Source organism: Archocentrus centrarchus, chromosome 9 (genome assembly GCF_007364275.1).
Source record: "Archocentrus centrarchus isolate MPI-CPG fArcCen1 chromosome 9, fArcCen1, whole genome shotgun sequence".
Taxonomy (NCBI): domain Eukaryota; kingdom Metazoa; phylum Chordata; class Actinopteri; order Cichliformes; family Cichlidae; genus Archocentrus; species Archocentrus centrarchus.
Genome location: NC_044354.1, coordinates 1,413,561 through 1,557,739, shown reverse-complemented (window position 1 = coordinate 1,557,739; position 144,179 = coordinate 1,413,561). Strand labels below are relative to the sequence as shown.

The window sequence follows — 144,179 nt, the reverse complement described above, 5'->3', positions numbered from 1 at the left end:
AGGTCAGAGGAGAATAACCAGCCTGTTTTGAGCTGAAAAAAAGGCAACAATATCTCAAATAACCACTTGTTACAACCTGAACTGTGTGTTCAGAGAAGAGCATCTCCAACACACAACATGTCAAACCTTAAAGCAGCAGCAGAGAACCACACTGGGTGCAGCTCCTGTCACTAAGAGCTGGAAATTAAGGCTACAGTTTGCACAGGTTCACCTGGAACACCTTTGCCTGGTCTGATGAATGCTGATTTCTACTGTGACATACAGATGGGGGGGGGGGGGGGGTCAAAATTTGGCATAAATAGCATGAAAGCATGGATGCATCTGGCCTTGTATCAACACCTCAGACTGGTGGTGGTGTAATGGTGTGGGGGATATTTTCTCGGCACACTTTGGGCACTTTAGTACCAACTGAGCATCATTTAAATGCCGCCGCCTGGTTTCACACTGGTTTCTTGAACATGAAAATGAGTTCATTGTCAAATGACAGTCACCAGATCTCAATCCAATAGAGCACCTTTGGGATGTGGTGGGATGCAGAGATGCATCATGGATGTGCAGCCAATATGTGGGTCAATATGGACCAAAATCTCTCCAGCACCTTCTTGAATTTATGCCACAAAAAATTAAGGCAGTTCTGAAGGCAAAAGAGAATAATAATACTAATACTATCAAAATCTAGGTAATAAAGTGGCTGGTGAGTGTACACTCAGTCACCTTGTATGCAGGTTTGAGTTTTCTTATCCTCATTTATATTCACACTCAATAAATAAACTTTGAAATTGGAAAGCTTGAGAGCGTACCTGCTCATAAATCTTAATTAAAATGCAGAATTATATATTGGGTTCCTGTATTTTAAATGCCACATGTGGGGGAAAACAACTCATTACTAATTTTATAATAGCAGCACGCTGTTCAAGATTTTGCTGACCTTGTATATCTCCACAGTGTCTGGATTCTCAAGCAGGAGGAGTCTGCTTTTAGCTCTGATCAGACTGGCAATGGAATGGATCATTTTAGCATCTCTAGGCTGAGCTGGGATCTGTTTAAAAAAAAAAAAGAAACACTGAGTAAAGTGGGCCATAATGTTCAGCACTGTCAGATATGGATCAGAAGCATGCTCACAGAGGCTCTTACAGGAGTGTCTCTGCCTCCACCATGAACTCCCCTGTAAAACAGACCCTGAAGGAGAGTCTCGCTGTTTCGTCTGATTCTTCTCATTGACTCCTTCTCATGTGACTCCATTCTTGGCTCTTCAGCACAAGCAGAAACAGCAATATATACAGTCAATAAAGGTTTTCTTCCACCCCTCATTTACACTTACTGAGTGGAAAATTGTGAATATCACAAATTATAGAAGATGCAAGGTGAAGTAATAAGTGAGCAGGTAATAACAAGGTGAAGGAAATGATAACCATTCTACAATTAGGCTATTTATAATGGTGCTTTTATATTTATAATCGCCAAGATGTTATCATTAGGACATAAATCAGACATGTAGGTACAGATTCAAAGATCTGTCATCATGCTAATATTTTCCTAGAACTGTGCTGTTAAGGCTCTCTAAAGATGACATTACAGAGGTTATTTGTGCAAGATAATTAAATGAAAACCTGGGTGGGAGCAATCGAATTGCTCTACTATTTTCCGAGAGAGTAGGATGTATATTATAATTAAGTCAGGAAAGGATGATATAAAATCCTCATGTGAGAGTCTGCAGATGAAAATGTATCAGGACCTTCTCTTTTCATTTGAGTTCTAAGGTCACTGTGATCCTGCAGGTCTGTGAACAAACTGATGCAGCCTTTCCTGGAAGTCTATTTCCTATTTTAGCATCTAATGTGTTTTCAAAAATTGAACGAAGGAAATATAAAGTTAAGATGACACATTTTAAGACTTCCTCCTATTCACCAACAAGCCTTCTTTGTTTCTCGTGCAGCCTGCCGATGAATTTCAGTATCTGTAATCTAATCTCCTCATCCACAGCCATGCCATCTACTGTGCTGAGTGCTTCTGGGAGACGAGGCAGCAGGCACAGAGTCATCCCTCCTGAGATTAGTAGCCTGCGTATGCATGGATGCTCCCCAGCCTCTAAGGCTAAAATATAGGTCTAAAGAAGTGTTTCTTTTGGGCAATCTGGCTTATTGTCTAAAGGGCCGTCCTTAATGTCCCATAAATTTCATTTTAAGCCTTTAATGTAGTTAGATTTGCAATCTTCAGTGGCTGGAAAAGGAGGGAAAGAAACAACACATATGCAAACAGGAAGCTGTAAATGGATAATTGACAGTGTGATGTAGCATCTGCAGATGGTTAAGTCACATGCTAAATCTAATCTGTAGTTCTGAGGCCATTCAATAATCCTAAAACTGTTAGAAGCAACTAAAAGAAGCAAAACCTTACTGAGAAATGCTCCACTACAAATAAAACTTCTACATTTAGGATTTTACTAGTTCAAAATGTAAGCAAAACTAACAATATATAAATTTATATGTAGCATTTTCACTTGGACATTGGGCAGCTACAATGCATTTATCAAACTGGAGTAAAATGTAAAGAATTGCAGTTTAAAATTTACAAAAAGCTTTGTATACATTTGTAATGTAAGTACATTTTCTTAGCTAACTCCTACATTTACTATTAATCATTCAACTACCTACATTAGTAAAAAATAATAATAAATTGATTAATAATACTAAATTAGCTAGGTATAATTAAAATAAAATAAAATAGACTTACAAAGTTCCTTCCTATTCTCCCTCATTGCTTATTTGAAACTATGATGACAGTAAGTTCTCTGGAGTTTTGTTATTTGAAGGCTACGTGTGTCCCACCCAAAGAGCATCTCTCGAACAAACCTGGTCTGGATCCAGGAAACACTTGTACTCAAATAAGTTTCCTTATTATGAGGAGTTTAAAGCTTTCTTCTTTCCTCACTCATCAATTTTCTATTAAACCCAGACAGGACTGATATCTTACCTGCTGTCTTGTCCAGGTATGGAGCAGAATGCGTCTGTACACCTGGTGATGTGATACGTCCACAGCTGCTGATCTCCTGCTCTCTGCTCTCTCTTCACAAAGCCAGCCGGTGACACCTGAGCAGCCGATGGCTTTGACACCGGGCCCCCGTCGGCTGACATTGGTTCTTCATACATCATTAATTGTCTCTGACCTTTGCTTTTTGTGTACTGTTGTTTATGTATTTTTTATTAACTCATGATAGAGCATCTTTTAAACACACTGCTGATTTTCAGTGACACTCCTAATCCAGCAGAGCCTCTTAAGCCTTGGGATTTTTTTTTTTTAATTACTAAAAGAGAAAATTGAAACATCTGCAACATTTTGTACAAACTGTAAAACTACAGTGAACTATTTTGGGCTCTGTGAATAAGTGACTGTACTTATCGCCAAAAAACAAACAAACAAAGACAAAACTGGAGATTGAACAAAGGGTTCTAACTATGAATCAGTGTAACCACTTTCATTAATCCTGTTCTGCAATTTTTAACAAATTTGATGCAACATAAATGAAGAGCAACAAATGGTCCATCAGTTTTAGTCAGAGTAAAACTCTCCTCATTACTGTCAGGGTTTACTGACTGAGTAGACCCTGTGGAGTGTGAGGCATGAGGAACCAGATTAAACAGAAGGTGAGCTGTTAATTAAGGCTGGTAAAATATCCATAAAGCAAAACACAAATCCAAAAGTGGGGGAACTAAGAACAAACAGGAAGTGAACTATTACCCGGCACATGGAACTGAAAAACACGAGGAACCGAAAACACCAGGGGAACAGGGAACGGAGAACCGACTAGGACCAGGATAACAGACGCACTGACAAAGATAAAGGGAAAGAGAGCAACTTTGAATACACAGAGCAGTGACAAGGAGGAAACACCGGGGAACACAACTGAGACTCATCGAGGAAACAAGACAAGGGAAGCAAAATTAAACACAGCGCTACAGTACCAAAATAAAACAGGAAGTAACTGACACAGAATCACTAACAGACGAAGACTTGACAAGAAGGCACGGGGGGCGAGCACAGTAAGTGAAACGAAGAAGCGAACCCGATAACTTAATCTAAGGAGGCCTGAAAATAAAAATACTAAAGACCAAAGGATTAAACACTATGATAAATATGATGAAAACCAAAAAGTGGAACCTCAGACTCAGAATAACAAATAGACAGGTACAAACAGGAATGCTGGTCAGCGACCCAGGATCGATTATGTGTTCTGCACCTTTGAAAAATGGTGGCAACTGTGTTTTTTTTGCCAGATACACTTTGGTACAGAGACCTCCAGGGTGGAAGGGGTAGAATGATTGTCACAGCGGCTGTGACTGAAATAGGATTCAATCACACTTCTCAGTAACTTTTTTAAAGACTGATGCCAGAATTTTCTGTACCTATAGCTACTTAAAAAAAAAAAAACAGCAAAGAAAGAGAAAGAAACACTAAAATGCATCCCTATCCCAGCCGTCATAGGGCGAGAGGCAGCATGCACCCTGTACAGGTCGCCAGCCTGTCGCAGGGCCAACACTGAGACAGACAACCATTCACACCTATGGGCAATTTAGAATCACCAATTAACCTAACCCCACTAACACCACGTCTTTGGACTGCGAAGTAAGCCGGAGTACCCGGAGAAACCCACGCAGACACGGGGAGAACATGCAAATTCCACAAAGAAAGGCCCGGGCTGAGGTGGATTCAAACTCAGGACCTTCTTGCAACAGTGCCAACCACCACGTCATCATGCTGCCCATTCATTACAGCTTCTTAAGCTTATATAAGGCTTTGTGCAACAGCCTGTTAATCAGTTAAAGTGATCTTTCAGACATCTTTGCAATAGGATGTCAGTTCTTTTTGTTTTTTGTTCTAAAGATAAGGTTTCTGCAACAACTTAAATTTAGGATATGGTGAAAAAAGGACAAACTTTGCAAGATGTTTACTTGATTATTTATTTTTAAACTCAGGCTGTATCAGCCTCAAATTACCTTCAGATCATTTTTTTATGTTATTCCACTAAACCGAGGTCTACAGGCTCTGTCCTCTAACCCTTACAATACATCAGACTCACAATGAAAGGGATCTTTAAGTGGTTGGTGTGGCCAAGAGGAATAATTACAGCACTTAAAAACTATTTCAATGTTCAGGTTCGAGTATTTGACACATGCTGGTCAATTAGTGCCATTTAAGTTATGAATGTGAGCAGCTGGTTGCCAAAAGTACAACTGAAATATGAATGAGGGTGCAAGCTGGTCGCACATGTGACCTCCATCTATCCATAAATAGACATAAAGCACAATAAAAAAATGTATTGAAATGTAAAGGTTTTGTCAGAGACCATCTACATGCATGTCTGCTTTCATCAGTTCACCAGAGACTGTAGGCATTCCCATCATACAGTGTTATTGTTATATAACAGTCATTTTCCTGCTGTTTGCCCATAAAGACCTGCTCATTCTCTCTTCATCTCTCCTCTGTGAGATGTCTGAATGGTTGCACTGTGTGCACGCCTCAGCTCTCTCAAAAAGCCTGATCTGCCAAGCGAACACCGGCTCCACATAGTTTCTTATGTGCCGTGGCACATTCAAAGGGCCCCTGGAGGCCAACAGGCTCAGTCTGCCTGCTGGATCCATTACATTCATAAACTGATAGGAGGTCTGAGCGTATTTGGCTTGGCAGTCCAGCATTTGCTTCCTGCCATGTTCACTGAAGCAATGTGTCAGTTTACTGTGGGTTCGCTGCACACCTCCGCCCTCCAGCATCCATGATGTGATGCATTATGTGAGCAGTGCTCTGCAGAGGGAGTACTTTGTCACTTTTTTTCTGCTCAGCATCTTTTGAAAGTCAAGATTTGTAAAAGTCATCAGTGGTCAGTGTGGAAATATAAGTTGCTGCGGCGAATACTTTGAAGTGGGGCCAAATTGATTGTTGATGTTGGCGTTCAAAGCTGTGTTAGAGCCATACATCACTGCGTTTTATAGACAGCTCATGTAATTTCCTGCTGTCAGGGGACAGGTTACATTACTTAATATTTATTCTGCTTCTCTATGTGAGAACCAAAGAAGCAGAATATATCTAATTTCCCCATATACTTCCTCCTGTATGTTTTGTGACTATATAAATCTGCAGAGTGGATACACTAGTGGATATTTTTTACCTCAACTGCCCCTTCATTCTGCACTTTGCATGCACAGGATGAGCCTTTAAACAAGTGAAATGTGAGGATATTGTCTTTTTTGCACAGTTGCAGATTAGTGGTTGTGACAATCAGTTTACCAAAGATCAGTTTCACACCAGTCATTTTTTGCTTATGCATATTCTTTGCCAAATAATAATTGCTACTTTTAGTAGTTAACTGGGCTTTCCCACAATATTTCCAGGTACACGTGGAAGTTACAGAAGTACCCCTGGTTGGAAATTACTTGCCTAAAGGCCTAAAGACTAGGAAAGTAAGACTGTGACCAGAAAGATGTGGTTCGTTCTCCAGAACAGCAGGACATGTTGGGTTAGTAAGTGAAGGAGCAGTGTTTCTCTGCCTCATTACCACCACTGAGGTGCCTTTCAGCTTTAGGTCCCAGCGGAGTGAGTGGGTCTGCTCAGTGGCCAGCAGTTTCACTAGACAGCTTCCAAGTATGAATTTGTGTATGTGTGTATGAACTGATCATTCCTGAAAAGGAAAGCACTGCAAACCGACCCAGAGGCCTCATAGATTAGTCTCTCAAATCAGAGGGGTGCGTGTATTAGCTGAAACGGAAAAATATTTCATCAGTCTCATCTAGAGTAGATTTACTGAACTTAGATAAAAACCTGCCCTCACCTTTGTTCTCTGCACTTTGTCTGCAATTTGAGTCTCTTTATTGAACATTCTTCTTTCCATTTACTAAAAATAAATAAATATAAACATAAAACAGACCAAAATACCAATACAAAAATAAATAACATCCATATCTAGTAAAAGCCAATAACACACCTCATCTGGCAGTGAAACATCTTAACGATGGTTCCCTCCTCAGGTCATTGAGGTTGCCAGATGGAAAGTTAGTCAGGAGGAAACAGATTTTGGGTCGAGAAGTGAAAGAGCAGCATTTGTGGTGGAGATTTTTTTTTATGCGTCTGTGTTTTTAAATTCAGAACTTGATCATATTTCCTTTTTTTTTTTTTTTTTTTTAACATATATCATTTTTAATTAACTTGATCAACAAAAACCTGAACTATTCTGGCGTGTAGCTGCAGGCTGCTTAATTTGGAAATGTTTACGTTTGACAGTTTAATCTCAAAAGCCTGGGGCATGTGGTGTTTATGCACAGAGTTTATTTTGTGATACTCATTAAAATGCATGCACAGCTCTTTAAATCAGACTTATATGAAGGCTGTGGTGTCTTCAGTCAGTGTTGGCTGGCTCAAATCTTATGCACAAAACAATAACTAACCTTCCTTTGTTCATTTGTCTTGATTTTCTATTGATATACATTCCTTTTTAATGAAGAACACATTGCAGCAGAAGACTTCCAACAGTCTTTGTTATTAATCATAATTAACAAGCTTCTCAATAATTGTTTATGGGGAAACTTTGGTTCATTCATCTTAATGTCTCATGTTTATGTTATGAGAGCGTATTTCCATGTGATTTTTAAATGTTGGAAAATGCATTGAGCCAAGCCACTGATTGCCATCAGAAGCAATGATGGCTATGCCGTAATGTCACGTCAGTGTTTCACCACTTGAGGGTGCAAGAAGACCACATCACTCCCACTGTGTCATTATTGCATATAGGAAAGAGTGGACCGGCAGCCCTGCCCGGGACGCTCTCCATGGTTCGTTGTTCCTCTGTGGCTAATTATCTCCTCCTTCTGAGCTGCTGCGTCATCTGTTCCTGCTGTCAGAAAAAAGTTAAGGGCGATTATTGTGTCCCCTTCTTCTTACACTTTCCACAAAACGCTTGAGTCCGCTGCTGTCGCCAGGCAGTCTGAGTTGAAACAGTTTGCTGTCTGGTTGTAATCCTGCATCAAATTTCATTTGATGGTTAAATGAATTTACTACCATTAAACAGCAGTGGTGTGCAGTACATCCCACAGAGGGATGAGAGGAAAGGAAATTGTCAGAGAGGAGAAGCAGCACTTATTGCACACTCACTGATTTCACGCAATAGGAATTAACTCTGGCATACAAGAGCACACACACATATACAAATATATTCACCACTTTTTCCAGTGCTCCTGGGATTGCCTGCTGATAGGTTACCTTTATGCTATTACCTATAGGCCTGGCATGAGTCTAATACACTGTTATTACACACATATGTCAATGTTTGTATTAAAAACTCAGCAAAGTGATGATTTCATAATGAATTTATTGTGCCGCAACTACACGTGACCCGAGAAGTGTTTTAAAGCCTGCGCTGGATTTAGCAGCATATCTATAACTATATTGAATTTTGGCACTTTTCGGTTTTAATTCATTTAAACAAACTGTAAATCAAACTGTAATGTCCCTTTTCTGAACTCTTCAGGTCTCAATAAGGATACAATAATTTCATATTGGGTTGTTTTTGTTTTTCATGGTTTGACTGCAGTGACAGTAATTTCCCAACTTTAGGCATAATTAAAGTTTTTCTTATCTTAGAATAACATGCATTTCCATTGGAGTAGTTCACAAATGTCAACTTTTCATATGAAACCTTTTATAAGATAATGAAACAGTTTTTATTTATGTCGCACATTTAATATCTCTGTTTAAACTGAGAAATCTGAAATGACAAATTAAAAAGAACACGTTTTTACTGTGAACTGTTTGGGGGCTTTATTGCACTCTAATATGAGTGAACTTAACACCCCTGGCTATATCACTGAAAGCAGGAAAACACAAATACTGCACACATACGGCTACGCATTACCATCACAGTCACCTTCACCTTTCACCTTCATTCTAGGAACCCATAGGATGAGTGACTCAGGAATTTCTGCCTACAACAATAATGTTCGAGCCTCTGTTATAAAGTTCCCAAATGGGACCTTATGTGATGCCACCCGTCTTAAGTCTTAACACAACATCCGTGCACCGTGTCAGTGAATGGCACGAGTGGCCGGTCCCATCTGTGCAGAGCAGCAGGGGTGCCGGAGCTGGTCCCTGCTGGAAACTAGCAGTGCCATGTGGCATGCTGGCATCTTCTTGACAGGGACATGGAGCAGACCACATGTAAGGGCCCTGCTAGAAAAAGGAAATTATGTAGCCTTAATATTGTCTAACAAAACAAATGTTATGCTCTATTATTCACTCATGAGGAACACCTTGTAACAAAGGTTGGTTTGATTATGTTTTAGAAACTAAACATTTTGAATTAAAATAGATTATTTGTATTTTGAAAAGTTACCTTCATCATGCTTACAATAAAAATACAGTCAGTGTCTAATATTGAAGTCCAAAGGTTTGTCAGCCCAGTGATCCACCCAACCTCCCTACAAACACTCTGTGTACAACAATGTTACTTCTCTTCTTCTGCTGTTACTTAATGTAAATATTCTGCATGCTGCAGCTGCCTCAAACAACCTCTAGGCTTCTCAGTAAAATGCAGACTATAGATTGTAATCAGCTGCTTGCACAAACAACCTTTGGGGACAATTTTTTTACAGACAGACAATCTTCCTTTAAAAGATGAGAACTCTGGGTGTGAACCTGAGTGCACTGATAGGAAGGAACTAGCATGCCGTGTGTTCTCCCTTTGCTGCGTTTATTCTGCTGTACTCGGATGCATGTGTGTGTGTCTTTCTCAGTGTGAAAGTGTTTGTGTCTGTCTGTATGTGTCAGGATTCAAACTGTGCCAGTCATTGGAAACTTTTCCAGGGCTTCATGCTCACGTTAATGCTGAGACAGAATCTTCCCAAACAATAATACTGTATGTGGATATGTAGAAAATGTTTTATATTAATATCCCTGTAATATTTATACAGTTGTATGTGTGGTGTCCTTATCTCTTCAGAAACTGTATCAGTGAGTTTTGCTATTTGTGCCATGATCAGCATCTTTACAGATCAATATCAACACTTGGATTTAAAGTTTTTTTGCTTCCTTACATCAGCAATGCATGCACTGGGTGTCTGGGACATATGCTGTAAATAAAACTGAATTCCCATATTAAAAATAATAACAGCAGCAAAAACTGCTTTCATGATAGTCTAGTCTACTCTACACTGCAGTGTACATTACGTTCGTCCAGTACGGAATGACTCAGTGATTATGTTACTACTGTGCATTTGACCTTAGTTTCCAAGATACCTGAGAAGTCACTCTGGTATACAGTAACTTGCTATCTGCTTGCACAAGAGTACATCAAGTACAAAGAGGTAGTACAAGTTCAACGATTATATCAGGTTAGTCGGGATCAGACAGCTGGTGCTTTGCTTTCAGTAAATGTCTGAAAGGACTACAAAGTGCAAAAGAAACATCCCCGGGGGAGAACTGTACATGCGGTTTTGTATCGCAACATAGTGTAGTCTTTATTCAGCTGTTCCTCTCTGTTGGGCATCACAACCACAATCTTCCCTTGTAATGTAGTATGAAAAAATCTTTTGAAGTATTTTATCCAGCCTCTGCAGACATCTGCCGAGATGTATTTTGTTTCCTTTTTTTCTGTGCAGTCATCTTTTCTTTTCCACATGCAACAACAAATTACTCAAACAGTAAAGGCATAAATGTGAATCCATTTGAATCCATTTGCAGTCATGCACATCCAGTAATGTGTAAACTTGTTATATTGAAAGTGTTGCCCTGCGTATTTTCAGCCATGGTCAACAAAAACTAAGCCACAGGTGGGTGATTGTGTGTTTGCCATCAGGGACCCCTCAGCTTTGAAAGGACCTGCCAGAGGACACAATGCTCTCAGAATCAATAACTTCCTTTAAATCAATTTTAAAACACATTTTTCGGTCTTGTTTTTTTATATGATTTCATTACATATCATTTTTTAATTGTTTGCTGTTTCAGTGTTCCTGTTTCTTATTTCTGGTCCTTTGCTTTTTACTTACTTGCATTGGTATTTGTAGTGGAGAGTAAACAGCATGGAGGAGTCCAGGCTGCTATTGCTATGCTAATGAGGTGCAGCATCTTTCTCATGCCTGATTGGCTTAGTCTGATCATCATATTATGCTGTGTTATTGGCTTTATCTACCTGACCATTATTCACTGGTTTTAAGATACATTGCTACAATGTTCTGGGATGCATCTTCAGTGATGTTCCTGGGTTCATCGGGGGTTCGGGTCTTTGAACATCATACCCCCTCTTCCAGGTGACCTACCTGATCATTATTGACTAAAATGGAAAAAGTGGGGATTCCATTTTTCTAGCAGCTACCTCGGTCACTGAACAGCTGGCAGTAGCTAGAGAGTGAGAAACTGGGGAATCCCAAATTTGCATTATGTAGTAATATTCCTGTACACACATGAGTATATTTTGATGTACTTTCTCTAATTTGTTGAACATGCAAAGGTGAAAAAATGAATGCTTTCTGAAATGAAATCGATGTTTTTGTAGTGATAAATTGTTGGAGAGGAAAGATATTACGAGATGGTTTGAAAATACAAAATGAGTGTTTGGTTACTAAATATGAGTCCTTTAGATGCAGAGCAGCAGATAAGTTTTGATAAAAGAGAAAACAAATTTTAATCAAATTCCAACTCTGAATTTTAATGGTCCTTATTAGTTATTTAAAGTGCCTAGGCACTTTAAATAACTAGTTTGTGAACAATAACATCGGGACTTCATTAACATAAAGATTTATTTTTAAGGGAAACTATAACTTTATAAATAGATTCCATAGTACTGACCCAAACACACCAAGGCAGCATTTTGGCTGTCACATGTTGAGTGCCTGCCTCTACAAACACTAAAATAATGTGCAGTGTTGTTAGAGTATATTAAAGGTCATTATTTGCTGTCTTTTTGGAAAGCAAAATAAATATTTGAAGGGGAATCTGTGTCGAGGGTGAAAGGGCAAATCAAAAACCATGCAGTGTAACAATCTGATGATACGCTTGGTAACAGCATAAATAAATCAACAAGATTATTTCCTTTATTATGTCTTTGTTCACTGTAACATCAGCTGGAAGACAGACTTGCTCAGACACTTGTGTAGTTTTATAGTGGTGTGTGGGCTGGATATCAGCCTCTTGTGAGACTTGTCTGAGAATTCAATAAAGATGAGAATCTGATTACTGAGCCCATGTTTCAGGAGTACCCAGTGAGCTCCTGCTTCTGGTTTGTCGCGCAGCGGTCGGTGTGCCCACACTCAGCTTGATAATTTCTCTGTGTTAATAACAGAATATTTACAGAAACTACACTGTAATAAGATGGTTATGATTTGGTCAGGAGGTTGAATGAGTGAAACCTGTCACAGGTGGTTTTATTATTACGCCATCTTTTCATTCACTCGGGTTTCACTGGATTGTGTTCTACATACTGTTAATGGCAGATGACACGTCATAGACCAGAAAGGCAATAAGCTAATAAACCAAGTTAAAAATATGTAGTTAAATATGTATGTAAAAAATGTGTTTTTCCTAAATAAAGAGATCTGGGGCAATGCAAGGTATTATTGTTATTAGCAGCAGTAGTAGAAGAGGTAGTAGTAGAAGTAGTAGTATTCTTAGACATAAGGCAATAAAGAACCAAGTGTAGTGCCAATTTATCACTGCAAGTTAACTGGACTATAGCCACTCATCTGCTGTCATTACTGACAAAGAGATTAAATATTTGATCTTTTTACCTGTAATAACAGTGCCTTTTAGATTAATACTAGACACAAAAGGATTCAGCTGCAGGAACATTTCAAGATTTTTACCAACATAACAGCTATGAGGTCACCGAGGTCAGGACCTCAGTGAAAAACTCTAGCTGCCTTTTACTTTGGAAGCATTCTAAAGGAATTCTACAAAGTTATGGGCTACAGTGCCTCTGACTGGTTTGTGTTTAAGGGGTTAGGTGGATGTATAACTCATGAGGAATAATAATTGGTTGGTTTAGGTACACAACACTCATCTGCCATGTTTATGTACACAGAGAATGTAGAGTCAGGATGTAAACAGGAAGTACAGCCTTAATGCTGAAAACAGAGCAGGAGTGGAACTAGGAATTCTGACTGGGAACAGGAACTCAGCACTGAGCATGTAACAAGGAACTGAGGGAAACTGAGGCTAAAATGCACACATGGGGTGATTAGGGAAAGTGGACACAGCTCGGGAGAACAGGTGAACTGAATCTGACTAACAAGACAAGGAGCAAAACTGGACATAATGCACAAGGGACTGACAAAATAAAACAGGAAGTAACACCAAACAGAGAGAGACGAGGCAAGACACAGGAAACATGGGAAGGAAGGGGAAACTAAAACTCAAGAACTAAAGCACAAGAAACTAGAAGCTCTAACATCACCCCCAAAGTATCATTGCAAGAACCTAGAAAATCACAATATGAGCTCTTCAACTAAGAACAGAACAAACTCAGTGGCTAAGTGGCCAGGACTAAGAACTAACTGAATGGAGAAAGGAACTAAACTACGAGCAAACTAAGAAACAAACTGAAGAAAGTCAACAATAACAGAACCTCAAAGACAGAAAAAACCATAAATATGATACATTCTGAAAAAGTTCTGGACCTCACTCATTTCTAAACCCTGTAGTTTTTACAGTATAAGTGTTCCCTTTGGTTTCACAGCTGGGAATCAGCACTCCCTGAAAAAGTTAGAAATTTGCAAGTTATAATCTCCATGCTAGAAATACTTATATTAACTACACATACAGCATAGTGGAAACACTGAAACAGAAAGAATAAAGGTAAAATGCGCAGTAGTGTTAATGAGTTGCAGGTTATACGGTGTTAGGTCCTCAACAATCAACACAATCAATCTTTTTTTCTACATGGTGTATCCAGCTGGAACATTCAGTGATATGAGCTCAGTTTTTGACTTGATGAACATCTCCTCAAGTCCTTTATTACAGATCCTCTGTTTAAAGTGACACCAAGTAAAGCTGGACAGCTGTTGGTGTCTTCTTACTGGGATCCGTTCCACGCCCTCTGTATCATTTTTCATGTCAGCTGCAGCACTTTTGACATCTCCACAACCTTTAAAGATCGTACCCGGGATCCTGATCATGTGCGTCCCACCTCTTGGTTCATGTGTCACTGATGTCTGTGAAGAACAGCACATTTGTTCTGCTTGTCAGGACTGGAAATGTTTTTCTCGTCTATGTTAACTACGCCATTTTCAGGAGTTTGTGTGGGATGATTATGCAATGACTCAGAGACTGCTCCCCCTTTCAGCTACAGTAATATTAATCTTACCTGTCTAGACAACTGAAAAAGACTTTCCATTCTCTCTCTCTCTCTAACTCTCCCCCTATATATATATATTTTTTTTTCTATCTTTAAATCACCAAAACATTGCAAAAATGACTACCATCCAGCATTCACCCACTAACACCTGAGATTTGTTTCAGAGTATATAATCCCCTGCTGTTGTCATGTACCGCTGTGGCAGGCAGGATTGAGGACCCCGGTGCAGAACTTTAAACATCAGCTTTATTTAGCTGGGAAAACTCAGGGCAGAACTGGACGATCCAGCCGCACAAAGTACAAAACTGGCTTTAAACTTGAAGTACAGACTAACAGAACACACAGCAGGCAGGAAAACAACGACGGGGACGCAACACAGAACTAAAGGAAATACAGACAATAAATACACATCAGGGCAATCTGGGAAATAGGACACAGCAGGGAGCACAGCTGAACAGAATCTGGTTAACATGACAAAGGAAGCAAAACTGATCACAAACAGACACGATCACAAAGCTAACAAAGCACAACAGGTTAGCACAGAGACGTGAACGCAGACTTGACACAGGGCGCTACAATGGGGGAACACAATATAACTAAACCATACTCAAATAACTAAACTAAGCATAGAACTGAAACATACTCAAACATACTCGAATGGAAACAAGAAACCAAACCAAGGGATCACAGAAAATAAGGCAAAAACTCAAACACACTGGGTCCCACACCCAGGACCATGACAGCTGTGAAAGGGGATGATGTGTTAAGGCTGAGGTTCACTTATATTGGTTCTCTGCAGCATGCTTTATGGTTATTAAATGTGACAAGCAGGAAGTCTCCACAAACAGCTTTGGGAAGAGGTTTCATTTACTGGATTTTTAACACACAGACTTTCTTGCGTGTGAGAGGATAAATGACCACCAGTGCACTGAGAAATGCACGTCTGATTTAAACAAGTTTTAAACACCTTTTCTGAAGGCTTTTCCCTTTTTTGGTGCATTAATACCTGCTGTATATAAAGTTCTTAGGCTTATTAACTGAATGATTAATGGTAACATCTGAGACTGAAATAAAGAAACAGCTTATGTCCAAAACAGTCTGGGATGTGCTTGCTTAGCAAGTTCAACGTGAGCCAAGTCACATCACCAAGGCTTCCAAGGCGCTGACATCTTTTATCTTGTGTGCAGAAGTTATTTATCTTATGAGAACAAGATTAAAAAAAAAAAATTCACATCATGATTGATATGAGTACTGCAGTTTTAAAAGGCTAAATTCATTCATCAAACCCCCAAAATACTACAGATGAATAAACAATATCCATCTATTCATTTTTATAACCCTGAATTGGCGTAAACAACATAACAGCTTTGAAATAATTTAATAATATTTAATCTTCTTTGGACTCATTAATAACACAAGAAACATTTATTTTAATCGTCACTGGGTGACATTGTTTCCAGGTCTTATACTGAATGCAAAGAAATGAAATTGATATGGAAGTTCCCTTTAAAATATGGATAAGATTCCAAAAAAAAGTTAATTTTATGTATTCCAAAAAATGTTTTCCACTGTGACTAACAGTATACTTTTCCATACCACCTAAGCATAAAAAATAGAGTTTTAAAAAGTATCCAATTTTAGCTGCTTACCTAAGTCATCCATAGGTCATCATGATTTCTCTCTGACTGCCTGAGCAGGATTTAAAAAGATATTATTCATCCAAGTCAAAGAAGAAATGCCATAAACACAGAAACGTGTTTATGAGAAGAAAGCCTGTCAGTATTTCTTTCTTTCTCACAGACTTCAGTGAACCCGACCTCCTGAAAATGTTGGATTTTATTTTACAGCCGAATGGCTCACGAGGCCCCAGATACCAAGGTCACAACGTGGCCAAATGAAATCCGCCGGTGCAGCACGGGGGTCTCCCTGCTGAATCTGGAAGGAAACCACCGCAGCAGAACTGGACCATTAGAGGGATCTCGTCTGTCTTTACACCCTGAGACCTAAAACTCATTAACTCTGAAGGCCTCGCTGACAGGAGGACAGCTGCAATTTTTCTTGGTGTGTCTGTTTATTGATCTATCAGGGTAAAGGTTAACTGAGTTTATTGCCATACCAGATCTCACATAGCAAAGAATACTCTTTAAAGCCAATGTGTGTCAAATTATTCTAATTTTTATAACCCATTAATTAAAAGAATTCATATATAGGTAACTTCAGAAAAATTTAACATATACAACAACATTGATTTATTAAGAGAAGCAGCATTAGAGCTACAGAAACCCTGTAGCCTGTGAGACAGTGGAGTCCATCTAAACTTAAACTTGAGTGCACAGCAGTTTCCTGTTAAAAGAGGTGATTTGGGTTTCCAGCTGGTAGAATGAATCATTAGGGACGCTGCGTGGGGATTTGTGGTGCTACTAAGGGAAGGCAGTTTTAGCACTTGGAGCGATGAGCTAAAATGTCCTTCAGTGCAGAAAGCTGTTTACAGGAGACAGATTGGAGGGAACAGAAACGTGTGTGCAGATAAAGCGCAGGAGGCCGCAGACATGACTGGCAACAAAGTGCTGCTTTGAGGCAGATGCACAAGTTTGACTGTAGATACTGAGCAAAACACAGAGAAGATTTTCAAAAAGCAGTACAGTAATGAACAATGTTACAGCTCTGAATCCAGATTTTTGAGCCTTTCTGCTGGAAAGATTCTGTATATTAGCATACAGGTGTTGGTCATAAAATTAGAATATCATGAAAAACTTGATTTCTTTCAGTAATTCCATTCAAAAAGTGAAACTTGTATATTATATTCATTCATTACACACAGACTGATTATTTCAAGTGTTTATTCCTTTTAATTTTGATGATTATAACTGACAACTAATGAAAACCCCAAATTCAGTATCTCAGAAAATTAGAATATTACTTAAGAACAACACAAAAAAAGGATTTTTAGAAATGTTGGCCAACTGAAAAGTATGAACATAAAAGTATGAGCATGTACTGCACTCAGTACTTAGTTGGAGCTCCTTTTGCCTGGATTACTACAGTAATGCGGCGTGGCATGGAGTCCATCAGTCTGTGGCACTGCTCAGGTGTTATGAGAGCCCAGGTTGCTCTGATAGTGGCCTTCAGCTCTTCTGAATTGTTGGGTCTGGTGTATCACATCTTCCTCTTCACAACAGCCCATAGATATTCTATGGGGTTAAAGGTCAGGTGAGTTCGCTGGCCAATTAAGAACAGGGATACCATGGTCCTTAAAGCAGGTACTGGTAGCTTTGGCACTGTGTGCAGGTGCCAAGTCCTGTTGGAAAATGAAATCTGCATCTCCATAAAGTTGGTCAGCAGCAGGAAGCATGAAGTGCTCTAAAACTTCCTGGTAGATGGCCACGTTGACCTTGGACCTCAGAAAACACAGTGGACCAACAGCAGCAGATGACATGGCACCCCAAACCATCACTGACTGTGGAAACTTTACACTGGACCTCAGCCAGCATGGATTCTGTGCCTCTCCTCTCTTCCTCCAGACTCTGGGACCTTGATTTCCAAAGGAAATGCAACATTGACTTTGATCAGAGAACATAACTTTGGAGCACTCAGCAGCAGTCCAGTCCTTTCTGTCTTTAGTCCAGGCGAGACGCTTCTGACGCCGTCTCTGGTTCAAGAGTGGCTCGACACGAGGACTGCGACAGCTGAAACCCATGTCTGCATACGCCTGTGTGTGGTGGTTCTTGAAGCACTGACTCCAGCTGCAGTCCACTCTCTGTGAATCTCTCCACATTTTTGAATGGGTTTTGTTCCACAATCCTCTCCAGGGTGCAGTTATCTCTATTGTTGTACACTTTTTTTCTACCACATCATTTCCTTCCCTTCACCTCTCCATTAATGTGCTTGGACACAGAGCTCTGTGAACAGCCAGCCTCTTTAGCAATGACCTTTTGTGTCTCGCCCTCCTTGTTCAAGGTGTCAAAGGTCATCTTTTGGACAACTGTCAAGTCAGCAGTCTTCCCCATGATTGTGTAGCCTACAGAACTAGACTGAGAGACCATTTAAAGGCCTTTGCTGGTGTTTTGAGTTAATTAGCTGATCAGAGTGTGGCACAAGGTGTCTGCAATATTGAACCTTTTCACAATATTCTAATTTTCTGAGATACTGAATTTGGGGTTTTCATTAATCATCAAAATTAAAAGAAATAAACACATCAGTGAAATATATATGAAATATATCAGTCTATGTGTAACGAATGAACATAATGTACAAGTTTCACTTTTTGAATGGAATTACTGAAATAAATCAAGTTTTTCATGATATTCTAATTTTATGACCAGCACCTGTAGTTACTCTAAATCTGGATATCGTGTCTTAACATCACGTCTTGTTCAATCAAACTCAACAGAAGTTATTATGAGATTGTGTTATGGGAAGTATACCTGTAGGCTCATGCATGTATATTTTTTTTATGCTTACAGTCTGGATATTTTAGTCTCTGCTGTCCTCAATATATCATCTCAGGCACACAGCTCTGGTTGTGAGCACAGCAGTCCCACTCACCAGTTGTTCAAACTTCCTGTTTGCAGGGACCCGCCAATTAAAAGAAATTTAGCTTAAAAGAAGTGTGGCCGTACTGGGAGAGGAGCTAAAACATCTTGTTTCAGACCACGGATGGCCCAGTATAAGAAAAATAACTGTTTTAAATTGTGCTTTATTCAAAGCAAATAATGTCATTCTTCCAGAGCTGCTTCCTCTGGTGTTTTGATAATGGTTTGGGGGAGCACTGTCTAACTCTCATAGGTGTTAGGTCCAAGAAGAAAAACATGGAAATGGTTGTAGCAGGTCCACTTTAAGTAAACAGCTTTGGAAGAAGTCTGCAGTGCTCATTAAATGAATGCATCTGTTCACTCTCTCACAAGACCAATTAATGGTGGATACTGCAGCCTCGGTGCCATGCTGAGAGACTGCTGTGGTCACTTTATTGTAATTGCTATAGTCTGTCCAGGCTGGGATCTTCTCTTAATAATTCATGTATTCCTGGTTAAATAGTAAACGAATACAGTATTTTCTAGTACTTTTGCACTCTAACTAACTGAGCACTCAAAGTGTTTTTTGTTACAGCCATCCACACATGCACCTATTCACACAGGCACTTATCACACAGCTCAAATCTCCTCTTCCACCACATCCTGAAGGTGCTCTATTGGACGGAGATCTGGAGACTGTGGAGGCCATTTGAGTGCAGTGAACTCTGGAAGCAGCCATCAGATGCACACACTGACAGGGATGGACATGAGGCAGGCTGTGGTGTTTAAACAGTGCTCAGTTGGTACTAAGGGGACCAAAGTGTGCCAAAAACATAATATCCAGGGAGTGGACCCTGGACGACCCATCCTGTTCAGTAGAGCAGTTCTGTCTTGAGTATAATCAGTGGAGCTCAGCTGCACATACGGTCAGCATTCGGGCTAATGTAGCTGTTTCCCCATCCCACACAAACTCCTGAAAATGGTCCACACTGTGGGTGGGGATGATCACCTGCAATGATACAGCAGTGTGGAGAGGTGAGATACAGTTTTCAAATGTCTTATTTATGCATAGTGGTCTTAATTTGGCAACTATTTTATTTAAAAATGCCACACTATGAAATAACTTCAAATTTTCTCCCATGGTATTAACACTTTAAGCTCTTTAAGGCGAAGGATTTGTCACTGCAAACGTTTCACATCATCCGTTGAGCAGATTGTGTTTGCTGCTTTGTGAATTTCATATTCCATTTAAATGCAAACGGCTGACTTCTGAGAGGGTTTAACTGAAATAGTTTATTTTCATTTGTGCTAATTTTGTGGAACAAGATGATTCAACCTGACATTTCATTTCCTCGCACAAGCAATCACAGCAAGAAAAGGTGAAAGCAAGCATGCTGGAGCTGGCAGTGACACGCTGAAATACATCTCTTAATAAGAGCTCCCCGGCTCCAACTGAGGATTCCTCCCAGGTTGATCTGTGAAGAATGGCGTCATGTAATGTAATGTAGGTGTCATGTAGAGACATCTACTGTAAGTCAGTGACTCGCGGACTTGGTGAAAAATGCCAGCACTGATCCTTGGGGTAAACTGAGTATCAGTGTGTAATTTGATATAGAATAAAAAGCGAATGCTAACTGCAAAACTGTGTACGCTGTGTCCTGGAACTGATGGGAGAATGAATTGTATTTATTTGTTGTTATTGTTGTTGTTGTTGAGATTACTGAACAGAAGAGGTCAGCATTAAGGCAGAAATTAGATGCAGATTATTATAAAATTGTAATTATTATAAGCCATCTTATTAGTAAGCAGTGGACAGCCCCCAAATCCTTACTTTATAGGATTTTCCCCATTTCCTAATGATGCCAGGATATTTTATTCCTCATGGGCAGAAAAAGTCCAAAATAAACTATTTCACACACACACACACACACACACACACACACACACACACACACACACACACACACACACACACACACACACACACACACACACACACACACACACACACACACACAAGTGTGTTTTGCTATCTTTGTGGGGAATTTCCATTGACTTCCATTCATTTCTACAGCCTAAACCTTACCTTTACCCTTTTCCTAACCCTAACCATCACATACCTAACCCTAACCCTAACCTAAACTCAATTCATACCTTAGCCCTAACTCTGACCCCTGACCCAAAAACAGGGTTTCCCCTTGTGGGGACAAGGTTCCAGTCCCCACAAGGAGCAATTGGTCCCCACAACGTAGTATATGTCAGGAAAATTGTCCCCACAAGGTATTATAAACATACGCACACACACACACACACACACACACACACACACACACACACACACACACACACACACACACACACACTCTGCACTAGTTTATAACTTTCTCCCACTTCCTTCCTCGGCTCCTTCAAATGTCTTGAAGGACCTGGCCATCTTCCCAGTTCCCACAGTCAGCCATTTCTTAAATGAATGCCAGCCAGCTGACCCAGTAATGATCATCCCCTGCAGGCTGCCGACCCCAGTGTGGGGAAGACCTGTTTCAGAATGATCCACTGTTTTGCCCGTTAGCCGACTACATCTAATCTCTGAAGGTTGTTGGTTATGTTGTTGTGCTGACATTTCAGGGGGGATATCAAACATCCCACTCAAGCTAAATTTTGCCAGTTAGGAGAAAGTGTTGTTCTGTGGGGTGTGGGTTTCCAACTTAGAGCCTTGAATACAGAGAAAATGATTTTAATAACCTTCCCATGGAGAAGAAACACTCTGACAGATGTTTGCACAGATGCCCACACAACTAAAACATTTTCTCTCAGTGTGAACGTGTGTGTGTGAGCGTGTGAGCGTGTGAGCGTGTGTGTGTGTGTGTGTGTGTGCGCGCGTGCAACTTAAAAGCTAATGTTGGAGAGCAGTGTACTGCTGTCGTTAAAATAACACTTTATTTTCATTTCTGAAACATCTTGCTGGTAGTCTAACAACACTCATATTTGCATGTAATTCAAATACTTTCCATTTTTATGGTCTTCACTACAAAGAAAAAATATTTGGCTGCAGTGGGAAGTGTATTTAATTGGATATGTTGTGTGTTCCTTTAGAAGTTATCTGGCAAGTTTAGTAATTCTGCTAGGTGTAATACTCTCACTTGGACTTCATGTAATTTCCGATGAATAGAAATTAACCAACGGTGACATTCCCGTACTGTCCCATGGATTATGGAGTATTTTATTCTATTTTAATTTGTATGTCTTGTAAACAATGTGAGTACAATCTGCAATAAAATCAATTTAGTGGCATTTTTTCTGGAGTGTGACTTTTTAGATTGTACATTGTTGGAAAGTCATATCACACGTGCATCGAGAACCTTTTTCACAAATTATGAAGTTTAATCTTTTTCTTAAGTAGCACAAATACACAAAAGACTTTAAAAAGATCTGAATTTCTATGAAAGCATCTGTCTGTGTCTATTCTAATTGTTATTACCCACAGCTGAAATTACCTTCCACCAACACTTTGATGTCCCCGCTCTCTGATCTCCATCCTGGTAAGTACAACCCGACACAGACAGCTGGAGTACAGGTGTAGCACCCTTGAGCGGCCCCCGCTCTGGAGTGTGTCTAGTGGCAATGGGCAGCTACCTGTATGCCAGTGGAGGACATGATGGCATTACTGCCATAAGTACTGTAAATAGGTAATTTAGCATAAGTCTGAACTAAATGTCAGTGTCTTCCAAACTGAACTCTCATTCCACAAAATGTAAACTGTAAACAGATGAGATTTTAGGAGATCTCAAAAAATAACCAAACATGCATTTTTGATTCCTAACACAGTCTCCCTCTGAGCTTATCTTAGTGTCCAATGATGAAACTTTCTAGTTTGTGCTTTTTAAAAAATAATCCTTCTATAAATGAAGCTTTGGAACAGACAACTAATGCAATAATGTTCTCAGTCACCTGAAATTTCACATTGATTTTGATGGCCAGCTGAAGAGGCTGACTCAGAGAAAGGAACAAAGAATTCAAGCTGCACAAAAATATCAGTGACTGACGGATCGTTTGCTAAGAGGCTAACCTTTGTTTCGTTGGGTACGATCCAGCAGTGAATGAATGGACCAAGCAGCCACCAGTGCTGAAGAAGAACCAGACTGGCTGCAGTGCTGGAGGGTCACGTGCGTGTGATGGGAGGGAGTGATGGTCAAACAGGTCTGAGCTCAAGTGTGAGATGTTATTGCATGTGAAAGAGCATCTTTGGCCTGAACCACAGGGACACTGATTATATCAGAAGGATAAAAGGCTGGAACTAAAGATGATTTACTATCAATTAATGACAATTTTTGATGTTTAAATAATACATTTTTTAAAAAGTTGAAACTGAACACTGGTTTCTATAAGAAAGCTAAACTTACAAATAATATTTTGTGCACAGTTTGTGACCTTATTCTTAAAACTGAAGAGTTTTCAGTTTTCTTTGGCTGCTTTTGAACATACAGAAGGATTTAAGCCATCTTGACCCATGTTTGACCTTTAATTCCATGTATCCCACAATAGCACAAGACACACACGCACACACGTACACAGACAAACCACCTCGACCTTGCCAAAGATAAACGTGGGTCAGTTGTTCCGTACTATTTTAGTCTGTGAGAAGTGCACGTCGGTAAAATTCCCACAACCATTTTGCTGGTTCCCATCAACTTCCATTCTTGGACACAATCTTGGTTTGGATTATCCAAGATTTTCATTATAAAAATAAAAATATACTTATATGACAGGAAACGTACATTTTTAGATTATTGTGTACAACTAAAATTATAACCTGGACGTTTTTGTGTATAAACACTGCCTGCCTGTAAAGTTTCTCACACATCATATGCAGTTGTGCATTAAATAGTATACATGGCCTCCTCTGACTTGTGCTATCCTCTAAATGTTCCCCAGTGGATCGGTACAACCCTGCAGACGGTGCCTGGTCGATATGCGCCCACATGCTGAGTCCCAGAGAGAACGCCGGCTGCACTGCGTACCTGGGGCGCATCTACATGGCCGGGGGCAAAGATGAGCTCAGCCTGGAGCTCTGTACTGCTGAGAGCTTCATCCCTGACACCATGAGGTGGATTCCTGTGAAACACATGAGGAGGAAGAGGAACAATGTGGGTAACCGATCATTACGACAGATATAAATTGTCCTCTCTAATAAAAAGGAGCGTGATAAAAACAGAAAATATGGAGCGAAGAAACACAAGCGAGAGAGGACCTCATCATTTCTCTTTTATTTTGTTTTATTGTTTAAGAATCGACACTAAAATATTATTGAAAACGTTTTCTGGCGTGCTTTCACTGGATCGTGGTGATGCTGAAAATTAAAATGAGTTCATTAGAAAGTTAGAGGACCCAAATGCAGGATGACTAAGGATGAGAGGGAAGAATTAAACGGAGCAGAACACGAGTTAAACTAATCAGGGCAGGGAAAGCAATCATAAAAACTGAAACAAGCCAAAGCCGGGAGGTAACAAAAATCGCACAAGGAAAAGCAATTATCAAAATAAAAAAAATGAAGTGACTATAAGTGAGAGAGAAGAAACAAAAACAGACAAACTGAAGGAGAGACAGAGAAGGAGGTGCAGGAGACAATGGCAGAAAGGGGAAAACTAAGCAACACAGGTGCCGGGTTAGCTCACAGCATGAGCAGGCAGTGGTCCGGGTTTGAGCCCGACCCGTGGCCCTTTGCTGCATGTTTTCTCCTGCTCTGTCTCCCTACTTTCATGTCTACTCTGTACTATCCAAAAAAATTTTAAAACATAGGTGAAAGATGATTTAAGTGATTGTGGTTCTTGAGACAACACAGGCCGGTCTGAGTACATTACACCGACACCAGGGGTGTCACTGGGATTTTACCACATAACCATCTCTAGGGTTTACAGTGAAGGGTCTGAAAAAGAGAAAATATCTAGTGAGTGGCAGCTCTCTGAGTGAAAGGCAACTCAAGTAAGCACTCATTACATGCAGAAGAGAAGGTATGCAGAAGATCATCTCTGAATGCACGACACATCAAACCTTGAAGCAGATCGGCTGTGGCAGTAGAAGACCGCATCATGTTCCACTCCTACCAGCAGCTAAGTGAATGAAACAAAGGCTGTGATTTACACAGGCTCACCAAAATTCAAAAATAGAAGTTTGTCAGTTCAGAGCGTGGTGGTTAGCACTGTTGCCTCACATCTAGAAGGTCTGGGTTCAAATCCACCTTGGTTCGGGCCTTTCTGTGTGGAGTTTGCATGTTCGCCCCATGTTTGAATGGTTTTCATCCCACAGTCCAAAGACATGCAGTTAGTGATAGCAGAGATAGGCTCCAGGTCCCCCCACAACTGTGAACAACTTAAGTGGAAGATGGATGGATGGGTCAGAGCGGTGTAAACAGCATGGATCCATCCTGCCTTTTATCAGTGGTTCAGGCTGCTGCTGGTGGTGTAACGGTGTGGGGGATATTTTCTCAGCACACTATGGGGCCCTCAGTACCAGCTGAGCACTGTGTAAAATGGTGACCAAACAACAATGATATCCATCGCACCACACTGGGACCAAAGCTTTTTTTTTAAAGCATACTACTACTACTGTGGTAGCTACTGTGTATGGTATCAGTGAGAGCAGTCTCACCACTCTGACTGTGACCCTAGCAGCCCTACCCACGTATTGTTCCAAAGTTCTGTTTGCAATGGGCAGCCAGTCTGGAGAAAGCTGCCTAAAAGGGTTGCAACCTTAAATGGAGAGAAGCTAAAATATCTCATTTCAGATAGTGAACAAACTGAGAACTGCATCCAGACACAATCCTTATTTATATAAGATAAATAAGGATTATATGGATGTAACAGGTACACTTAAAAAAAAAAAAACCTCATACTAATTTTCAACATTGAAAAAATAGACAAAAAAAACTCAGTTATTTTGTAAAATAACCTCAAATTTCCTGTTACTTCAATCATGCCTCAAATGTCCCTTGTAGACTTCAATGGTGCACTGCTTACTGTGGGAGGATCTGATGGTTTTACCCATCTGAAAACAAGAGAAGTTTACAGCCATGAAAACACTTGTAGGTAAGAGGAGAACCAATTTTGTGACAAAACTAATGTAAAATTATTGCTACAAAAATCAAATAATGCCATGAGCGCTGACATAATTTTGTTTTGATTTCCTGTAAATTAAGTTTGCAGGAAATATGCTATAAAGCCATAATGTAAACAAGCTATGAAATGAATCACTAATCAATTATATCAATTAGTAGTAGAGAGCCATAGAGAGGAAATGTATTTACACTAAAACATCAACAGGCCACAAATCCATTAGTACAAAATAGGATATTTTCATCTGCTTATCTATTTAGGGTTATGCAGCTGGAGCCTATCCCAGCTGCCATAGGAGACAAGGCAGGGTACACCCAGACAGAGACACAGCATTCACACCTACAAGCAACTTAGAAGCACTGATTAAGCCCTTGCATGTCTTAAGGCTGTGGGAGGAAGCCAGAACCACACAGACATGCAAACTCCACAAAGAAAGGCCCCAGCCAAATAAGGGATTTGAACTCAGGACCTTCTTGCTGTGAGGCAACAGTGCTAACCACTGCTCCACTGTGCTGCCTGAAATACAGTACTACTCAAAGGTTTGGACGCACTCACCCATTCATGTGCATGGGCAAGTGTGCCCAAACGTTTGACTGGTACTGTATATTGTATAAGATACACTAATACAATATAGTATATGATTCCCCAAAGGGTTGTGGTTTACACTGTGCTGGTAATAAGAGTATACCTGGATTTACATTCAGTATGCAGTTAGACAGGATGTAGCAGGTTCAGATAAGGGTACTGAAGGGAGAAATGTTGACTCCTACTTTGGTAAAAATCAAGATACAAAAAGAGAAGAGACGTCTCTTCCAAATGAGTTAAAATGTAAATGTCACATCACATCAATTAACGCTAAATAATAGTGTATGCAGGACAAAAATACACTTTAAATCAAGGCAGGATGTTGCTTATAGCCAGACAAATACATAGTCTCTTTATGATTCATGCACCATGCTCATGTACGGCTCCTATATATTATATATGCCTTCAGGCTGCTCGCTGAATCTGAGTGCTTCACTGTCTGAGCATGTTTCCCTTTCCATCTGTTTTTAGACACTTTGGAAGCATGAAGAGTAAGCATCCAGGTGGGAGAGTGGCTGTGCTGTGCTGAGACTCAACAATGCTCGTATTATATGAGCAGGACAGAAGTGTTAGAGAGAAATGCTCTAATGGATGTCGGCTCAGGGACACACTGTAATACAGTTCAAGTAAAGGCAGCAGAATAACTGTTTATTGGAAGAGTTCACCACAAAATGAGACGCAGCTGCATTAGTAGATGGTGACAGCTAACTAAAATCAAAGCACATTACATGCTGCACACTTTTGATAATAATTATGGTGTTTTTTTAAGCCTAAAGATTATACACAGATGAATCTGTGGAAAGTAGATTTCAAGAACAGGTCACATTTTGGATTGATAGAATTAAAATGCAGATCTTATATAGTTCTGAAAAAGAAAAAAACAATCAGACAAAGATGAGACTCACAAAAATGAATCAGCATTTAAAGAGACAGCAGCATATTTAGATGAGTTTTTGTTAATTCATGAGTGTGCTCATTAAATATTGTGGAGTAACAGGTATTAGTCATGTCTAAGTCATGTATTTGGATGCATAAATGAGGCGTTGAGGGGGAGAAACTCTAGTTTCCTGTTTTATCATCAATCATAGCTTCTTTCTAAATTGTTTCAATCAACTGGAGACGTCTTTAAAATGTACACAGGTGTCAGTCACATCATTTTGTGAGTTTATCGGACTATGCAAACATTTGTGACGTGGTAAATGATGGTAAATGACCCACAGCAATGACTGCAAAACAAAGTGCTTCACCATATTTCGTCAGTGAGCATGCTGAGTCTGCTGTGCGGCAAAGTAAGGAAACCAGACGGCTTAAGTGGAAAAGAAATCTGTGGGAATCAAGATCTTTAGTGAGATGAGTGAGTGAGTGAGATCTGACTGCTGGCATGGGAAAGCATAAGAGGCTGCGTGGGCTTTAAAACGATGACGCTCAGAGCTCTTTCCCCCGGAGAATAATGGGCTGAAATGTGGAGAGGCTGAGCACAAGAAACGCACACAGAGCATCGCGGCTTTTCCACAGACGCATACGAACCAGCAGTGGCTCCCTAGTCGTGCCGCTGCGCACACAGAATGAATATTTTTTTCAATGTGAGGGGGACAGTTGTGAGGCAGATAGCAGAGGACAGAGCTGTTGCAGGTATGTTTTAACTGGAAAAAAAAATACATGTATGCAGTTTTTCTGTGTGTTGTAGGAAGATACTGCAAGTGTAAGTTGCCAAGACTTTGCATGTACTGTGTATGCTCCATAAATGTTGCTGGATATTGATAAGAAGAAGAAGAAAATTCAATAAATAACTTATAATTTGGGGACTGTTGTGATGTTTTGGTCTTTTCCTGACCAATAAGTAGCTAAGTGTAAAGCTCCCCTCATGCATTTTATCATGTGCTGCTGGGAATATAGTTGCACTTTAATGCACTTTTTTGCCACCACATGACTCTGACTGATCAGGATATATCCACTGGACACTACCCATTAAATACCACCTCTTATAAAACATAAAAAGCTGTAATTTGTCTTGACATAACTTAATAAAATAAATAATTCTGCACTGTCATCGTTTTGGCAGAGACAGCGCAGAAGTGCAGTATCTATTGATCTATTGTTAGATTTTTCATTCCACTAAAAGCCTTTTTAAATGAGAACTTTCCTGTCTGCATCAAACGCTTCAGTTTCCTCAGCAGACACCGAATTATTCCAGGGTCGTCCGGCAGATGGCGCCGCACCTGGTGGGGGCTTCAGGTTAGGAAATCGGTGCCCCTCGCCTGCCATGTCCAGGTGAGGAAGGAGGATGACGATGCTGTTAGGACACCGTGGAAACCGGATGGACAGCGCGTTTACTTGATGTTTATATTTCACGTGCGTTAGCAGACGTCACGTGGCAGAAGACAACAATCAAGAGAAGCGGTGCTCACAGTGATTTTCAGAGCAAGGGTTGTTATATAACAGCAGCTGGAAACGGTGACAGGGGACTGCGAGGTAATTAAAAAGAAGACAACGTGGGACTGACAGTAACAGAGGTCCTCCTTCCGCCAAGAAATGTAGTCCGGCAACACTAGCAAACAAAGTTGTTGCTAAGCGACAAGAAAGTCAGTGGGCTTTTTTTTGGGGGGGGGGGGGGGGGGGGGCGCATTCATATTTGCATTTACTGTCAGGTGTGTCATAAACTGCGTCCGTGATTAAGTTGGAGAGGGAGGAATGGGAGGAAGTTAGCCGGTCGGGGACCATACTTGCTTTGCCATCAGGAGATTACAGTAGTGGGTTGATGGAGTTAATTGAACCCCCAATAATGCTGCTGGACCCTTCTTCCTCCCACCTCTGATCGTCGGACCTGACTCCGCCCCCAGCTTTTTTAATTGTCGGTTTCCAGCGATGACCGAGCTTTCGCGGATGCTCGTTGATGCGGAGCGTCCTGTGTCACACGTGCAGGGCAGCATGGCGCGTTCATGGAGGTATCTAAACCAAACCTGAGTTTACGATGCTGGGACCTCGGCCAGAAACGGGAACGCAGCCAGGTAAACACAGTTAGCCGAAAATAACGGGGAAGATGCACGCGAGTTTCTTTTGACGCGTGGAAGTTCAGTGAATATCACCAAGCTTATAATAAAGCTTTGCTGTAGATACTCACACAGTGTGCAGACGCTGTAGCATCAAGTAAGTTTTTTTTTTTTTTTTTCTGTTTTAATTTCCTATTTGTCTTGTGGTGAGCCTAAATACAGATGTTTTGTCATGACTGCTTTCCTGCTCTATTGGTGAGTGTAATAATTAAATACAGCCTGGTGGCAAATTAAATGAAGACCCTGAGCCCTTGGTGCTTGCAGTGAGGGTAGTCTGGTGGCTCTGATGGGCTGTGAGGAGGATTTTTCTGCCATGGTTTGTGTCCTCTTAGAGGGAAGCATGACTGAAAGTCAATACAGTGAACCAGCTTTATATTGATCCCCAGTGGTCTCTTCCCGGATGACACTGGCCTTTTTCATAGGGGCCACTGAATGGCTTGATGAGTATGAAAATAATGTGAGATAGCTTTAGAACATCATTTAATTACCATGCTTATGTACAGCCTAGTTTTCAAAGTTTTGTTGATAACTAACAAACTTTTTTAAAAATGTGTGGCAGTTTGATGACTGCGTTTCAAACAAACCACACCGATCCTTGTTTTAATCACAGATTTCTTTTCTGCTTGCAGACAAAACTGAACATCATGTTCAGAACAGTTAGTTTGGTCTGACCTTTTGAAATGCACAATTCTGAAGAAGATGACTGCAGATTTTTACAGCCGTCGTAAGTCGGCTTTTCTTCTTCTCACCCTGGTTCCTGTTGTTTATTTAGAGACAAGTTTCGTGCCTTCTCTGCACATGCTTTTCCTCGCTCCATCTGCTCTATTTGGTCTGAATCCACGGCATTCGCTCCATTTAGAGGAGACAGTGTCTGACCACAAGAAGCTTTTCTTTCCCTTTTATTGTGGTCACTTTGGGAGCCCCCTTAATGGACGAACCAAAGGTTGCAGGTTCTGTATTTTGTTATGCTGGATAAGGGACAAGCTAATTTTACTTGCATGGTGAATGTACAGTTATCTCTCTTTTATCTTTTCATCCAGTTCTTCTTTACTTCTAGAGTAAAGGACACATTGAGTGCACTGTGTTCTTTATTCTTCTGCATTTGCCACCTTTGTTTCCTGTTTCCTTTCTTTCCTCTCCACTGTACTCACTGTCACAACCTCACTCACTTTAATCTTTCTGCCCTTCTGAGGGTCTGTGCTTTCACTATTAATCAGGGAGATCATGTCTCTGGTTGCTATTAGCCCACACAAGGCTGCCCACACTGTACAATGAAAGCCTGTATGTATGAAAAACTCTATTACCCACTTGTTGTTCCCTCTGTAGACAGTTTAGTGAGAAATCAAAACCATATCAGCAGGAAATGCAGATTAATCTTGCAGCTGGAAATGTGAAGAATTTGCTTGAACTACACACGTGAATGGAGCCCATCTTGTTCAGCCACACAAAGCATACTTTTGTACTGCATACACTGTACATATACGTGCTGGTATTGCAGACATGTCTGTAATAATGACCTTTTCCTTGTTTTGTTTCTCGGGCAGAAAAATGTGCTAACAGCACAGCTCTTGGTGAGGGGATCCCTCCTCACTGTGTTTGCACAGATTAAAATGTACACAAGGGTGCCTTCAGTAAACACCTGCAGATAGCAGCTGAGTGATCTGCCCGACTTGCTGCTTCACACTTTATGGTGCGCCATAAAAAGTTAAGCACCATCACCTGGAGATGTTTGAGATGGTGAACGCAGTAATATCAGACTATACTGTTGCATAATTGTGTCGGTGTAATCCTGCTCTGTTTAAAGAGCAGAAGGTTGCTGATCTCTGAGTAGAGCTTAAGCTGTGAAACAGGCAGTGAATGTGATCCTGTTACATCCTTCAAAAGGTCTAAGAGGTGAATTTTTATAACTGTGTTTAATCTCATGCTGTCTTTTTCTCTCTCTCTCTCCCATTCGTCACTGACATCCCCCATAAGAGCCAGTGATGAGCCCTCCACGCCGATCATCGAGTTCCCATGGTGACAGGTAATTTCCTGAAAAATTTCCCTACATGTGTTGTTATGTGACAGGATGGGAACACGTACACTAATCAGCCATAATCTAAAAACCAGCTGCCCAATGTTGTGTAAATGCACCTCGTGCCACCAAAATAGCTTTTATTAGTTGTGCCCCTTACTTGGGAGCTGTGGGGGCTTCCTGTGGTGTATGGTACAGGTGCATTGGCTGATAGTCCTTTGGGATGTGGCCTCTATGGATTGCCTTATCAAACTGGGATTTAAGGATGCATTGTCCTCCTCAGAGAAGCATGTCCATGTTGAGTTTTTGGAGCTTGAAGTGGAAGTGTTTGGAGGATGGAGTGAAAGTGATATCAGCTCATGGAGGGTAGCTTAATTTGCAAGACTAGCTTGATTTCCATAGACTGCTAATTGGTGCTAAGGAACATCAAATAAAATGGTAGAATTTCACTCGTCAAAACTGGAGAACCCACATCTTTGATGGCAGGAAGCTGTACAATTTATCACGAGGCACCACCACCACAATAACACTGAGATCCAGTCCGTGACCCCTTGCAGAAAGGTGCCGACTATAGCTTCTGACACATTAAATGTTTGAAGGAAGAGAGAGCTGATGTGAAATAATGTTAATCGAGTTGATGGCGTCATGTTATGTTACTCTAAGTGTAATATAAGCTTCCCAGCAAGTGTTGCACCAAACCAGCATCCTTCCAGCTTCTGTCATTAGTAATCTCTGAGATTTTGACTGTTTGACATTCTGACAGTGAGAGCAGTCTCGCTGGCTGCAGCAGTTTTTAATTTGTCCATGATTTTATTCTTTGGGGATGTGGCTGCTTGCTCTTCTGTTGTGTAGCAAATGCAGACACATACTCAGACACTGTCATGTATGATATATAATGTAAATAGGTTGCATTTTTGTATGTGTATTTCCCTGACTCCTTTGATGGGGCATTTTTTTCCTTTTTGAATAATGCATGCAGTTGTATTTTTCTTTTATTTCAGCTGTTTCAGCTGTGACACAAGAGCTTCATTATCTGAACATTATCAGCTGTGCTCACTGTGTCATCCTCATAAATGGATTTCATGTTTACTTGAAGTTTCATAGACCCGATAATGGGCCCTCTCTGTGGTTTTCCTTTTGTCCCATATGAATAAATTGCCATGTGAGCATTACAGTAAAATGGATGATCATTGTGATTGCAAACAAATGCATAATACAACTGTAACTATGCCTACATTTGTTTTGAATCCTTTGACAGACTTTTCAATCAGTAAATCAGCATCCTTCTATCTTCTATCATTTGTAATGAAGCACACTCTGAGGCATTGCCTGCATTTTAATTTCAGTAGTTGTATATAACTATGTTGTTTGCTAAATTTGTACATAAGGTTTTGAAAAGTGCAGGGTCTCCCATTAGAAATTGGATTCTTCTGATATTGGTACAAAGAGGGCCAAGAACTAGTGTCAAACTGAATGCCATCTGGATCTGATTCAGGTTCTGGTCTTGAAGGCTGCCTGAATTTTAGATCCATTTAACACATATTTTTGGCCACATCTCAGCTGAAAAAAAAAAATCATTCTCATTGGTTGCAGTAAGAAGCATTTTACTATTGTCCGTGGACATGTAACATTTGATCAGGATATGCAAATATCTGACATAACTTTTGACTCTCTATCAACCCCATCACTCAGTTCCCCTGTAACCGCCCACCTGACAAATCCGGTATTTTCTCATTATAAGAGATAAAGCTTTTACAAACAATGAAAATGATCATAAAATGAAAGTTATTTTACGTGAACTTTTTAAACCTCGGAAGCAGACAGGTTGCTGAGCATATTCTGCTGTCTTTCTCGTCATACAGGCCATCCACTGAGACGGTGCAGAAAAACAACAGCAGCAGCAGCTCAGGTGTTATTCTGGACATCTCAGCTCTCAAGATGGCCGATGTGGATTCAGGAGTGCCTCCTCTCCCACCTCGTTACCGATTCAGGGACTTGCTGCTGGGGGACCAGACATTTCAGAATGATGACAGGTAGCATGAAAAATACACTTTATTTTTGTGTCTGCCATGTGAGAGGCTGCCTATGGATATTGTGTGCAGTGGGGAATTTTTTTGTACAGCAACAACAGAGAAACTGGTGTCTTGCACCCCTAAATTATGAACTTGACTTTGTTCATCACATTTCTACAGAAAAAAGTCTTTCATAAGCAAATGCTAATATATTGAACAAATTTGATATTGTACTGGCCAGATTACCACTAAAATAAGAAAACCAATTTAAACTGGCTTGGTTGCTTAACAGTTGTGATGAGGTTTGTTTTTCACGGTATAGCTAGTTAAAGAATATATATTCATCTGAGTGTAAAATATCCCATTTCTTTACTCTTGACTGGTGCTACAGTCACTAGAGTGCTGGAGTGTTTGGGAGTACAATTATTGCTGTGGTTGGAGAGGCAGACCAACAGATGCTGTTTGCTACCCAAGAGGGGAAGAATTAGCCTCAGCCATGGCTGAGTGCTGTGGAGCTCTCCGTGGTGCTGAAACAAAGGCCTCTCACTAAAGGATCAGCAGTCACTTGTACAAAGAAGAAACTGACAGGCAGTGCTTTATATAGTAGTCTTACTGTTGATTGGTCAGCAAATTTATTTTAAGGGGGGGGGGGGCACACGGCACTGCTGTTAGTTGTAATTTCTAGTTGAAAGGAAGTCAAGGGAAGTGACATTAGTTTTCAGTTTTCCTGGAATGATGACAGCTTCCACAAGATGTGTGGCTGTGTTCTCAGTACTTTTGTCCTGATGCATTTGATCCAGTTAGTCCACTAAAAGACTTACGAATGCTGCTGGTTATAAGCAAATAATAAAATAAAATGATTTGCCTACAATTTTATCTCACAAGGAGTCCAAACAGCCTCTGAAAACACACTAATCAATGTCAAAAGTTTGGACACACCTTTTCATTCAGTGGTTTTTCATTATTTAAAAATTGTCTGCATTGTAGAATAAAACTAAAGTCATCCAAACTATGACAAAATACATATGGAATTATTTAGTAAACAAAAAAGTGTTAAACAAACCAGAATATGGTTTATATTTTAGATTCTTCAAAGTAGACACCTCCTGCTTAGATGACAGATTTGCACATCTTGGCATTTTCTCAGTCAGCTTTATGAGATAGTCACCTGGAATGGCTTTCAGGTAACAGCTGCGCCTCGTCAAGAGTTCATTTCTTGAATTCCTTGCCCTCTTAAAGTGTTGTGAAGAGGTAGAGTTGGTAATACAGTGAATAGCCCTATTTGAGTAATGTTTTAATCCATATTATGGCAAGAACTTCTCAACAAAGTAAAGAAAAACGACAGTCCATCATTACTTTAAGAAATGAAGATCAGTCAATCTGAAACATTTCCAGAACTTTGAAAGTCTCCTCAAGTGCAGTCGGAAAGACCGTCAAACATCTAAATCATATTTTGGTTTAACATTTTTAAGTTTACTACATGATTCCTTATGTGTTCCTTCATAGTCTGGATGACTTCAGTATTAATTTACAATTTAGGAAAAAAAATAAAAACATTGAATGAAAAGGTGTCCAAACCTTTGACTGGTGCTGTATCTGACATTCTTGTGCAAATAAGATGCAACTGAAGGTGGTCATCACATCCTGGCCGGAAATTAGGGACAATAATATTTATGTGGGTGAACATGACCTCTAATGGTGCATTTACATAATACAAATTTGCATCCCCAACAGCCAACAGGAGGAGGAGACCACTGATAACTTAAATCAAGTTACAGTTAAAAACATTTTCAGAACTCATTTTTCTCTAAGCCCTCTCCTTTTTTTTTTTTTTTGCTCCTGTCTCTAGAAGTGAAGTTGAATCAGACGGCTCCAGCTGCCCTCAAACAGTGTGAATAAACTAGTTTTCCATTTCTCATTGTGGCATCAGGGTAATCCCAGCTAAATTGTTTTAAGCAATGCAATGAGGTGTAAATTTTTTGCAGTTGAAATGTTGTAACTCCTGCAAAACAGTGATTTCCCCTTTATTTAGGTCTGTGATGCCAAATGTGCATCAAGTTGCCTCACTGGATAAACTGCATAATCGCTCCACACAGAAACTTTGCTTTCTGTTATGGTGTGTATTCAGTTCAATTCAATTAAAAAACAAGGAGGTTTTATCTCACAAGGAGTCCAAACACCCTCAGATAGCGAGTGAAAGTAGCTTAAAGCAACAGGTAAGATGGGGAATTTTAGACTATCTTTCTGCTAGGCTACTGCAGTCGCTGCTTCTCCAAGCATATGCATGACTTATATCTGAAATTCTGTGAGATAAAATTATAGGCAAATCAAATGCTAATATATTGAACAAATTCGATTTTGTACTGGCCAGATTACCACTAAAATAAGAAAACCAAGTTAAACTGGCTTGGTTGCTTAACAGTTGTGATGAGGTTTGTTTTTTCACGGTATAGCTAGTTAAAGAATATATATTCAGCTGAGTGTAAAATATCCCATTTCTTTACTCTTGACTGGTGCTACAGTAATTAGAGTGCTGGAGTGTTTGGGAGTACAATTATTGCTGTGGTTGGAGAGGCAGACCAACAGATGCTGTTTGCTACCCAAGAGGGGAAGAATTAGCCTCAGCCATGGCTGAGTGCTGTGGAACTCTCCATGGTGCTGAAACGAAGGCCTCTCACTAAAGGATCAGCAGTCACTTGTACAAAGAAGAAACTGACAGGCAGTGCTTTATATAGTAGTCTTACTGTTGATTGGTCAGCAAATTTATTTTAAGGGGGGGCACACAGCACTGCTATTGGTTGTGATTCCTAGTTGAAAGGAAATCAAGGGAAGTGGCATTAGTTTTCAGTTTTCCTGGAATGATGACAGCTTCCACAAGATGTGTGGCTGTGTTCTCAGTACTTTTGTCCTGATGCATTTGATCCAGTTAGTCCACTAAAAGACTTACGAATGCTGCTGGTTATAAGCAAATAATAAAATAAAATGATTTGCCTACAATTTTATCTCACAAGGAGTCCAAACAGCCTCATATAATGAGTGGAAATAGCTTAAAGAATCTGGTAAGATTCTTTTGCTTACTTTTAGAAGCTAGGCTACTAGGCTACTGCAGTCGCTGCTTCTCCAAGCATACGCATGACCTATATCTGAAATTCTGGGAGATAAAATTATAGGCAAATCATTTGGTTTTAGTCTTTGCTTATAACTAGTAACATTTGGAAGTCTTTTAGTTTAGCGCCTTGAGGCAGCTGTTTGTTGTGATTTGGCGCTATATAAATAAAATTGAATTGAAGAGTTCACTGACTGGGTCAAATCCATCAGCACAAAAGTGCTGAGAATGCCGCCTCACGTCTTGTGGAAGATTTTGAACACAGAAAATGACAGAAAACAGAACTCTCCCTGTGTAGAGGTGCTGTTGTTGCACAGATGCTGATTTTGCCCCACTCTCAGGATTATCTTCATTTTGTGTCAGAATCAGAATCAGAAGGTTTTTATTGCCATATGGGTGAACAGGTTCACAGCATTAGGAAATTGCTGCGGTACTTCGTGCTTACAGAAAAAAAAAAAAACAAATAAGTATAAAAATTATAAGACAATATACAAGTATACAAATTGCAAATATACAGAGATATTAGAGCTATAACTATAGCACAATATTACAAAATTACAAAATATACAGTGCAGAGACTAATTAAAAGATAAAAGAATGTAGACTATATTCCACTAATATGTACATCAGTGCAATCAGACAGGTGCATAGACATAGGGTCATCAGCGTTTGTGGAGGGTGGTGGTAACAGTCTTAGGGTAATTGTTCATGAGTCCAACAGCAGAGGGGAAGAAACTGTTCTTATGGCGGGAGGTTCTGGTCCATATGGACCGTAGCCTCCTGCCTGAGGGGAGAGGGTCAAAAAGTCTGTGCCCAGGGTGAGAGTGGTCGGCTGTGATCCGACCTGCACGCCTCAGTGTCCTGGAGGTGTACAGGTCCTGGAGAGATGGGAGGTTACAGCCAATCACCTTCTCAGCAGAGTGCACAACGCGCTGTAGTCTCTGTTTGTCCCTAGTGGTGGCTTCAGCGTACCACACAGTGATGGAGGAGGTGAAGATGGACTCAATGATGGCAGTATAGAACTGCACCATGGTCCTTGCTGGCAAGTTGAATTTCTTCAACTGCCGCAGGAAGTACATCCTCTGCTGGGCCTTTTTGACAACAGAGGTGATGGTGGGCTCCCACTTGAGGTCCTGGGTGATGGTAGTTCCCAGGAAGCGATTGTGTAATGTGTCTTGTGTAATGTGTAAGACACATTACACATTGTGTAATGTGTCTTGTGTTTTTCTCCTCACTTACGATATGATCAGGTTCAAATTGAAAAGGTTGAACAGAAAACATGTTTTTCTTGCTGTTAAGCTTAAAGATTGGGACCATTAGTTGTCACTACTCAGGCTGGATTGCTATGTAAAAGGTGGTGATGGCCTGCAGGCTAAAGGATTTTTTTCAGACTTTCTAAAGACACTACATTTACAGTTTAACATTTTTACACTTTTAAAAGGATCAGATTGAAACAGCTGATGTCAATGTTAATATGTGTCTGTCTTCATAGTTAAGGATTCTTTTTAAATGATCTTCTGAACACTGCTATAAACTGTTGCCTGAGGTTTTACAACCAAAACGAAAACACAGTGGTCACTTCAGCTGAAATGGTTTGTTTGTCAAAAAGTAATTTTTTTTTTTGTCCAGTTATTCAGTACTGTTTGATTTTCAGAGGTTTGTAAGATTTCAGTAGCTGATCCTTGCTCACAACGAGCCAGCCTGTAAGCCTTAATTCATGAACTGCAGTGGACTGCTGGCATATGCTTCAGTGCACCACCACTGTTCCTGTTATTTCTCTGTTTACTTGCTCAGAGTCTCTGGGGTTCCCTTCAGTTAAACGTCATCAGTAGGTTTTAGAGCAATGCAAGGTGTGTCTGCAGAAAACATTTAGAGCAACAGAACAGTACTCAATCCTCTCCTGCCCCCCCTATCCCACCCACACACACGTTTATTGGTCCTATGTACTTTCCCAAAGGATGCAGAGATTTCCCTTACTGCATGCCAGCCTTTTACTGTTGATAATGCAGAATATAGCTCATGCTGTGTTTAAATGATGTGGAACTAGGTAGCAAAAGGTTCATCTTTTTTCCCTTATGGGTACTGTTTCATGTATCTTAAGAATGTTCCCCTTCAAATGAATGTTTTGCTGAACATTATTGAATTGCAGAGGGCAATTAGAGCTTGTTGCTTAGCTACCAGCACATGTATGCCTTAGTCTGTGTGTGTACACATGTGTATGCACATTCTTGGTGTTGCCACAGAGCCATGTAATTCACAAATCCTACCATGAACAACAAATAACCAAATCTAAAAACAGCTGTAAATAAATAAAAAGGAAAAGCAGCAGAAAGTGCACTGCTGTTGAAACTGTCTTCTGCCAGTGCAGAGTAACGACTATTTTCTGAGCTCTGGAGTGGAAATTCAAACAGACGATGTCACTAGGCTTTGGGGACACACTTTTTCTAGCTTGATGATGTTCTGCTCATGGGTTTTGATGTTGACTATTTCCTGTGCTGAACCCTCATCAAGTGTGAAGCCTGAAAACAAATTCCCTCCCAGAGGGAGGAATCGGCACCTCCATGCCCCGATGACCTCCTGCATCTGCTTTTCTTTCGTTCGTCGTGATGTGCTTTCAGAGTTAACTCAGTAAACGTAGACATGAGGGGAGTAGCTACGTGTGGTCAATAAAGGAGTTCACCAAGGCACCCAGTTATCAAAACCATGTAAAGGGGGTGGGTGTGTGTGTGTGTGTGTTTTGTGGGGGGGGGGGGGAGATAACATATTTATCATCTGGCAACTTTCATAAAGTTATGTTGATGAGGTCATTCATTGCCCATGTAATACTTGTGAATCTGTTAGGTTTTCGTATTACGCTCTGCAGTGATTACCATCTTGTGAATCATTCGAAGTCTGACCGTGAAAGCCAAGAGATAAATCCACAAAATGGCTTTTTGGAAAAATCTTTCATGCATGTAGTGTTATTGCTACCCAGATTTTATTGACATAAGTTAGATGAAATTGCCCAGTTGGAGTTTTGTTTACAGCCTGTCTGAAAATTTGTACTTAAATCTGCGTTGTTGTAGTTGTAGTTGTGTCTAAGTGTCCTCAGCTCTGTAGAGAACTAGGGAAGGCAAAAGTCAGGTAATTAAACTGTACTTTTTTTTCTTTTGCCTGGATGTAAACACACTGAGTGTGGAGAAGTGCCTGACTGTCGGTGTGAATGTGTTCCTTGGTGTTTTTCTGTCTATACACAAATTCAAGTTGTTCAACGTGTGACAGTCCAACAGTATTAAGCCCTTCTGTGCTGTCTGTGTAAGTGTTTCCCTGTGTTTCCGCTCATCTCTTTGTGTCTGTAGTGTGGATGTGGGCGTGCAGTGTAGATGCCTGTGTTGGGAGGAGGGGGGGAATCTCCCTCCTGGACTGTCATTATCTCCAGGGTTGGATTTCAGAGGGCCATAATGATGACTTGGCTGTGTGGGCACTGAAGAGCAGCATTCAGACTGAAGTCAAGCTATTTTTGTGTGTGTGTGTGTGTGTGTGTTCTACACAGGTGTTCGTGTATGTGCCCTGAGTGTGGGCACACTAGTGTGTGTGTGTGTGTGTGTGTGTGTGTGTGTGTCAGTATCTGATTATACATCTGTGTGTATGTGGGTTTATTTCTCAGTCTTCCAACCAGCTAACCTCAATCAGAGTCAGAAATGGAAACAGCCCACCAAATAAGTGTATAGATGCCAGCAGAGTTGAAAACAGAGCAGCAAGAAGGAAAATTAGTTGAATCTATTTTATCTCTTTGTTCTCTTGTTTGGGTTTTTTTTTCTGTCCTCTAACCAAGGCAGGATCCTGATGGGTGTGAAGCTGCCCGGGTGAGCAGTGTTAATTGGTCACTTAATTGACTCAGCACCTCGTTGTGAGTCAAATAGTGCCACTTGGAATGGTGATCCAGTATTCCTGTCAGTGCTCCTGTCAAGGAGCAGCTGGCCTCAGATTTGGATCATTTATTCATATTGCTGTTAAAATAATTTATAATTATTTCATGAACCTAAATTTATTGTCTGATGCTGTATATTTCTGTTAAATCAAAAATGTAATGTTTTGAAAAGGGGGGTTGCATCACTTGGCTTCACCATGTTTTTGTCCTGACCATGTACTGCAGGGCCGAACTCCATGAAGAATTAAACATCCTGAGACAATATTTGTGCACTGATACTGGCAGCAGCTGTTTTTGCACTGATTCTGTGGCAGAAGTGGCTACTGGGATTTGATGCCTGGATGATTTCAATCCGACCGAATTCAGGAGGCTGATAAGATAGAGAACAAAGACAAAGGGGGATACGATGAGCAGAAGGAGCACAAAAACCCAGAGGACAGGCATGTTGGAATGAGATTTTTTTTTTTTTTTTTGTGTGGGGGGGGGCAAAGGACCAGAGGGAATGTGATGAGTAAAACTGTAAAGATAAGGATGGTTAGGTCCAGCTAGAGACTATCATGCAATCACATCACACCAGGTACTCTTCCTACTGCTGTTTCAGTGCATGCAGCAAGTTTCTTTGGTCACACAGAGGGGCAGCAGTGGAAACAGCTGTTAATTTTATGTCCTTATACCTTTCATCACTTGTCTTAAACTTTTACAGCTGTGTTGAGCATTTACATTTAATGCAAAGTTTCTGATCTATTTTGATTGGCTGTCCACAATTTTACTAGCTTCAGGAGCCGCTTCATTTGACTTTGCTTTCAAAGAAGACATTTGCAAGATGTTTATGGTTTGAAGTTACAAGCTATGCTCATCCATCAGACTGTTTGCAAATAGTAATGATATCATTTGTGGGTGAAGCCATACAAAAAGTGACAGCTCTGCAGTACATAGCTTTGTATGGAAAAACAACATGTATACAAAGGAAAAGAAAAAATACATTTTTGTACTTTGCATTCACCTCCAGGACATGGAATACCAAGATTTGTTGATTGATTTTTCTTTTTTGTTGTTGTTGTTTTTTGTATATGTAACAAACCAATGTACCACCTATAGTTAGAGGCAAGGACATAAAATGCAGCTGTACAATATGTGGGCGATGATAAACACTCAAACTATTTACTGCAAGTGCTTCCACTGGCTCAAGCTTGAGTAAGCGAACAATGAGAGGGCAAAGTCTGGGCTCTCTGGATCCATGGATGCCTCCTGTAATGCATCTTCTGTCATCATGTTGTAACCACAATGATTAAAAACGTGGTCCAAGTGCTTTAAGTTTATGTTCCTTCATAGTCTAATGTAGATGTAATATCACAGAATATCATAATGTGACCCACTCATTCACTAAATACTTGCATAATGTTCTGTTAACCAAGTCTACTGACAGTGTAACTTTGTTCAGTTGTAAATCTTAAATATTACGTCTATATTTCATTTAGTCCGGTTTGTTTATTGGCTTTCCATCATAAACCTCTGCATTTTGCTTTAAAGGGCATCTTCAATAACAGCGTTCTGTAAAAATAACTGTCGTGGTCTTTTTTTCTTTTTTGAACATTTCCAGTGGCACAATAAAGATTGCAGGGTTCTCATCAATGCAGGTCACTGCAGCTGTGAAGTTAAATACTCTGGTATTGATGTGACATTTATGGTATTGTTTCCCCCAATTTTTGTTGCTGGCATTAAATGGCGGCTGTTGCTTTATCTGCTCTGGCAGGCATTCTAATTAAGCTATTATCTGTTTGCACGCTGTCCAAATTATTAGAATGTTATGATAAAGGAGGAACAACAACTTGAACACCATGAGACATATAGCATCTCAAATTATAACCTGTTAGCATCCAGACGTCATCTCACCTAAAAGTCTGATGTGCTTCAGTGTGTGTGTGTGTGTGTGTGTGTGTGTGTGTGTTGTTACTGGTGACATGCACATTTCCGCTTAGCAAACAGAGCTTGAAATTGAGACCATAGGTGGCATTAGTCATCACCATCAGCACAGAGTGGGTGGGCGACACTTAAGGACCGCTAGACTTCTCATTAGCAGCAGTGTGGCCATGTTTTTCTTGACATGCTGTGAGTTTAAGGGTTGTTGTTGTTGTCTTCACAATGGAGTGGAGGCCCTAACCGCATCCAATTTCTCTTTATTTTGAGACAAGTTTCTGTGAGAATTTGTTCAGCCAGTGAGCGGAAATGGTGGAAATGAGCGTGTCAAAGCATTGTATCGCTAAAAAGCTCAATTTGTTGGGAGCTCTGTTTCAGGGATTTCTGCACAGATTTATTTCCCCTTAGCACAGTGGAGGTATTAGTGAAAGTGGCACAACCTGCTTAAGCAGAAAGGAATGAGTATGCAGCTCTCATAAAAGGTTTTATTAGTCTTTATATGAAATCATTTGGAACATCATAGTGGCTGAGTGTGTAGTCTCTGAGGGATAGCTCAAGTGGGTCTTGCAATTAGAGAAAGTCAGCAACGGGAGAATTTATTGAAGGCGGTGCTTGAGAAGAATTAAGATTTCAGTTACCCCCTCAGTATTAGTTTCTCTTCTGGGCCGTTGCATCTTTGAGCCTTGAAATCTCTGGTGCATTTGCCGTTTAGCTCTTGTGCTTTGTCTTGCCAACTTAATTAGCATCGGTGGACTTGGCCTGTCAGACTTTAATAAGCAGATGTGATGATGGAGGCATTTGGATGAGGTTGTAAACACAGAAGAGGGAGCTCCAGTGTCGAGGATGCATGTACAGCTCCACATAGTGGATTATTTAGCAATGGCCAACCACAGCTCCGTCCACTGGTTCTAAGGGTCTAGCAAAATGGCAAGACCAAAATACTAAAGCTACCTTTGAATTGGAAAACATGTTTTTGTTAAAGATTACAGTCAAGGCAAAAAGCTGCTTTTTGTAACCTTTAACACAAATTAATTATCACTTATTAAGTATCTTATTTTGCCTTTATGTGGTGTAGGGTGATTTTATCTGTGGTGCTGTGCTTATGTAGTTCTCCTGCCTAAGGCAATCAGGTAAATGTTTCATAATCAATATAGCTGTTGTGGTTCACTGATCATGAATGTGCAGCATTATTTTAGGAAAGAGCCCCGTGGCAGCCCTTTCAAGTAATTCACCTGCCTGCCAATCACCTGATGACTTTTTCATCTACTGTCTGCAGCACCTTACATCATAACAATCCATTTTAGCACAATCTGTGTTCCTTTATATGCAGTCGTCCCTGGTTTGTGTATTGTACCTGTTGTGGAATATTGATATAGCAGTGTTGCTGGCTCATGAGTAGACCGGGGCCTGTACAGTATTTAGCATAATTTGACATGTTATCAATTCTGTGGCATAAGCTTCTAAAATCTGTAATATATTAATGTATGACGGTCTTAAATGCTGCATGGCTTCAAGCGATGCACTTTATAGTTTCTCTTCCATTGTGTTGAATTTAAATGCACCACTGAATTTTTCTTTATGCCAGTTCCTTCAGGTCAGTGATGAGTTCTGAACAGCAGTTTGATTGATTGTTAGTGAAATGAAAATTACGGGTATTTTTACATTTCTCCATTTTATAGCTGTTTGATGTTTTCATGTAAGGCAAACGAGGACAACAGCGTCACAAATCTGTGGTACAGCGTCATGCTGGAAGCAGCTGTTTTATTCATGAAACTGTGACCGTTTTACCATTAATGTGGGTTAATGAAAGTGCCAGAAATATTTCAGAAAGGTTTCAAAGGGAAGTTATTTTGTAATTGTATCTGGGTGAGGGGGGGCGGGGGTACTGAAGAGTTTACTGAGACTGATGTGGTATCAATAAATGCTGCTCAGCTTGAAATAGTGTTTCTTAATACTTCAGCAAGTTTTCTCTGGTCATGATTGAAAGAAATTATTTAACAGTCCCATTGACATTTTGAAGATTGTGTGTTTCTTCTGATTATTATTATTTTTTGGTGGAAGCACATGCTCTGGCATACTCATTCTACCCCAGAGAGGTCTCCGTAGTCATTTTAATTTTTGGAAGAAAACATAAGGTTATGACCGATAAATCATTATTGAACCTTTTTGCATCAAACAGCCTGTGGCAAATTTACAGTCAGCAAGCCGTGGCGTCCCTGTTTGCAGTGCTCAAATGCATGTGTACACTCTTGTAGCTAAGCCTGCCAGTGGTACTGGCTAGACTTCTTCCTCCTCTTTGGCTACGCTGAGCACAGGGAGACAGCTCGCCCATAGCAGCGCTAGCTCACTGCCTTAATATGTTTTGACAGAGGAAGCATTATCACAGCTCTTGATGCCCATTTGCAGCACGAAGCTGAGGCGCGCCCAATGATTACAGAGACTTACTGTTAAAGGGAGGCCTGATTGCTCACCAAGACTTATTAAGTCCATCAGCAACTTTGTTTTGCTCTCATAAGGACAGTTTTTGCTTACCGCTTAAAATCAGAAAGAAAAGGAAGTCTGCCAGTTTTTTGTAGTGCTTCATATTTTGTAGTTAAGCTTTTGGTCACTTTGCTAAAGGTAAGTGTAACTGTTTCCTCTCTAGTGCTTTTTTTTTTTTTAATCCCACTATATGAGGGTATATTTCTGAACAAATACCTCGGCTGCATGTTTTGCTTCCAGCTCTGCAGTGTGATGGCAGTGGTGTCATGGCACAGCATGGTGCTGCATACATCAGCACTGCCCCCAAATCCACATTCCCTTTTTGTTTTGTCCTTTAATCGTAGCAGCTGGAAGTTATTCATCTTTCATCATTTTGTTTAGTTGTTCTGCCAAGCATCTCTAACTGGAATGCTATACCAGCTATACCCGACCGACAGGATTCACTCTCTCTTAGCCTGTTTGTTATAGCCCTGCATTTTGCTACGCTCTAATATAATTTATGCACATATCCAGTGTGAATGATGCTACTCGGTACTGGATCAACTTCTTAGATTACTATTGCATCTACTGTATATTAGATTTGCTTTTCTGGGCTCAGTTTGTGCTTTATTAAATCGTTTATACTTAATTTCACCCTGATTTTGGATTTAGGTTTTACGAGCTTCTCAAGTAATTGTAATGATATTAATTACTGCAGCCTCGCAGGACATGAAACCCAGGACTGTACTAGCATCTGTGTCATTGGATATACTGTAAAATACATTAAAGCAGGACTACCTGATTCCTGCTTTGTCTACAGTTTTTTCTTTCTTTTCCTCTCTCTGTCTCTGCTGCTGATGTGGGATCAGTCTGCAGTCCTCTACTTCACCACAAAGTGTCTCTCTGCTCAAATCTGTGCCTCTCTTCCTTCTACTGATGAACTCATTTACATCCCACTGTTTGGTATTATGCCACCCAGCATACCATGCCATTCACTATCTTCTGTTTTTTTTTTTGTTTTTTTTGTTTTGTTTTTTAAATGATTTGGCCTGTTTCCTTATGGTCAGCTAAGACCCCTCCAGCACTTGGAGCACAGGCAGTCTTGGCGAGAACACGTGGCCCTTTTTTTTTTTTTTTTTTATTTAACCTTTATTTATACAGGTAGTCCCATTGAGACTCAGTGTCTCATTTGCAAGAGAGACCTGATACAACATGATTCATTTATCAGCATATTTGCAGTTTGAATTGCTGCATTGTGCTGACTGACAAATATTTATACAGAGATAACTGACTTTAGAAGCATTGTCACCAATGTCTTTGAGTGTGCACTCATAAAGTGACCCTGTGATCCTGTTGAGAGGTACTGAGTAATATCAACGGGTGTTTCTCAGATTTTATCCACCCTGTTTCCCACTCTGTAAAATACAGTAAAACAGCACCATAAACTGCAGCTTCCAAAATACAATTGAATCAGCGTGTCTTTAGAGGAGTGCAATAAGGAAAAGAGAACATTAACCAATCCAGCAATGGATCCTACTTTCATAAAAGGACTGTTGTAACAGGCTGCTTTACTGCCTACTAAGTGTACTGAAATCCAAACTGAGTGTATACTATAGTTACAGACTGAACTCTTAAAGCTGTTCACACCTAAATCTCTCAGTACTTGTGACCACAAAGATTGAGGAAGTACAATTTTTTTTCATCCATAAGCCAGCCTCTCTAATTCCCAGGGTACTATTAACAGATAATGTGTTTCCTGAAGGCTGAACTCAGAACAGCATCTGCATCAGATGTGGACTGTGTAATGTGTTTTTTTTTTTTTTCTAAATGCATTACCAATGGGGATCCAACATGTATGACTGCTCTGGCTGAATTATTAGCACACCCTGTAAGCACATGACCACAAACAGGCCTGTTAGCTGGTAATCATGAACAGGAGATTAGAAATATCACTATCATTATACATTTATTATTTATGGCTGGAGAAATTTTCCAATGAGCAGGACCACGTACAAATCAGCCGTCCAAAACTGGTTATGAGCTCATCAACCTCATTATTATAGAGAGTTTAAATAAATCTGCAAGGCTACTGATCTGTCCTTACCTGTCCTTATTGATCTGCTGGCCGCTTTAAGATGACCGCCAGTGAAATTGAGGACTTTTTAATCATTCAGCAGATAGTGCACCTCCTGTGATTTATCAGGGTATCACAGGAGGCCTTCACAGCTATCTTCCCTGGTCCAGCATGTGTTAAGCAGTTTACATGCTCAATATCATTTACATCATTTACATCTCAATATCTAAACCACTCATGTGGATTGGAGAACAAAATGAGCCATGGCTGCAAAGTTGGTGTAACTTTTTACTGTTTGTGGTTCCTATACCTCTGTCTAACAGAGACTGGGACACTTGTCACTTGAATCACCTGCTTACAGTCACACTAATATTATATCAGCTCCAGGTGTCCCGTGTTTCAGTGCAAAGCAGCATGATCATGCCTGAAGGGTTTGCCTAGTCCACCTGCTCTGTGGTTTTTCAGTCTGCAGCTGCTGAAAAGCACTTGAAGAGCTTTTGAATGGAGTTGAGTTGAGGACAGCTTGACTTATTTTAAGCACTCTTTTTTTTTTTAAATAATTAAAAATGTTCAGTAACGCGTAGGCGCATCCAAATCTTCCCATCATTAAAGCTGACTGAACGGTTTACTGATGAAAGATGGAAAAGAATGACGGGCACGTTGGTCTGATCAAAAGTGATCGTGGATCATTGATTTTGACCGTCTTGATTATGTAACGTGATGGGAAGCCCGTTGAGTTGGTCGAGCTCCTGACGTTACACCGTGACAACGTGAGGATCTCACAGACACGCACGGGGACCTCTTATCTCCATCAGGGATGGAGGTAAATTCGATAACCAGGAGGACAAGTTGATGCTTTCCTCAGTGTGACTGAGGACCCCGTGATGCGGCAGGGAGGGAGACGCTCTTCCTCCGTCTTCGTGCACCACCAGTGACACCAGGATGCGGTTTTCCGGCGGTGTCGGTCGCTGACTGAGCCCGTTTTGACACCAGGGGGAGAAAACATATTGGCCGTTCTCTGCTGGAGGTAATACCCGGGAAGCATGGCAGGCGCAAAGCTGACGCCTTCTCCCTCGGAGATCGACCCAGACGTCAAGACCGAGGTGCAGAAAACCCCGGAGCCCACCTGGGTCAATCCCTCCAACCCTCTCCGGACCATGGGCTCTTTGGGGAGCGATGCCGACCAAAGGTAGCTGCCGCAGATCCGCACCAAAGGCGCATGTTTCAGCTCGCTTGCATCCACGCAGCATCCGCACGATAACGCGATGTTGCGAGCGAACGGTGCATCAAGTCTTCCTAATAACTTGGCTTGTAATTAACAGAAGTCGTGATCAATATTTTATTACATTAAAGCTGTGCACCAGTAAACTGATATTTCCCACGTAGATTTACAGCTTAGAGTGGTAACTATAGGAGTTACGCATCGGGTCAGGCTGTATCCCCCCCACCCCACTGGGATTAAACATTAAGGTAACCAGTGCGGCTCTTGAGTCGATTTCATGACAGATGGCTGAATTAAACATTTCTGTCGTGAGTCATTTTCCTTCAGGCATCAATAGGATTCGCTTAATGACTGCAGTGTATAGTGATTACATAATTCAGTGGATTGTGCTGCATTCCCATTACAGATTTATGAATCTCAGAGTTTACCTGGGGTAGAACATATTTTATCGCATGTGCTAAGTTTTTTTTTTTGTTTGTTTTTTTTTTGCATAGTAATCAGATTGATGGATGAAATAAAAATGCAAGCCACAGGAGATCATGCTGCCATATACCTCCTTATTTGAAAATGCTACATGTTATTGCATAATGTGCCTGCACAAGTCCATAAAATCTGCTTGCACTCTTACTCTCTAATTTGATAGACAAATTAGATGTGGTTCCTGTGGAATGGGCTGATCCTGTAACAACTGAGGGACACGTGATTATTTGTTCAGAGACAAAAGAACTTGAGAGCTGCAGAAATGCTGCTGTTCAAGCTCATGTTTGCAGTTTTATCTGCAGGTTATGAGGCTGGTTTGGCTGAAAACAGAGCGTGTTTATTTGGCTGTGTTTCAGAAACTGCTGCACAGCCAATATGCTGGTGGTGCAGTATGCTCTGGCTCAATATTTATAGCACATATTTTTCTTGTCACTGTTTATTTGAAATACTGATATTTAAAGGCATGTTTGATCAGATCTGCTGGGATTTCATCTGTTCTGAATCATGGAACATTTGCTGTATCGTTTGCTGTGCCTGAGATTTTCATTTCCATATTGACCTGCAAAAGCAACACTGGCATGGGAAAATATTTAAATAAATCAGGAAGAATGTCAGAAGTTTATGTTTACAAAGATGTAGAAAAATCATAATCCTTCTGTTGTTGTGTGAGGTCTCTTTTCCACCTCCTTCATTAGAAACTTTAATTTTGCCATTTTGGATGGCAATCTTGGAAGGATGTCAGAGTTGGTTACAGAGTTGGCAGAGATATCGAAATCCCTGAGAATTCAGGTGGATCAGGGGTTGAGGTTTGAGCTGACATAGTCCAAACAGGTTTCTCGGGGAACTTTATAAAGTAAAGTAGGCAATAAGGAGGAAGTCCACACAAGAAGCTTACTTAAATAAAAGTTAATTTATTAAACATAAATTAATCAAGACACAAAACCTCACAATTGGGCTGCTGCCAGGTGGAACTGAAGAGAGAGACTGAGCCGTTCACCTGGGCCATCTTTTATAGACTGGTGAGCTGCATGAGCTGACGGTCCTCAAGTCAGCCAGTTATGAATAATAACGGTCGTCACAGGTGTAACAGTCAGAGGGCTCCATGTCGTCTTCAAACGAACAATAAAAAAAGAAGAAAAATGATAGTCTGCTCTAATTTTTTAATCCAGCTGCCTAAAAATAAAAATTATGGCTACGGCACAAATGGTACAGAGCTGACTGTACTCATTTGCTGACTTTGAAGTATAGTTAAATGGCAAAAAGCATCGTTTCTGATGGGAGTGTGTAACGTATGAGTATGGTAAACATGATAGTAGAGCAGATAACAAAACATGTCTGGTGATACCTGCAATTACAGATGTGATCATGAGGAGGAAAACACAGGTTTAAGGTCTGACAGGTGAATGGGCGAGCTCAGTCATCGGTGCTTCCAAAAAACTAGGAAAAATGCACAGTAACTCTGAGAACGGGTCGGCTGCCAGTTCAGTCAGAGAAACTGAACAGTATTGACTGTAGCTTTATTGCAATCCAATACTCTTTGAAGGGTAGTCTAGTACACTATATCTGCAAACCACCTGGGCTCTAAGACCTGATGCATTAATTGGCCAGTTGTTCCAGGCAACCTGAGATACTGTAGAGCGCTGTTCACCTTCTTTGTTTACAAGGTTGCCAGCCTTGTTAACAAGGGCTTATATTTTAAATAAATAAATTTAAACAAGGGCTTATATCTCAAATTAATATTGGCCTTCATCATCATCCAACTGTTACATGACTGTATATTTGCAGAGATTAAAAAATGTGTTAAGTTATCCCTCTAGTCCACATGAAGTCCCAGTGTGTCCCCTGCAGGCTCATAGCTGGATGTCTGTAATCTGAAAGCTTTCTAGATTCTGAAATCTGATCACAACCTGAATTTCTGTCCAGCTGGCTCAAGAATGAGGGGATGTGGAGAAAGTAAAAGAATCAATAACCTGGCCCATCGTATAGCACAGTCTATAGAGAATTGATCTATTGTGGCATAATTTACAACACCTAGGAATTACCTCTGTGTTTGTATCGATTGTCTGGACAGTAGGGAGTGAGGCAGTGAGAGACTAATTGAGATTTGGAGGATCTTCAGTAACAGAGGGATGGACCATCTTTTAAATGCAGAATGTGGTCAGAACTGATAAACACATGCAGATTTATTTTGGCTTCATCCATCTTTGCTGCCACATTGTCCCCGTAATGAAAAATCTGCGTGTAAATCGAACATTTGGTTTGCCTTGCTGTAAAGAATCTGGAGGAACTGTTGCGTAGCGTATATTCTCATTAAGGCTGGACCGGTATGTTACAAAGGAGGATTTGAATTTTTCGCAGCAGGACCTGAAAAGATTTGAGAAGCTTCTTCAAAAGCCAGAGAACACGATTGCATGAATATTCAGATTTAAAGGCATTTCCTTTCAGAGCTAGTTACTTTTAAATGAAATTTAAGATTGTTTATGAACGTTAGTATTGACCTGCACTGTGTGAATGAGATTTAAATTCGAGGCATGGCCTGTGGAGGGTACAGAACCATTAAATGGATAATGAATAACAGAGAAAAAATGCAAAGAAATATTTGTGCACAAATGCAGGCACTAAGATATAAATAAACCCACAAAATAACCAGGCAGGGACCAAAACAATTAAATAACTGACCAATAAATGTGTAAATAAGAAGATTGTAGAAATTGAAGAGAAAGTCCAATACAGTCACAAAACCACTGGACCCAATAAATCCAAAAATATAAAAGGGGATAAATGCCACAGTTTATGTAATACATTTTGTGATTGTGATATTCATCACCAGAGACATTATAGGGAATAATAATATACTGTACCTGCACTAAATACTAACTTAAGTTAAATGATATTTGGCAATGTTGCAAAGCATATACTGTTTAAACACATTGGTAAATGTTCTGATCACCCTAAAATAATTGATGCTGTGATTTCTGCTAAGTTCATAATCTTTTTTCATTGTTATTATTTTTAAATATATACACAAAAATGTGGCAAAGGAGCAAGGGGATGACCTTAGGTAAAGGTCATGGTTTGGGGACTCTGCGGCATTTTGACCATTTACTGTAGTATGCACCCTCACTGTCTAACCATCAGCCTGGGGTTGCCGTATGAAGGGGGGAAGGGGATGCTGCAGTTGGATTCTCTAGAGCGACCTCTCATGGGGAACAGTGTGGAAACATATAGGCAAGTTTCTTGATAGCAGTAATGAGACTGAAAACTACAGTTCCCACGTGCCTTTATTGTTTCTGCAGTCATAAAGTGTATGTGTGTGAGTCCCTCCCACTTTTATCTCTTTAGCTCTCAGCGAACGTTACTGAAAACATACTTTGAAGGTGCTGGTCTTGCTGTGCACTTCTCAGTGGCTCAGCTCATACCAGATTCCAGATCTGCTGCAAGTACGTGAGAATTAAGTTGTTCTTTATTGTAATTATTTGATCTTAAATATAGGAAGGCATGAAGCGCAGCTTAATGTTAATTATGGATGGTAACAGCTTCTGAATGCTGAATTTATAATTTAAAACAAGACTGCTCAGAGTCTGCATCAATTGTATCTGTTGCAAGCTGGTGAAGCTAAGCCTTCGTTTATCTCAGCCTCTAAATTGCTTAAGCTCGTAGCATCTTTATGGACCAATAAAGTGCTGCCAAATAGCCACGAAATGAACGGTAGGATTACAGCAGAGGAGGTGATGGTCTTGTTTTTATATGCACTGTTTCTGATAACAGCCGGCTAATCGTTTCCTGATTGCCTTAGTTCTGAATTTACGTCTATAGGTCTGTTGACATGTAGTGAATAACAATGATGGTAAACCTTTAGAGTTACACCATTGAAACTGTTGGAAAATTAGTGAAGTGTTGCATTGCTGAACTTTCAGAAATAAAAAATGTGACCTTATTAATAATTTAAGGTTGCATAAATGTTTTTCATATCACCTGAGGTTACTTGGAGAAAGAATTCCTCCATTTCAGTGCATCGAGTCTTTTGAAGTCATTAGAAAAAAGTTACCACTGAGTGACTATGGTGGACATTATTCTTTGGAATTTCCAGTGAAAACCATTTCCCAAAAAAGGTACATCCACAAGGTACTTGATTAATTACCAAAATGGTACAGTCCTCTCTTGTGACGTCTCTATTTCCTGAGTTTAATGGACAGTCCATTAGTCCATTTAGAGAGATGATAGCTCCAACTCAGCTCAAACCTCCCAGTGCGACAGTCTTTATTTACAAAATAAATTCCTTCAACTTATTTTCTTCACAGTTTTGACTGACAGCATTTTAAAGTAAAGTAAAATTTTATTTATATAGCACCTCTCAAGACACAAATCACAAAATGCTTCACAACAGTAGACCAATAGAGGGGAAAAAAAGAGCAGGTTTCTAGGGACGATCAGCCTATTTTTATCCATCCACTTTTCCCAAAATTGATATTACATTTTTTTTTTTTTTGATGAACTTCAGATATTGAGACAGCTTACTTAACAGATTGGGAGTAAATTTACTTTTCTTTTTTGAGGTTTGGGGGCTTTTGATATTTGCTGTATCGCAGTGATTATTTGAAGATGGAGTCGGGACAGCTGAACATGAGTCTGGAAGGGCACGCGTGCTTTTACAACTGTAATGTTGCCTGACAGAAACTCTGTATACATAAGTTAAAGCAAAGGGCTGTGCTGTGGTTTCTTCTGTATTTACCTGTAAATCATTCACTCAAGATCACACATGAGAAGATGGAATTTCATATTTTTTGCCTCGCATAACCTCTGTCAGGGTAATTGACCACAAGACCACCCACTACACCTGTGTGAAAAGCTCTGTCATGGGTGCTGCTTTTCAGTGTTTGTCACTCACTGCAGGGCACGTGCAGAGGTTCGTTTGCCTGTGGTGGAAGTGCAAAACCTCAAGCTCATGTAAATTCTGGCAAGTGTTATAAAAATATATTTGACTTGCTAAAGTGGCAACAGTAAGATGAGCAATGCTGCAGATGTCACCAGTGTTACACTCACTGCATCTGTAAGCATGTGAGCGTCCACAGTAAGACGGACATAAATTTCCTCATCAGGTTTTACCCTCCAAGTTGTTGCAACTGCTCTTCTGTCTGTGTAGCCACCAAACTACAGGGGCACCAATTTGACTGATGCCCTCCAAGCTGAAATCAGAATTCCAAAATAATGATCTGAATTCCTACCAAATGAAAACATCGTGCACAAAAGAACCACCGTTGGTACAAAATCTGTTCTGTGATTCAGGCAGTAGATTAGGTGGTGTGTAATAGAAGTGTTGACTGAATGACTTTGCTTTGTGAACATGTGGCTCAGACAGGATCCTTCATTGTTCTGTTACTGTGTTCATGTCGTTACAGTGTTTAATATGAATATGTGTATTACGATATAAAAGAACAATCTCATTTAAAAGCTCAGAACTTTTGATTTGCTGTCAGACTAAAATGCACACTCGGTAATTAGTTTTTCAAAGAATATAATTCATATAATCAAATCAAATTGTGCATTTAAGCCCTCAGAAGTGTCCATTTGTTGGTGGGTGAAGTTATCTGGGTATGTCTCTGTTTGTCACTTCCCTCAGTGTTACATACTACATACAGTCATCTCAATCTGGCAACCTTTGAGACTGACCCTGATGATGTGTACACTGACCCTCTGTGGTTTGCATTAAGTGTTCCATCTGTTTTTATGACTAACTTAATGTTTCTTTATGTCCCATTAACCTCAGATATGTCCAGTATCCACTGTAAATATTTACATTTGCTTGCATTTAAGGGTGACTTAATGAAACCTGGTAGAAAAGCTTTGCAATAAGAAACAGCCACTCAAATACAGTATTCGGTTAACTAGTGTATTTTATATGCTGTATTGATATTCCAAAAGCAATCCTAACCACCTAACATATTATCAGTTTGGCCTTTCTTGCTGCACAGACTGTTTTAAGATTCTCTTTCAAGTTTACAAAATGGCTCCATTATGACTAAGATGCAAGTAATACCAACTATATTGCAGTGGCATCCTTTTCTTGTTATCCACCCTCTCCTTCCCTTTCCTGCTTTCTTGATCCCGCTCTCTCCTAACCTGTGCCTATCTGTGTCCGTGTGTGCTGCGTCCAGGTATCAGGAGGAGTACAGTATGGACTCAACCAATGCCCAGTAAGTCCCTGGCAGCATCATGCTTGCATGGCATGAATTGTGTCTGCAGTGGTAACTGGACTGCGAGCACCAAAGCACATAAAGCACTTTTACTTTACATATGTTGTATGCAAACTCCAAAGATAATGCCATTACTGTGTTTTGATAACTTGCAAAGTTGGTAGATGATGCAGAAAGTTCATTCTATAGCTACCTTTTCAACAGTTGTTGTGGAACAGGCGTTTGGTCCATTTATAGGTGAGTCACGTTTGATCATACCGCAGTAAATGTTGGAAAGGTAGCTTTCATTTGTTTTAAATAAATTTAATCCTCGTGTATTATCTGTCTTTCGATTGAATGTGCACGCCAGTATTCACCCCTTCATCGTTGTCAGTGTCCATTTGTGGGCTTGAAGCATCAGCTGCGCGTGCAGAGATTTCTTGGAAAACTAAGACCTAAATGTGTGTGAAACAGGTGCCGAAAACACCAACATGTAAACTGTTCATGCCTTACTCACCATATGCATGCCGATGAGTCAGTAATCATGAAAATGTTTAGATAACTATTCAGACTGAGAGATAATTGAGCTGTCTTTGAGCATATAGAGACCTCCTGCTTTGATTCATCTATGTACATAAATCAGCAACATCATCGATTCAATTAAATTTTATTTATGTAGCGCCAAATCACAACAAACAGTTGCCTCAAGGTGCTTTATATTCTAAGGTAACAGCCCTACAATAATTACAGAGAGAATCCAACAGTCAGAACAACCCCTATGAGAAAGCACTTGGTGACAGTGGGAAAGAAAAAACTCCCTTTTAATAGGAAAAAACCTCCGGCAGAGCTAGGCTCAGGGAGGGGGGGGGTCATCTGCTGTGACAGGTTGGGGCTAAAACTACATAAAACTACCTGCCTAATATTGTGTAAGTCTACTTGTACAGTCAACACCTGGGGGAAGGAAGGAAGTCCTGGCTTCTTTCTGTGTGGGGCTGTAGGTGTCAATGTGAGCATGAATGTTGGTCCATCTCTCTGTGTTAGCCCTACGATAGACAGGGGACCTGTGCAAGGTGTACCCCATCTCTTGCCTTACCTCACCTGGGATAGACTCCAGCCATCCCCAGTGACAATGAATAGGAAAATGGATGGATAGATGATAAAAATGCATCAAAAGAAGCTGAACTGTCAAGATCCTCCCTCCTTTATCCTTGTTTAACCATGTTTTGTTTTTCCTGGCTCAAAGTGGACCTGGTAATGACATCAATTATTACATCATTTGTTATTTCTGACCATCTGCGTAACAAATGTGTCTGTTTTGCTTAATTGAATGAAGCTCCATCTAACAGGAAAACTCTTTGATTACAGGTCATTTTCCTTCAGCTCTTATTAAAAACGTCTCTGTGCAGGTATTGCATGTCAGCAGCAGACCTGCCTCAGAGGTTTCACTGCTGCGCTGTGGTTGTTGATAGAACACTATGTTTGCTGGGGCTGTACAGTATTACAGTTGGAAATTGGCTTGATCCTCGCGGGTGTGTTGAGCTGTACGCGTGTGTTGACACAAAAGTGGTCTCTTCATCACTGTTTTTCTCTTCTGTAGTTATTCCCAAAGTAGATTCATGTTGACCGAGCTTACTGTGTTTTGCACAATGTCAAGAGTTCCCTTTTTTCCAGTCTTGTAATTCAGGGTAATGCATTTTAAACATGTCAAAGGTGAATGATCGTACGCCTTTTTAACTGAATTCAGCAGTTGGTGATTGACCTCGTTGTGCAGGTGCAGTGCTTGCTCTGAAAAACACAGCACCATCAAAGGCCCCATTCAGGAACCACAGATTCAGTTTTTCAGTTTGTTTCAGCTCAGAATGAAAACAGCATTTTTTTGCATGTTCAGAAAAAGCCGATTTATCGAGGCAGGCGAGGATGTCTGAAGTGCCTTCTCTGCAGTTCCTCATTCTTGTTCTCACAAAGTGGACGAGCTTGATACACGGGATTCGCTGGATAGCTGCAGTAGGTAGGTTTCATGCCAAGATAAATACTGGAATGCAAGGAAAATGGCATCTTTAAATATAATGCACAATAGCAAAAGTGTTCAGATTTTCAGTCAGATTTTTTTCCTGCAACACTGAAACTCGCTGTGCCCTTGAAGGCTTTGTGGGACTAATTCATATTTCACCTGAAATTTTATTAAATGACATATCAGTGACATTAAGTTATCTTTGCAATGTGTTCACTTATCATTTTTCTTGGTATTGTGCACAGCTTATAGAAAAATAAAGTGAACTGAGCAGTCGGAGAATATTTCACTGACAGAATTGATCACATGGATACATTTGCGATCTCTTTTTGTTTAACAAGCCAGTTTATTGCTTTTTTTAAACAAGTGTTTCCATTAATATTTTTGGACTGGAGTTTATTCCAAAACATTGAAATGACAAAACATTTCAGTGTTTGTTTGTTTTGCCTTTTCTTTCCCAAATCAATCCAATAATTGCTGCTGTGCTTTTACTGTTATTATACATTCTTAGCAGAGAACTTAACTAAAAGTTGATTCTGCATTAGTCAAAATATGCCTGATATTTGATGAATATAATGCATGCTTACATATCTTTTTCTTTCAATGGCTACATTTTAATTTAACTGTACTTCTGGTTGACTGTGAAACGAGTCAGTTAATTTTTCCTTTGCAAAAAAGGCGTATTAATTTTTTGGTTTTTCAGCAGGGAAAGTATTACAGCATCATTTCCTTTTTAAAAAAAATCCAACTCATTTCTTTGCATTTTATGAACAATGCAAAACCTCAACTTCACCCTGGCGCCATTATCCACTCTGACAACCGTGTGCTTTTAAGTCTCATCCAGGCACTGAGGTCTCTGCGCTTACAGAGTGAAGCCTTAAAGTCTTCAGTTCATGCATATTCTGATTCTTTCATAGAATAAGATTTTCAAAACTCACACATGTAGACAGGGCAGAAATAATTTGGATCCAAAGAGCACTTGAGAAGCATCCCCTCACCCTCCAATCGACGCTGCGCCACCTGGAACAACCTGAGACCTGTGTCAGACTGCTGTTCATAGACTTTAGTTCAGCCTTCAATACAATCATCCCGGACGTTCTCATTAAAAAAAAAACTGCTAGACCCACATCTCCCATCGTCCACCTGCGCATGGATAAAGAACTTCCTCATTCATAGACCACAGTCAGTGAGGCTGGGCTCTCACCTATCATCCACCCTCACCCTAAGCACCAGCTCTCCCCAAGGCTGTGTGCTGAGCCCCTTCCTGTACACCCTGTACACACATGACTGTACACCATCCCAAATTCCATCCTTAAGTTTGCAGATGACACCACCTTGGTTGGGCTCATTACATTAGGGGACGAGGATGCCTACAGAAATGAGGTGAAACATCTGTCCATGTGGTGTGCAGCCAACAATCTACTACTGAACACTTCAAAAGCCAAGGAGATCATTGTGGACTTCTGACGGGCCAGAGTGGACCACACCCCTCTCTACATCAACGGGGATGTGGTGGAGACAGTGACGTCCTTCAGATTCCTGGGAGTTCACATATCAGAGAAGCTGACCTGGTCTGTCAACACCAATGCAGTGATGGCGAAGGCCCAGCAGAGATTACACTTCCTGAGGGTCCTCAGGAATAACAAACTGATTCAGAGTCTGCTCGGGACCTTCTACCGATCCACCATCGAGAGTGTGATCACATACTGCATCTCTGCCTGGTACAGACATGTCCTCCAGCTTCAGATGCCTGAGAAGGTCCACGACCATTCTCAATGATCCCTCCCACCCGACATATCACCTGTTCAAACAGTTGCCTTCTGGCCAATGATTTAGGTCAGGGGTTTCAAACTCGCGGGCCGCATCCGGCCACACCCCCTACGTCCGGTCCACAATTTGATGTCAAAAATATGACAATATGACCCTTTAAGTTACTTTTTTGACATTTCGCTAACTCCTCTTAATTGGAGGGGATAGATTAGTTTTTACAAAAGCAGCATGCAGCTTTCGTAAAGCTGTAGATTTGCATCAGAACTCCTCGACAAACCTTGAAAGACACATGACAACTGCTTTGAATAAGCAGCTTTCAGATGCCTGCAGTATTTAAGGCTTCGGTGCGCTAATGCTTGCTCATACATTCACAAGTATTCAGAACAAAAGGATTCAGGGTAATGTAGCTCCTTCAGCAGTACACACCACCCACGCTTATGTGCAGCAGCTTGCACGCTGCACAGGTCCTGTAGACAATCAGAAATGAGCCATCCCTGCTCTGTCTCGTTGCCCTTGTGTAGCCACAGAACAACTAGGTCCCATTAATGTAAGGAAGGCCTCTCCTCCAGATGATTATGACACAAACACTTACACATCCTTCTTGAGGATCCTGGATTCAGTATCCATTTGACAAGCTGCCACATGCACCCTGTGCCTGACCTGAAGCCCATGCTCTAATTTTGCAGTTTAATGAGGCTTGGGACATGTACCTGCAACAATTAGGAAGTTTTGAATGCTTCAGAGGGAATAGAGGTAGTGAATAACAAAGAAACTGCTGCTTCTTAGTATTTGTGTCCTAGTGGAATATTTTTAGAAGCCTTGCAGCTTTTATATCAGGAACACTTTAGAGCGAGGTGAATAGGAAATTTTCTATTTTCAACTCTTTTCTTTGTCAGAGGTGCAGCAGAGCAAAGCTGCAATCAGAACACCTAAAACTAGATTAGTGCTGTGAATTTTTTCATGCAGAATGACTTTGACTTTTTTTTTTTTTTTTTTTTTTTTTTTTTTTTAACACAAGCAGAATGCAGAATTAGTGATTCTGTGCACTGAGACTTGGTTTTTATTGGAAATCCTGATATTGGTCACTTCACTCAAGCCACCTGATTGATCAGTGATAACCCAGCTGATGAGTTTCAGATTTGTTTCTGTTACTTAATTATGCTTTAGGTTGATTTCTCGGGCTGCCAGATATCACCCCATATGATATTTTTTTTCACAAGACTGAAAACTAAAACAAAACAAGGTTGCTGCGTGCACCAGCATCGGTGTCATCTCAGGACTGATATGTGTTTCAGCCTCCTCCTTGAGTGTGCATGATTATTAGGACCCCTGTTGTCTCGCTGTGCTGTTCCTCTGCTTTTGATCCTGCAAAACCCTGAAGCATATTCCATATGGCGCCGAGCATCTGGCTGCTATTTGACAGTTTTGTTTTTTGTTTTTTTGTTTGTTTTTGTTTTTTAAAACTAGAATGAACACGGGGCTGTGAAGAGCTCTGTTCTGCCCGTCTGATTATCCCGAGGTCAACAAGCTGTTTGATCTGTATTTACATGGTCTACAAAGCAGTTGCTCAATGTTTCACACAGAGTTCATCAAACTTTTATCCTGTCACTGGCGGTGGTCAGGGTAAACAGCATTTGTGTTTGTGTGCATGTGCATTGCCTCAGCACTATCATTGATCTCAGTTCCTGCCTGCCTGATTAAATCTTTCTCACACATCATTAACTTACGCTCCTCATCGGTGTCAGTTATTTTAAGCCTTGTTCTCTTATTCTAAATGTTTTATTTATATACATAAAGGTCTATACACTGCACAGACTTGTTGGGGACTCAAGGTCATATGGTGCATCTGTTCTATGTGCAAACCTCCTGCTTTACCAAGCAAAGGGAATGTTTCTTCTTAAAGTGTCTGTCGTGAATACTGTGCGGCTTCTTGGATGTGCAAACTACTGATCTTCATATCCTACAGTCATGCTGACGTTCATAGATTGGTGATGATTGTTTGCAGACTAATTAAAAGGTGTTGCTGTGGGTCCACAGCTGCCACGGCCTTATGTGGAAGAAGGGCCATTTGTAGCCTTAGTCAGAAGTGTTTTAGAAACACAATAAAAGGTATGGACAGCAGATGTTTATCCTCATGTATTAAGTGGTTATAAATATAAGTAATGAGTAGTGCTGTAGGGGCATAACTTTGACAGTGTGCCAAAAACCAGAGCACAGACTACTGGTGGAAAAATATCCAGCTATCGGTCATTTCTGTCATGGTGCTGTGTGGCGTGGAGCGGGTAGACCCCAAAATGCAGGACTCAGGAACCAAAACTGAACTGAAAGAGTGTTTATTGAATACTGACAAAATAAGAAAGCTACACTGGGGTGGACAGGTGCCAAACTAAATACAAAGGTATGGAGAAACACACAGCAAGGGAGCACTGAAGACAACGTGACAAAGGACAGATGAAAACTGAGGGCTTAAATACACAATAGGTGATCAGGGCAATAGGAAACAGCAGGTAACGCAAATGAGACTAACATAAGGGAAACAAAACTAAACACAAAGCACAGGGAACACAAGACTGGCAAAATAAAACAGGAAGTGACTAACCAAGGTACACGCAGACTACATACGGGAGACTGGCACACAGATATGGGACAGAGACGCAGACAGTCACAACACTAGGAATAAAACTCAATATGAAAACACAGGAGGTCAGGGTCAAGACAAAATGACAAAACAGACAAGACCATGGAAGCAGGGGAGACAGGGACAAAACTATCAAAACAAAAGGGGAAATAACAAAACTCAGGGAAAATAAAACGCTGGGCAGACGGCCCAGGACCATGACAATTTCAAATGGGATTCAGTTTGGGATGTCCAGCACTTGTTGCTGTGTGAAAGTGTTGGTCACCAAACTTCTGCAGAAATTCAGAAATAATATAAGCAGCTGTTTTAAGAAGAAGAAACAGCTTTTATTGTCCTGCAAAGGGTGTTGTGCTATGAGGATAGCTTGGAACTTTTCTGAATCTTAAATAAGGGCAGGATGACCTTTTACAGTCTTAAATGACTGAAATTATAGTAAAAATGTACAACTTTTGACCCTATTTGAAGACGTTAATATTCAAACTGGCTTCCCCATGCTGTGTCAAGTCTGCATTTGTAGAATGAACATGGGGCTGTGAAGAGCTCTTATATTTTGTATCTCGTGTTTTGGAACCTTGTAAAAAGGGCTTCAGCATTAAAGCTGCTGTTTCAGTTCAGTTTTGTCTCCTGCGTCCTGCACTTGGGTCCTACCCTCCTTACCACACAGCCAACATATGACAGCTACGGCCTAATGCAAGAAATTTTTGAATGATAAATTGCTTGTTCTAGCTGCTGAGATATTTCTTGCTGTATTTTACCAAGATGCACAGATTGTACTTTTCTTGGCTGGGTCCAGTTTTTTATTTTTATTTTTTTCTGATTGTGAACTGCCGGTACAGATCTTTGCTGATTTTAGATAACTGTATAAAAACAAAAAACTTCTCTTCAATGCAAATTATTAGTTTCATAATAAACTTCACAGTTTTCCTTAAACTGCAGCAATTTACAGGATCTTCTCTCACTTAACTGAAAATGAAGTGCTTTGCTACTGGATGGAGGTATAAATCCTGCACATGAACATATGACCCTGTACATCCACCTTTACCTGCCATGTTTTACCTTACCAAATGAAAGCAGGTGCAGCAGATACATAACAATGCAAATGACAGTTATATCATTTTCAAGTGTTTATAAATTCACCAGATAACAGGACATCAACCCTTTTTCTCTTTGCTGGTCATCTCCATAGGTTTTCTCATAATTGCTTCAATCCTTTCACTGCTCTTACTGGATAGCTGTAAGCTTTGCCTTTGTTAGCTTCAGCTGGATGATTTAAGAGCCTGGTTTGTTGTTCGGACGTTCTCACAGTGGTCTCCCTGCGGTTTATCCCGCACAGTGAGGAGTTTCCATGCTAACAACATGATAGTGTGTGACTGTGATTGTGCACACAATTATTTGCCTGTGCTGCTGTGCGTGCATGAAACAGAGCAGCTCGTAGTCTCGCATGTGGGAGTCAAACTTAAAACTTGAGTCAAATAGTTTATTATTAAAACATTCAGTAAAGCAAATTATTACTTTACTCAGATTGTGTCTTCTTGCAACTGTTCACAGGTTTTGCTGTGTTCATATTTCCTCTATAAAGTGTAATTACATGTCCCTGCAGACATCCTGGGTAAATTTGAAGCCTCTGTAACTTAATAAGGCTTTGATTGCTTCTTCTGTGATATCCAAACACACACCGTAATCTACAAACAATTTCGATGACATGCACCATTGGTTTTGGGTGATGGCATCCATGTGGATGGGCATTTGGGGACGGTGGTTCCTACAAACGTGTGCTAGTGTGTGTGTGTGTGTGTGTATGTATCTCTGACTAATTCCTCGTGCTCGGAAAACACGCCACACAGACACGTGAGTGAACATTTCCTGCTCTGGAAGCTGTCTCTATGGCAATACAGCTGGAAGGAGGAGAGGGGGGATTAACTGGAAGATGGCTCATATCATGTTCTTTCTCCCACCTGCACTCTTTATCTGCACGCATACACTCCCTTTGGAGTAGGCTGCTGTAATTGCCCTCTTGCTAGCTTCTCTCCTCCCTTGTCTTTTTGCACCCTGTGTTCATCGTGTCAGACAAGGTGGAAAGTTATAAGGGTCCCCGCTGTGCCGCCAAGACTGTTATTACTTCCTCTTCTTGCTCATTAATGGCAGCCAGCTCTGTATATTACAAAATGGGCCATAGGCCTGACTCATTACCTTCATTTGTCAAACCTAACCACAGTTCTGTAGCTACATCATCACTCGTGCTGAGTGATTGTTTGGTCAAGCCCTCTCAGCCTATTAAAAGTCCATTATATCTGCTGAAATCTTTAACAGCTTTGCATGTGCTGTAATAGGTGTGACCACTGCAGTTTTTAGTAGGGAGAAAATTATCAATTATTAATGGAAACCTTTGTGTTGGTGCTGAATCTAAAGCAAGCGTGCTTGTTCTCTCTTATTTATGTGAAGAAATAAGGCTAGACCCCAGAGGTACTGATTGTCTCCCAAATTGTAAACAACATTTCAGATCATGTGGCTGAGTGCTAAATGTGTTTATAAAATATTAAGCAATTAGAAATGATTCAGCCCTAATTTTTGCCCATTTTCAAGCACAAATTGGTTGCACTAGAGTCATTTAAAAAAAAAAACAAACAAACTTGAAAATAAAGTGTTTGTCCTGTTGTTCCAATATGGAGTTACATTATAAGAAGTCTCCCATTCACTGCTCTGGGATCTGTCACCTCGCTGCAGTGGGAAAGCTCTGCATGCTTTGACGCCCTGTGAGCTACGTCATTCAGGGATTCGGCTACCGAGAGGTCCTAACCATGCTGAACAGGCAGACCATGGCCCTTGTTTAGCCCCATTCCACAAAACAACAATAACCATACAGAGTACTAGGTGTCTTCAAGAAAACTTGACGATGATCTCTTCTGACCAGCACCCACTCTGGGATGCTGGAAGAAACCCAAACAGAAAATTCTTGTAGGAACGTGGAACATACAACATCTAAAATGGCTTCAACAGCAGTAAAACTTGATACTTATTATTATTATTATTATTATTATTATTATTATTGGCCACAGTTCACAGCACAATATTACAATGTAGTGGAAAATTACATGGAAATCAAAGCCTATAATGTTAAAAGCGTACATAGGATATTTGATCCCACCCAGCCTTCCATCATCCCTGCCACACCAACCAGTTTGGTTTTGGTTTTTAAAGAAAAAAATATTGAGAAGCTTGTTTTCATATTTTTGTTTTCTTATCTATTGATGGACCATTTTCAGGTCTGACTCAGAACCTTGGAGATTTTAGAATATGGACAAGAGAATATGGCCACTTCTGCCATATTCAGAATATAGATACATAACAAATTTATTAGACCACCTGTCATAAAAAACTGTAAATCTGTAAATTTGAAAATGAATGGATAATAATTATAATTTAGCATTAAAAATATTTCAGTTAAAGATGTTCTGCATACTGCTGGATTAACCATTACAGAAACATAAATAGAAAATATGTCTATTCCTAAAACTAAGATATTAATAAAATGAGTTTGGTCTCTGAAACTGGGGTGTTGTGTTGGCATGTTTATTGAATGCTAACATGAATATGACTGTGACTTGACTATAACATTGACTTCAATGAATCTTTATAAATGCAGCTGCAAATGCATTGTTTTGTCCCACTCCTGATTATATACTACTATTTTAATGTAATTCACTCTGTTGGCAGGGTGCTATGAATTTGTGCATACACAGTTATGTGCTCTTGGGGGGGGCTCTTTGTGTACATCACTCTCTATAAGCATGCTCACCTGCACATGCTGACGTTTTGCCGTTGTTCCCACAGGGTGCAGGTAGAGTTCTATGTGAATGAAAACACCTTTAAGGAGAGGCTGAAGCTTTTCTTCATCAAAAACCAAAGGTCAAGTAAGTACAGGAACCATAACACACTCTCCTCTCCTCTGAGTGAAACTGGCTGCTGCTGCTGGATTCATCCTGAGCCAAATGAACAATAAGTGCATAATAATGGAAATGGCATCTAGTGATGACATATTTCCACTTTGTGTCTCAGTTGGGGTTTTCATTATTACATTAGCTGCCTCATCATTGTGGTTTTAGGTGTTCATGCTGTGGCCCAGCATGGACTGGAGAGTGCAGCTCATTTGCTGAGAGACGAGGCAGAGCTGCAGTTCTTTTCTCATTAGGAGATGCCACATTGTCTCTAAAAGAGACGTGGTGTGGCTCAGCGGTTGGGTGCACTGTGTGTGGAAGCAGTTCATTTGCATGTAGTTGTAAAAAATGTACACTCTGGGAACTCTCCCATCTTCGGTCGGACATGTCGTTACCAGATCCTTGACACTGGCTCTGCTTTTCCTTCCCATAGTTTGACATCGTCACTAAGCCGGCGCAGGCTTGGACACAAAACAGCAGCTTTTAATGAAAATGTCACATCGTGCTGCAGGGGTCTTTTGCTCTGTTTGCTGTTTGTCTGTCCGTCCTGTTTCAAATCTTTTTAACGTTGACGCAGGGTTCATTGGAAGGGGCCGTGTCACTTGGGATTAGCTAGCTGACACTGCTGGATAAAAAGCTATCACAATCTTTTACCATGTTTCAGTTTTTACTTGTACTTATTGTTGTGTACTTATCAGTACACTTATGTCTACAAAAAGAAACTTGTGATTTCCATAAATAATATTATCCCCCTTGGCTATTTCTCCTGCGAGCTCACCAGTCATTTACATTGCTTTGTAGTGCTTCAGCACGTTGTAGGCGCACAAAAATGCTGCTGTTATTTTGATGTTATTCTTGAAGGATTTGAAAGATGCGTGCCGTGGGAAATCAGCTGTGTCAGGGTGCTGTAGAGGCGTGGAGATGCATTCGTTATGCTTCAGGGCTAAAGGCATTTTTATGTTGAAGCAGCAGCAGCAGTTTTGCTACAGTGAAGCGAATTTGCTGCATCAGACTCCGGAAGAGTGTAAAATAAAAAGTGAAGAAATGAACACAGAACTTTAAGAGTGAGCCTGTGAATAATGTGGAAAAGCTCTAAACAAACTCACCTTTAAGTCACTCAGTTTAAGCCGCAACAGTTTTTTAATCGAGATGGGTTTTTTTGTTGCTCCACAGGCCTGAGGATCCGCTTGTTCAACTTCTCACTGAAGATTCTCACCTGTGCCCTCTACATTTTAAGAGTCACCCTGGACGACCTCAAGGAGAAAAATGGGAGCCCGTTGTGAGAGTCACACACTGCCTCTCCCCATTCAGTCACAATCCCTGTTCTACTTTTCTATAATATCTATACGTTACATTGTTGCATGACCTATTGTGGTCTTTTTTTTGTTTGTTTTTTTTTTATAGAGGGGCAAAAATCATAATTTAAAAACTGCCTTTTGTATTTACTCAGGTTATCTTTGTCTAATATTAAAATTACTTTGATCTGAAACATTTAAGTTTAACAAATGTGCAAAAAGAAGCTACATATGTCCCAGTTTCCCAGCGGACATGTTTCCACTCATACACACATTTTCATGTTTTCCTGTCTGTCATACAGTGCACTGAATCGGACCTACAGCGGGAATGATACATCAGAGCCACCACCAATCAAATGGTATGTTTCTGTCAACGTGGAATTGTATAGTAAAATTATGTGTGCACTATTGTAATGTTCCCATTATATAAAGATTATATAATGAGAGTGAAGTGTGAGGAAACTCTCACATTTTCTTTGGCAGGGAACACATTTTCTGGGTGAACAGACGGGAGTCTGTGTGGGCAATACAGGTGAGAGCGATACCATTTCTGTGGAAGTGCGTATAATTTAAATTCCATTCCATGAAATCAATCTCAATGCATAATTCAGTCTCAAAACACCAAAAGCCATTTATTAAATAAAAGCATTGCAGAGTATGGAAGTTCGCCACTGAAGGCTGAGATGCTGGATGGGATGCTCTGTCTGCCATTGCAGGGTTCATTTATCGCTCTCTCTCCCCTTTGCTCCAGGTGACAGTGGCCTTAATCAGTTTTTTGGAGACTATGCTAATCACATATCTCAGCTACAAGGTAGGAGACTGCAAATGTTATCATTTTAACTCCAATCTCATTGTACATCCTGTATAATGACAATAAAGGCATTCTATTCTATTAACCCTCACTGGTCTCTTACAGCTTCTTGATCTGAGCCCAGCACTGTATGTTTTCTGTTGTGTAAGCCAGCAGCTTTCAGTCACCAGCTCTAGTGCCGTTCCCCAAACACAGATCAATGACAGGGCCAACAGCAAATTTTAACCTCAGACATCAAGCACACAGTCTCAAAACCAAGCTGAGAAAATGGGTCTACAGAGCTGGAAGTGCAGTTTGTGTTCTGTCTGCAAACACATGACAGATTAAAGGGGAAAAAAAACAACTGTATAAACCTGTCTGAGGCAACCTTGTAAAGCTTTAGTGTGCCTAACACTAAAGATTGGATATCTTTTTTCTTAAAGTGATTTGCTCATTTGGGGTTTTGATGATGGTGTAGGGTGCTGTCCAGCTCATCCACCCAAAACCTCCCACAGGTGCTCAGCTGGGTTCACACCTGGTGACTAAAAAGGCCATCATTTTCATACCGATCAAACCATTCAGTGAACCTTATTTGTGGTGATGATATGGTCATCTTGGAAGAGACCACTCCCATCAGACAATCATTTTTATCACAGGATAAAAAATGATCACTCAGAAAAGCAAATCAACTCCTCAAAGCAGCGAAATTCCACAGGATAGAATCAGATTGCTTCTCTGTGCCTGTCGAGTGTTCAGGTTTCCTGTCACCGGAGTCTACACTTCTGTGTGCATGCATTCATGTGCATGCAAATGGAGGATTGTCCACATTGCAAGTAAAATATCAACATTATGTATTACTGGAATGCACAGTATTTAGAAATGCACAATATTTAACGGCAGACAGAATATTTGAAACAGCTCTTGAATATTTGTTGAACTGAGCAGCATCACATGTCGTTTAAGGTTAGTCTGTTTATGTATTCAGACAATAAGGTTTTAGGAAGGAACTCAGTATTAGTTTGCTGTAGAGAAAAGAAAATGCTTCCCACAGCTTTCCCTTTCTCTGAGTCTGACTTGCACCGTTGCTTTCTGGTTGGAATTGGAGTTTATTACATGCAGTCATCTGCTGTGACCGGTTGGGGCATGTATGTTCTTTGGAAATGGCTGCACTTTCTCTCATTTTCACATTATATTGTTATATAATAGTAAATGTAATTATAGATACTGTATCATACAGTAGATTATGTAAACCCTTGTGAAGAAAGGTTTAAATGTTACATATATTAAAACCTTTGTATCATGCTTTAAGCTTATACATAGTAGCTAAGTATAAGTGGCATAAACTGCTAACAAGTACATTCTTTGAATGCTTTAAGCACAAAATCAGGTCTATTAAGTTATTTTCAGATATCGCCGCCAAAATATTTGATGTCAAAGAAAGAAGCATGTGGAGTTTTATATCCTGTCAACAGAAGATTCAAGACAGCTCAGAAAATTGTTGCTCCTTTTCTTGTGCAGTGTTGTTTTACAGTGATGGCCTCCATTGTTGAAAAGCACCTGCAGCTGGTTTATTGAATTACTGCCCATCAATTTCCTTTCTAGGGAAACATTTGGGAGCAGATCTTCCAGGTGTCCTTCATATTGGAAATGATCAATACAGTGCCATTTATAATCACAGTGAGTAACCAAGTCATCAGTTTGCCTTTGCCACAAAACAAAGTATCAGCTGGAGTAATTAATGTTAATGCTCCAGAAATCAATCAGACATACATTCTGTACATTTTCACCCTGTCTGTTTCCTTCCTTAAGATCTTCTGGCATCGATTAAGAGGCATATTTGTCCCTGTATTTCTTAACTGCTGGCTAGCCAAAGGTGCTCTGGAGAATATGATTGTGAGTATTTTCAAAGCTAAATAAAGCATGTGTTGCATCTTACACACTAAAGTTGTGCTAGAGAGAAAGAGAGTAAACAAAGCTGTATGCTTTCTTTATTACTGTGAGCTTTGTGGTTAAATTATCAGCCCTCTAGCAGTCGTATTACCGCTCATGAGTAACGACGTGTAAGGACTCAGTGAGTCGATAACATTTAACAGAATTTAATTGAGCGTGTTAATTCATTACTTTCTGGTTAGCGGACGCCGTCTTTTTGCGAACACATCTGATATGTGCACAAACCAGTGCATCTTTTTGAAGCTACTCTTACCAGCTGCATTTTTCTGTGTAACATTGATAGCAGTAACAACGGGTACTTTGATAAATTAGCCTGATGTCTAATTTGTTGGCTACAAATCTAACACCAAGTACTCTATTCATGTTCACTGAGCTGACATATTTAGGAGGAAAGAAAAGATTTACTCATACTTCAGCAGCTTTTTCAGACAGTGTTTCTTTACACACATACATGAAGAACAAGCAATCACTTTTTTTCCTTTTAGAACAAACTGCATGTGCTGGAGGCTGGTGTTTCAGCACACGTAAGATGTAAGATTATGTATACCTGTTCAACTGCTCATTTACACAAATGTCTAATCAGCCAATCACACGGCAGCAACTCAATGCATCTAGGCATGCAGACATGGCCGAGGTGACCTGCTGAAGTTCAGGCTGAGCATCAGAAAGGGCAAGAATGATGATATAAGTGATTTTGAATGTGGCGTGGTTGTTTGCATCAGAAGCTCAGAAACTGCTGATCTACTGTGGTTCCTGCACAGAGATCTGAAAAAAGAGAAAATATCCGGTGACCAGCAGTTCTCTGGGTGAAAATGCCTGGTTGTTGCAGGCGGTGAGCTGAGAGGAAGTCAACAGTATCTCAAATAACCACTCATTACAACCAAAGTATGCAGGAGAGCATCTCTGAGCACACAACACATCAAGCTTCGAAGCAGATGGGCTTCAGCAGCAGAAGACCACACTGGGTGCTAGTTTGTCAGCGAAGAACAAGAAACTGAAGCTACAATTCACACAGGCTACAACTGGACAATAGAAGACTGGAAAAACATTGCCTGGTCTGATGAGTCTCAATATCAGCGGTTCAGGCTGCCAGTAGCAGTGTAATGATGTAGGAAATATTTTCTCAGCACACTTTGGGGCCCTCAGTACCAACTGGGCATTGTTTAAAAACCACAGTCTACCTGTCCATCCCTTTATGACCACAGTGTACCCATCTTCTTGCTGCTGCAGGATAATTCAATTCAATTCAATTTTATTTATATAGCGCCAAATCACAACAAACTGTCGCCTCAAGGCGCTTTGTATTGTGGGTAAAGACCCTACAATAATACAGAGAAAACCCAACAGTCAAAACGACCCCCTATGAGCAGCACTTGGTGACAGTGGAAAGGAAAAACTCCCTTTTAACAGGAAGAAACCTCCAGCAGAACCAGGCTCAGGGAGGGGCAGTCATCTGCCGCGACCGGTTGGGCTGAGGGGAGAGAAAAGACATGCTGTGGAAGAGAGCCAGAGATTAATATCAATTAATGATTAAATGCAGAGTGGAGTATAAACAAAGTAAATAAGGTGAATGAGAAGAAACAGTGCATTATGTGAACCCCCCAGCAGCCTAGGCCTATAGCAGCATAACTAAGGGAGGGTTCAGGGTCACCTGATCCAGCCCTAACTATAAGCTTTATCATAAAGGAAAGTTTTAAGCCTAATCTTAAAAATAGAGAGGGTGTCTGTCTCCCGAATCCAAGCTGGGAGCTGGTTCCACAGAAGAGGCGCCTGAAAGCTGAAGGCTCTGCCTCCCATTCTACGCTTAAGTATCCTAGGAACCACAAGTAAGCCAGCAGTCTGAGAGCAAAGTGCTCTGTTGGGGTGATATGGTACTATGAGGTCTTTGAGATAAGATGGGGCCTGATTATTCAAGACCTTGTATGTGAGGAGAAGAATTTTAAATTCTATTCTAGATTTAACAGGGAGCCAATGAAGAGAAGCCAATATGGGAGAAATATGCTCTTTCTTTCTAGTCCCTGTCAGTACTCTAGCTGCAGCATTTTGGATCAGCTGAAGGCTTTTCATGGAGCTTTTAGGACAGCCTGATAATAATGAATTACAATAGTCCAGCCTAGAAGTAATAAATGCATGAATTAGCTTTTCAGCATCACTCTGAGAAAGGATGTTTCTAATTTTAGAAATATTGCGCAAATGCAAAAAAGCGGTCCTACATATTTGTTTAATATGTGCATTGAAGGACATATCCTGGTCAAAAATGACTCCAAGATTTCTCACAGTGTTACTGGAGGCCAAAGTAATGCCATCCAGAGTAAGTATCTGGTTAGACACCATGTTTCTAAGATTTGTGGGGCCAAGAACAAGAATTTCAGTTTTATCTGAATTTAGAAGCAGGAAATTAAAGGTCATCCAGGCCTTAATGTCTTTAAGACATTCCTGCAGTTTAACTAATTGATGTGTGTCATCTGGCTTCATTGATAGGTAAAGCTGAGTATCATCTGCATAACAATGAAAATTGATGCAGTGCTTTCTAATAATACTGCCTAAGGGAAGCATGTATAATGTAAATAGAATTGGTCCTAGCACAGAACCCTGTGGAACTCCATAATTAACCTTAGTAACACAGCATGTCACAAAGCTCAAATCATCTCAAACATCACAGTGAGCTCATTGTGCTCAGATGGCCTCCATAGTCCCATCCCATTGGGATGTGGGGGAACAGGAGATTTGCGTCATGTGCAGTCAACAAATCTGCAGCAGCTGTGTGATGCTATCATGTCAAAATGGGCAAAAATCTCTGAGTGATGTTTCCAGCAATTTGTTGAATCTATGTTGCAGAGAATTAAGGTCGTTCCAACCCTGCACTAGCAAGGTGTTCCTAATAAAGTGGCTAATGAGGGTATATTATTTAAAGTTAAGTTGTAAATGCCTTATATCAAGAGAAAGTAGAGTCAAAGCGAAAGGTTCAAGTGTGGGCAAGGTGATGCGGAATTAAAAAAACAGTCCGATAAAACAGAGTGCACAGGAATCTGGTGTTGTAGTATCAATATTGCTCAGGAGAGTTTAACAGGTACACGAAATTCAAAGCAATTCCATTGGATCCACCTGGTGCAGTGTGTGTGCTCTCGCTGTGATTCAGATGAGACAGAGTAAGAGTTACATGCCAAAACGGTGGGTGGCAGATGGTGGAATCTGTGGCCACGGGGATGGTTGGTGGCAGGCAGAACATGCTAACAAGGTGCGAATGAAAATGAGTCGTGAGCTGCCACGTTGGAAGATGGACAGCATGCTAATGTAGGAGTATAAAGAGGAGAGGGCATTGGATTTGACATAGTCTGTTTGATATAGTGTGTTAATAAGATGATAGACTCCACATTAAAGCAACAGAGCTTGGTTCTGATATTAATGGCCGTAATTATGGCCCTTTTAACACTTTGTTTTGCAAATATTTTTGTCCCAGTTGTTCTTGAGAAAATGTTTGATTTTGCTATCCAGAGTGGGAAATGTGTTGCGTTTCCCAATCAGTGGTGTGAATAACGCACTGAGCAGTTTGTGCACAGGAGAGCAGATATTTCAAAAACCTCTTTTCTTGTGTTCAGAATGATTTCCATCGTGCCATCCAAAGGACCCACTCTGCCATGTTTAACCAGGTGTTCATCCTCATCTGCACCTTACTGTGTCTGGTTTTCACCGGGTGAGTCAGCCTCTGCTCTCACTGTTAGTCTCTAACCGCTGACGCTCTCAGCCCCATTTAGTGACCCTTGGGGCAAAATCTGTTCCCTGAACCTTGTACCACATGACACCCCCCCAAAACAGCATCTCACAGTTGGTGGTTTGCATGGCTTATCATCTGATAGAAGCAGTGGATGCTTGTACCTATTCCAAAATCTTTTAAAGGCAGACATGATTATTGGCAGAGTGATGGGACCAAAGGTTTATAGTGTGTTTTTGAAAGGTAGTATTTGATTAAAAGAGACCGTGAAAAAAGCAAAATGATGTAAAGAAGTTGCTGAAGATCAGCAACAGGGAGACATGTTTATGTCAGAGAAAACAGTCATTTTATTAATAACCTGCCCTTCTTTGTCTTTATTCATCGGTGGTTATTTTAATCAAAGTTGTCGCTTCTTAGACCATAACTCTGTCAAGTTATACATTTACTTTCCTCCAGCCCGAGGCTTTCATTAAAGGAGCAGTGAGAGGAAACTGACAGAACAATCATGATTTTACTTTAAATGACATACTGAGCAGGAGCCCACGCTGGGTTGACCTTTGGGCCTTATTTCTTGGTCAAATTAAATTGGAATATCCAGACCAGACTGTAGTGAAGAAGATTGCCTCAGTAAAATATCTCCCCTTTCACGTTATATTTTAATCATCTTTACCCGAAGGACATGCGTCTGGTGCCACTGTATAATTCCTTGTTTTTACGCAGGACTTGTGGGATCCAGCATCTGGAGAGAGCGGGGAAGAACTTGACTTTGTTTGACTCCTTCTATTTCTGCATCGTTACCTTCTCCACTGTGGGCTACGGGGACGTCACGCCGCAGATCTGGCCCTCCAAGCTCCTGGTGGTCATTCTCATCTGCGTTGCCCTGGTGGTCCTGCCGCTTCAGGTATCGACTAAATTAAAGTGCACGCCTCGTGCTGGATCTGTTTAATCATAAGGAATTCTTTGGTGCTCTGCATCGAGCGATGACCTTTGTGTGGGTATCATCAGATATGAAATGACATTTTCATGCTGGCTCACAGCGAGTAAAAGTCTAATTTGGACGTTCGCGTCTGTGACATTTTTTTGGCTACAGAAGAAGTTTGCAAGTGTCAGTCAAAATTCGGGCCAAGTTATGCTGGCTCACACTTGCTGTATCATTAGTCTGCGTATACACTGTTATTTATATTTAAAGATCACAAACAGGTTCATCCCGTCAGATGTCCTGAAAAGTTTCTGTCCCTGTGAAGCAAACTGAGTGAGAAATAGAGATGAACTCCATCCGTGTCCAGGCAGCAAATCTTTCTCAATTTTCAGCATTTATTTCATTCTTGTTGCTTTTGACATCACTCCAGTTTTGTCGTCATTGTGTCAGTTTGAAGAACTAGCATACCTGTGGATGGAGAGCCAGAAGTTGGGGGGGAACTACAGCCGGCACCGGGCGCAGACGGAGAAGCATGTGGTGTTGTGTGTCAGCTCGCTGAAGATGGACCTGCTGATGGATTTCCTCAACGAGTTCTATGCTCATCCCAGATTACAGGTACAGCCGAAAGACCAAGTGAGAAAAGTCTGATTGTTGTACTGTACAACTCCGGCTTTGCAACAGTCCAGCAAAGGTGAACTTTAACCATGAGCCGAAAAATAAAGCAAATGTGAAAAAGTTTTAACCTGCCAACCAAAGAATCAGCTGATTTTTAGCTCATCCAATCAAAGGGCAGATAAGTTTGTGCTGTGGCGTTTTATCATAAGTCACAAGAATTGCTATTTCCATTTTTTGGTCCAGCCAACCAAAAAAAACAAACAAAAAGAAACACATCACTGCCTTTCTGTACTTCATACATTATAAAAACCTGTGAATTGTGATGAGTTACAATGAGTAACTTTCCTGTATTTAATGAAGGCATGAAAATTTTACCTTTGTACTGTGAAAATGTTACAAAATTTTATGGTTATTAATTATTTTTTGCTCTACATTTGTTAACAAAAGCTTGCGCTGAACAAAAACAGTGTTTCGCCTGCAGATTCTGGCACTTGGAATGGCTGTAAAGTTGATTTGGTTGTAGCTTAAATTAGTTTTTCAATCACGAAAAATTCACGTGGCTTTGTCCTGTACAAATGAATTTATGAGGGTTTAAAAATGCTCTCTTCTAGGACTATTACGTGGTGATCCTGTGCCCGACAGAGATAGACATTCAGGTTCGTCGAATTCTCCAGATCCCCCTGTGGTCACAGAGGGTCATCTACTTGCAAGGATCTGCTCTCAAAGACCAGGACCTCATGAGGGCCAAGTGAGTGAAAGCACGGCGTGGAGCCTCATATTAAGACCAACACCTCTAAGCACAGATCATGCATGTTATCTCGGTGAAAGGTTCAGGTTTCAGTGTAGCTGAATCTAATTTGTTTTACTCGTTTTATTTTCTGGATTAAGAGTCTCAGCTAAATGACTTGGAATGTAATTTAAAGTGTATCTTCTCAACTGGCGATGCAAAGCCATTGAAATGCTGGTAAATGGTGAGATACTTACAAGTCAGCTTGAATGACCTCTCCTTTCACATCAGTATAATGTGATTTCACTCCACATTGATGATCTCCTCACTTCAAAGAGCACATCCTGCACACAAGCAGCAACCTCTCGGTTCTGTCTGTGTCAGTAGAATATTTTACTGCACAATCGGGCCCTTCATAGCTCATAGCCTGGCTGCAGATGTTGTTTTATACCCTTATATTCGTGGTCATGTTATGATGTGTTATGATTTATCTCCTTTTCTTTAAAAAGTTTGTCCAGAAGTCCCACTCCTCTTTTCCAAGAATCCCTCTTTAATGTGCAGTTGTGCAGGTGCTGTCATTTTTTTTTTTTAATGCACTGATTTGTGATCACACAGCCAGGTAACCCTCAAGTGTGTTTTCTGATACAAATGACAGATCTCTGTCAAAGATGTGCACGGGGTTGGTGTGGCAGATGCTCGGGATAGGGTGAGGTGGAGGCAGGTGAAAGAATAAGAAGCTCCTGTGTTTCAGGCAGTGCGGTCTAATGTTAACTTATGGCAGTTTTCACAGAAGAAAAAGGGCGGTTAACCTTTTCAGCCCTTGTCATGGGATATTAGCACTCATCCATGCCTGGCTTTAATTTAAAGCATTGATCTGTTGAAATGAGATGTTTCACACCTAGTTGAATGACCTCTTTTCCTGCCATTCACTCTCTTTGTTTTAATGTGTCTCTTTCCATCCATCAGGATGGACGATGCTGAGGCCTGCTTCATCCTGAGCAGCAGGAACGAAGTCGACCGGACTGCTGCCGTGAGTCACATCAACAGAAATTTGTCGAAGTGGTCGTAAAACGACTCATGACAAATATTATTTCAAAAAGAGCAGCTTCCCTTCACACTCTGCTTCCTTTTGATATTAGCCAGGGAAGTTAGAGATATTCAGATGTTCTGATATTCTCTGTCTGAAGCAAATTTCAAGGTCCAAAAGATGCATTTAAAAATGAGTCACTGGACATGTAAAATAAATCCATTTTTTTCCCCGCAGGATCATCAGACTATTTTGAGGGCGTGGGCTGCGAAGGACTTTGCTCCAAACTGCCCTCTCTACGTGCAGATCCTCAAACCTGAAAATAAATTTCATGTCAAGTTTGCTGGTGAGTGTGGGAAGACTTCATACCTTCAGATTTTCCATGTTGGTTAGACAGAACTTTTCTTAATCTAAAAGATTTTTGAAATTATTCCTCTTCAATCAGATCACGTAGTTTGTGAAGAGGAGTTCAAGTACGCCATGTTGGCACTCAACTGTGTGTGTCCGGCCACGTCCACATTAATCACTCTCTTGGTTCACACCTCCAGAGGGCAGTGAGTATCCACCACCATTTATTTACATGTTGTTTACACTTAAATGCTAAAAGTACCTTTAATAATGTGTGGTTCTGCACTGCTCTCCCCACATTGGCATATAAGAATAACTTTATTGATCCCTGGGGGAAACTCATATTGTTCTTAAGGACCATATCTCTCTTGAGTGTCATTTTCGGTCTTCCCTTTGAATAAAGAGTTTAATATTTGTGCAGAGATTCAGTGTCTCTGTGATTAATTTTGGAGGAGGATGACTGCGTGTTCTGCACCAAAGTCTTTGCAGATACACAGAGTGCACTCGGTACACTCTCACTGCTGCACTGTCACCACTGCCCAGACTTGTCACTGTCAACTCAGTGAACATTACACTTTTTTCTTGTCAGGCTATAAATCTGTGGGTGGGTTTTTCCACATACTGTCCAATCTGCAGCAGACACACAACACATCCATTTTTATTTCCATTATGGAAAATTGCCCTGGCTTATGGTTTTGACAAGATAACAGAAGACTTAATTTGTGCCAGCTTTTAAATATAATTATGATGTGCACAATCTATCTTACTACAGTGACCTTACAGTGTCTCATATTATTGTTTGTGACTAGAGTTGAGGAGGCCGGCGAATAGGAGGTCAGAAAAGGTCACGTAAGGCTTGATTTGTCGGTCTGTGGGGAAATGAGAAATACTGTAATCGGATTTAAAAGTCATCTTTCTCTTAAATTCAAACTGATTCTGAGCCATAGTTTAGATCACGTATATATGATCCTGTCATTTAAATCAGGTTTATTAATGTAGCATGTACTTTATAACCAGCAAGGAAACATCAGAAATACAAGCAGAACATCAAATGTGTTTAAGCAGTGATTATTCTGTTAATACTCGTTCAGGGAGGGGCAGTTATCGCCGGAGCAGTGGCAGAGGACGTACGGACGCTGCTCTGGAAACGAGGTCTACCACATCCGCTTGTGTGACAGCAAGTTCTTCGGGGAGTACGATGGAAAGAGCTTCACCTATGCTTCCTTCCACGCCCACAAGAAGTTAGTGAACTTCCCTCTTGCTCAGTTTAGTGAGATTTCATCATATTAGAGCAAAAAAAATTCATCGTGTCATTTGGACTCCACTTGCAGGTATGGCGTGTGTTTGATCGGAGTTAAAAGGGAGGACAACAAAAGCATCCTTCTGAACCCCGGCCCCCGCCACATCATGGCTGCCACCGACACCTGCTACTACATCAACATCACCAAGGAGGAGAACTCCGCTTTCATCTTCAAACAAGAGGAGAAGCACAAGGGCCTGCCCGTCTCCGGGCTCTATGACGCCCCCTCGAGGCTACCTGTGCATAGCATCATCGCCAGCATGGGTAAGACTGAAAGCCAGAGGCGGAGGGGGGAAAAAAAGGATGTTTACAAAAAGAGCAGCTGATAAAGGAAGCAGAGAAAAAAGAAAGATGGAAGGTTATGTTTGTGTGAGTGGCAGACTCGCAATCTGATGGCTGCAGGGTTTCCATGGAAGAAGAGAAAATGGATGCTTTATTGATGGTTTGCTCTAAGCTGCACTCATACTGGGCCTTTCTGGATGCTGAGCAGTGGCTGCCTTGCTGATGTGTTATGCTTTCACTGACTGTTGAGCATGATTTTTTTTTTTTTTAACTCTGTCAGCTGACATTATTGTGTTGTGCTTTTTGTTTTTTTGTTTTTTAACCCGTGAAAGTTGATCAGGCCACTTCATTTGGTAAGTTTGCATGAAAATTCACACATTTTATTTTTTTGTCATTTACAGCACAATAACACCTCACAGTTACCATCAGAAATATGTCAACAGAATGATCGATATATTTATAGAACATATATCGAGTGTCTCATGTTGTATATCTTGTGCAACACTGTTTACAAATAAGTTGGGATGCTGTGTGATATTTACAAAAACAGTTGTTGTCTTTGTATATTTTTAAATAAATGCAGGTTTTAAATATATAATTTAATTCTGTGTACTTTTTGGACAAACATCCTAAATTGTTTGGAAACAGCATTGTGCTTGGAATACCTGATAAATCATTGTGCATATTTGTAATATGGTGTATGCTATACATCATAGGGATTTATTTATTGACAAATATGCTAAATCATTCCTGCTTGCATGCAATTCATGGTCGATCAAGAGCTCTGTGCTTCAGAAAGCAATACATTTTCTCCTCAAGGTCAAGCTGCTGAGAGGATAGCAGGAATATTATGGACTAAAATGCTGAAAAGTTTCAATATATTAAAATGTATTTCTGCACAGCCTTACAGTTGCAGTCATAACATAACCCAACATGATTTTTAGGCACCGTAGCCATCGATCTCCAGCATCCCGATCCTCCCGAGGAAAGCGGCAAACTTACCCTCCCAACAGAGAACGGCGCCGGAAGCCGCAGACCGAGCATCGCCCCCGTTCTCGAAATCGCGGACTCCGCCTCCATCCTGCCCTGCGACCTCCTCAGTGACCAGTCAGAGGATGAGACCAACCAGTCAGATGAGGAAGGTTCTGTGGGTTCAGAGTAAGTGTGAAAACACTTTTGCTCTGTGCGTGATTGATCTCACCTCTCCTTCTCTGCTTTGTCTCTCAGCTGCTGTAAGGTGAGAGATGAATGGGTTCAAAATAGGCGTGTAATCAGTGTGTCACGACGCTGTTAGGTGGTAGTGATGAATGTCTGTATCATGTCAGGGAGGGTAGCATTTTTTCTCAAGTGAGGCTCATGTTTGGTGTCCCTGTATATTGATTGCTGCTCTTAGCACTCATTCATCAGTTAAACACAGAGTCACAGTGAAAGGCAGAGGTAGGCCAAGGCCCGTGTGTTTTCTCCATCTATGTGCTTTCTTAACACTGAGATAAGCCGGATAGATTAGGTAGTGATGCCTCGGACAATGAAAGCGAACAGCAGTTAGACAGTAGTGGGTTTCATAAAGTTGGACCCAACATGGTCCCTCTGACCTGTAAGCCTCATCTACTGCACCCCTCTGATGCTTGAGTAGTTTTTCTTCTTTAAGGGCTGTCAGAGCTGCATAGAAGAACACTCAAGGTCCCACAGTGCCATCATGTGGCCATGGTATACATCTGTGAGACTGGAATCTCTTTCACTGGCAAACTAGAGGACATCGTGAAGCTCATTAGGATAATTGCAGCTGACGCATTACACATCAAGGAGCACAGAACCAAACGGACACGCAATCAAGACTTGATTAAAAATAAATAAACTTTGTAATGGAATTAGTCCTTCAGGCTTACAAACATCTGTAATTATTGCAAAGCATCTGCAGCATCTAATAACAAACTGAAAATCAGAAACAATAAACCGGCAGTAATTCATGCAGATAGTTTATAATAAGTAGTAATGAAAGAAGGCAGAAGCAGTCAGTCAGAAAGACCCATCAAGATCATGTTTAAGTTAAATAAAAATAAAAAAAATATAATAAAATAGATGATAGCTGATATCTGGCTGATATTTCTGTCTAGCTTTAAAGGTCAGTTAAGTGTTTTTCTTTTTGTTTCTTTTCATAAGTTTTGTGAAAGGCTATCCCCCCAACTCACCCTACATCGGTAGCTCTCCAACTCTGTGCCACCTGCTCCCACAGAAAGCTCCGTTCTGCTGCCTTCGCCTCGACAAGGTGAGACTTAACCACCCAAACTCGCTGTGCAAAATCCATATTGCGTGCATTTATATTTTTAACCATCTGTTTTATTGCAGTGGTGAGTAACTGCTGTGCAGTTTGTTTCTTGAGTCCACAGGAGTACTAAACCCAGACTGAAGTCCTGTTGAATTATCTGTCTCCATCCAGGGCTGCACACACAGCAGCTTTGAGGATGCCAAGGCTTATGGCTTCAAGAATAAACTGATTATCGTGTCTGCAGAGACCGCCGGAAACGGGCTCTACAACTTCATCGTCCCTCTGCGGGCTTATTATCGGCCCAGGAAGGAGCTCAACCCCATAGTGCTGCTACTGGACTACCCGTAAGGCAGTTCAGCCTCTAACACATCCAACACATGCAGACCACTGTTTATTAGTTTTCATTTTTTAAAGTAATTAATGTTAACTGTATTTCAACCAATAAATGAGGCTCTCGCGAGACCCTCCATTTGTGTTACTGCAAGGTGTTGATAAAACTGGTTCATCATTATTGCTATGCATGCGCTTTTCTATAGGTTCATTATTTTAGCAATTTGAGAGACTGACATTGATTAAAAATGATGTGGTGCACGAAGATGACAATAATATATCTTCATCAGGCCTGTTTATTATACCTTGAAGGATTTAGATGTTAACTTAGCCCCAGAATGCAGAAAGTTGCAGAAGTTGGATCATTTATTAAAGAAAGTTCACCATGCAGAAAACTGGGGTGAAGTTCTGGGGTAAAATTTCAAATGGATGAAGTCAATCAGTTGAAAACAGAAGAAATTATGTTTGTTTGTTTGTTTGTTTTCATTATTCATGTGTCTGCCGTATTTGCATGTTGGGGCATGTATACATTTTAGTGCCTGCATGTTTTAGTGGGCCTTTTTTTTCTGCAGGCTTCATTAACTTTGGCCTCGTTTTTGCAGCTTCTGAAATACAGTTTACAGTAAATCTGAGGCAGTTTTGATAAATCCTCCAATTGCTCTAAACAATGAATTTCTCTCTGTCGTTAATGAATTCAAGCAAATCTTTCCTGCTCTCATCAACAAGCAAATTTCAAGGATTTATTTGTACAGTGTTGCAGTCAGTGGGGATTATAAAGATAATTAGTGTGGGATGCTCAGTTCGTGTTTCCTGTTTCCTGCAGGCCAGACAACCATTTCTTAGAGGCCATTTGCTGCTTTCCAATGGTTTACTTCATGGCTGGCACAATTGATAAGTAAGTATTTATGTTATAAAAGGTAATCAGATGAGTGTGTTTTTTAACTTAATGTATGAATTTTTTTTTTTTCCAGGACAATACAGTTATACAATAACTTACATGCACTGTAATCCACCTCTGCTGCCCTGAAAGATGATTAAAATGTTAAAAACAATGCTGCTGATGTGATTCAGGTTTTATAGAAATTTTAGGTTTTGCTCACCTTTCAACAGCTTCTTCACACGTAGCAGTTTGAGTGCAAAATACATTTATTTTAAATAAATGAGGAAGGACAGAGTGATGCTTTCCAGTGATGTTCAGATGAGCATCTTAAAGCCAGCACATTTTCAGCTCATGCGCGGTCAGTGTTGGACTGAAGCAGTGAAAGTAGCTGGTAGCTAGTTTGAACTTTAAAGACGTCACTAATGTGTAATTTAGCTGTCAAGATAAAAACAAACAAAAAAGAATGAACGATGCAAAGAGGAATTCACCACAGCAATTTAGTCTAAACATCACTCACAAAAATAAAAGCTTTAGGGAGACAACGGTGAATTAAAATGTAACCGTTAGCCTCGTAAATGTGATCATTTTAGTTGTCATGGAAAACGAGGAGTGGTTGGAACAGCAGATTAGGAGGAGGATCCAAAGTTTGCTTCCTGATGAGCTTTAGTAAGAAATATAGTTTCTGTTCTTAGATCAAAGTTTAATCCTTGATATTGTTTTTATGTTTACTGCAAACAATTTTACAATAATGTTGTTTTTTTACATTTAACACATTTATTTTTTTCTCTCAGACCATAAAACAGTGGGGCTGCATTATGCACATCTAAATATTAATTTAATGAAATACCAATTATAATCTATTGTATTACTTTGTGTCTTTGTAATGCTGATTACACACTCTGCATTTTTGCTGACTTTCCTTTCTGCCTTCACAGAGGCTAAACTTTATTAATACAGTAGGTCTTTTACAGTCTTATTAACCACAGCACTCAAAGCGCAGACACACTCATGGAAAAACTGCTCTGTGTTTTTCCTGTTCGACACTCATACCTCTGATTTATCTGCTTTCAGCCTGTGTTGTGTGAAATTATAGTTTCATCTTCCTTTGTAAAATCAGCCGCTCTGCTGCTAGATGGTTAAATTGCGGTTTAATTTATCGAGCTGATAAAAACCTTCTGATTCCCGATGTTAGGGTAAGGAAATCCAGACAACAGAAATGTATCCTGGGTATGTTAAAACTTTCTTTTGGCCCTTTGTAATTTATTCACGCATAAAAATCCACTTAATAAAAACCTCATCTCCTTGTTTGAGGCAAATTTGGGCATTTTAGTGAGAAATTAGTTTAATACAACTCAGAATCCAAACAAAAGTTGGGATACTGTGTAAAATATAAATTAAAAACAGAATGCAAATCTCATAACCCCATATTTTATTCACAACAGAAAATGAGAACATGCACTATAAGGAAAAATAATTGCTCATTTTGAATTTGATGGCAGCAGCACGTCTCAGAGTCGGGATGGGGTCGTGTTTAGCATCATGTAGGATCCCCTCTTCTTTTAACAGTCTGGAGATGGAGCGGAGCAGCTGCTGGACACCGAGAGAGGAACGTTGTCTCATTCAGTCCGGGGTCATCTGTCGTATTTTTGTTTCATGGTGTGTTGGTGAAAGCACCCAGGGCCGAGCTGTTTTTCATAGATTTTAGCAGTTTAATATTGTCGTACTGAAATATGCAAGGCTTTCCCTGAAAAATGCATCGTCAGGGACACAGCATCCATGCTTTCCCAAAAGAATTTCAAATTTTGATTCGTCTGACCACAAAACAGTTTTCCACTTTGCCTCAATCTGTTTTAATGAGCTTTGGGGATTTAAAATGATTTCCATCACAGAATTCTGCCTGTTTTAAATGCTGCAGACCATCGACAAACCTTTGATATGTTTTGATCTTCTTTGTGAATAAATTTGGGTTTGTGAGATCTGTAAATCAATGCATTCTGTTTTTATTTACATCATTCCAACTTTTTCGGAATTGGGGTTTTATTTACTATATTTACTGTTTTCTAACATGTCATGATCTAATAATCACTGCTGCGTTCTGAATGGGACAGCTTGGACAACCTGCTGCAGTGTGGGATCATCTACGCCGACAACTTGGTCGTTGTGGACAAGGAGAGCACCATGAGTGCTGAGGAAGACTACATGGCAGATGCCAAGACCATCGTCAATGTCCAGACCATGTTCAGGTAACAGCGCGGCTGCTTAACTGAGTAGAAACTTTAGGGCTCAGGTACAAGATAACCGTCCCACCAGGCACAGCTATCTTGTACCATCCCTGAGCACAATGTCCTCCCTCTCTCACGGATCTGCTCATAATGATCTGAGCCTGAAGTTCACTTCTGTTTGTCTCATCATCTCAGCTCCTTTCTCTCAGACTTGGTCTTTATCTCTTTCTCACACACACACACACACACACACACACTCTTTAAATGTGGCCTTGCAGAGAAAAAGGTTCATGTATTGTGTGGCTCGGTTGAGGAAGACGTGACGCACTAAAGCGATTTTCACAAAGGAAGCCGTCACCGAGGACGTGTTGGAGTTCCATGTTGGGGTGCAGATAGTGATCACACTAGATGCATGACCACGTCCAAATCTGAAAAAACCGGTGTGCAGCAATCAAACTTAACAAAGTGAACTTCGGGGGCCAAATGTTCTCAGGCACAGTGTAGATGACCATGTGTGAGAACACCCTGATTATTTATGAGTTGGAGAGTCAAGTTTTGGCCCAAGATTCACTTAATTAATGTCTTCGTCTGTTCTCACAGCAAAGCCAGACAGGAAATTTAAGCTTTTAGGAGGTGGGGGGGTTACGGAAAGGTGGAGCTCATCTCAAAGACAAATCACAGCTGCCAAAACCCTGAAACTGCTCATTTATTTAGCAGCTAAAATTAAAAGCATTTATCTCTGCCACACTGTGTCTCTCCCTCCACCCACTGCCACCTCTCTCACTTTGTTTGCTCCCTGCTCAGGTTGTTCCCCAGTCTCAGCATCATCACTGAGCTCACGCATCCGTCCAACATGAGGTTCATGCAGTTCAGAGCCAAGGACTGCTACTCGCTCGCACTCTCCAAACTGGAGAAGGTGAGTTTTTCAGGACGGGGGATTCATGTTGTCTCGTTGTCTTAGATTGCTTTCTTGTCTCTGAGTGATGAAAAAGTGTGCAGTGCAGCCAGAGCTGGATGATAGAGAAATATGAAAGTGTAAGCTCCTTGGGTTGTACATTATAGCTTACAGCGTATGAAGAGCCCAAATTGTTTTATGTTCACCTGTTGGTTAGCTTGTTTTTCCTCCTGCTCCATTATTGTTTCACTATGAAATATGTCACAATAAGTATAGAATAAATTAACTCATTGTTTTCTCCTTCCGCTGCATATTAAAACTCTGGCTTCAGAAGCAAAGAGATGGATATATATATGCACTCATTCAGCCACTTTTTTAGGTACGCCTTGCTTATTCTTTATGGCACAGATTCAGCCAGGAAACATTCCTCGGACATTTGGGTCTGCATTGACATGATTCCATCAAGCAGTTGCTGCACATCCGTGGTGTGAATCTCCTGTTCCACCACATCCCAAAGGTGCTCTATTGGATTGAGATCTGGTGACTGTGGAGGCTGTTTCAGTGCACTGAACTCATTGCCATGTTCATTAAAGCAATTTGAGATGATTTGAGCTTTATGACATGGTGTGTTATCCTGCTGGAAGCAGCCACTGTGGTCATAAAGGGATGGCGATGTTCAGCAACATTCCAGTAGATTGTGGCTTTTAAATGTGGCTCAGCTCTTACTAAGGGGCCAAAGTGTGCTGAGAATATATTTCCCACACCATTACGCCAGCAGCAGCAGTTTGAAACGTTGATATAAAACAGATTGGTCCGCGTTTTCACGTTGTTTAGGACAAATTCTGACCGCACCATTTGAATCTCGCAGCAGGAATCGAAACTCATCATCAGACAACATTTCCTGTTCCTGATTGTTGGCAGTGGCACCAGGTGCTGCTGTAGCCCGTGTGTCTGATGCTCTTCTGCATATCGTGGTTGTAATGAGTGGTTATTTGAGCTGCTGTTTCCTTCCTATCAGCTTGAAGCAGAGTGGCCATTCTCCTCTGACCTCTGGCATCAACAAGGCATTTTCACCCAGATAACTGCCGCTCAGTGGATATTTTCTTTTTTCCAGACCATTCCCATTAAACCCCAGAGGCGGCTGTGTGGGAAAATCCCCATAGATAAGCAATTTCTGAAATACTCAGACCAGCCCATCTGGCACCAACAACCATGTCACACTCAGTCACTTAAATTCTGAGGCTCAGTTTGAACTTCAGCAGGTGTTTTGAGCTTGTCTGCATGCTTAAAGTCCTTTTTTGTTGGAGAGAAAAAGCAAAAGAGAAATAGATCAGTAAACAAAGAGGAAGAAGAGAGTTGTGTTTCTGTTTCTCAAATATTTTTCTGCTCCTTTTTGTTTTCAGATCGAGCGTGATAAGGGCTCCAACCTGGCTTTCATGTTCCGGCTGCCGTTCGCTGCAGGCAGGGTGTTTAGTATCAGCATGCTGGATACACTGCTTTACCAGGTGGGATAACAGAACTAGTTCATTATGGAGTTCAGATAAATATAGACCTGTCTGTGGGCGATTTCGGCCTTAGAATTTGTGATGCACTAGTTCCTCTGTGTCTAAAAAGGTAACAGCTGTTCCATCAGGATTTCCTAGTAAGGTGCAGTTTATTGTCCAAAGTAAATGCGTCTTTTTAAGTGTTTAAGTCTTAAATGAAAAGCCTTCAAAAGAACATTGGTGCCATTAAATATTCATGAGGATAATGCACAGGACAAAATGATTTATTGCAGGTGTTGGAAAGAAAAATTCCCTCAGGGATATAAAATGTGGACACATTTAAAAAAACTAAACACCAAAATCGGAAGGGAAACAAAGCAATTCCTCGCTTTAAATGAACAGTACTGATATTTTGGGGCGCGTATAGACATAAATGCACAAACTGTTTAGTGTAATAAAAACACCTTTTCTCTGTTTTCACAGTCATTTGTGAAGGACTACATGATCGCCATCATCAGGCTTCTCCTTGGTCTGGACACCACACCTGGTTCTGGGTACCTGTGTGCTGTATGTGGACATTTACTCCTACGTCTTAGCAAGTGATTCATGCATGTCAGTAAATGAATGTGTGAAGTGCAGTGACTTTATCGTCACCTTAGATGAAGATCACAGAGGAGGACCTGTGGATCAGGACCTACGGCAGACTCTTTCAGAAACTTTGTTCCTCCAGTGCCGAGATCCCCATCGGGATCTACCGCACCGAGTCGCACATGTTCTCGACCTCAGAGGCAAGTTCGCTTTGATCAGATACTCAGTGGCTGAATCCTGACTTTGGGTTTGGTGTCAGCTTTGGCCGGCCTCTGGTTTGGCTTTAGCTCCCTGCTGTCATTCATCCCCTCCTTTAGTTTTTGCTTGATTCTTGCTCCTTTCTCGCTGATGTTCTTGCTTTGCAGTCTTTAGCTTCTGTTTCCCATTCCCTAAATGGCCTTTCTTTCCTTTGAGTCTGCACACATACTCTCCATTTCATAATACAGAGATGTTCCAGTTGACAGAAATTCACATCAAGCGATGAAATGGACACTTTATTGACTGGTTAACATTGTTGGATGCATTCCCATCTAATTACTGATTAATCACAAGTTTCCAAATAAGAAGTGCAGACAAACTAACCAGCTCTCACATTCCATCATTAATAAATATATGAATAATTGAAATAGTAAATGCAACTTACGAAGGCTTCCACAGGCTCATGTTGAGGCTTCAAAGATCAAATTTGTTTGCTCGGAATGGCCTCATCTTTCATTGCATCTCTTTTTGTTTGGATGTCTGTTTGTCCTTATATTCCAGTCCAAGGACAGTAATGTACAGGTAAGATCCAAACAGGCTGCTTTTATTAGCTGTCTCCTTTTTGGCTTAAAGCAGGCTAAGATGAAAAAATACCTTACTGGTATTTTTTTCAGAATATCAAAAGTTAATTTCCTTCATATTCTTGTAATGCAAGCTTCTGGAAAAAAATACGATTTTCCTCACAGAATCCAGCATTTACACTTCCACCTTACTATTCCAGTCTCAGGTGTCCATCAACGTGGAGCAGGGCGAGGAGCACCGTGATCGTGGAGGGTCCTGGAAGGAGAAGACGGGCTACAGAAACTCCACCGCGAGCGACCAATCAGAGCATCCGCTGCTAAGGAAGAAAAGCATGCAGTGGGCGCGGCGGCTGAGCAGGAAGAACGTCAAGCCGTCGAGCAGAGCGGAGCGCATCTCGCAGCAGAGACTCAACCTTTACCGGCGCTCCGAGCGGCAGGAGCTGTCCGAGCTGGTCAAGAATCGCATGAAGCACCTGGGCCTCCCCACCGTGGGATACGGTGAGCGGAACAGCTGATGTTGTGCATGATGCTTTATGTTGAAAGATATTGCTTAGCTCAGTTCAGGAGTTCACAATGTACAATTGTATTTATTTGTATTTAATTTGTAAATATTAGTCATAATGTGCCAGAAAATTAACAATAATGCAAATTATAATGTTCGTTGCAGATTGGAGTCTCAGTTCTGTAAACATGCCTTTGAGGTCACAGACGCTTTGGATGCAGAAATCGTGTAACTGGTTGAGTTAAAGCTCAGTAAGTGAAGCCTAAGAAACTCGAGGAAGGAAACTTTCAGTCGCACACAGGATCGCAGTTTGAAGCCAGTTCTAAAGCTCAGCTTCTGAAAGAGAGTTTCTTTAAAGGTGCTGTATGCAAGCATTTTATTCTGAAAGGTCCGTCCCGCCTCCCAGTTTGTTTGAGGTGTGGTCGTCCTTGATCTCGTTCAGCTGCTTCTCTCAGTTCTCGTTTTTCTCTCTCGGTGAGTTGCTGTGAGCTGGGGGACCTGCAGTGGGTGGAGACCTGATTCATGACGTTCGCCATTGAAGCACCCTGGCCATTCAGCACGAGAGACTGGTTAGACTGGGCCTGTCCAGTTAGCAGTCGATGTACTTTCATACAGCACCTTTTAATGATTAGCAGAATATTTTCACTATCCTTTTTCTGGAAGGGAAATTGGTGAAACATGTTACCCCCGACAGATCTCTTTAGCCTTCTTGTGTCTTATTAATAATCCAAAAACCAAAGTTTATATAACATATAAGGAATTTAAGAAGCTGGGACAGGCTCAAGATTAAAATGTTGTTTTGTGTTCGGATCGAGAATAGCATGTGACTGATTTCATGTACCTCTGTTATTGCTGCCTTATGTGAGGAACACCCGTGATGGCCTTGGTTCAGCCTGGGCATCATTGGTACCAACAGCTGCAGAACATGTTCTTGTATTTGAGAATGCTGTTGCCTTCCTCAGTTAGCTGCTCTGTTACCACCATTTGGTTTTCCTGGGCTATGCTCTGCTGCTCAGTAATGAAAATGGGGCCATCTCAAAGTGGTCTGTTCATATCTATGCAGCACCCAAAGTTTCAGTCTTGCTGTGCTACGTCATTTAGATTCAGATAAGATAAACTGTCCCTATAGCTTCAACATGGTTGCATGTACTGAATTGAAAAGGGCCAAAAAAAAAGGACCTTTGAGCCTGATGGTAAAGTATATTCATAAACTATAAAAGCAAGGACACTTTAGAGCCTGAAGAGTTCAGGTGATTCTTTTGCTTCACTACTTGATGCTTTTTCTCAGATGGTTAAATTATTTCTGCAGTGCAAGCAGCTGTGTTTGACAAAATTATTTAACCCTCTGATCTGTATTCCACTCATTTTTTATTTTTTTTTATGTCATCTCATTTCCTGTAAAGACGCAGTGCTGTGAGTCTTGTTAGTCCAGATCATTAACGTCACCCTGCATCATCACTGACCTCCAGAAAACCTCATTTTTTTTTCACATCACTTTCACAGCCATCAGACTCCCGTGTGCCATAACTCAGACACACCACCTCACAGTCATGATCATACCATCATATGGATGTGAACACATCATGCATGAGGATGCAGGAGCACGAACTTCGTCTCAGCTGCATTTAAGACTACAATTACAGACTGAAATTGCCTGCATTCTTTCCGGTTCATTTATTCCTTTGGTTTTTTGGGGGGGTTTTTTTGCCTTCTCCCAGCTTCACGCCTCAGAACAAAAAGCAGAATCATGCTCCACATGTGTTGTAATGTGTTGATTAAATACGTTTCAGGAAGAACTCCTGAAGTTCAAGATCTGCTTAAGAACCATGAATGTCAGTGAGGATTTCTGCAGCAGGAAATGACAGATTAATAATTTGGAAGTGATTCTGTGCACACACTGATGCATGGCCTCGTTGCATTGCTCTTACACTTTTAAAAGTTTTTTCTTTGAAACTGCAAATGCTTTCGCTGCCTGCCTCATTCGTTTTCTTTCTGGATTTTGTTTTTCTGTTTTATTTTTAACCCCCCTTCTTTCTCTGCCTCTTCTGTCTCCCCCCCCCCTTTGGCTTGTAGAGGATGTTTCTAATCTCACTGCGAGTGATGTCATGAATCGAGTAAATCTAGGATATTTGCAAGGTAATTTGTGTCCTGTTTATAACTCATTTACAACATGTGAGTGATTACGTCCATCTTGTGGAGAAAGGAATTTGTCCTTTCGCCAGCATCCAATGAAGAATAGTTTTTAGCCACCAAAAAAGAAAGAAAATGCTTAATTGTAGATTTGATCTTTTTTAGTCTTTGCATTACCTGTTGTAGTTGATGTACAACTTATACCTGAGTATAAATGAAAACGTTAGGACGCTGACGTTAACAGTGACTGCCGTTGCTTAGAGTTGCAGGACATTTCAGAGCGCCCATATACAGAGGGGACCAGGCTGCCAGGTTAGCTGGTTGAACACAGTACTGCAACTTTACTGCATGAGTCTGAGCGTGCGTGTGTTTTTATGTGAGCGTGTCCCCTGCCAGAGTGAGCAGTAGGTCAGCAGCCAGTCTCTCGCTGTCTCATTCTACTCTCTCCCTCTCTTTTTCAATCTCTATCTGGTCTTTCTGCATTGTGTTCCCGTGAGGTGACGTCCCAAATGGCTAGAGTACTGCAGGGCATCAGAGTATGGCTTAAAGAGTGGAGCGGAGCGTATTATGTCTGTGGATGGAAGGATATTTGTAGACTATCAATGTATGAAAGGCAACGTGTGTCAGAGATGTTCTGATGTAGAAAATGAACGACATACTGGAGGAAGCGGAGCTCTTTTCCTCGACTGTGTCTGTTACTTTCACATCAGTGCGCCTCAGACTGTATTATAACTTTATACCATGGTCACTTACCCAAAGAAGAAGTTGAGCTCTCTTACATCTGAGAGTTTTTGATCTGGTAGTGCATCACATGGCTCTGTACGCCAGCACGCTGAAGTACTCTCGCTGTTATTTAAAGAGCAACTTAACATTCACTGAAAATATTATATTTGCTGACCTCCAGTGTTTGACTTCTCACTTTGATGTAACTATGCAAAAGGTGCACTCCAAGACCACTGTGTGGAAAACATAGAGAAGGAGAAAATACTAAACGTCTGTAGTACTCTGCTGGAAATGTGGAACAACATTTTTCCAGATATAGTCCCTCATTTGCTGCTTGAGGTCTGGTGACTAAAGGTCACAGTATATGATTCACAGTGCCTTCTCAGGACCAGCAATGGGGAAACTCCTCTGGTTGCAAAAACAGATCAGATTTTTAATAATTTTGTATTAAGTCTACAGAAAGTGATGCTACTGCTCTCTAGTGACTTCAGAAACACTTTCCTAATGAGTTTATAGTCTTAATCAGTGGTTTCAAGGCTTGTTTAACTCAGCACTTGTAAATTATGGTCCCCATTAGAGCCTGATGGGGCAATAAAGCAGGGTATGCTTTTTTTGGGGGGGTTGGGGCTACCTCATGACTGACAAATCTCCACCTTGTGAATGTGGAGTGTCCCCTCAGTGACCCCCTCATGCTTTGTGGTCATCATGTAAGAGGCCAGGTTTGCAGGCGCTCCCTCAGAACAGCTTTGGGCTGTTCTGGAGTTGCACAGACAACAAAATGCATAAAAGCTCCGAGAGGATCCAACAGGATTCGAGTCTTTTCCTTTCATTAGTTGATTTCTAAATATGAAGCCAATCTAACACAGGCAGAAGTGAGCATTCAAATCATTTTGATTATGCCGGATTACAGAGCCATAACAATAAATCCTTCATTTTTCTTCAGCTGCCCACCAATCACGAATCTGTGGCCATAGTATAACTCATATCTAATAAACTGAGTAGTCTGCAGTAACAATTTGTGGATGCGGGGCAGACAATTACAGTAACTGTAAAGTGTAACTGAACAGATCTGAGAGCAGCAGGTTGACCTCTTCCACTCTCACACTCCCAATGTGCTTTGCTTCACTCTGTTTGGTTTGAGTCGCTCTGCGTTTGGTCCAGTCTGACGGATGCTGGAGCATGTTCTTCTGTCTGTGCGTGTGTCACGTGTCACTCGGGGGGAGGGTGGGTTGTGGTGCTGGTGGTGGTGGGGGCTGAGTGTCGTCAGTTAGCATGGCAACCTGCCGCCTTACCAGCCTGCTGGTCCCGTGTGGAATGCGCAGGACATAAAAGGAATGCGACTCAGATCGAGCTGTTGAGTAGCCGCGGACGCTGCCTGCATGCCGGCTCCGTTCTGAAGCTGCGCATGGGGTCAGCTGGCAGCATGTGGGCCTCCCCTTGTTCCACAAAGTGCCCTGTCAGTAACGGTTAGCCCTTCTCTCTCTTTTACCCCGCCTGGCTTTATAAAGGGCCACAAGCAGGTGGGTTTGTCATGGAGACACACGTGCCCTCCTTTTCCTTCCTCCGTCCATCACACAGCACAAGTAGGAGACACTGACAGAGAGCACGCGACACACATACATGCAGACATAATTAACACACACACACGTAATATGACTCATCTGGAAATATAAAGGTTAAACTCTTCATACAGTGTAAGATCTTCACAGTGCAAAACAATTTCTTGTGGAAGCAATAAAAGATATTTGTTACAACTGTTAATGTTTTCAGTGATTATAATTAATGTTTGATGCGGTAAAAGATTACAGCTAACAGGATCTAGATTGCTAAAAGTTTTATTTATCAATTTTATCAGTATTTTTAAGTGTTTACTTGATTTAAAAAAGGGATTAAATGCTTTGCAAATGAACAGTAAAATTTTTAAAATGAATTTGAGATTTTGTTGAAATTAAATGAAAAGGAATTTAGAATTAAATAATTGATTAATTGTTCATTTACTTTGCTGCAGGCTGGACTTCATGGCGGTGCTAAATCTGCCCATTGAAAACATTTATGAAACAAATAAATACAATAAGAGGAAGCCCAAAACTACAGCAGTTATTGTCCTCCCCTTACAGAGTTTGTGTAACAGTAGTAAAAAATACCCCCTCTTTAGTGAAATGGGATTGTATTTCAAATGAGCAATTTCAACTTTTTATTAACATTCATTCTTAAGTGTCTCAAATTTTGAATCTGAAAGTATAACATTACCTAAATACCAATATTATCAATCCAAAATGCAGTTAGGCTATAGTCAAAATACTAATTTATGTAAATGCTAAATTTAGTTAAATGATCATTAATAGTTGTAACAAGGACCTCTCAAATTATCCCCATGTCTCAGATTTTTGCACCACTTGCTCGTTTCTTTTATGTGGGTCACTTTACTTTTGTCCTGCCTGAAAGGCTGAAAACAGGGGAGTGTCATATTAAGTGAATAAAAGGCTCATTTCCTGGCTGATGTACTGTATAATGGAGGGGGACGAGGGAGGGCTCCAGAGCAGCACTGAAGGTCGTCTCTGTCTGTTTTTACAGATGAGATGAACGACCACCAGAACACGCTGTCCTACGTCCTCATCAATCCTCCTCCTGACACCATGCTGGAGCTCAACGATATTGTGTAAGGACCTTTTTCTTTTATCCTTCACACTTTGCTTTGCTAACAGCTTTGTGTTTTATCCATAATGAAGAAAGCGTGTTGTTAGTCTGAGTTACACTTGAACTGAATTAGAATTTAAATCATGATTGTCAAATGACAAATTATTAAGTTTAATGTAGTATTTACAGTCATTCCTGGATATGCATAAAGAAGGGAGATGCAGCTTCCAAACAGTCACCAAAAAGTGACTCCAGCCTGGTTCATAAATTTATATGAGGCAGGAAAAACAGCAGGAAAAGTCTGATATAGTGTGAATATATTCCATTTGAAAACTTTCTAAACCAAAGCAGTTCTCAGACTTACAGCAAAATAAGTTCAACAGAAGTAGCTTTTTTTTTTTTTTTTTTTTTTTTTTTTTCCTCATTTGTACTCCCAGCTGTGTAGCAATGCATCACCTCTTACGATGTGCGAGTCAACATCTGTGGCACACACACAGGTAACGGGTAACGCCTCCTGTAACAGAGACCCAACTGGGTGTGCAGATCTTGGGAGTCAGTGATACAGCTGTCATCTTAACGTGTTGACACTAAAATTTAACTATTCAGAAATGGTCACTCAACAATGTTACACCAGTATTAACCAGAGACATCACTGAAGCTGCATATTAATACTAGTGCCACCTAAAGTGTAACTGTCTCAGAATTATTTCTAGCCTCATAAAAAAGAGAAGCAAGTCTTAATTCCCTCCATGCTACCTGAAATCAAATCTATTTGTTATTTAACTTGCTTTACTTCAAAATCCACACCGAACTTCCACTTTTGAAGCCTCGCCACCACAGAATCCACGGTTGAGTTTATGTAATTATAATGAGCATCCAGAAGGGACAGCTGGCAAATCATTCTGCTTTTCAGTAATGCACTGATCTACCACAACATTATAACCGGTGACAGGCGAAGGGAATCGCATATCGTTACAGTGCCACCTGTTAGGACTGAGATATATTTGGCAGCAAGTGAATTGTCAGCTGTTGAAGTCAAATGTGCTGGAAGCAGCAAGATGTGCAAGTGTAAGGATCTGAGCGATGACAGCCTCTGAACACGGTGGAACGTAGTGGGCAAAATTTTTTTTAAAAACTTCAGTGCTGCCTATGACAGAAATGTGCCAGATCAAAACAGGAAGGCTGCTGCTGCACTACAGAGCCGGTCATGTCGACCCCCATCCATCAGCAAAAGTTTCTAATTCAATTCAATTTATTTATATAGTGCCAAATCACAACAAACAGTCACCTTAAGGCGCTTTGTATTGTCAATGTCAATTTTGTATTGTAAGGTAAAGAATACACAATGATTACAGAGAAAACCCAACAGTCAAAACGACCCCCTATGAGCAGCACTTGGTGACAGTGGGAAGGAAAAACTCCCTTTAAACAGGAAGAAACCTCCAGCAGAACCAGGCTCAGGGAGGGGGGGTCATCTGCTGTGACCAGCTGGGGCTGAGGGGAGAGAAAAAAAGCCAGAGATTAATAATAATTAATGATTAAATGCAGAGTAGAGTATAAAAAGAGTGAAAAGAGGTGAATGAAAAGAAACAGTGCATCATAGGAACCCCCCAGCAGCCTAGGCCTATTGCAGCATAACTAAGGGATGGTTCAGGGTCACCTGATCCAGCCCTAACTATAAGCTTGATCATAAATCAAAGTTTTAAGCCTAATCTTAAAAATAGAGAGGGTGTCTGTCTCCTGAATCCAAGCTGGGAGCTGGTTGCACAGAAGAGGGGCCTGAAAGCTGAAGGCTCTGCCTCCCATTCTACTCTTAAGTATCCGAGGAACCACAAGTAAGCCAGCAGTCTGAGAGTACAGTGCTCTATTTGGGTGATACAGTACTATGAGGTCTTTAAGTTAGGGCCTGATTAAGTAAGAAGACCTTGTATGTAAGAAGAAGGATTTTAAATTCTATTCTAGATTTAACAGGGAGCCAATGGAGAGAAGCCAATATGGGAGAAATCTGCTCTCTCTTTCTAGTCCCTGTCAGTACTCTAGCTGCAGCATTTTGGATCAGCTGAAGGCTTTTCAGGGAGCTTTTAGGACAGCCTGATAATAATGAATTACAATAGTCCAGCCTAGAAGTAATAAATGCATGAATTAGCTTTTCAGCATCACTCTGACAAAGGATGTTTCTAATTTTAGAAATATTGTGCAAATGCAAAAAATAATAAAGATAAAGCTGAGTATCATCTGCATAACAATGAAAATTGATGAGGTGCTTTCTAATAATACTGCCTAAGGGAAGCATGTATAATGTAAATAGAATTGGTCCTAGCACAGAACCCTGTGGAACTCCATAATTAACCTTAGTGTGTGAAGAAGACTCCCCATTTACATGAACAAATTGGAGTCTATTAGATAAATATGATTCAAACCACTGCAGTGCAGTACCTTTAATACCTATAGCAAGCTCTAATCTCTGTAATAAAATGTTATGGTCAACAGTATCAAAGCTGCACTGAGGTCCAACAGGACAAGAACAGAGATGAGTCCACTGTCAGAGGCTGTGAGAAGATCATTTGTAACCTTCACTAATGCTGTTTCTGTACTGTGATGAATTCTGAAACCTGACTGAAACTCTTCAAATAAACCGTTCCTCTGCAGATGATCAGTTAGCTGTTTTACAACTACTCTTTCAAGAATCTTTGAGAGAAAAGGAAGGTTGGAGATTGGCCTATAATTAGCTAAGACAGCTGGGTCAGTGATGGCTTTTTAAGTAGAGGTTTAATTACAGCCACCTTAAACGCCTGTGGTACACAGCCAACTAATAAAGACAGCTGAAGGAGGCAAGTGTGATGCTCTGTGCAGAGTTCTGCTGGGAAACCTTAAGTCATGGCACTCATGTAGGTGTTACTTTGACCCCTGCCTAAACATACTGTAGTTGCAGACCATTCGCACAATTTCAACTCCAACTTTCTGCTATCATGTCACTCAAAGATGTTGATTGTCATTCGCTTTCTATGGTCTCTGGTCACCCCGTCACTACAACAGCTCAACCCTTAAATAATATAGTAGAACCAGCTTGTATGTAAGAGTTATGAATTTGAGATCCTTTTGTTTCATGGCTTCGTGTTTTTTATTATATTATCTTCTTCTTGATATCAACTTTGTGTAAAACATCTGGTAATAATAATTAAATTGCTGCTGGTATACATTATACTATAGTAGAGACTATAGCACTGTGGAGTTTCAGTAAAGGAAGATGAATCATTCAAAGGAAATATTGACATCTTGAGTGATATTTAGCACAAATAGACAGAGCGCAAGTACGTGGTTGGAAAGTTTTTCTTGCAGTAACTTATAGACTAAGCAGTAGACTAAGCAGTAGTTTCAGCTAGTGACAGCACTCAGCTTTCCCAGAGGTGAAATCAAAAACTCTTTGAAAAGGGCAGCTAGGGTTTAATCCAGATGTTTATATTGGAGTACGCCTTTCTGAGTCCAAGTCTGTAACCGCTCCACGTTGTCAGATAATGCTGATTTCTGTCTTTACAGGTATATAATCCGCTCAGACCCACTGGCACACGTGCCAGAGGACTCACAGGTGGGACAGGCTCGTTGTAGCAGGAATCAGCAAGACTTTGGCACAGAGACGAGAGATGAGACTCACCTCTGAAACCCCCCTGAGTCCTCTACACCCTGACCCTTAACCTCTAAAGGCTCATCTGGGCCCACAGAGTTCGTTTGTCTCACACAAATGAAGGCTCCATTCGGGCCAAGATTAGCTATCCATAGTGAATGTGCATTAAATGTCTCTCCGCCTCAGACCAGAAACAATCAGCATCTTAAAAATACACCCCTGAGAGACCTGCTGTTTCCCTACTGAGCTGCTACAGGAGGATGCATGAAGAGTGCCTCGTCATCACCTGCCATACAAACACGCGTCACCCTAGCAAAACAATCTGAAACTGAGAACCAGGCTGTGGAAATGACTCCCTCCTCCCAATAAATGGTTTGAGAGAGTAGAGCGATGTTCTGAGAAGAATTGCACATTTAAAGGAGGTTTAAATGGGATACCTTCATCATCACTTCATTCACGAAGGGGTGTGGTTGACCTCATACCGTGACCTCCTCTGCGCTCGTGTCTACCTGAATTTACAAAAGAACTGAAACGTGGGGCAACTGCGGCCTCCTCCACATCTGAACAATCAAGACGAGGGCAAATGCTTCGAATTTCTTCCTTTTCAGGCATTTATTACATTTATTACACTACTGTGCACTTCTCTTTATTTATAACTTGACCTTAATTCAAACTTTATTGGATGGGATTTTTATTTATTTACAAGCACAACCTTTTTTTTTAAAACAAGCTGACATCTGAGAGTATACACACTGTAGTGGCACTTTGATCAGCCAGGTTAGCGCTACCTTTTTGAAAATGACTTTTGTTGTGGTCATTGTTAGATAGTACACTTATTCTTAATTTATTTCACTAATGTAAGCATCCCAGATCACATCTGCTCAACTGCATGTCACATTTTGTTTACTGTCTTTGTGAATATTGTTCATTTATAAATTATGTGCCATTCTGTATCTCTTCAGTATGGAGCCTGTCAGCAGCAGAACAGGAGAAAAAGGCTTTGATGCCTTGTTTTACTGCAGCGAGTGCACAAAATGTTCATTCATGCTCATAAGACACAGTTTGTGTGCATATTTTGCACAACATTTGTGCTGTTGGTGCCATTTACAGCATTTTTAATGGAATTATCTGACAAAAAATATGACGTGCTGTGCAGCTGATTGTACAGTCCAATAAGTTTGTGCTTAACTTTTGGCGAGTCTAGTTTTTTTATTATGTAACTGATTACTAATTAGCAGTTATTTTAGTCTCGACTTTGAGCTGCACAGTTTATGGATGCAGCTTTCTAACCGAACTCGTTGATTACGGGGTAACTCTGGATAACGCTGCCTCTGAAGAGCCAACATGGCGGCGACCAAAATGGTGGAGTCCACAAACCATTGAGTCATATTATCTTCAGTGTGTAGTTTGCACAAGATGCATCATAAGAGCACAGCAGATCTTTTACACAGCTATCTGTATCACTATTTAGGAAAAGTCAGTGGATTGCATTTTTTAATATGTGCAAACAAATTTTATCTTGTGTCAGATCACATTTTGTGCACTAATTTTAGTGAAACTGCTTCTTTTTTTTTTTTCCTCCCCTCTGCTGCTGACGAGCTCTGTGCTTCTGTGTCATCAGCACTGCAGGAGCCGACCCAAACATCTGCAGCTTCAAAAGGAAAACTGTTCATTGTAAAATATTGATGAATAATTTTCTAAATTTGGGATTCAGAAATCAATGTTAACAATACAGACTTCACACAGCACTTCAGTATCTATCATAATTCAGTATTCATCTGAAGTATTATAAGCTGCATTTTTTTATGTATTTAAGTATTTATCATTGTTAAATAGAATAAGAATATATATATATATATATATATATATAATTTCTAGCATTACTGGTTTTAACAAGGTTTTTTTTTTTTTTTTTTAACTGTCAAGCATCTCAGTGCATATCATGGTCAGTATGCTCTCTGGCCACTTTGTTAGGTATACCTCTTCAACTGTTCAGTGCAAATATCTAATCACATGCTGACAACTCAGTGCATTTAGGCACGGAGTCCTGGTTGAGATGATAAGCTGAAGTTCAAAAGGAGCATCAGAATAGGCGATTTTTCCCAGTCAGTCATCTTTAGGGTTTACAGAGAATGATCTGAAAAATATCTCTGGGCCACAACAGCTTGTTGATGCCAGCTGTTAGAGGAGAATGGCCAGACTGCTTTGAGCATAATTTACATGGGCTCACTAATATTGTACAATAGAAGATTGGGGGGAAAAATTGCTGATGAGTGTTTATTTCTGTTGCATGCTATTGGCATAAACACTATGAAAGCATGGATCCATCCTGCCTTTTATCAGCGGTTCAGGTGGTGGTAGTATATCGATGTGGAGGAGTTCACTGTTCCTCAAATGGCCTCCACAGTCACCAGATAGATTTGGGATGTGGTGGAACAGGAGGAATCTCTAAGGAATGTTTCCAGCAGCTTGGTGAATCTGTGCCATGAAAAATTAAGCATTTCAAAAAGGCAATGGAGGATCTAACCCAGTACTGGCAAGGTGTACCTATTAAAGTGGCTGGTGAGTGCATGCATGTTTGTTTTTTTTCCATCATCTTGACATTTGCTTATTTATGTTCTTGAGAATTAGATGAGAAGCTTTATCTCGCTATCAAATGTCAGAACCAGCAGCTTAGCAGAAAGGCTAAAGTGAGGCTGTAGTTTCTGCAGGACAGCAACAGAAAAATGACTCAGCATCCTGGATTTGTATAGGAATAGAACCAGAATACAAGCAGTTCAGTGCAGTCCTTTACTGCAGAGAGATACATCAAGTCGCACTGTGCAGACCAACTCAGATCGATTACTTGTTGGCAATCTGTCTGTTTTTATAAATTAGATGGTAATTATTTGCAAAGGCGAAGGTTTGCAAACAATTGAAACTGCAGTCAGTCCGAGTAGGAACGAGATATTTTGGAAATCCGTTGCCTCCCGCCAGGCAACCTGTGTAATCATCTTAAAATTGAAAGTGTTGCTCGTTCAACCTCTAGGAGCACAGTTGGTCTCCAACAGCAAAAAAATATCAATGGAGTCAATGGGCAACCACTTTTTTCATAAGTTAACTGTGTCATATTCACTGCGAGGGAAAGGCATGACAGTGGGATCAACCTTCTCATCTGGCTCTCAGCAATAAAGCTGATACTTAACCTTCAAGCCACAAAGTTATTTTAGTGACTGAATTGACTGAGTGGGATCATTTAGGTTTGAGTGAATTATCTATTAGAGTATACCAGTATAATTTTGGTGCTAGCATAACTAAACTGGAGTCCATAACACGGATTACCGTGAAGTCCTTGCAGTCCTTTATTTCCACATTTCTGTTTCAAATTAACTTCTTGTTCTCAGAGGTGTGATAATTAAAGTATTTTGTGTAGAAACATTTAAAACACAGTACTGTGCAAAAGTGTTGAGCCAACCCTCATTTCTTTATATTTTTCTTCCAAGGGGTCAGACTGTCATGAAGAACAGTTCTCCAGCTTTCTGACGTTTTCCTGGCTCCTTTTCATGCATTTTCAGTCCAGTCCTTGAACCTGATCATCATTCGAGCATAAAAAAGACCCAATACCTAACTTGGCAAAGAATCTATTTTAAATTGTTTCTTTAAGCACTTTATTACTATCAGTGTGTTGTAAAAACACACAATTTGTTCACATTTCTTTAGTTGAAGTTATGAAAAATGCAAAAGATAACAGTTTGATGGATATAAAGTTGTATTTTTACACCAGCAAAGTGCTATTGGCTGAAAACTCGGCGTGGTGTGCCAGTGGTGTTAGGGGTCTTGCTAAAATTGATAGAATTATGAACCCAGAACTCAACTTTATTGAAGCAGTGTGGGATCAGCTAGAGAGAGAACAGAACAGAGAGAACTGTTCCTGAAGACTACTTAAAGAAATGCAGATTTCCTGATTTGTTTGGGTTGTGTTGAAGAATAAAGGTGGTCGTACCAAATATTGACTTTCCAGCTTGTTAGAATTGCACAGACTCTGTTTTTGCCTTACTGTATTTTCATGTATGTTTGCACAAATTATTGAAAAATTAAAAATTGCGGCACCTATTTCCCATTTTCCTAGCAAAATATAAGGAAATGAAGGGGGGCTCAAGACTTCTGCATTGTATTGTATACTGCTCAAAAAAAGGGAAGACTCAAGCAATCGTAATATTGATTTTTGGTAAGATTTTTTTTTTTTTTTTTTTTAATCTAGTCTTCAAAGGATTTTGGGTTCCAATGTACATCAGTTCTTCAAATCTTTAGATTTTCATATTATTTCATACATCAAGAGTCAATGTGTGAGTAACATGATTATTTTACAGCACATGTAATTGAATGACTCCACTCAGTCCCTTCAAGGTTGAGGCATCCTCATCAAAAACACTTGCTGAGTACTGACATAGACCTCATTAATAAATCGGTGTCATCAGTATCGCTCGGGTGTTTCTGAATTGATTTCATTTGGTGGCATTTTTTTATGATCATAACTCTTGCAGTACGACTGGTAGCAGAATAGTTTGGTGCAGACATCGACAGGCGCAGTCAGGTCTGTTTCTATCCTGTAATTTTGCCATTTTTTTCAGATTTATTTTGGAACAAGCTGAAAACAAAATGCGCTCCTCTCTGTACGAGCCGCACATTGTGTATGACACAGTATCTGATCTTGATTTATCTTCTTTTAGCTTCTCTCAGCTGTACATTTGGTTTGCTCAGTGTGTATATAAGAAGTTTATGTGCTCATTGTTTACCAATTTGTTTTGTGTGATGAAACATGAAACTGTCGGACTTGAACTAGTTTTGCACTATGCTCTGCGGGAATGTCCAGAGCATAACAGCACCCTTTAATATGAATCTGTGGAACACGGTGGACAGTATTCAACCATTCCCACGAGGCAAAAACAGGAGATGTGCAGTAACCTACAACTCGTTTGGTTTACCCTGTGAATGTTTACAAAGTTTCATTTCGTTTAGTTGGATTCATTTTTCATTTGTCAGGAATTTAAGATTGTTTTCTCTCTTTGAGATTTGCCATTTTTTTCCTTTTGTTTAAAAAAAAAAGCGTAAGCTTTTTCATGCTTTGCATTGTTTGCATATTTGCAAAGAGTTCTGCTGAAATGTACTGCTGTTCTTTGTTCATCGGCCCCTCTGAAGCGTCAGTTTACAGGGCAGGGGAGGTGAGGAGTGAAAGCATGAGCGACTGCAGTGGACGATGCAATCAGTGTGCAGATCTACTTGTGTGACATCTTCCTGGGTCTTCACTTGTGACAAATCCTAACACTCCAGAAAGAGTTCACTTCACATCTCCTACTGTCCACACTTACAATGCCACACGGGGCATGTAACACACACACACACAAAAAAAAAAAGCATGTTTTGATGTACAAGCTTGCCGAGAACGAGACATTTTGTACATTTTGAGGAACGTTTAGTGCAAAACCCATAATCGAGTCAACTGCTTACAAGCTGGAGCCATTATTTGATACTGTGTATTTATATGAACGGAAACGTGCATGTTGTCTCTGTGTTAACAAAATCCCACTGTATGTATTATGTTTACCTCCACTTTGTTTTTGAGTCATTGTCAAATTTTTGGTACAATTTCTAATGAGAAGTGTTCTTCTCCACATTCATAATATGAACAAATAAATGCTGCATGCAGCCAGAGTGAACAAACAAAAAGTTTTATTTCATTCATGTGAGTAATATGAGCATAATCACATGTATTTTGCATCATTTGCAGCTTTCATTTGATCACTGTGTTGTCTTACAGTCGCGCCATGATTGAGACGAAATGTCATCTAGCATATTTTAAAACTCATTAACAACTTTTATTTCAAATGATGAGCAGCAGTTTTACGGACAGTAATGCGTTTAGGTTGCTTCTTGGCCTTGAGCTGTAACTTCCTCAAGGAGCAGCTAAAAGTCACTGTTGGCCCAGAAACAGTTGGACAGAGTTCAGACCTCTGAAGTGATTGGGGGTAATCATAGACTGTACATAAACGATGGATGCAGCCACAGCAGCGTCAACCATTGGTTCGTAAAGTTTAGTTTTTAAGCTGTGACTGGCACATTCTGGATGTTGCCATCAGCAGCAGAAAGGGATCGATCCAGTGGAGAGCCTGATTAAATTGTACAGCATTTTGAAAAGACCGTGATAGTCATATAGATAGTTACATAGAAGAAATGCATGTCGCTAGCTAAAATTACACATTTTTTCTTTTGCGTTTTTGTTTATATTTGTGCATGCTCATTGTAGCTACATTTGGTTTCAAATCAGGTGGTGTAACTGATGGCCTTAAGACACTGTATGCTCAGCAACAGCAACTTGTGACTCACAAGTTAACCCCATCCTAAACCATACCCTGTTTTATCATCTATTATATTCTAAATAAAAGTTAGGAGGTTTGCGGGTTTAAGGCCCATTAGCTTCCCTTTTCAGACCCAAACACCTATGTTCATCTTTTATATACAGTCTACGGGTTCGGCATTTGTTAGCTGACCTTTCTTCGGGGGACAGCGGCAGGGCTGCTCTGTACCAAAACGACAACCTTACAAGTTTGACTCTTTCTGCTTCAGTTGTGATCATTTTTATTTTAATCTGTCCTTGGGTCTTGTTGGAGTCCAATAAAAAATGTGAAAAAAATAAATAAAAATGATCCCTCATTTCTCTTTGACAGAACTAAGAATGACAGTGATTATCACATGATTTATTTCATCACTGCTCCACCACTTACTGTAGGAATCAGCTGAGAGTGTGATTGTTCTTGAGGAGTAACAGGAAAGCCACAATGGTTACAAACTGAGTTCTAAACTCCCGTGTCAGTTCTCTTCTAGCGCCTTTGCTTGTTGGCATGTGTCTGCTTCCACCTCTGTCTGGTCCAGCGGCCGTTGTTTTGAACGACTTCATGCAGCAAGTTCATGAAGGCGTACTCGTTCCCAGACAGCAGTGTTTCATCATCAGGTGATGTGCCACCAGAGGGAGCCTTTGAGCTGGAGGCCCTGTTTTCTGCCCTCTGCCTGCTGTGCGCAGCTCGCTTCAGGTCTGTTGTCTGATCTTCCTTGCTGCTCTTGTTGTTGTTGGGTGCTGGCTTCTTTGCAGATGTCAAACCTCGATTTTGACTGAGATTTTCTTGATTCACATTTTGTTTTTCAGGAGTTGTCTGTGTCACAGTGGCAGAGTCATCCATCGCCATGCCCTCTTTCTTTGGCTGTTCGGCTTCAGTTGGTTTTAATAACTGAGGGTGTCTCGGGTTCATGTGAGCTTCCATTTGATTTTTCATAGTTTTATCTTCGTCTTTGCTCCCATCAGAACTGAAGGGATGGCCTAACTCATTTACAATCTTCTTCATTTCATCTGAAAACTTTTCTGCTATATTTTGTGTCCAAACGGTGAAGCCACCATCCTCGTCCTCCTCTGCTTTCCTTTTGCATCTTTGCTGCCACAGAGCTGCAGCTGGGGGCCAAGTGGAGATCCTCTTGATAACTTTGCCACCCTTTGACCTTTGACCTGGACCCTCAGTGGACTCTTCAGCAGGAACTGATTTGTTCTGGTCTGTGCCGATGCTCAGGTAAGGTACCGTGTCTGTGCTGACAGGAACACGTTCGGGGGTTTCATCCAGATTTGTACCAGCATTGGCTTGTTTTTCATTCTCCTTGAGAACATCCTTGAGATTTTCTGTGCTAATTCCTCCTCCTGCTGCTGCGGCTTCACTTTCATTCATCATCTTCTGCTTTCTCTCAGCTGGTTTTTCGGTAAGTTTTGCTTGAGCCTCTGCCTCAGTGTGCAAAGTCTCAGATGCACAAAAAGGAGATGTGAGGATTACAGCATTTGCTGACTTGGCTCTGATTCCAGTAAAGGATCTCATCCAAGCCACCTCTGCTTTTACAGTCTCAGAGGATCTCAGAGACTCATGACTTGATCTGCTCTCTTCTTCCACCTGTCCTTCGTCTTCTCCTGGTGTCACAGTTTTCTTGTTGCGTTTCCTTCTGCGCTGCACACCCAGGAAACACACCACAAACAGCAGCACACAGAGGACCGCTGCAGAAAGGACCGAGTTGGCAGGAAGACTACTTTAATAATGCATTAGGATTTTCAATACTATCAAACAGAAATATACAATAGAAACATACCAATCACAGCAACGAGTACACAGACAATGTTAGTATCTGACAGTGGTTGTGATGGAACTGGCAAAGGAAAAAACAGCACAGATTACATGTGTTACTATTTCAGAATTCAGATGGCAAACAGAAGTTGAGGAGACTCCCATGTACCTGTCACCCCTGTAGGTTTAGAAGCAGTTGTGGGTGAGCTGGTGAATTTGAGGAGGATGGAGGTCTCTGCTGTTTTGTCCAGAGGTGACGTCACATGGGTTCCTGAGGAGAGAGAGAGAGACAAACTAGAGAGTTCATAATCTTTAAAATGCAAAATGTTTTGGCTTCTGAAAAGGAGGAATTGTGCAAAAAGAAGAGAAAAATTAACACAGATGTTTGACCACTGGATTATAGTCAGATTTATCATGTCACTCTGGCGCCATCTGCAGGCCAATACCATCCAGCGTATCAGGATGACTCACACTGAGGGTGTGTGCAGTTACTGCAGTTTATATCAAACACATCTGACTGACTGCAGGAACATGAGAAGAATTTGTCAGCGGGTGGAGGTGACAGAAATAAAAAGTGATGCAAAAAGTTGTTTCTAAAAATATTTTTTCTAATTTGTTAAACATTTCACCACCTTTAACCATCTTCTTGTTACTGGATCTATGATATTTAAATTAAATTAGCTCCATGAAATTTTGAGGCTCTGATAGAGACAAAAACTGAGGAACTCCCACAATTTTAAAGTTTTGAAATAGAAAGTGAAGAAAGAAGAGCCGCATGTACCAGAGTGAGAGGAGGTTACTGTGGGTGCATCAGTGGGTTTGACTGAAGTTTCTGTCTTTGATGGTGGTCGTGATGAAGAGGTTGCCACTTTTACTGCAGGTAAAAAAAAGAGACGCTGATTGCTAATTTTTTACAGAGATGATAATATTCCTGTCATAATGGTGAATTTCAATGGGACAAAAACTTGTGCATAAAGAAGCAGCGGTACCAGTGGATGCAGGGCCAGGTGTTTGTGCATAAGTGGGCTCAGGATGGAGAGAAGTTTCTAATGATGATGATGATGATGCTGGAGAGAACAGCCGAGACACACGTGTGCACAAATTTCAAATGGAAAGAAATTCAAATGTCTAATAGAAACTGGGAAGAAAAAATCCTGTAATTAGCCAATAATTAAATACGTTTGGACTCAATGAGTCAGAGCTATTGGGTGAGGGCAGATATCAATATACACGTTCATGATTATGACGTGTATACGGACACTTTATTAGGTACACCTTGCCAGGCTGGACCCCCTTTTGCTTTCAGAGCTTAATTCTTCATGGTGCAGATTCAACAAGGTTCTGGAAACATTGTTCACTGATTTTTAGTAAACACTGACATGATGACAAGATCTTATGACTGGCATTTGAGTTTCCATGTTCAAGAAACCACTCTGAGAAGGTTTGAGTTTTGCGACATGGTGCATTATCCTGCTAGAAGCAGCCATCAGAAGATGGCTACACTGTGATCATGCATGGATGATATTAAGGAATTATACTCAAGTAGGCTGTGGCATTTAAATGGTGCTCACTTGGTACTAAGGGGCCAAAGTGTGCCAAGAAAATATCCCCCACACCATTACACCAGCAGCAGCCTGAACCATTGATACAAGGAAGGATGGATCCGTGCTTTCAGCAAATTCTGATCCGACCATCTGATTGTCGCAGCAGAGATAAAGATTCATCAGACCAGGCGGCGTTCTTCCGATCTTCTACTGTCCAATTTTGGAGAGCTCGAACTGTAAACGTGAATTGTAGCCTCAGTTTCCTGTTCTTAGCTGACAGGAGGTGCACCTGATGTGGTCTTCTGCTTCAAAGTTTGATGTGTTGCGTCTTCTGCCTACTTTTGTTGTAACGAGTGTTTGAGTTACTGTTGCCTTCCAATCAGCTCAGAGCAGTTTGGCCGTTCTCCTCTGACCTCTGGCATCAACAAGGCTTTTTCATCCAGAGAGCTGCTGCTCACTGGATATTTTTGTGTTAATAGGCAGTTGAGCAGGTGTACCTAATGAAGTGCTCGGTGGGAATAAATTTAAATATGAACCAAACAATGTAACAGTCTTTAAAACAGGTGGAGTAACTTTTGGTAGGATCTCAGTGGGTTTAGGCTCTGGTAGAGACAAAAACTGAGGAACTCCCACAATTTTAAAGTTTTGAAATAGAAAGTGAAGAAAGAAGAGCCGCATGTACCAGAGTGAGAGGAGGTTACTGTGGGTGCATCAGTGGGTTTGAATGAAGTTTCTGGGTTTGATGCTGGTGATGGGGGGGTTGTCGCCACTTTTACTGCAGGTAAAAAATAGAGATACTAAGTGGCAGTTATTTAAGTAAACAGATTAAACTTTTAGAGCAGAATAAACAAAAGTAGCAGCTGTACCAGTCGATGAAGGGCCCACTGGCGGTGTTACTGATAAGGGCGATGCCACGCATGCTGATACGTTCCACACCAGTTGATCCCTCAGAGACGGAGGACTCTCGCAGGTCATGTGCATTTCTTTGTCTAGCAGAGATCTGCTCTGTAGATCTGAGGAGAGAAGCAGCTTTAGGTTTCCAGGTGTTTTTACAACCACGTTAATTGTTGTCATTTATCTCATTTTTCTCAAACCTTTCACAAAGGCAACAAAGTCTTCAGCTTCACACGAACAGTCCCAGGGGTTCCCATCTAATCTGATCCTGGTGGAAGTCAGAGACTTGAAGGCTTGTGGCGAGACCCAAGTCATCTTGTTCTCGGACAAGTCCAACTCAGCCAAGATGGTCTGGGCGGTGAAACTATTCTGCTCAATGATCCTGAGCATGTTCTTATTCAGCCTGAGCTTTGTGAGGTTAGTCAGTAGGCTGAACGTGGATTCGTTCAAGACTTCAATTTCATTTCCTGTAAGGCTGAGCTCACTCAGGGCAGCAGGCTCTCCAAACCAGTTTGAATGAATCTGTGACAGATTGTTCAGCTCTAAACTGAGATACCTGAGATTAGAAAATGAGCTGAAGGCTTTTTCTGCAATTCCCGTGACGCCTGCAATATTGATCGTGAGCCTGGTGATAGAGGCGAGGTTCTCACTCTGTAGCACCGTGGAGTTGATTTCTCCAACATCCTTCAGGAGCATCAACAGAGATGAAGGACCAGGCTCAAAGTCTAAGTGGGCAGAAGTGTTATTAGAGGGGTCAGTGCAACACACAAGCTCAGTATAATACACAGGTAAAGCTCCACCTCACTTTGCTTCATTTTTCTATATTATCTGAACCGACATCTGAACTCAAAGGAAGAAACTGTATAAGATCAAAGCATCCTGCAGCTATGCAAGCTTAAGTGACTCTTTTGTTGCTTTTGCTTCCACCTAGTGGTTGAAAAATGTTACAGTCGCTATTACAAGTTAGCAGGTATGACCCAAGGTTATTATAGTTCACCTGAACTGAAGAACTAAGGGTGAAAACAAGATTTTGATTAACAGAAATAAAAATAAAAAAATAGACTTCAAATTTTGAACTTATAAAACTAAAAAAACTCATCTGGTGCCTAATGAGAGCTAGGCTAAATTAAGAATAAATAAGTAAAATTAAAAGATGAAGAAAAAGAAATAAACTATAACCTCGGCATGAAGTTGATTAACTTTTTCTGGGGTATACAAAATGTTACTAAGTCTATTTGAAGGCCACCATTAAAAGTGCAGAAACAAAATTCCTTACATGCTGGGAAGTTAAAGCAGATCATGATTGTTCCCTCTCTGATACAAGGACGACTCAGGTGGACAACTGCCAACAACAGAACACCGGCTACGACTGTGGATGCAGAGCAATCGAGTTAGTTGTACTCCAACATTTAATGCTGTGTGTGAGCATTAAAACCAGCAGCACTTACCCCTCATGGTGACGGTCTGATCAACTGCAGGATGCAGCTCTTCAGCTTGGACTGTGCAGTGACAGTTTGCAGGTTGTGGTGGTCTTGTGATCACCTGAACTAACAGGTGTGACAAAGAAACAGAGTTGCCATGACAGAGCGGAGTCTGCCATGGTTATGGCTCTGCGTTTGCAGCCGCTGTTCCAGTTGGCTGATAAAGCACGAGACGGTTTCTAACAGTGGGGGGGCTGAATTTGTTTTGACAACATAAAGGGACGTATTAAGATTTTCTTTATTTACAATTCTGTGATGTTTAAATTAAACTGAATTGAATTTTTATAGCACCATTTTAATAGGAAGGGACCTCCGGCAGAGCCAGGATCAGGGCCGGCAGCCATCTGCTATGACAGTTTGGGGGGTGAGGGGAAATATGTTCTCAGTCATCTAAATCTGAGTCTTGAAACGAAGGCAGCTGCACTTTTTGTTTGTTTGTGAAGATGTTTCTCTCTCATCCAAGAGGCCTCTTTAGTTCTATAACAACTCATGGAGAGTCTCAGGTATTTAACTCCTTGTAGGGTTGTCCCCTTGGGGATTGTGAGTCCTATCCCAGGATTCTCCATCAGTTCTTTTAAAACTGAAGAAGCCTCTTAGAATAGAGCTGAAACATCCTCCTCAACCAAAAAGTTGTTCAGATGCCTTCTTTACAAGTGCTCAAAACTCATGTGGGGTCATTCTAGGAGAAATGCTCAGTGCATCATGGGAAGTCCCCTCGCAGGCTTAGACTTTAGCAGCATCACTAAAGAATGATTCAGGGGTCACTTGATCCAGCTTTAAGCTTCAGCAAAAAAGAACATTTTAAGCTGAATCTTAAAAGTAGAGAAGGTGGCCGTCACCTGAACCCAAACTGGTTCCACAGCTATCAGCCTGATGGCTGTGGAACCACAAGTAAGCCTGCAGCCTGAGTGCTCTACAGGGAGAACATGCTGCTATGAGGTCTCCAAGGTCTGATGTTGCCTGATCGTTCAGGACTTTGTACATGAGAAAAGCTCAGCTGGTGGCAGCTGTCTGTGAAAATCCCTATTTGTCTTCACTCATGTGTACGATGTACCTAATATGGCCTCACCCTCCTGTTGTTTAAACCTTCTGTTTATCAAGGGCAGCCAATCAGAAGTAGGTTCAACTCAAAGGTGACTTTGAAGGCAGAGGTGCAGCCTGTTTCAGTGACATCATGGCCTGGTTTAAATTAGAAACCCAGTCATCCTGGGTGGAGTTCTTTTTCTGCTGTATCAGTTTTCATTCATTGATGGACAGATGTCTGTTCCAGTGAAAAGATGCAGCCTCTCTTCTTTAGAAAATAAAAGTGTGACAAACAGAAAAAAGTTGTGATGCTTTGTTAATCATTGTGGTGTCAAACAGCAACAGAAAACAATGAATCTCATGAATGGACAAATGAAGCCATGAGAAAATAGAAATGAAAAACGTGACTTTTATTGACTTGAAAATTTATAGTTTCAGTGCTTCCATTTTAAAATAAATAGATGGCATGGGATCAAAGATAAAATCAACGAGGATGAAAAGTACACGTGTAACAAAAAAAAAACAAAAAACTGATCAATGCCAATACAATCTTTTAGGTAACATAAAAATACGCTCCCGTACAATTAAAGATCGACCACCTCTCCCGCCCGACTTCCCCAAAAACACCAAAATGCAGCAAGAGAGAAATCAAGTATTTCATGGTTTTTGGAGACAGCAGTAGTATCACGTCAGCGGCGGCTTTAATCGTCAGTGTTAAATCTTAGGGTTCGTTTTTCTTCGGAGCGCACAAACGGCAGTCTCATTATTTCTTAGTTTTACGCCCATTCAAAAGGTAAAATCCCCCAATAAGCAGAAAGTAAAGTGCTCGTGCAACACTTGGGGTTGTTTGAGGCCAACAAACGGTTTCTTTAAAAAAAAAAAAAAAAAAAAAAAAAGCACTTTGATTTTTGAAAAAGACAGAAGAGAGACGACGTGGCAGTGTTGTCAACACTTTGGAGGAATGTTCTTTAATGTTGGTACATAACTGAACCACAACACCCCCCCACCCCCAAACACACAGAGACCCCACCCCCTTTGTGAATATATCAAATACTGTCATTTGAACAGGTTACAGAGCAGCACGGAGGCACTCTTCACAACAAGAGTGAGCGAGCTGCTGCTGCCATTAAAGATGGGACAGGCTGACAGAAACACTTGGGGAGGGAAGGAGTGGCGTTTTTTTTTGTGTGTGTGTGGGGGGGGGTTTACATTGTATGAGAGAAGCCGTCGACAAGTGTTCATGAGTGCACCTTTATACAGGACAGTTTAAGTAGTGTCCAGTGGAGAGAGAAAACACAACTAAGCTCTAAACATCAGAGAATTCCTGCTATGATGAAAAGACATCAGCTTAAACTCAATTCCACTGATAACTTAAAAAAACAAGAAAAAAAAGCATCAGTTTTGTACCAAAGCCCATCATTCTCCCTCTTCTTACACCCTAAAAAAAAAAAAAAAAGGATGTTTTAACAAATAAAAGTTTTTAAAATGACCACCGTTATTTTTTTTTTCTTTTTTCTTTGTAATACGTATATCCAGTGCTACACGATCAGCGTCTAGTTTAAAAAGCGGCTGAATAAATAGACGATAGTACCACGATGCGTGAAAGGCCAACGGACGTCTGAGAGAGACCCAAGGAGCTCCCCCATGACTAAAGACGACGACAGTTCAGAGCAGCAGGTTTTCTGGAGGTCCCTGGTGAGGCAAAATTGGTAATGCCAGCCTGATTTGATAGTCCACGTGGGGGAGAAACTGTTGTTGTTGTGACAGCAGAGTAGTCCTAAAGGGTTGTACAAAGTTCCCTTGCTTCAGATTTTCTGAAAAGAGTGACATAAACCCCCCGATGTCCGGCCCCCTCGTGTCCAAATTTGTCCAAAAGAAGAGGCATTTCCGGAGAGAAGGAAGGATTTTTAGTGCTGCAGCTGAGCTCTCAACCATGACAGTGCTGAACTAATAAATACTTCATGTAAAAATGAACATCCACCACACATGACAGGGGAAAAAATGCCACATGCTTGAAGCCATGGGTGTTGTTGAAAATAAAAAAAAAATAGACTCACTAAAAACAAACCTGAACAGATGACACCGAGATCACAGGAAGAAGAAGCAAGTTCAGCTGGCGTTCCTTCTCACATTGCAAGCACCAGACGCACACGTACAAACACGCACACACATCTTTGTGTCTGCCTCGGTCCACCTACAGAGGACCACGTGTCCATAGCGGCCTCTCCCATGTAGTTTTCCACACTGAGCTTTGGGGTGTCATTGCAGTCAGTAAACAAGCAGTGTGATGATAAGATGACGTGGATGAAGGTGTGTTTAAAGCCCTGCCTGCTATTTTCCACTTTTCTTTGGCACAGCGCCTCTCTTGGCCTGCCACAGGTGGTTGTGGATGGTCAGGGCGTCCACGCTGACTGACACAGTCTTGGCAGGGATGACGGTAAACTGCTTTCGGTCCGAGCTGTACTTGTACAGCTTGTCGATCATCTTCTTGCTGATACTCTTGGGCCCGGTGCCTGTCAGCTTCTGTATCTCTTCGGTGTCGGGGAAGTACGAGTAGAGCGCCCGAAACTGACAGCCACCGTCACGAAACAGGATCATGAGGTGGTTGGACTCACATTTCTCCAACTCCTAGTGGGGATGGGAGGTGAACAGCAGTGAAGTGAAATTTTAAAAGTTGATATAACTGTATAATTTTAACAGTAGTAAGAGTGCTGGTTTGAATTGGAAAAAGGCTTTCTGATTTCAGGTAAGTCCTGCTGTTTTTAGCCTCTACAAACTTTCTCCTTTTTCATTTGCGTGCTATAGTTAGTCAGACCCCCAACAGTTCAGTCTGACCTACATTGGTTTACAAATTCTGCTGCCAAAGAAAAAATAAAGACCCAATAAAAACCAGATAACTGGACCAGAGAAGAGTTATTGATCATGCTGCCAAAATAGAGGTGCCACCAATGTTTCATACACAGATGGGGATCCCAAAAAGAAAACGAAAACAAAAATAGCCTTAAAGATATCTGAGTGTGAAGTAAATAATAAAATCAGAACTTTGCCAGGCAGCTTATAGGATTGGTTTGTTGGCAGGAAAATATCAGAAAGCATGAAAAGGTGCAGCTTGGCCCAACTTAGAAGTGATTTTTGGAGTTGATCTGGATGCAGGAATGTTGGGAAGCATTCTTTTCAGTTGCGATATTATCACATTTCCCATTTTCATGATGTTCTTAAGAAAATAAACTAACATGAATCCAGAGGCTCAATTCATGCATGGTGAGAATTTTCAGATTTGATGGAGGACCGCAGCTCCCGTTGCTCTTGCTTTTAGTTTCAACATTATTTAGATTAGAATAAGTCAGACAAAACTTTTGAATGCCGTCTGTCTTTACATCAAGTATACCAAACAATTATTTAAAGTTCATGTAACAAACATAATGCAGGTCAAACTGGCCTCTAGTACCACAACAGGCAGGAGGGAGTGACTCTTTATAAGAGTGTCAAACAAACAGGCAGAGAAATCACCAGAATCTTAAAGAAATCTTGTTTAAAAAATATCTTTAGTGATTCCACACTAACCTCTAGGATCTGGTTCTTCTGGGGCTCGTTGACTTTGCCAGCCAGGCAGCAGTGAGAGATTGCATTATGGATGATTGGCTTGTTTGACTTGGCACTGGGCTCCTTGAAGAGTTTGGGGCCTGAAGAAGAAAACCCACACAATGTAACAGAGGACTCAGTCTGATGATTATAAATTAGTTACAGCTAAGACACGTACAGTAGGTGTCCGTCACAGATAAACACTCATACCAAGTTTCAAAGCAATTTTCCAAGGAATACGGGAGGAGTGGGGATTAAAGGTAAAAATCAATGTTCAGTATTTATTGAAACAAACGCCCGGTGGCTCGGTATCAGATCAGCTCCACTTACTGTCATCTCTGATGACAGTGGAGCTAAAAACATAATGAAATCTGTGCACTCACCAGTATATTCAGCCATGGAAGTGATGGAAGATGCAGTGGAGCCGTTGTCCCAGTCTCTCTCTGCAGTTCGACTGTTCCGACTGCCCGGAAATGACTCCACAGAGTCACAGCTGGACACAACAAAACAGGAAGTATGGGTTGATCAATAATCATGACATGAAGGATTTTTTTTTTTTTTTTTTTTTGGTAACAAAATAATTATCGCAGCACGGTGGCGCAGTGGTTAGCACTGTTGCCTCACAGATAGAATACCATCTGGAAGGCCTGGGTTCGATTCCACCTTGGCCCAGGCCTCTCCCTCTCTCTGTGTGGAGTTTGCATGTTCTCCCCGTGCTTGCGTGGGTTTCCTCCGGGTACTCCGGTTTCCTCCCACATTCCAAAGACATGCACTTACTGGGGTTAGGTTAATTGGCTATTCTAAATTGCCCATAGGTGTGAATGTGAGTGTGAAAGGTTGTTCGTCTCTCTGTGTTGGCCCTGTGACAGGCCGGCAACCTGTTCAGGGTGTACCCTGCCTCTCGCCCTATGACAGCTGGGATAGGCTCCAGCCCCCCCGCGACCCTGACCGGGATAAGCGGAAGCGAATGGATGGATGGATGGAAAATAATTATCATAAAGGCAGCAAATCCTACACAATGCACATAATAATCTTAACATATAAACACAAGAGAGAAAGTTACCGCTGGGAGCCAGCCCCTCCAGAGTTGACACTGTCAGCCTCGTTGGTAGCGGCTGAGGCCAGGGACAGGTTGGAGCCTGATTGGGCGTTACTCAGGTTGTCAGCTATGTGAAACAGGGGAGACCATTGGAAACATTTTCAAAGTGAATTGCAATTTAGAAAAAAGATATTTACTAAATTGTATAAGCAGTTTTAGTCTTTGTTTTAGGGTCCCTGGTTCGATCCCGGGAGGAGATACAAATCTCTTTGGGGTTGTGACAGGAAGAGCATCTGGCATTAAACCACTGCCAAATCCAACATGCACTATAGCTATGAGCGATCCTCTGTGCTGACAGCTTTTATCACAATCACACAAATCTTTAACTCAAAAAAAAGGAAAGACTATCACATTTACATTTTTGGATCCCTAATTATTATTGACTGTTACATTTTATTTCCATCGGTGGCCCCTGACAGGCTTCTACAGCTCAACTGAAGTCGATCCGTGCCTTAACTGAATTCACTGAATAATATTTAAAAAAAAGGCACCCATTGGTCTGTATAGGTCTCACAGCTGATGTATAAGTGAAAATCAATCCTTAGCAATGAAACTGCCTAAGACCTCTTCAACCTAACTTTTCCTGGATCTCAGAAGTTGGGGGCAAGAGCCACGGTCTGACAGGTAACAAAGATCTCAGGATATTAGGTTTAAGTGGCCAACTAAATGAAAGCTTGCTGGGACTTTCCAAATGGTACCTGGAAGACTCACAGATGACGAGAAATAATTTCCTCTGGTCTGATGAAAGAAACATTGAAATCTCTGAATACAATTCCAGATATGCACACCTATGTGTAACCCTACAATGAAACAAGATGTTGTTTGGTCCAAAGACATGCGGGAGGTGCTTAAAGTGCATCGAATAAAGCAATATAGCTAGAGATTGATGAGGTACAACACAAATGCTACGGCAAGGGGGAGCCAGGAAGACAGGTCAGGGGGGAGATTTCATCATCCCCACACTCTGATTGGGTACACACAGAATACCTGAATACCAGCTGACCTGAAAGACAAGATAAATTAGTTACAGCTAAGACACCTACAGGTGCTGACTATGTGAACTAGAAGATGCAAATCCCAGTACCCTTCATGGAGGGTAGAGGTTAAGATCAGGCACAAATGAACCAGCTACTAAAGGCTAAAACACACACAGAAGCTCCAACAGTACAAGGACGGAATGGAAACATCCTGTCTAGATAAGCGCAATACTGGTAGATAGATAAAAAGACTGCTACAGGAAAAAAAAGACTATAAATGCACTATAATTAATTAAAAATTTGTTAAAAACAAACCATAGGATCCATCTACCAAAAGTTTTGTATTAAAAAAATAAAAAATAGCCAGTCAGTCAATGTACCACAGCTCAGCTGGAAAAACAAATGAAGCACATGCTGTGACATTTACAGAAGAATTGATTTTTAGCTAAATGTCAAACTAGTGATGCACGTCTTACGTGTGGAAGAGCACTTGGAGAAATTGTCGCTGGAGGATTCCTCTCTGAGGACAGACTTGGGTCTGTGTTTCTGCTTCGGTTTGGGAGTTTTGGGCTTCACGAGACCTTGTTCCTCAAACATCTCTTGCTGCTTCCTCCGCAGATACTCTTGCTTTATCAGCTCCCGCCGTGTCTTCTCCTCTTCTTTACGCAAACGGTCCTCTTCGGCTTTCCGTCTAGTGTTGGCACCAAACACCTGAATTTTAGCCATTTTCTTGATAAAAATATCAGAAATCGACATCAATGTGAAAATAATTTACCTGGCTTCATCTCGTTTGAGCTCAGATTCGACTTCTAGTTGTTGTTTACGGAGTCGAGCCTCCTCAGCTTTCTTCTGCTGCTTCAGCAAGAACGCCGCTCTCTTCTTAGCAAGCTCATCCTCTGCTTTCTGCTCATCCTAGCACATGGAAAAATATAGTGGAACATCAAACTGCAATTTATGATCACAACAATGAGCTAGATGTTGGGCTTTTTTTTTTTTTTTTAAATGGCAGTACCTTGAAGAAGAAGCCCAGGACTGACTTCTGCTCTCCATCATCTGCCTCTGTTGTTCTGTCCTCAGCACCCTCTTCTTCCTCAGGTGCCTTCAGCTCTGACAGATCAACCTCGATGAGGTGGGTTTTGCTGCGATGCGCCTCCTCTGATGGTACATTCTCTTTCCCTGAACCGTCTGAAGAGTTGAGCTCAGACTCTCCAGTGTTGTTGGACAGGCACTCATCAAAGGACACTTCTGAAGGAGCCAGAGACGTCAGGTCCACTCGGGTCGGCAGGCGCATGTTCGCTTCATCGTGAAGTCGGAAGGTAGCACTCCGAACGTGGCCAGATCCTGGCTTGTCAACTGTCTCTCTAGCTGTGGGGTTTCTGGGGCTGTCAGGCCGCTCGGTCCTGGGGGACCTGCCCCCAGCTGACAGCTTTGGGTGTGGTAATGTCTCTGATCCACACTGGGTGGGGGTGAGGGTCCTGGCAGTCTGGCGGCTCTGTTCCTTCGCCATCTTTAGCTCTGATGGTTTGGATCTGGAGCTCCGGCCAGAGCTTAGTTTCGGGGGCTTCCTAGTTGGAGCGGTGCCAGTGCCAGAGAGATGCTCCACAAAGTGAAAGCCTGCTCCAGTCTTGGAGTCTCCGTTTTTGTCACTGGTGGGAGCAGGAGGTGGAGCTGCACCAGGTGAGGATTGTACATTCTGTTTCATCAACATCTCCTGCTGCAGTGAAAGTTGCATCATCTGTTGCTGGATGCTGCCAATAGCTTCATTCAGCAGCTCAATAGAGCGGCTGCACTCATTCAGGTCCAACTCTTCATCTAGATAGAAGCTTCCACCGTTCCCTTTCTTTTCTGCTTCTAAGGCACCAGACGGGGTGGTCTCATCCACTTCTTTCTCCCCTCTCATGGTATCAACACACATGTCATCTTTACTTGATGGTCCTTTCTCCACATTGAGATCATCTTTAGAGATGTCAGCTTTCAGTGGGTTGGGTAACGTATCACTCTTTCCTCCACCTTTCTTTACTATGTGCAGAAAAGCCGCCTTTCCCAGCTTCTGCCTCTGCCTCGCTGACAGTACTTCCATCTTCTTCTTCTGGTGCTCAATAGCACGCCGCTTCTCTTCCAACTGCATGCGGAGCTGGACAATTTCAGAAGCCAATACATTCGCACCGCCGCTGCCATCACCTGTACGAGTGCATCCTCCCAAGGGGGAAGAGGGACTCTGGTCCCTCTTAAGCCTCCAGGAGGAAGCCAGGGGGCCGCTGCACTCTGATCCATCTGGAGTGGTCCTCTGGGAACTGGAGGCACTGGAGCGCAGGTCATGGTTGCTACCAAAGCGCTGCTGCTGGGCTTTACGCTCAGCAAAGGAGGTCATGCGCACACTGCCGCTGGCCATGCTGCTGGACTGGGAGTGTGTGCTGAGACAGGGGCTAGAATGACCGCTGCCACCGTTAATGTCTTTGTCCTCATGCTCTTTGACATTCATGTCCTCTTGGAGTTTGGCTGATTCTTCTTCTTCATCTGCCTCGTTGAAGGCTTTCCTGGGCCAGCATGCGTCTTTAGTGGTAGCGGCTTCATCCAAATCCTCTTCTTCCTCATCAAGGTCCTCCAGGTCACCGCCCTGGCCAGACTTTTGTTCTTCTGAATCTGAATGCAGGTAGAAACCCTCAGCTGGCTCCCTGGAGGAAGGCTCCACATTGCTGGTGACAGTTGGCCTGAGACCTGCCTGGCCTTGGACAGGCTCATTTGGCAAGTCTTCTTCCTCAGGGGGAAATGTTTGGTTCAGACTGCAGGGAGCTTTCCTACGGACAGCAGATGTAGATCCATCTCCTCGGCGTAAAGAGCCCCTTCCTGCAGACCGGGACACTTCACCACTCTCCTCCTCCTTGTTTAGGCATACAGACTTCTCTTTAGCCGTTTTGAGCACGGCAGGCATTAGTGGTTCAAGGTAAAAGCTATCTGTTGAAGATTTGGAGTCAGTGGAAGATTTGGGTCCAATTACAGCAGCTGATTGTGTCCCCTCAACCCGTTTGGAGACCGCAGGACCATCAGTCCTGGCTACTGCCACCAGAGTTTCTTCCTCATCCTCCATGTTGACATTTCCCAGTAGGCTGTGGCCATTGACTCTGCGTACTGCAGGATGTGATGGTTGGTGGACAGAGGTCTGGTGTTTGGGAGTGACGCTGACGGCATTGGATGCCAGGCTGTCTTTACTAATTGAACGAGCCAGACTCACACTGTCACCAGAAGCCATTTCTGCATCGCTGTCGGTGGCTGAGTGCAACATATAAGGGCCCAATGTGGACACTGGTCTGCAGAAAGAGAGCACGAGAAAACCTCAGCTGTGAAGTCTGCATTAAATACAGAATACAATAAGTCCATATACAATTTAGATCTCTTCATTTGGTGCTTACACACATAAGACCTACACTGGTAGCATAAACAAGTTATTCATAACTAGGCATATGAAAAAAAAGCATTTATTTTAGATTAAAAATGTAATTATCCTTCCAGGTACCTCTGCCTCTTGTCGGGCCACGCTACTACAGAGCCTCTGACTTGCTGTCCATCCATCTGAGTCAAGGAGTTCGAGCGGTTTCTCAACCCTATCCAGAAACACACAGCATGACTTGAATCTAAATCTTTCAACCCCTCAGTACCACTCAAACGTTTGGACACACTCACACAAATGTTTGAGTAACGGTGCATGCATGTTTAAAAAACAAAAAAAAAGCAAAGATTTGTCTTACCTGCATCATCTCCTTGCTGCTTTTGTTGTCGCTGTCTCAGGGGCAAGAGTGGGTGTGAAGGACTGAAGGTTGGGCCCCCTTTACTGCAAGCCAACAAAATAAAATTAATTAAAAAAAAATCATAACTCCATTGAAACACTATTGGCATAAAACTTGTGATCAGCTGAGAACAGAGCTTACAGTAAAGACAATAAGAACCAAAACACACTGGATCCCATTATATTTCAGCACATTCACAACAAAAGCTCACTATTTTACCATACCACAAACAAACTAACAATATGCACAGGGTCAGCTTAACACAGGTGATCAGACACAGGGTTAGCTGTGAAAGACAGATGAGAGTGAAACAATTCCATCTCTGCATATCTACCCATCCTTGTGGGGCTACTGTAACTGGTTAGAAGACGGGATCATGATGAAGTGGAATGAGAAGGAAAGTGAGAGGAGACTTACAGGGGGTCAGAGTCTTCAGGGTGCAGGAAGTACCTGTTACAGACTTCAGGGCTGCTCTGGTTGTCAGCCACGCCAGGACTAGCTAGAAAGCTTCGCTTGGTGGCGTTGGAGATGGGCACTGATGGACGGGCACTCTTGGGATGAGCTATGGCTCGAGCTTAGTAAAGAACAAGGACAAAGGTGTTGACCACTGACTATTAATGACAAGGATGACTAACTAGTTGATTAGTTGAACCTGGGAAGACAACTGAGCTAAAAAAGTGCTAAAAAAAATGTATCCAGAAAAACACTGCAGGGTTGGATCAGCTTAAAGCTGCCTTAAAGAGAGGTATTATTTTAAGATACAATTTTTGAGACACTACAGTACAATTAACTAAATATGCATGCTGCCTTTCTAATGAACTCCAATGGACTTTAATAGTTTAATACAAATAAAACAATTTTTTCCATGGTGTTCCTGTGAGTATTATCCTGTCCTGATGGTACAGGGTGGATGCCAAGAAACTAAGCACCTACACTTCTCACCCACAGCAATATTAATATGAAAAAAACATTAAATCTTAAGTTCATGTAGTCTGACACTTACCATCTTTAAACTCCTGGAGGTCTCTGGGCTGGACAAACTCTGGCTTTACGGTCTCAAACCACCAAAACAGCTCAGCGATGAACACCATCACGTTGTGCTACACAGAGAACAGGCAACATGTTACTTTACTTAAAATTCACTCTGAAGTACACACATCTGACAGATTTTTGTACCTTGAGCACGAGCGGTGAGTAGAGCACGTCCTCTGTTGTCAGGTAGAAACTTTTATTCAGGTACTCGTTCGCAAATTCTCTGAGGAGCTGGATGTTGTACAGGCTATCAGCGATGGAAGGTACTTCCTTCAGGCAAATATCTAATCAGATGTGCAGAGAGCAGGGCAAATCAGGACAACTTGATGACCTGATAGCTATAAATGGCTCACTGACTTAACAGTGACTGTAAGAGTGAGCAAGTGACAAAATAGCATCACACACAGATATTAAATCAAGTCCGTTAGCAGAGCAAGTCTGATGGCTGCTACAGAAAAATACTCTATGAGAGTACTTGGCAAGAGGATCATACCTTCCAGCTTCATGAGGTCTGGGCAGTAGTAATGGACCACGGTGAGCAGTGCAGCTCCATCACAAACATCCCTCATAAGGTCCTCCAGCAGTGGGAAGAAGGGCAGCTGTCGACCTGAAGCATGCTCCCGACGATACCGTACCTAACCACCAGGGGGAGAGAATCAGGGTTTTATGAAAATAAAAGCTACTACCAGTGAGTGCACGTCACAAAACATCCTAAATGCAATGATTAGTATCACAAGTACAAATCTCTTCCACATCACAGTCACATCTAGTCAAAGCATGTATTATCCATGGAAGTTTATCTTCCAGTTAATGCTCTAACTAATTTAAGCATCAGATCAAGGTTCTCCCCAGGGGGTTCACAGCTATAGGGAATTTGTTATGCAAGTATGAGCTGAAACTTCTCTTAAACTGATCAACAGCAGGTTTTGTGCGATCTGTTAAAGATGGTGCCGAATGACAAACGCCCCAGAAGCACCATGAACACCCAGTCGAGGGAGAATCCTTAAGACCTGTTTAACTGTGAGAAGATGAGGGTGAAGGTGTTAAAGAACAGTGACATGAACAACACAGAGTCGAAGATCAGTTTTCCACTGGCTTTAATGGCAAGGGGGTCACCAGCCGTGAAACCAGGTGACATGAACCAGCTGACCCAAACATCAGCAGCTGCTATCGTCGACCCACTTTTTGGAAAACAGGTTTATCATTAGTGGAGACATTCAGCCTTCCTGTCTGCAGTTGTTTCCGTGCCTACTCTTTAAAGCTGGTAATTTTAAGTATTTATTTCAGTTTCAGGAATTCACTGATGAACCTGAACAAACACAAGTTAATTAAATGAAACAGACACATGCACACCCATTTTAGAAACTAAAAAATGAAATGACATACATCCAGATCTGATAGCAGGCCTGAACAGAGAAGTGTATGGACTGGTTCTGCTACGTGTATCTCCAAATACTTCAGCATGATTTTAAAATAATCACATTTATTCTGGGAAAACCGTTCCTAAAGTAATGAGTAATCCATCTGATATTCACTGTGACACAAGTTAAAGAAAGAGAAATAAAACTGATCAAAGTTACTTGTGATCAAATTAGCCTCACAAAGTAATATGCCAACTATTTCATCACTAACAAACCCATTCAGGTAGGCCTGCATCTTAATATAACAACCCAGTGTTTCCCCACACGTGGACTTCAAGTGTGCTAGCCAGGTATGATGGCTGCCCACGCAGAAATATTTCTATTGTTTCATCTGACTGAGACATGTACACTACACTGATTTACCACAGGACAACACCCTCACTCTTACTTTGAAAGTTCAGCCTTTGTTAACCAGCTAGCTGCAATCCTTCCTGTCTGTTTTCCTACACTCAGGCTGGCTACGTTGCTGCTGTGGCTGCCCTTGATGCCATTAAATGGTCTCAAGTCTCCATCTCCACCGTGCTGAACACCAAAAACAGCACAAGGACTTCAGTCTCCTGCTAAAGACTGTAGTCCTTGTGCTTGTGGAGATCTGCTGTGAGCAGGAGGGCAACTCTGCAAATTAGAACAGGAAATGCCACCATCAGCTGTGGTCCATGACAGGGGGGTCAAAGTCCATTCACAGGAGAAGGAAAAGGACTGGCAACTGACTATTTATTATTATTATTATTATTATTATTATTATTAGATGGGTACATGTGTATACACATGCCCATGTGGTCCTATCACAAATGCAACATAATTTAGTAGAAAACACTGCAGCCTTATCTTTTACAGATATAATGTTTAGCTTAGACAGATGCCATCACAGGTATCGATTTAAAAACATGCTTATAAATTAAATTTGCAGTCTGTGCACCACATTAACAAATTAGAGGGAAGACGACACATTAAATTGAAGCCCAGTTCCACATCATCAGCCTCAGAACTAAATATATATATAGTTATATTGACAGCCCTCACACAAAAAAAACAGTCCACTTTAGACTGTATAGGTTTGTCTAATTAATTTGAATTATATTCCATTCATAATTAAAAATAACAAAAATCCATTGTGACTTAAACGCTCAGAAATAATAAAAATAAATATAGCTTAAATTAAAACCAAGTCTGGAGAATCTAGGCACTACTTACATAAACACAACACAGCCAATAAGCATAACACAACTTAATATTAACTTTAATCTATGCTATGCAGTCACAGGTGACACTAACAACCAGACAAGCAGCTTTACTACAGGACAAGTTCCCTGACCAGGAGGAATCACTATACCGATTCGGAGAGCTCCTCTGGCTCCAGCATGCAGTGGGCCAGCTCGTGCATGATATCAGGCTGACACACACAGAGCAGAGATACTGTCAGGAGATTGTGGGCACATAGGAAAACAGTGTGTGTGTGAGAGCAGAAGAGAGAAACTGGAAGGAGAATGGCAAAGCAGATCAGTGAGAGAAGGTGGCCAACAATGGGTCTGCAAAGCAAAGTAGAGGTGTAGGCATGGATTTTTCTTATTCTCACTGGGCAAGCAAATACCACACAAACTTGTGCACAGAGAGTCCACATGGCCTACTTGAGCTTGAAATGAGGTAGCACACGTTGCATAGTTAAAACAAAAAGGAACAACCTTTTGAACACTTCAAAGGTTAAAGTAACCTTATACCTTTGTGACATACTTGCCACAAGGGGAAAAAAAAAGAACAAACTAGCTGTCAGCCTTCTCCCCCCCCTGCTGACACATTGGCTACAAGCAGCACACAATGAGCTTGAATGAGCCATGGTGGAGTGTGCGCGCACATCAACACAGAACTATGCGTGCAAGGGGCAGAGGGGGAAGAAAATGGGGTTATAGGGGCTGGCATCCAACTTACAGGGACTAGCTTCCAATACCATTTGGAGGGAGACTATCCAGTTTGCAGGAATAAGAGAAGGTGGGAAGGAGGAACAAATGAGGAACAGGAGCAGAAAGATTAACACGTCAGAGACAAAAGGATCAGATCTGCTTCCAGTTTAAACAGATAAAAGGCGAGGAAGGTCAGAACAACATTAAAATGCCATTAGGGAGAAACATTCATGTGAGAACTAAGGATGCTGTTGCTGTTTTGAAACAACTAACTGCTTGACCCACCTGGATACAGAGAAGAGAGTGTTTCTAATAAAAGGAACTTTTATTAGGTTTTTGGATTTCTCGACTGTAAAGATCTCAAACCCACTCTGAGTGGCTTTACCTTTTGATGGCTAGGGGACTCCAGGGGGTGATGCTTGACTTTGTGTTCCCTTTCTACAATTTCCCTCATCTTCATGTTCACCTGTAGGGGAAAAAACAAACAAAAAACCCCACAAATTAAAAAAAAAAAACACATGCATATTCAGTATGTTTGTATGAAGCCAGTAAACCTGACTGGGCCCCAGTCACAGAGGACTAGAGATCAGTTAGCAACCACCAGCAGGTTAATACATGTTTCACTTGTTGCTGGTGGTTGCTGCCAGACTGGTGTGCCTTGCCTGGAGTTTGCATGAATGACACCACCTTGTGTACAAAAAAAAATTGTAGTGAAACTTGAAAAGTACGATACAAACCGGAAACAGGACGTTCGCCTTCAACTGGCCAACTGGTCGTGGAATACACACTTTTCACTAGTGACAGGCAGCTGCCAGGGGGTCAATTACCCTCTCTAGGCCTGCACAAATGGGCAATCAATGTCACTGTGACTGTGGCCTTACTCAGAGAACACAGCATGTGACCAACAAAGCAAAATGTTATTTGCTACTCTCACCATTCAGACTGGGACTTTTGTTCATTATTTTAGGTTTAAGGTAGCATCAGGCTCACCTTGATGTGCAATAAAAGCGTCCCAACAAGTGTTAAACTGCACATAAAAAAACGAGCGCAAGCAAAAGAAAAGGAGAGAAAGAAGCTGACAGGAAAAGTACCATCAGAGGTTTTTAGCTGTGTCAACAAATTTGACACAGTTAGTGGTGAAGAAAAAAACTACAAAGAAAATATGTTTGCACAGCAAGCACGAAAACACCTCCAAGCTGCTAACTGCTAACGCCTAGGGGTTACATTAAATGGTTACACTGCCATCCTCTAAACTGTAGCAAAGAGAACAGCTCTCATACCAGATCATTCACAGACCTAACACTGTTAGCATACGGTTTGGTTTTAGAAAACTACCTTCAGTAAGTGCCAGTATGTGTTTAGTGCTCTGCTTAGTATAAATCTGTGTACACAGGGAGCTGCTCAGGAATGTGACTTTTCTTCCTTGTAAAAGACGGGCCGATTTATTTTAACCCTTTTTTCACCCTTCTTCTTCTTCTACGTGTTAAAGCAGGCTGAAAGCTTAGCGAGAGAACAGACAGGGCACATTTATCCATCCCGTCTGCTGCTGCTTTGTGATTCTGCCTTTTGTCATAAAGAAAAAGCAATAGGAATCCTTACTCTCCCACATACAGAGCAGATGAATCAGTGTTCTCCAGGACAAATCTTTTTGGTAAGGTCTTTTTTGTCTAATCTCCTACCAGGAGATAATGGAATTATTGCGATAACAAGGTTTTCTGTTTAAACACATTTAGAGAACAGCTTTCTGGATACAGCACAGGCACTTAGCGCTAATGAAAATTAAACAACTGACTAATCAGAGATGGCTCTCTCCTCCCTCATTTCCACCTCATCTTCTTCAGGTTAGGGCTCCAGCACACAAAACCGTGCATGTTCATTTATTCCCAATATTGCTGCAAATACTGATTGTCAGTAGATTAGTCGTGCGTCCCTCCCTTCTCTGGACAGAAGACGATGAACCAGCAAAACAACAGAAAAGTTCAGGATATCCTCAACATCTCATCCCACCTCAGCATCGCTGTCATCGGACAGAAGTGAGCTTCACTGACCCATCAACATGTATCAGACTCCTTTCACAAAGTTTTACAGCCTCCTCCAGAGTAAATAGACGCGGACACATATTGAGGTAAACAGCAGCCTGACAGCCTGCACTCGCTACAGATGAATGGCCAGAGTAGTTTGTCCTGCAGCAGCCACCATAGCTAGGATTATGCACTTGAATTGGGAATTTCCTTAAAAGATTTTCCTTAGTCTTATAAACAGGGTGATTTAATGTCACTGTTAATATCAGAGCAGTTAAATTATTATTATTCAAGACAATAAAAAATTAAATGTGTGTATTCCACCAAATATTTAGATATTTTAGGATCATATACTATCCCCCACAGACTGACACTGTTCTTTTTTCCAAAGATGACTGCAACATGAGCCCGAGTCTATGTGTGTAGTAGACCCAGACTCCTATCTGTTGGCATATGTCTGATCTGCAGTGACTTTAAGGCCCCAAGAAAAAAAAATGATGACAAAGTCAATGTGTAGCATTACCTGCCTACTCGGAGCTCCATGAATAAAACCAGCTGGATTTTAGAGGATAGAAAGGCTAAGCAAGACTTTAAGAAAGACGTTAATAACAATGTGCTGCTGTGCTTCTTTTATATGTGTCATGTGTGTTTGTGTACCTTGTTAATCCAGAAAACCATAGCATCCTCCAGGTCAAAGGGCAACTCCTTAGAGGCACTGAAGGTAGAGAAGCGCTTGACAGAGGCCACCACTTTCTCTATGCTGATCATCTCCACTGTGTAAGCCATCATCAGGGCATCGATCATGGGCATGTGAGCACTCTGGATGAGGGAGAAAGAGGAGCAGAGGAAAATTCAATCTCACTGTGGGGTTTTTTTTTTTCCACATTTCAGTGCAAGCTGGAGGGAAACAAGCAGAAATTATAACCAAATGCAGAGCTCCCAAAACACACAAAAAACTACAAAGTATTAGAAAGAGGATTTCTTTTGTAATGTGAGAAGCAAAGAAATACTTTAGTGTATTTAATGCATTCTTAGTGTAGCCTTGGTTTCATAGCAGGGTGTTTTTGCCATATACTTTTCCAAATTAAAACAATCAAAATCGATGCAGCAGAAGCAGAGGTATTCTCATCTCGAGCTGAGAAACTAAGCCTGAGATGCTCCTCGTCTTCCACCTGTTTTCTTCCAATTCTTGTAGTCTGACAGTCTTTTTTTCTTCATATCTACTTTGATGCCCACAGTGAGTGTCTCGGGGGAACCAATATTCAGAACCGCCGGTATTTCACCTGGAGCCTTGCAATTATTTATGTAGTTATTGGGGAAAACCGTCAGCACTCCAGTGGGGACACAACGGATTCTGTTTCTTCACTCAGACTTTCTCCTGCTTCATGGTCTCAGCAGTGCAGGCTTCTATCACTTGTGCCAATTTATCACATATCAAACACCTCTTTTGGAGCCTTAACAGAACTTTTCTACATATGCATTAGTCATTCACAACTTCTCTTCTATCATCTGAAGCTCATACATTGCTATAAAAGTTAGGCCCCGTTTACACGACACCATTTCAAAATAAAAGCAGGTACGTTTTGATGCGTTGATGAGTGAAAATGATACTTTTTGGAAACGGGGGCACTCCCACATGCACACTATGGTTGCGGCTCCTATATCCACACCGCCAACTGGTGGCCTGGCAATAGGAACTGCAGTGTTCTCAGCGTTTTGCATTCCTGTGTAAACGGAGATCATTTCTGAAACGTCTCCGTGTAAATGCGTCACTTTTTGGAAACGACAACGGCAGAACGACACCGTTTCCACTGGGAACGTTGGCGTGTAAGCGGGGCCTTAGTCCAGTGGCATGACCATGAGGTTCCTAAACAAGTGTGAAGCTTTAAATAACTACAATGGCTTAATCAAAGCTGAAATCTCTCAGTCAGCACAGTAGGTGTCCAATGATAATCCCGGTCTCTAACACAGCAGGGGTATCCCATCACCAAGCGGTCTGACAGTTGGCGCCCACGAGTCACAATATTGATCCTTGATAGCCAAAGTGATAATTAACACCCATCTAATACATTCTTACATTTATTTGGGTTAATGAGTCATTAGCTTGTAAAAATCTACTCTTAAGTTTTATTACGTTTCTAAAACATGACAGTGACACAGGACCTGCAACTATTACAAAACACATATATAACAATACACACAAGTTTCAAGCAGTGCTTTGTGTGACATGCTGCTAGCCTAATCCAATTGGTGATGGAAGTGCAAGGAGATTAGGCTTGTTAACATAATAAATGAGAGCTATTCAGAGCTTTCTCCACTGCATGACCTACATGGACACAAACAACAGTGAAAAGATACGTCCAAGCAAACTAACACGATATTATCTGAGATGTGGAAACGTTAGTATACAAAGTAGGAATGACTACTGTGCATTTGGGAAGCTAAAATTTCCTCAGGCCTGCTGGTTCTCTCTCAAAATCAAAGTGAAATGGTTTCAAAGAAGGCAACTACCAGGGAGGGCTGACCTAAATACCATTTTGGGGGGCTTTTAGGCTTTTCTCGAGAATTATCCGCAAATTATCTGAAACTTTGACCGCTGAGGAGATCAGAGAGGGAGGGGTGGGGGACAGAGGCAATCAGTGCACCTACAAAAGTCAATATTCTTCACTGTTACACACACTCCGGTCATTTAGCAAACTTGGTGGAAATTGTATTAACTTGTAAGTCTGCCTGTACCACTGTCACTGTATGTCACAGCTCTCATTCAACACTAAGATTAAATGTTCCTCTCACAATAAAAAACCAATGGCAAAATGGTGCCTGAATTCTTATTTTAAGGGACCTTTAAAATTAGGGTGGTTCGGGCGCCCGGGTGGCTTAGTGGTGAAGCCGGCGACCACATACGTATGCTGCGCATTGCGTTGCGGGTTCGAGTCTCGGCCTGTCGCCAATTTGCCTGCGTGTCTTCCCCTGTATCTTCCCCCCATTTCCTGTCTCTCACCACTGCTAACAAAAAGCCACTGTGGCCAAAAATGCAAAAAAAAAAAAAAAAAAAATTTTGTGTGGTTCAAAGGCTCATTTGGATGTCAGTAAACGTGGCACCGGTGGAATCCTGCAGTAAGAAACTCCTCAAATGACATTTTGGTTTCCTTATTCAATGAAAACTTCACAAATATTTTTCACTTTTACTGCCAACTTCAATTTATCTTCCATATCAGTAATAAACCTAAACATCTGCCAGTGGAGTGGGGCGTTTGCTCTGATTTGCCCCATCATGTGATGCAGCTCCCTTGGCTGAACCACACTTATTTCTTACAACAGTGGGAATGCTAAGGAAGATTATTCTTTCATCTTTGTTCTGCATGTGAGGAAAACGCTGCCTGAATTCTGCGGAGATTGTCCAAAGTTTAAAATGGTTCAAAATCTCAGCAGCATACAATACCATCGTAGCACAGAGAGGCAGCTGGATGTAGCCAAAATGAATCCATATTTCAGCTGCACCATAAAAATCTATCATTTTGAACAATTACATAATGAATTCCATTTAAATGTGCATGTATGTAGAAAAACATACACTGACACTTAATATTAAACAACTCAACATCAAAATAGCATATTTAACACCCAAGTGTCAAAAATTTGTTTATAAATACCTACACACACACACACACACACACACACACACACACACACACACACACACACACACACAAAGGGGTAAATATAACTGCATCATGTGCAGTTCAATCTTTTGTTCTCCTACAACACCATGCCCTTCACCAATACACCATGTAGCCCCATGTGGAGCAGGGCTGCTGTTGCCCCAAGCTCTGTGTGCACACTGAGAGTGTGTCTGAGTGTGTGTGTGCGCATGCACTGAAGTTTAAATTGGCCCAAAACAAAGGGTAGCTTCACAGGATTTTACAAGCCCCAGCTGTTTCCCCAAAAAGAGGCAGGCAAGGTGCAGAGGAAGCATCTGCAGGTATAGGATCCCCTTCATTTAAAGACACACACACACACACACACACACACACACACACACACACACACACACACAAAGTAAGAAAACACCGGTTGCTATGGAAACACCTTGTCAAGTCAGCAATATGGGAGTGGGGGTTTCAACAGTCTGTCACAGATAAGCGGTGTCCTGTTCAGGATTTTCCGACATCCTCACTTGGCTTTGTGTCTGGCCGCTTACACGCCGGCCTGCGTGGATTATTTTATCAGACTGCTGCGAGGAAAAGCAGGCACACATCCCTCAGTAGCCAGCCTGCAGAGGGAAGGCCTGCTCAACACTACCGCCGGTTTCCATGGTAACAAAGGGGTAGGAAGCAGGAAGACGTCTAAGCGCAAATGAGGCTGTTGGTGTTCGTCCTATCCTGTGTGAAGTGCTCTCGGTTAAAGTGGGAGACATCGGATTTCATCGCCACAGGCTCTGAATTTCATTCACAAAGCTTTGCATTGGTACTGTTAATTCAGGCCGTGCAGGTGTGGAATAAATAGAGGTCATTTAATGGGTGATCTGTGAGAATCTTACAACCATTATACTTGTATGAAGACAACAAAATGAGTCCACAGAGTATGTTACCAGTTACCAACACCTTTACCATTTTATTTAGAAGAAAGCTTATGAAAGACAGGAAAGCTAAGCTGGATGACAAGCATTTAAACTGGGTGTTTAAGGAGATTTTCAAATGATATTATGCAAATGTTCTAACAGAATGATGAAACTGAAGGTGAGAAAAATATCAGACACAATAAAATCTATTCAACGAGGTATTAACACGAGAGTAACCCTCTTAACGCTAATGCCCCCGATTAAAGTCCATGCTCTGAGAGAGCAGAGGGATCAGTTTATTTAGCAGGATTTCTATTTTTTATGATCCTTTCAAAGAGAGGCCAGAGTTATTTTATTATTTATAAGTTGCTTCCACATAGGGCTGCAGCAGTGATCGGAAAACTGGACGACGACAGAACAGGGACTGCAACCCTATGAATGACTAAATAAATAAAAATCAGAGTAAAAGTGCACTCTTACTCTGTTACTCCTTACGCTTCACTTCCCATCAAGTTGAACCACAAACACAACAAGTTTGATTTATGTACTTCTAATGAAAGTCTACTTGTTAAACTATGGCCCAGAGGGTGTACTGCAAATCACGTTCAACACAGCCATAGTTCAATATTCAACAAACCCTAAAACCCCAATCAGTGATAATAACTACCACTGTGATTCTTGTTAACTTTTAACCCAGGCTAACAGGCAATAGTGGAAAAAGACTAACATTATAAGAATACTCATTATAAGAGGTATATACAGCACAAAGTACAGGTGTTATTCTTAATTGAATTAAGTGTGGCTAAAGACTTTCAAAACAGACTAGAATACAACACTACGTCTGCACAATGAAGAAAAAAAATACCAAAAAAAACAAAACAAGCCTACACCTTGCATAGTAAGCCCTTACACACCTTGCATGCCAGTCAAATGTCACTGAATGATTTGAATAGATATGACAAGGGTGCAGTCAAATAATCTGGAGACTGTGCCAAAAGCAAAGCATGCTTAAAACGCTTTACAAAGTGTACAACGTCAAACAACTGCAAATATCTGAGATTTCATGTGTACTGAAAGATGTTTTCACATTTGATGGTATTGGTAGATAATAATAATAAAAGCACTAGCTACTTGCACTGATTTCACTGGATAGATAATGTATCAGAAGCAGGGATATGTTTATAGCTTCTGTCCTCTCACAGGAAAGAGTTATTGTGGTTACAACTGCCTTCAGATCATTAACAAGTTTTTTTTTTTGTTGTTTGTTTTTAGTTGATATTCTGTCTCTCTCCATTAAAATGACACTACCATAAAAACTAAAGACTTCACTTCTTTGGAAGTGAGCAAACTTAGAAATACAGTAGGGGATCAAATAATTATCTCCTCCCACTGTAGGTTTTTTTTTTGGCTCTTAAGCTCTACTGCAAGGATGATGGCCACTAGCAAAAACATACAAAGTGGGTAGAGGCCTGCTTTATGTGCCACTACACTAAGTTAGCATATGTTAGAGCAGAATAAGGACTACCAGCTGTCCATACACTGGACTAGAGACTCACTAGACAGGCAGCTGACAATATTGTTGTTTATTTGCCACAAAATACTTTTTTTGGGGGGGCAGATCAGCACCTTATAAACATTACTGCACATGATGACCCCCCCCCCAAAAAAAAAAAAAAAAACACTGTCCCACCACAGTTTTCTCTGTGACTCTTACACAAACTTTCAGTGTATCCACTCACCATTTTGATGGGCATACTGGCCAGGTCCCCCTCTGTGACAGGTGTGTCATCACTCTCCACCACATAAATCCCCTTCCTGGACAGAGCCTGGATGACAGACATGTGGGACTGAAGAGACGCTGCCTGCTCCGTCTTGAGGATGAGGGCACACACACGGCAGTAAAGCTCGCAGGACAGTAGCAGGCGAATGACAGGTGGTTTGATATGTTCCTGGTCATACTGGTCCGTGTAGAACGGGTCCCTTAAGTCCTCTGGGATATGGTCTGCAATGGAGAGAGTGTTTTAGTGTGACATCATTCCCCCAAAGGCCCATTTTGATCCAGGCAAAAATACTGAAGCAGTGTATGAGATTTATCTTTAGGCTGCTCAAACTATACATGGACTGAAGACATACATAAGGTGGTTAAGATAAGATACAATATACTGCATGACAAAGCAGGAAAATGATTTGCCTTTAACAGCAACAGCTCTGACTGTCTCAACCTACAAAATTTCAGGGGCGCAAGCTACTGTAATATGACAAAGCCCTGTGCTTTCCACGTGATATTTGTTCTATATCAGCTTCAGTTTGCTTGCAGCAAACATGGCCATTTGTAATTGCAAGTCCCAACGCATTTCCTCATGAGTGCATTGAAAAACAGATCCTTGATAAGCCAAGGCCTCAGTGAGAGCAGGCTTTTCAGGTGACACTGTGGACTTTGCCAACATTAATACAACAATCCTGCAGCATAAAAGCAAAAAAATGAAAACCAGTTGACCTACAGAGGCGACTCTGTTGCTTTGGATATGAAGTCATTCTCAAAACGAGAAACCACAGCCATATACGGACATGGGATGAAGCAGCCTGTCTTGAGGCATGCACAAACTAAATTTGCACTGCAAGGTAAAGCAGATACAGGAATAAAATGAGGCTAAAATCATGCGCAAACATGTCCAAAACCTAAACAGAACAGGGAGGTGTTTGAAATGGCCCTGTTCTGTAAAATCTGTTCTTAACTCTGTCTGAGCCCCAGTAATACAGCATGAGCTGTGTGTGTGTTGTGTTCTCAGCCTCTGCACTGACTGACGGGATAAAGGGAGCCACTCGTCAGCAATCTCCTATTCACAAAAACTGGATGGCAGGCAGCTTCTTCCTGCTGGTTTAGTGGACGATAAGTACGAAGCACAAAAGCCGAACTGTACAAGTGTAGTGCCTTTGAGAAGAATATAAAAACCACAACCCAATAAAATTTTGTGGAACTAATAAATGATGCCAAAAAAAACAAAAAAAAAAACCAAACATAACCTAATAGAAACATATTAGTAATCAGATGCAGGTTCTCTTTCCCAATTTAATTTTTCTATATGTTTATGCAGTCAAGTATGCTAAATTTATGCTAAATGTTGAGGCTGGGCACTGTTGTGCACCAGGAGGAACCCAGAACCCACTGCACCTGCAAGGGGTCTCACAGTGGGTCCAAGGATTTCATCCTGATACCTAGTGGCAGTCAGGATGTCATTGCCTAGCCTGTAGAGGACTGTGCATCCCTCCATGGATGTGCCTCCCCAGAACATCAGTCACAGCAGTGGCCTGCTGGAGGTCATTTTGTAGCTCTGGCAGTGCTCATCCCATTCCTCCTTGCACAAAGGAGCAGATAACAGTCCTGCTGATGGGTTAAGGACCGTCTGTGGTCAGTCCAGCTCTCCTAGAGTAACTGACTGTCTCGTGGAATCTCCTCCATGCTCTTGAGACTGTGCTGGGATACACAGCAAACTTGGCAATGGCACATATTGTTGTGCCACCCTGGAGGAGTTGGACTACCTGTGCAACCTCTGTAGTGTCAGTGGCTTCCACATGTAAAACCATTCCTGTTTTGGGGGTTGTCTCACTGTCTCACACAGCATGCCAGTCAATTTTAAAAATGTGATGTTATTAGTGTTTAGAAATGGTCTGTGCCACAATGTTTGTCTTGTTGTAGAGATTTAGTTTTGGGTTGTTAATTGCTGTCTTGTAGTCATTTATTTGATATATATGACTAGACTCATGAGCAAGAAGTAAATACAGGTCCCCTCTTGGAGCTCTTCAGCGCTAAAAGTAGCAACCAATTTCATACATAATGACATAAGGCACTTGAAAAATAATATGTTTTGAGTTCATCAGTATAGCAGTTCTTTAAAAATAATTTATACAGCTGATATCCTGCCCAGCACTTCATGAACATTTGTCTTGTGAAACTAAAACTGCAAAAAAATATAAATTTAAACGGGAGTTTTAACATAATTTGCCCGTATTTCAGTAGCTGTTCAGATCACATTGATCCCGTACTCTGTATTCTGCATGCATCACTGCAACAGACCAACATGCTGCCAGCCATCATAAGAAATGACAACATCATTGTACAACAACAACCTATTACACCTAACGCCCAGCAGTTTGGGTCATTCCTGGAGAGCTGTGTCTGGGTATATAAACACACAGTAAGTGTGGGAGTAACTGTGTGTGAAAACAAAGGGGTCTGGTCGGGGCGAGTCTTCACGTTTGACTACATTCAATAGACGCTGATGTCATGTGGCAGCTGCCCCGACATCCCTGTTACCAGTGCCAGGCTGAAAAATTTACTAACTGGGACGGGTGGAGCAGGAGGACTGGGCCTGGAAACAAGACCCAGCAAAGTCAGCCAGTCAGGACCAGGACTACACCGTGGTCAGCACAAGCAGGCAGCACAAGAACCAGTATTGTGCATGCAGCCATTATAGGCTCTAACCCTTGTTGGTGTTGTGAATGGCTGATGCACAACAGCTGCCAACAGCTGTAGCAAATGCAGAGTGGCAGAAGGACAGGAGAGCATGCAGGAGCATGTAGACAAATACAAACTTGTGCATGATCGAAGGCAAGAAAGAGCACAACCAAGCAGGTGAAAACACACCAGGTGAAAACCAGCACACTCCTACATCAGAAGATGGTTACACTCATTCACAATGAAACTATATCACAACTGTTTACACTGGTCCCGTCTGTCAGTCGATGCACAGGCCAAGCAAACAATAGTGCACTGTAGCAGAGACCAGATGAGCCATAGGGTGGAAATAAAATGGGCCTAATTTATTGAGTCCCCATGGGACAAAGGCAACTGTGACTGCAGCCGAGAGTTCCCTTCTTCTGGGCCACCAAAGCTTTGGGGCTGCTGTACACTTTCTATTGTAACAGAAAAGGATCTCCACCCAAGTTTGCGTGCAGTGCATCATTTTTATCTTTATGAAGCTGTTTTTACCATCTTTCAGACTGCATCGTTAGCCAAGACCTATGATGACAGACAGTGAAATGACAGAGCAGACTTCTACAAGCCTTGATATGAACTCAGAGGAAAGTAAACAAAGGGGGGTTTAGAGGAAAATGTTGACCTTAAAAACAGGCAAATGAGACAATAGCTTTCCACACATAACCTAGATTACCTCTGAATATCCCATCTTGCTGTCATTTGTTTAGAATGAATGCTCCAGTGGCATTGTGAAATCCGAGTAATGACCACAGATATAAAGAGACCACAGAATACAAAGAAAAAGCTTGTAATAAGCCTCTGAAATAATGGCCAGAGACTACGCACATGCAAAGAAGTGAATGAAGGGATTTATGCATCAGATAGCTGAGGTTTACATTAACCAAATTCAAAGATAAGGAAACACCCTGCAGCACATCAAAAAGGTAACTATCAGCCCTTCACTGTAACAATAGCTCCATTTAGTGAACCAAATCCTGAAACACTACCTGCTACTGACGACTACCCGCCTGCCAAAAAGTGTGAAGATGATTTCTGTTGGTAAAACTTTCAATCATGTAAAGGTTCTCTAAGAAAAATTTAAGCAACATTCACACATTATAGTTTTTTCTTGGAGTTATTATAAATAAAAAAATAGGAAAACTGGACAACATGACTAATTTTTCATAGTGTCATGTGTTAGTTTGTCTATAGGACATGTTTATACATACATAAAACCCAAATTCTTAAAAAAATAAATAAATCTGGAAATCTCAACAGCTGTATCTAGTTACATAAAGAGTTACATAAAGTAGACTCAACTATACAAAAGGCAAGCAGAGGTGGGTTTTTTAAAGGGTGTTAGTTCTACAGCTGCGCCAAAACAGATCCTAAAAAGGTTACCTCAAATTTCACACAACTCATTTCACCCCTGAAATTTATTCCACTCTTGGCAAAAGCAACCATAGACAAGGTAGGAAAATCTGTCCCTATCTGACAGAGTTACTAATACTGATACCATCTCACCAGGCAGTGAGAGTGACTGGCAGTGCAGATCAGAATTTTCCATCTCTGACTACAGTCAAACAGATATAGCTTAATCCTTAGTGCCTGTCACTCAGCCTGATTTGGGCTCAATCTCACTGGCCACTCTACAAGAATGGAAGGATCTGGTGAGTCAGTGAGAGAGGTCTCAGTTGCCAAGGGCCATTTGGGGGGGTAAATGTTGGCTCAAGAGCACAAATATTTCTTCCTCTTGGGTTTTTGGTGTCAAAGTTTCGCTGCTGGAGCACAACACATTCTGCTGACTATCAGTATTGAGAGCAGTAAACACAACGTACTAACAATAACATCTGAAGTAACTGTGAGAATGTGTTAGAGTTTCTCAAGAACCATCTTCCTGTGGTCAGAAACAAGTCAACATTTAAGTGTTTGATATACATTTGAACCATATATCAGGCTAAAAAGCTAAAGAAGTGACGACTCACTTTGCATTTGTGTAGCATGAATGCAAGTGAAATCACTTACCAATGCCATAGGCTTTGGCAAACAGCCACCGTAGGTTGGCTGCTATTTTTGCTCTGGCGGAGTCATACATCTCCAAAGGTACAACGTCCATTGTGCCTTCTGCAACCCCAGCCAGGTCTGCTTTTCTCCTGGTACTGTCCCCGCCAGCACACAAATCAACATCCATCCTTAAACAAGCAAACAACAACATTGTTAAAGACAAAATTATGCATGGCATTATTCTGATTAGGAGACAGTGCCAAATAACATGATATTAGCCAGGCACGATTTGCCAAGTTGCAAATTCCCTTGAAATAGCTTGTGAGTGGCTGCACACTCTATGGGGTGATTTTCTAATACATAATTGAATAAAATCTCATTAAGTCCAGTGTTTGGTGCTTATTAACAGAAATATTATTGTTTTACACTGTTCTTTGACCTCCCTTTAGTGACCTATTAGACTTACAGGTGGTCATTGAGACATAAGTGTCAAAGAGGCATTTTGCAAGCGCTCATGACGGCAGACAGCAGCACCTAGCACTTAACCTAAACTGAAGTCATGGTGACTTAGTGCAAGAATGAACCTTTACGATCATTATGTACATTGTGGCAAGCACGTAGTGGACTGTACTGTTGCACAACTGCAAAGTAAAAGATATGATATTGGTTTAACCTTTGTGATCACAACAGTTTTACTTATAGCAAGTACATGAGGCCACAGAATGTGAACAATCTTACTCACAGTTTAGAAATTTGACTACTTACATCTTCACTGTGCAACACAACAGTTGCCAACTTTAGACAAAAGGCAAGTCCTCCTCAAACACTTCCTTACAAATTAACAGTGTTAGTCAGCTAAGCAGACTTGTGTTTTCTCATTAGTCAGATCAAAAATCACAGCACTTTCAACCTTCTTGTCAAGCCGGTGTTCACCTTTTACTTGGGCCACCGGTTTGGCAGACTGGCTGTCTTATCCTGTCAATACCCTAAACGTGGGGAACATGGCCGGGGCAGCAATACTAATTACACTAGGTTATTAGAAGGATTTTGACTAATTTTAGGAGGGTTTTGCGAGAAACCATACTTGGGTTCTAATTCATTTTACTGTTTTAAATTAAATAAATTTAAAGTTAACTTTATAATGACTTTAAAATATCTCATTACCTGTAAAAAAAAAAAAAAAAATGTTAAAATCCCAATGATAAGTTTTACGAACATTAACGACCCACTACAGTCTTGTAAGCGGCGCCATGCCATAACTAATGTTACTATACTTTAACATTGGCAGGCTAACGTTATGATAACGTAATTAATGGGATCAACCGTTAGCTGAAACATTACAGATTTCCCTAACATTGGGTTTGCTAAGCGGCCATGCATGCAAATGCAAAGCAGCTAACCAGCGCCGGCTAACCGCTAGCTCGCTAGTGTGTACTGTACAACAGGACCACTGAATTGAATGGTCCCATGAATGACGTTAGCTAGCTGGCAAGACATTACCTTGAAAGGTGTGGTCCAAGTCACCCTTTCGTTCCGTCGGGGTAAACAGTTAACCAAGGACCTGCCTCGATGAACAGGGGCCTTCTGTGTAGAAAATACAGCAGCGGCAGCGACGCATTATAGCCAGCTAATAATGCTAGCAGGGAGGCGAGTCTGTGTGGTCTCCTCCCAGCAACAAGAACCGATCCGCGGCCTGCGTGACAACCGCTCCACGGCAGACTTTGAGCCGAAACAGGACCAGGCAGAAAACGGGAGGCTCTCCAGTAAAGAAGCACGGCGTACACGAGATCTTATGGCTGGAAATCTATCTCTGTATTAAACGCTTCATGTTAGATAAAAAATACACACGTATGTCTGGGACTCGACCAATGCAGCGAGGACCAGCAGTGTGTTCGCGCTCTGCCCATAGAAATACAATTATTATCCCAGCTTTCCCGAAAGCGCCAAATGCGCATGCGTGATTAGCTTCCAGACTATTACCCGTAATACTGCAAACTCAAATCTCCGCATTATCTCTCAGCTCTTTATTTTTTAAACTATGTTTTAATACTTTGTATTTTTAATTTAATTAGTTTACCCCAAATTTTTTGTAACCTGGCTTTCTACTGAACTTGTTAAAAGAACGTTAATCCAAATTTTCTCTGATAGGCCTGTTTAACCCACAAGATTATCCGATTCATTCTCTTAAAGGATTTCTTCATTTCAGCATGCACTCACCATAAAATATATACACCTTTTTCCATTATACTGTAGTGCTGTTTTGTTCTTGCGGTCTTGACCAATAGTGACATCTACTGGTGAAAGATGGTATAGGAATTTGAATCACTGAGGTGATTCTGAATAGAAGAAGAAGAAGAAGAAGAAACAGCCTTTATTGTCCCACAGAGGGGAAATTTTGGGTGTAACAGCAGCCGCAGTTATTATAAATATAAATAAAGATATAATAATTTACACTATTAAGAAAGAATATATATAAAATCAACAAACAAGATTAACCTTAATACTACTAATAATAACACTATATACAATGTACATGATGTGCCTGTGTGTTGAACCTTAACAGGCCGGACTATTTACAGTATATTATATATTATCCTACATTGTGTAGGTTATTGTGGTTTTTGTTGGGAGCAGTGATGGTTATAAAGTCTTACAGCTGCTGGGAGGAAGGAATAGAATAGCTTTATTGTCATTATACGTCACATATAATGAAATTAAAATAGATCTTGTGTGTTATCTGTAATTATTCTTCAACTTCAAATCTCAAGAAGCACTGTCCTACTGTGTAGGCATCTTTGCAGGAAAAAGTGGGGTGACTATGATTTTAGTTAGTGTGTAGTGTTTTATTTCAAGCACTTTTAGCTGCAGAGCTCTTTAGCACTGAGAGTGTTAATGACTGCATAGACTGGGACCTGTTTAAAGAGGTTTGTGGAAAATATCTGGACAAACTTACCAATGACATTTGCTCATATGCTGCACTTTGCAGAGGCACGATTACTCCAAACAATAAACCATAGGTGACTAAATCTGTTAAGTCCAGCATACCAAAAAGGAATCTTACTCAAATTTTATGCTCAGTATTTTATTTCATTCTTAAGTATTTACAGGCACAGAATGTACCTAATGGAATATAGAAAGATGATATTTTAGATTGGGCAGCATGGTGGTGTGGTGGTTAGCACTGCTGCTAGAATAACCTCTAGAAGGTCTGGGTTCGATTCCACCTTGGCCCAGGCCTCTCTGTGTGGAGTTTACATGTTCTCCCTGTGTCTGCGTGGGTATCCTCCCACAGTCCAAAGACATGCAGTTACTGGGGTTAGGTTAATTGGTCATTTTAAACTGCCCATAGGTGTGAATGGTTGTCTGTCTCTCTGTGTTAGCCCTGTGACAGGCTGGCGACCTGTACAGGGTGTACCCTGCCTCTTGCCCCATGTCAGCTGGGATAGGGGATAGCTGGCTCCCAGACAAAGAGACCAGCCACAGCCCAGTCCTCAATGACAGTGTGACAAATCTTATCTTTAATTAAACATATCTAAAATAGAAGATCATATCTAAAAAGATAAGATCATTCATTTTAGAAAAAAAATACACATACACAATCCATTAAGGGTCAGACAGTGGAATGTGTTCAGTCTTGGAGTAATTATTGATTCAAAACTGAACTTTGACGCAAACTATGACAACATGTACAAAAAAAAAGATACAAGTGTCGATCATGTTTTCTCCACACCGATAAAACCACAGTGATTTGATTTTATCTGGCTTCTATTATTGACGTGGTTTGGATATTTATCTCTAAAGAACAGAAGCTCAATTTTTGAAATGGTCTAACAGCCTGATTGCTGAGCAACAGCTGAACGCAGCATCCCTGTACGCCAAACGGTTACAGCGGCTGAATTTTACTTGACCGCGAGTGAGTTTGAGTTTCTTCCCTCTGGATGAAAGCTTCCAGTCCCAAAGTGCAGAGCAACACAGTATAAAAACAGCTTTGTACCAGCAGCCATCATTCAGATAACAACTCATAGTTTTTGATATCCTACATTTATTATTTACTTGTTGTGTTGTATTTATGCATACCTCTTGTGTGTTCATGTTTTTTCTAAAAATTTCTTTTGGACAACCTGTTGAAAAATGACCCTCAACCCTTCCCATGATATAAAAAAAAACTTGGAACTGAGCAGGGACACCAAGACCTGGATCCAAAGTCCAACAGCACACAGGAAAAGCCCCGATTAACTGTGGTCAAGTTCAGGAGCTAGAGGGTGAAAGAAGAGCGCTATAGAACACATCTATGTTGACCATGATTTCCCCAATGAAGTGCTTAAGAAGTGCAGTGAAGCCAAGAAAACTTCAGATAATGCAACTCTGCAAAGAACTTGGTCATCTACAGTGATGGCAGCCTTATTCTCACTGTACATACTAGTAATAATTTAGATTTATATTTTTGTGCCTTTGAAAAGGAAGAAAAACAAACATAAATATATTCCCAGGAAGGAAAGATTTACAAAACAGAAACACCAAGAATCAGGCTCAAAATCAGTCAGACTCCTGGCAAGAAAACTTTAAAATGAGTGGATAACACTGTCTACAAAATAAAAGACCCCAACTCTAAGACTCCACAGTATACAGAGATCTTTATACACGCATCTGCACCTAAACAGCGAGCAACATATTGAGTTGAGTTCCTGAATTCCCCCAGATTATCTGCTGTAACAGAGAGGAGGAAATCAAGTATTTCCAGCAGCAATAACTGAGTTGGAGCTAAACAGCACCATCTCCAGGCTTAAGTGACCCCTCGAGCTCATTTCCTGACCTAATGAAACTTTTTAGAAACATTTGGTAGGTATGCAGTATATAAAACTGAATGTACAAAAACTCAGATTTTAACATTTAACTGTACATCAAAAAAACAGGGATCAGAATTCACTGAAATATTTCGGAATCCATTTACCAAAAGAAATCTCATTACCCAGCAGATGTAAATCCCCTTTAAACAAAAATTAAAGATGACAAAAGTAGATTCTATTTCCTTCTTCAGTTCTGGCCATAAAATGACAGTATAAAAATACATATTCTTTCATGATATCTCTTTCTATTCAAGATACTCACAATAGAAATTCCTTTTAAGTAATATTCTGATTTGAACAATATCTTTTTTTTTTTTTGGCAGGGAAAGAAACTCAGGGTTAAACTTAATAGACTGCAGTTTGCAGGGTCGGCAGCCCGTTGTCTCTGATTCTCTGGGGCTCTTGCCCTTTGGCTGTGGGAACTCCAGCTGGGACCTCCCTCCTCCTTCTTCAGGGTTGGGCATGCGGTTATCATCGGGATGTGGGGTCTCTGGTCTTCAGTGCTCCTGGGAAGGGGGGGTTTGCAGATGACCTGGGTTTCATGAGTCTTTCTCTGACACTGGGGGTCGTTGTTGCAGCTTCTCACCCTCATTATCAAGTACGTTTCATGACAAGCTCTCTCTCACTCACACACACACACACACACACACACACACACACACACACACACACACACACACACACACAGTCTCTGGAGCATGAAGACATTTCACCTCTCATCCAAAAAGCTTTTTCAGTTCTAAAACCAAAAGGTGAAGAGTCCCAGGACAAGACAGGTTAGAAATAAATAAGTAGAAGACTGCAGCTCCTAAAGGAGGAGGAGGGAATGGTACTAAGGATTCTGTATTCTAAGAATTACAGTTATGCAGCCCAGATTAAACCATTAATTAAAATGTGATAGAAATGGAAAGACATAGAAGTTTCCATCATGAATGATCCCCCAGTGCATGCACTACTGGCCTATAAAAAGAGAAAGATTTACATATAATGTACAAAAGCAGTGTACAGTGCACTTCTTGCAGTGTACAAAAAGGGGCAAAGCAGACTATGCTTCCCTAGAAGGTTAAAATCCTTCAACATCCATCAACATCTGCAGACCTTTCCTGCTCACCTTCTACCAGATTGTGGTGGCTAATGCACTATTCTTTGGTGTGGTGTGCTGGGGGAGGAGGGGGCTCAGTCTAGAGACAAGAACAGACTGGTATAACTCATAAAGAGGGTGAGGTCCGTAATTGGGCCGAAGTGGACTGGGGTGAGGATGCTAAGGAAACTGAACAGCATACTGAACAACAGCCCACACCCACTGCACGACCTGGATGTGCTTTGGGAAAGCACCTTCAGTCACAGACTGGGCTGGCGGTGTGGCAGGCAGAATTAGGACCCAATTGCAGGACTCTGAATACAGGTATAAAAACTTTAGATTTAGAGGCTGTCTGTCTCCTGAATCCAAGCTGGGAGCTGGTTGCACAGAAGAGGGGCCTGAAAGCTGAAGGCTCTGCCTCCCATTCTACTCTTAGGTATCCTAGGAACCACAAGTAAGCCAGCAGTCTGAGGGCAAAGTGCTCTATTGGGGTGAAATTGTACCATAAGGTCTTTGAGATAAGATGGGGCCTGATTATTCAAGACCTTGTATGCGAGGAGAAGGATTTAAAATTCAAGTCTGTATACTGGAAACATGCAGCCTAAAGCAGATAACCTGTAAGCTGGAGAGGAAATGGCATCTCACTCATTTAGATCTTCATTTAACCTGGAAAAAGAGTTTGTTGCTCTATAAAAAAAAAAAAAAAAAAGCCCTCCATAAAGTTAGGACATCTTACTATTCATCACATGAAGAAAATAAGAACCCCAGGTTTCTTTTCAGTACTGCAGCCAGGCTGACAGAGTCAGAGCTCTGTAAAGCCGAGAATTCCTTTAACCTGGAGCAATCCTGTAATTTGCAACAATACGTAGAACTGAATATGAAGTGTAAATGTGAACCTTGTTATTGTAAATGGTACCTTAATCTTTATCTGTTCCAAATCTCTTCCAGGTCTTTCTTGGGGAAAAGAAGTTTTTCAAACCCACCACATCTG

At 41.1% G+C, this 144,179-nt stretch overlaps 2 protein-coding genes across 6 annotated transcripts; one reads left to right on the top strand and one right to left on the bottom strand.

The window, feature by feature from the left end:
- The first annotated feature begins 28,086 nt into the window (after window positions 1-28,086).
- On the top strand, window positions 28,087-98,707 carry kcnt1b (potassium sodium-activated channel subfamily T member 1b). Of its 3 annotated transcripts, XM_030737106.1 has the most exons (32): window positions 28,087-28,166; window positions 31,559-31,607; window positions 33,461-33,631; window positions 65,203-65,282; window positions 66,480-66,585; window positions 66,904-66,960; window positions 67,085-67,133; window positions 67,353-67,412; window positions 68,994-69,068; window positions 69,201-69,284; window positions 72,941-73,035; window positions 73,774-73,954; window positions 74,423-74,587; window positions 75,199-75,335; window positions 76,281-76,344; window positions 76,579-76,687; window positions 76,787-76,895; window positions 77,781-77,930; window positions 78,021-78,253; window positions 79,216-79,429; window positions 80,432-80,537; window positions 80,709-80,881; window positions 81,691-81,762; window positions 83,856-83,990; window positions 84,774-84,885; window positions 86,268-86,369; window positions 86,832-86,915; window positions 87,008-87,140; window positions 87,881-88,213; window positions 90,291-90,353; window positions 93,645-93,729; window positions 97,245-98,707. In XM_030737106.1, exons 1-32 carry the CDS (start codon window positions 28,100-28,102, stop codon window positions 97,363-97,365), a joined length of 3,774 nt encoding a protein of 1,257 aa, XP_030592966.1. In that variant the 5' UTR covers window positions 28,087-28,099; the 3' UTR covers window positions 97,366-98,707. The 3 variants fall into 3 exon arrangements, with proteins under 3 accessions (XP_030592966.1, XP_030592965.1, XP_030592964.1); XM_030737105.1 differs by lacking the exons at window positions 28,087-28,166; window positions 87,881-88,213; window positions 90,291-90,353; window positions 93,645-93,729; window positions 97,245-98,707 and adding an exon at window positions 28,833-29,006 and having other exon boundaries at window positions 87,008-87,396; XM_030737104.1 differs by lacking the exons at window positions 28,087-28,166; window positions 87,881-88,213; window positions 90,291-90,353; window positions 93,645-93,729; window positions 97,245-98,707 and adding an exon at window positions 29,358-29,542 and having other exon boundaries at window positions 87,008-87,396.
- Window positions 98,708-111,919: 13,212 nt separating this feature from the next.
- camsap1b (calmodulin regulated spectrin-associated protein 1b) lies at window positions 111,920-139,156 on the bottom strand. Of its 3 annotated transcripts, XM_030737103.1 has the most exons (19): window positions 138,761-139,156; window positions 137,282-137,448; window positions 132,519-132,781; window positions 126,876-127,037; window positions 124,583-124,663; window positions 124,226-124,258; window positions 121,372-121,513; window positions 121,023-121,162; window positions 120,850-120,946; window positions 120,297-120,420; window positions 119,808-119,890; window positions 119,576-119,663; window positions 117,074-119,369; window positions 116,837-116,973; window positions 116,538-116,752; window positions 115,049-115,151; window positions 114,369-114,478; window positions 113,968-114,086; window positions 111,920-113,031 (listed from the first exon to the last, which is right to left on the bottom strand). In XM_030737103.1, the coding sequence occupies exons 2-19, from the start codon at window positions 137,445-137,447 to the stop codon at window positions 112,735-112,737; spliced, it is 4,656 nt and encodes a 1,551-aa protein (XP_030592963.1). In that variant the 5' UTR covers window position 137,448; window positions 138,761-139,156; the 3' UTR covers window positions 111,920-112,734. The 3 variants fall into 3 exon arrangements, with proteins under 3 accessions (XP_030592963.1, XP_030592961.1, XP_030592962.1); XM_030737101.1 differs by lacking the exon at window positions 124,226-124,258 and having other exon boundaries at window positions 120,264-120,420; XM_030737102.1 differs by lacking the exon at window positions 124,226-124,258.
- Between the last annotated feature and the right edge of the window lie 5,023 nt (window positions 139,157-144,179).

Coding starts and splice junctions, on each gene's coding strand:
- camsap1b (XM_030737103.1), bottom strand. CDS start 137,447: ATGGATGTTGATTTGTGTGCTGGCGGGGACAGTACCAGGAGAAAAGCA. Junction 124,259..124,582: donor AGTCCCCTAGCCATCAAAAG/GTAAAGCCACTC, acceptor CAAACTGGATAG/TCTCCCTCCAAATGGTATTG. Junction 119,891..120,296: donor AGCCCTGAAGTCTGTAACAG/GTACTTCCTGCA, acceptor GTTGGCTTGCAG/TAAAGGGGGCCCAACCTTCA.
- kcnt1b (XM_030737106.1), top strand. CDS start 28,100: ATGAATATTTTTTTCAATGTGAGGGGGACAGTTGTGAGGCAGATAGCA. Junction 31,608..33,460: donor TCGAGTTCCCATGGTGACAG/GTAATTTCCTGA, acceptor CTCGTCATACAG/GCCATCCACTGAGACGGTGC. Junction 76,688..76,786: donor ATTTCATGTCAAGTTTGCTG/GTGAGTGTGGGA, acceptor CTCTTCAATCAG/ATCACGTAGTTTGTGAAGAG.